Here is a 114,544-nt window from a genome sequence, read left to right on the forward strand (position 1 = left end):
TGGCCTCTGTATTAATGTAACAGGTCACATTGTATGTGTACACTGATACTTGATAGTATAATATAGTACAAGTAAAAAACATACATAGGTATCATAGAAGTATTTTGCAGAAATGATTATGGATACTTATCAAAATGGAGAGGAAATGCTAAATCCAGTCTCCCCAGGCTGAGCTTCTATTGCTACACCTGCTAAGTGGCTGCTGGCCCCACTATATGGATAGAGCCACACCAAGTACAAGAGTCTCCCCATTGCTATTTATATCTCCCTATCCAGTCTTCTATACGTGTCAGGTATACAAGTGTGTGTGTGTGTGTGTGTGTGTGTGTGTGTGTGTCTGTCTGTCTGTCTGTGAAAGTGTGTGTGTGTGTGTGTGTGTGTGAAAGTGTGTGTGAGTGTCTGTCTGTCTGTCTGTCATGTAACTTGCACATCTGTTAGGGCACCATTAATGCAGAGATGTACACATATTGTTTATTTTCCATATATATGTATGTATGTATGTATGCATGTCCAATTGCTTTGACAATACAAATGCACTGAATTGAGACAGAGAGAGAGAGAGAGAGAGAGAGAGAGGTGCTAAGGCACATTTGTAACATAAATTAGGGAACATTTGAAACTTGCTTAGGGAACATTCATAAGAACATAAGAACATAAGAACATAAGAAAGTTTACAAACGAGAGGAGGCCATTCGACCCATCATGCTCGTTTGGTGTCCATTAATATCTAAGTGATCCATGGATCCTATCCAGTCTATTTTTAAATGTTCCCAAACTTTCAGCTTCTACCACTTTCCATCTTGAATGCCTTGAAGCCCAATTTCCATTTGTTGTCCCCTGGTGCGTGTGTCCCTGCTGATCTGGAAAAGCTCCTCTGGTTTGAGGAACCTTTCATGATTTTGAAGACTTGGATCAAGTCCCCACGTAATCTCCTCTGTTCCAGGGTGAAAAGGTTCAGTTCCCTCAGTCTCTCCGAGTAGGACTTTCCCTTCAGACCTGGAATAAGTCTGGTTGCTCTCCTCTGAACTGTCTCTAAAGCAGCAATATCCTTCTTGAAGTGTGGTGCCCAGAACTGTACACAGTATTCCAGATGAGGTCTAGTGCATTGTACAGTCTTAACATTACTTCCCTTGTTTTAAATTCTACACTTTTGACGATATACCCTAGCATTCTGTATGCCTTTTGTATTGCTTCCTCACATTGTTTGGATGGAGAAAGTGAATCCACATAGATTCCTAGGTCTTTCTCATGCATTACTTCATCTAGATCTGTACCTCCCATAGTGTAATTATAGTGGACATTTTTGTTTTACTGCATGTATTACCTTGCACTTGTCCACATTGAATTTCATTTGCCAGGTGTCAGCCCACAACTGAATTTATCTAAGTTCCTCTGAATAGCATGTGCTGCCAAGATTGTATCTGCTAAGCCACCTATTTTAGTATCATCTGCAAATTTGACAAGGTTGCTAAGTATCCCAGAGTCCAGATCATTAATATAGATTAGAAAAAGCAAAGGCCCTAGTACTGATCCCTGTGGAACTCCACTAACAACCTCACTCCAGTTAGAAGTGACTCCTCTAATCTGTTTCCTATACATCAACCAGTTCATAATCCATCTACTTACATGACCCTGAATGCCTACAGCTTCCAATTTGAGGATCAGTCTTTGGTGTGGAACCTTATCAAAAGCTTTTTGGAAATCTAAGTATATCATATCATATGCTTTCACGTGATCTACAGCTGCAGTTCCATGTTCAAAAAAATGTATTAAGTTAGTAAGACATGATCTGCCTCGTCTAAACCCATGTTGACTATCTCCAAGAATATGGTTTTCATTGAGATGCTCCTCTATTTTCTGTCTAATCATTTTTTCCAACATTTTACAGGTGATGCAGGTGAGACTGATTGGTCTGTAATTTCCTGGCTCAGTTTTGTCCCCTTTCTTGTGGATTGGTATGAAATTTGCTGTCTTCCAGTCAGTGGGAACATCCCCTGTTCTAAGTGTCATTTGAAATAATCGAGTTAACGGCCTATACATAATTTCCCTCATTTCTTTAAGTACTGTTGGAAATATCCCATCTGGCCCAGGTGATTTGTTTGATTTTAATTCTGCTAGTCCCTTTAGTACCTCCTCCTCATTTATCCTGATCTCTCTTAGGGTTTGACTGGATTGATTGTCAACCTGTGGCATGTCATCTGTTTTTTCTTTTGTACAAACCTCTGTGAAATACTCATTTAGAATATTTGCCACATCTTGTTCGTTTTCCAAGATACCTCCATTTTTGCCCTTTATCTGTTTCACCTCCTCCTTAATTGACCGCTTGCTGTTGTAATTTTGAAAAAAGCTCATTGCATTGGTTGTAGCTCCAAGAGCTATGTTTCTTTCTATTTCCCTCTTTGCTTTCCTGATCCCTCTCTTAAGATCTCTTTGCAGCTCAACATATTCTATGTATTTTGTTTCATCACCATCCCTTTTGTATGTGCTATACAACATTTTCTTCCTCTTTATATTTTTTTGCATGCCTCTGGTTTGTATGTATGTATGTATGTATGTATGTATGTATGTATGTGTGGAAGGAAAGTTAGAAATTCTTTTCTCACAACTGTTTTTCTCTCTTGTATACTTAAGAAAGATAAGGTCAAGCTAGAAGGTCAGGAGGCCATAAGGTAGTTTGATTTCTCTTTGTTATTTACAATGAGAACCTTGGAGACAATGTCAAACAGAATGACCTACGTGCCTGTTCCCTAATACCATGTATAGACCTATGAACTCTGTTCGATAATGATATATGTTCTGCTTAGTTAGCCTTTAAGATAACATAGTAATGACTTTCTAGCATGTATGTATGTATGTATATATATATATATATATATATATATATATATATATATATGTATGAATGTATGTATGTCCAATTGCTTTTGACAATACAAATGAATTGAGAGGGAGAGAGAGACAGACAGACAGACTGACAAACAGAAAAACAGACACACACACAAACACACACACACACAGAGCCAGCCAGCCCGCCAGCCAGCCAGCCAGCTCAGCCATGACATCACGAGCCTCTCTCAGCTGACTGCTATGACATCACAGAGCACGTACATTCCGTTGCTTGCCGTCTGTCAACCACTCAGTCACTGCCAGCCAGACTGGCTGGCTGGCTGGATGTGGGGGCTGCTTGCTGCTGCTGCGTACCTTAGCAAGCTTATTTGCTTGACCGGCCTTCCTACTCCTCTGCCCACATGCCCACCTATGCCTCTACTCCAAGATACTTATACAATAGAAAAACTATGGTAATAATAATATAGCCCAAGACAAAAAATATTAATCTTTCTAGACTGTATTAAAGTTCAGCACTTCGGAAAAATAGAATTATTTTGTATTTCAATAAAACACACACCCAACCAATGTAAATGTCACGGACGGTGTTAATTAGCTCCTTAATCACCATTACTTATTATATTTATATTTCACTTCACTTTATGCAATATGGCTTGTGTATTTTGTTTGGTTCTATATTGCCATTATTTTGTGTGTTGATTATCTTTCACTTTATTGTTTAATTTGTTATTCACTTAGTATTATTTTGATTGTTTGCACGCGTGCCTTATTATTTTTGTTTCTTCTTTCTTTCACAACTCACCTGGGTCCACCTGCACTCTTCACACGCGTCCCCACTTAATCACCCTGCCCTGGGAGAGGAGAGGATTATCTGCTGTAGTCCACTTTCCAATGTGGGAGGTCTCTGCGGCTCATATCTCATTCAATTATTTATTCATTTATCCTACATCAAGTTTATTTATTTTCCCACGTTTCATTCAATCACCATCAGAAGCTCTCTGTGCTAAAAGTGGCAGCACATTTGTCTCACACACATCAAACTCACCTTTTCCTGCTTCCCAAGCCTTATCAACTTACTCAGACCCTCGTCAACTTACTCAAACCCTCTTCAACTTTGGTTAACATTGCTCTGCATTCTAACAGCTATTCTTTCTCCTATTCTTAATTTCTTACAAGAAATGTATTCAGGTTTTTTTATCAATATGTTTTATTTATATTTATACAGATGTCACTCCATTATTCGTTTATTGAAGTCATATATGTACCTAACAAAATATTAGCCAATAGGCCATTGATCTCAATAATGATTCCCATAATCCTAGGACACCTTCTCTTTTACTCTCCCTTTCCATTCTTACTTTTCTCCTGTAAAGCATTTTATATTACTTGAGCTTACTTATTCTATAGTTGTAATCTTATACTTCTGCGGTATCTTACCCTTTTCCTACATCACTCATCTTAAAACCATGGTCTACTTTGACTTTCATTTCAGGTATTATATGCTAGGCACCAATAACCAAACATTTTCTGAAAGACTGTAACATGTCACCAGACTGTTTACATTCTCCTGCTTTCACAGGCTGTCAGGGCTGCACCAGGCTCTCTTCTAGCCTTTCGTTTCCTTGAATTTGACTTTTGACAGAGCTTGTCCATAACATGATGTTTAACAAACAAATTCTGGTTCTTCTTGTGGAGACACCATGACTATTTATGTATTACTATTATTATCCATCTGTTTATTCAATGTATATTTTGGATTACTTTTCTTATAATAGTCTTTCTTTCTGATTTCTGATGCTTGAGGCACTCTGTATAGAGCCAAAGATCCTCATGAATATGATAAATCTGTTGTTACATTTTTAAATGTAATTCTAAAATGATTGCCAAAACATAGACATTTACCTTATATCACCTTCAAACTATACATATACATAAACACACAAAGCACATACACATTGATATCTAAAGATAATTCAGATATCCGATCTGTGGCATGTTTTATTGACCCTGCAGTGTCTCAAACAGCCCTTATAACTTATTATTTAAGCTTATGATTATTTAGAATAAAATGTCAAATAATCCCACTCGATTATTTCATTATTTCACTATCTCAGTTTTCTTGATCCATTGTGAAAAAGTTCTGTTATTTCCTCCTCATCTGTAGAGGCTACATTAGCCCACTCCCCGGTCTGATATTCTCGTAGTAACTGTATCCAAATGTTGGGCGGACATTTAGCCTTCACGATGATGTGTACATCGTGCGGGTGAAGGAGGTGAATAACCATCTTTTCATCTAGAATATCCCAAAAAGTTGTGTTACCCTGGTTTGGTTTTAATTTTGGGAGGGACGCCCATATCATTTCTTTTTCTCCTGGGGAGAAGGGGACATGGGTTTTAGTCGTATAGACTATTGATTGACCTTCCTCTTTACTCTGTCTAGTTTTGACTTGCATGGGTGCAGCTGGGACCGTTTTCAGAGCGGTCAGATCTGGATACAATGTATTATTATAACCAAAATCAGTGATTGATTTATATTCCGGATTATATGGGGGAGGAGCGCTAGCAAAACCTCCTTTTTCATATTCCCATGCTTTGCGATCTAAATCATCCCAATCGGGCCTGTCGTCCTCGGAGTGATCTGTGTCGCGACGCGCTCCTAACACGGCAGCACATCGCGCACCTACACCTTCACCTTTTCTGACCACTTTTCTTGCCCTTCTAATTTGCCTTGTAGTTCTATTAATTCTATCGTATTTTTCACAACTTCTCCTCTCAATTCACATTACTGTTTATGATGATCTTCCATTTCTGTTATTTTCTTTTCTTGATTCTCACCAACCTGACACAATATCACAATTCCTTTCTCTGTCTTATCTGGTTGTTGTTGCTTCCACCAGTCCCGGTGCTCCTTCGGAGACCAGTCTTTCTCCCAACTTCCTTCCAACATTTTCTTCTCTACATTCTGTTTTTTTATTTCTCAAAAAAACAATAATGCTGGTGTCACTCACTGTGATGATTTATCTGAAATATGACATTATTATATATTATATTATGTATATATATTATAATAAAAACAAACACTCCAGTAAGGTACGGACACCCGTACATGACACTGGCTAAGGTAAGGGAACCCATAAACAACCATAAGCACCCCCGGACCTAGGACAGACTGTAACTTGCTAACTTGCTGTTTTGTTTGCTTCTCATCGTTTGCTGCTAGTTGCATGCCAAATGAGTTCGTTCTGTCCAAAATATAAGCTTTTTTCTTCTAATAAACTCAATAAAAATACAGTGCACTAGCAACTATTTCCCTTTCAAAAGTTGTAGTCCCGTTTCAGTTAAAACAAAATGTGTTCTTCAAACAAAGAAAATACTTGTGTTTCTTTTCCCTCTTTACCTGCTCTTATCACAAAGCTTCTCAACACAATCTCAGGTGCAGGTGCACTCTGCGCTATCCTTTGCCCGAGCTTTGTCCAGGAAAACTCACTGTAGCCATCTTAGTTCAACACGGGCTCTCCTTACCTGCGAGTCACACGGGTCCAGTTCACTTTGCAAGTGAACAATCTCTTCTCAGAAACAATAAGGAAACTTGGAAAGAAACACAATCCCAGGTCGGTGTTAAAAAAAGTTCTTTGTTTTCATATTAAAAGAAAACATTTGTATTTTCTCTGCACACTTCACAGCTCCAATTAGCACACTCAACTAATCCCTGCCCCCCTCAGAACCGTCACTAAAGAAAGGTACTCACAGTCATTTTAAATATGACATCCTGTAGTGTTTGTTTTCAAAATATGATCTTATTATCACTTGAACCAAATAAATCCTTTGACCCACTAATACCAAATTACAGTTATGGGGGCCACAGATGTGATTTGAAAATACGATCTTCCATGTCTTTCTGTTGTGTTTTGACCTGGGGATCTGTAATTGTCCAAGTGGCTACTGCACATGTACTTATTTAATATTAAATGTGTTATTTAATTAGGCTTGGTTCTGGTGAGCATGTACAAGACGTCAGCTTTTTAAATAACTGTGTGTATTGGATCATACACATTTTAGAAATACTCTCTCAAACTTCCCGCATTGGTACCTCACCAGGGAGGTAGAAAACAGCAATAGCATTGAAAAAGTGTGATTGTAGTTCTGCTCTTCTGCAATATATTTCTACAATATCTTTAACATCTTCTTTAACATTGTTTTAAAGGCTGGGACCAATATGGTGGAATATCTCCAACACACGGACATTGAGAGACTCGACCCCTTTGTGCTGCTGCTCAGAGACCAACTCTCAGTTGTCTCTGAGTAGGCTATGGATCAACTTCCTTTCCTAATATGAAGGAGACCATGGATACAAAACCTATGAAAAACAGGTGATTATTGTTATTCTTCTCATTATAAACTACTTAATACATCTCTCCCATAAAGTACAACAGGATAGTGGTGGCGTCATTCAGGATTGGATTGCCATTGGTCAAAAGCCCTCTGAGAGAAATTGTGTGGCGACACTCCACACTCTTAGAAGAAATTGTTCTGCACAGAACCATAAAGGGTTCCTCGAGTAATCGCTCTGGTGGATCCCTTTATGGTTCTATGTAGAACCCCTTCAAAGGGGTTACATGAAGAACCCCCAAACATAGCGTTCTACACAGAACCATTCGTTTTAAAATGTTATATATAGAACCCATTCAAAAGGGGGACACGTGCTATACCTGAATTTGTTTTCCAAATACAATCTTTAAAAAATGTATGAGTTCATATATACAAACACACATACACAACGTAGAAATCGCACTACTAGTGAAGTAACTTCATTTACATTATATGCCACAACTCCTCAATTTGGAACGCAAAAACAAGACATCTGATGTAAAAGTGTAAACTAATTACGAACAGCACTTTTGATTTTTATCTTCAATTCAGGGGCTACTTATTCGAACAGTAAACTGTATTCTCTCTTCAGAGTGACTGGAATGTTTTTGCCTACATTCAACTTAAATATGAAAGTTTCCAAAAACGGCATAGTTTTCTTTAAGGCTATTCAATGCCAAACACAAAATTCTCTCTGCTTTCAGTGCTTGTCCTTCAGCACAATTACACAGGTTCATGATGTTCACATTTCAATACATTGTTTTCTTATTTAAACTATTTGACTTTGAGCTTACATTGAGAATAAAATCACTTTTGCAAGTAAAACCTGGCCAAGAAAGGAAGCAGCACTACAATAAAACAATACACAGAATACAAAGCAGTTCCTTCAAAAGTGAAAGTGATAAAGAGTGATGTCTGTCAGTAAATTACATTGAGATACATATTGGTTATTTTGAATTAGGAGTCCAACTTCAATAACTTCTATTAACAAGCCAAAATACAGATCAGAATTACGGGTAATTGAAAATAATATGTAGCGCCTAGGTAAGCTTGGATGTGTTCAGAGAAACACTAAAAACGGACCTTCCTCACACCCGTCTTGTTGAGGTGGACGTGGTCATACAGGTGATGTGGCTGGATGTCTCAGTGGTGTGCCAGGTGGACGTTGGGGAGGAGGGCACATCTTCGGGATACTTCTGCGTTGATGGCCTGGGTGATGTGCAGGGGCACGTCTGTGCGGGGCAGCAGTGTGGAGATGGTGATTTTGGCAGTTTGGAATTCCTCTGTGGCTTTCTTTGCCACCTGTCTCAGGGCTGAGGCCACATCGCCCCTGCGGGCACTCAGGTCGTTAGTGCCGGTGTGGATGAGGATGTGTTTGACCTGGCACAGCCTCCTCTTGGAGAGCAGCTCCAGGGCTCTCTGTGCTGTCGGGCACCAAAGCTTTTTCACTTTTCGCCCAGGGAAGAGGCGCCTCTCATCCAGGAACTTCCCATTGGAGTCGCTCAGAATGACCACCTCTGTGTTGACCTGCCACTCCGGGTTTTGCGTCGGGAGTGGTGGGGGCAGCGGGTGTGTTTTAGGGGAGTGGCGTTTCAGGGGTTTGTGTATTAGTGGCAGGTCTGGTGATAGTGGGGGTGTCAGGAGTGGTGGGGAGTGTGGGTGGATCAGTGGGTGCGTCAGTGGGTGCGTCAGGGGTTGTAGGTGTTGTGGGGTCAGTGCAGTGCAGTCTCTGTGCTCCTCTCTTAGCTTCTCCAGCTGGCTCTGCAGGCTCCTCAGCTGGCTGTGCTGGGGTGTCCTGGTCAGCTCCTCCCTCGCTCTGTGCAGCTCCGTCCTCAGGGTTTGGCTCTGCTCCTCCTGGTCTCTCACTGCTGCTCTCAGCTTATGGATCTCAGCCTTGTGGTGCATCTTTAGTCCCTGAACTCCGCAAACTTCAGCTCCAGCACTGATAGGCATTCCTTTAGTGTTTTAATGTTGCTGGAGAGTTTGGGTAGACAGGGGGGCAGTCTGTGGGAGATGGGGCACTGTCTGGCTCCGTGTGGCTGGGGGCAGACTGCAGGGTGGCTGGCTCTGGCTTGTGTTTCTCTACCTCAGTCTGCTGCTTTGAGGTGTGGAAGCCGAGAGATAATTGGTCCAGGCTGCTCTCGCTGTCCTGCACCATGATGGTCCCGTTGTGGTATACATTAAAAGTGAGCATCACACTGTCTGTGTCTTTCTCTACCAGCACTGAGATCTGCCTGCCTCTGCTAATGCCCCTCTTGTTGTTATTGGGGTATGTCTGGCACAGGGTTTTGTGAAAGGCGGTGGGGTACTGAGTGTAGAACAGTAGATTGTTCTTGACCCTGTTTTCTCCTTTACGGTGTAGTCTAGGATGAGGGTCTCAGGAGATGCTCTCATCACAGCTTGTTTGTAGTCCTTCTTAGCCTGTGCAGAGCGAATGTCTTCAGGGTATCGGATTTCAAAAGGCAGCTCTGCAGTCAGACTGCTGTTCGATAGATTTCTATCAGTCTCAGTGGCAGTTGGGCTCTCTCCTACTGTCACTCTATTCAAATCGGAGCTCTGCATTTTCATTGGCTGAGTCAACTACTGAGAATGCTTATTTATTTTATTAATACATATTTTTTTGTTTAATTATTTGTCTCTATAGGTGAAAGGTCTTACCTCCAATTCTTGTCTTCAGCTTTTCTTTTCTGACTTTTCTTCCTGAACTGTCTCTCTGCTTTCTTCTTTTTGTGTTTCTCTTAAAATTATTATTTTTTGAAAACTTTTCCTTCTGAATTTCTATTCCATGTCTTCTGTGTATGTTTATAGTGCTATATATTCATTTGTAAATGACAAATTAAATACGCTTATTTATAAAAACAAATGTTTTTTAGGAGCTCATATTCCTCTCTCTCTCTCTCTCTCTCTTTCTCTCTCTCCCTCTCAATTCAATTCATTTGTATTGTCAAAGCAATTGGACATACATACATATACATACATACATACATACATACATACATACATACATACATACATACATCTACACGGAAAATAAATAATAGAATTATGAATCACAATAAGATGTAATGAAGTACAGAAAATGAAAATGTAAAAAAATGTGATCTTTAATACATACAAATAAAGAAAATAGGTTTACTATTTCCAGATTCCTTTTTTGAAATACAATGACATGCATAACAAACAAGTATTTACATTATATTTACAGCCGGTGCTCGTGTGTCACTGTGTCCCTCAGGCTGTGGTAGGCGCTGACATATTGGGCAGCCAGGGTGGCTGTGTGTCCCTCCCCCAGGAGGACTGGCGTTTTTCTTTTTTCTCAGTTTTGTCACAGGTTGGGTGGGCATCCATTATGTTGTTACAGAATTTGTCCCTTATTTTGGGCTAAAGCTTTCCGTGGAGGGGAACGTGGATCAGTTTGTACCATTTTTGGGAGAATCTGCCTTGTTGGGGCGGAGCTGTGACCAGGTGAACAGCAGATCGGGCATAGGTGGGCATGTGGGCAGAGGAGTTGGAAGGCCGGTCAAGCAAATAAGCTTGCTAAGGTACGCAGCAGCAGCAAGCATCCCCCACATCCAGCCAGCCAGCCAGTCTGGCTGGCAGTGACTGAGTGGTTGTCAGACGGCAAGCAACGGAATGTACGTGCTCTGTGATGTCATAGCAGTCAGCTGAGAGAGGCTCGTGATGTCATCGCTGAGCTGGCTGGCTGGCTGGCTCTGTGTGTGTGTGTGTATGTCTGTGTGTGTGTGTGTGTGTCTGTTTGTCTGTTTTTCAGTCTGTCTGTCTCTCTCTCTCTCTCTCTCTCTCTCTCTCTCTCCCTCTCAATTCAATTCATTTGTATTGTCAAAGCAATTGGACATACATACATGCATACATGCTAGAAAGTCATTACTATGTTATCTTAAAGGCTAACTAAGCAGAACATATATCATTATAGAACAGAGTCCATAGGTCTACACATGGTTTTAGGGAACAGGCACGTAGGTCATACCGTTTGACATTGTTTCCAAGGTTCTCATCGTAAATAACAAACAGAAATCAAACTAGCTTCTGGCCTGACCTTCTAGCTTGACTCTATCTTTCCGCCTTATATACTTGGTGAATAATTGAGGAAGTAGCACCAAGTGACCACATTAGGCTGCCTGAGGGTTTCTGGGGAGTGTAGTTGTCTAGGGTCGGTTTTCTTCCCTAGAGTGCAGACCTTGCAGCAGACCTGGCCTGACATGTCTGCCATGTATGACCCTGCCCCTTGGTTTGTCCCACATCCTCCCCCCCAGCTGCGACCCCATAGGTCGAGCGACAGCCGCAAAAAAGCATGCACCCGGGACAGCCCATCAACATTCCCCATGGCCTTCCCTGGCCTGTGCTGCAGGGTGAAATGAAAATGTTGGAGACTCAAAAACCACCTCATCACACGGGCATTCCTGTCTTTCGAACGATGCATCCAAGTGAGGGGGGCATGGTCAGTGATCAGGGTGAAGTGCCTGCCCAACAAATAGTATCGAAGACTGTCCAAAGCCCACTTCACTGCCAAACATTCTTCTTCAACTACCAAATAATTTATTTCATTGGATTCCAACTTTCTGCTAAGGAACAACACCGGGTGTTCGTGATCACCCATTCTTTGGGACAAAACCACTCCGATCCCCACCTCAGAGGCGTCCGTCTGGACTATAAATTCTTTCTGAAAGTCAGGTACCATTAAAACGGGGTTGCGGCAGAGCGCCTCCTGTAGGCTCCGGAAAGCCCGGTTTGCTGTATCACCCCATCTAACCATATTGGGTTCTGTAGCCTTAGTCATATCAGTCAGAGGGGCCGCTAAGGTAGCATAGTTGGGAATAAACCTCCGGTAATACCCAGTTAACCCTAAAAATGCCCTAACCTGCTTTTTATTGACAGGCCTAGGCCAAGAGTTTATGGCTTCAACCTTGGATATTTGGGGTTTCACCATACCCCTCCCTACTGTATAGCCCAAGTATTTGGCCTCTTCCAACCCCAAATTGCATTTGGTTGGATTAGCCATCAGGCCTGCTGCATGTATTGAATCCAATACCGCTTGGAGCTGAGACAAATGTGATTCCCAATCTGGACTGTGAATGACCACATCATCTAAATATGCTGCCGCATACGTCCTGTGTGGTCTAAGTATGTGGTCCATCAACCTTTGAAAGGTGGCAGGAGCACCATGCAGGCCAAAGGGCATCACTGTGTAGTGAAACAGACCATCTGGGGTTGCAAAGGCTGTTTTTTCTTTGGCACCCGGGGTCAAGGGAATCTGCCAGTAGCCCTTGGCTAAGTCAATAGTTGAAATATAGCGAGCATTCCCAATATTCTCTAACAATTCATCTACTCGGGGCATTGGGTATGCATCAAACTTTGAAATTTCATTAACCTTTCTAAAATCATTACAGAATCTCCAGGAGCCATCAGGTTTGGAAACCATGACTATAGGGCTGGACCACTCACTGTGGGATTCTTCAATAACCCCTGCCTCCAGCATTTCCTTAACCTCATTTCTAATAGTGTTCCTGCGAGCTTCTGGTACCCTGTAAGGCCTCATATTTACCTTCTTTCCTGGGAGAGACACAATGTTGTGAGAGACTAAATGGGTACGCCCCGGTATGCCTGAGAAAACTTCCCTATTACGTATTATCAAGTCGTTCACCTCCTTCAACTGGTCAGGTGACAAGGCAGCTGCAATATTCACCTTCGGTGTCCCTAGTGGCTGAGGGGGGTAAGTCAACATCAACACTTCCCTGTCCTTCCAGGCTTTTATTAAGTTGACATGATATATTTGTTCTGGGGGTCGGCGGCCGGGTTGCTGAACCTTATAGTTCACTTCCCGTATTCGCTCTATAATCTCATAAGGTCCCATCCACGTAGCCAGAAATTTACATTCTACAGTGGGAACCAACACCAACACCCTATCACCAGGCTGGAACACCCTCAGTGTAGCCTGACGATTATAGGCGAATTGTTGGTGTTCCTGTGCCTGCCTTAGGTGCTCTCTCACAATGGGAGTGACTGTGGCTATTCTCTCTTGCATAGCATTGATGTGCTCGACTACACTCCGGAAAGGAGTGGACTCGTGTTCCCACGTTTCACGGGCTATGTCTAATATCCCCCTGGGGTGCCTCCCATATAACAGTTCAAAAGGCGAAAAGCCCAGGGAAGCCTGTGGGACTTCCCTAATGGCAGACATCAAGTAGGGCAGCATGAATTCCCAATTTTTCCCATCCTTATCGATTACCTTTCTTAGCATGGACTTCAGGGTCCTATTAAATCTCTCAACCAACCCATCTGTTTGTGGGTGGTAGACTGATGTTCTCAACTGCTTAACCTGCAACAATTTACACAGATCGGTCATAACCTTAGACATAAAGGGTGTGCCCTGATCTGTTAATATCTCCCTCGGTATCCCCACCCTACTACACATCAACATTAGCTCTTTTGCAATACCTTTTGAAGCCATGGTCCGCAGTGGAATGGCTTCTGGGTACCTGGTGGCATAATCCAAAATAACCAGTATATACTGATGCCCTCTGGCTGATTTTGGGAGAGGTCCCACCATATCCATAGCTATCCTAGCAAAGGGGGTCTCTATGATGGGCAAAGGGACCAGTGGGCTTCTGAAGGCTGGTTTAGGAGCATGTAGTTGACATTCAGGACATGAGCTACAATGTTCTGTCACGTCTGCATGTACGCCTGGCCAGTAAAACCTCCTCAGGAGTCTATCCTTGGTTTTGTCCATCCCCAGATGTCCCCCGAGGATATGCCCATGTGCCAGATTGAGAACTGTTCGTCTGAATGGGGTGGGAACTAGCAATTGCTCCACAATGTCCACCCCTATCTTATTTACACGGTACAATAGGTCATTTTTTACCATAAAATAAGGATAAGCTGTTGGCGGGTCTGCAGTAGTCATAGGGGTCCCATTTACTACCTTCACATTTTCTTTAGCATAGTGTAGAGTGAGATCTCGCACCTGTGTGCTGCCAAAATCAGTGGGGAGTCCCTCTAACACTGACACTTCTACATTGTCAGCTTCAGGGGTCTCTATGAATGGATTCTCACCCACCCTGCTAGTGCTGGGTTCCTCACCCTCCATAGGGTCATCTACGTCACTACATTCCACCCTTATGTTTTCAGTTTAATTTTCCCCAACCAAAACCTTCACTGTCGACTCAACTGGAACCAGGTCTACTTTTAGCTCTAGTTGTGGGATCGAGGCAACTTCTGGCTTACAGTTTTCAGTGTGCATTTCCAATTTACTATGTTTTCTATCTAGTTTTCCAAAATTAGGAAAATATCGTCCCAGTATCACATCATATGGCATGTTGGGTACCACACCGACTTCGTAATCTAGTTTCCCGGCCTCTGTCTGTATGTTTACAAGGGCTGTGGGATAGGGGCGTGTGTCACCATGTGTGCATGTGATACTGAGCTCCTGATGTCTATCCAGCTTGTTGGTCGCTACTAATTTTTCTGTGACCAGTGTAACCATACTGCCAGAGTCGAGTAGAGCAGCCACTTCTTTCTCATCGACTATCACTGTACACATGTGTTTTGGATTAGGTACTCCGCCTATGAAAACATCCGTCCCAACAGGGCAGGCATAAAATACCGGTTTCTCTTTCCCCATATCACACACATTACATTGCATTGGTTCCTCTCTACCTGGGCAGTGGGCCGGAATATGTCCTACTTTGTCACAATTGTAGCAGACAATTGGTTGTGATGGTGACCCCCTATAACCCTTAGTCTCGGCTTTAGGCCCCACCTTTGCCCCCCCCAGTCTTGCTCTTTTCTTCCAATCCAGCGCGTCATGTTTCCCAGAGTACTTTGGAACCATCTTACCCGTTCCGCTGGTTCGTCATGGCCTGGGGAACGAGTTTTTAACCTCCGGTACATGCTCTGCTGCTCCGGCTGTATAGAACCGCTCTACAATGGCCACCAAGGTGTCAGCGGACAGCACCTCATTCTGGCCAACCCAGCGTCGAACGTCCTTGGGCAAACAGCGTTGGTAGTTGTCAAGGACTATGGCCTCCACCACCTCGGCTGATGAATGGACCTCTGGCTGTAGCCATTTCCTGGCCAGATGGATCAGATCAAACATCTGCGTTCGGATTGGTTGTCCTGGTTGGTAGGCCCACTGCTGAAACCGATGTGCCCTCACTGCGGTGGTCACGCCCAATCGGGTCATTATCTCCGCTTTCAATTTATCATAGTCCTGGGCGTCCTTCAGCTCCAGATCAAAGTACGCTTTCTGTGCATCCCCTGCCAGATAAGGTGCCACAAGCCCTGCCCAGGAATCTTTTGGCCATCCCTCTCTCTGCTGTCCTCTCAAAGGTCATAAGGAAGGCCTCAACATCGTCCTGTTTTGTCATTTTCTGCAGAAAGTGATTGGTGCGGGGAGTGGAATGGGTTGCAGCCCCCTGTGGCCCAATCCTGGTTGCAAGTGCTTCAACACTCTCTTTCAGCTCTTTAGTCACCTTTTCCTGCTCTTCTCTAAACATTTTATTTGTATCATGCTGGACCTGCAGTGCTTCCTGATGCATCCGCATAGCATCCTGGTGAGCCACCTGCTGCACCCTGGTCGCTTCCTGTTGGGCTATTACAGCCTGTAGTTTTTTTTTTTTTGGATAAAAAAATTCACTCAGCCAGTCTGGGTTTCATGAGGTGCTGCCCGCATTCTACACCAAATGTGACAAAACGCCTTGGCTGTACACATGTGCGGGTCTTCTCTGTGATCTTCTTAGGAGTAAAAACCAGTCATGACCCAGGGAGGAGGTTGCAAATACAGGGCTGTGCCTGTATGTTTACTTCAAACAAAACAAATCTGAAAACAAAACCTAACTCACACTGGAGTTGTAACTAATCTTACATAATCATTCTATTTTAAACAAAGTCTGGAATAAATAAGTCTTGGCTTTCTCCTTATGAGCTACCTCTGTTTTCCAGATAACTCACCCTATTGTCTCTCACTTCTCTCTCTCTCAGGCCCGCCTTATATACCTGGTGAATAATTGAGGAAGTAACACCAAGTGACCACATTAGGTGCTAGAATGGCTGCCTGAGGGTTTCTGGGGAGTGTAGTTGCCTAGGGTCGGTATTCTACCCTAGAGTACACACCTTGCAGCAGACCTGGCCTGACATATCTGCCATGTATGACCCTGCCCCTTGGTTTGTCACAATACATACATACATACATATACACGGAAAATAAATAATAGAATTATGAATCACAATAAGATGTAATGAAGTACAGAAAAAGAAAATGTAATAAAATGTGATCTTTAATACATACAAATAAAGAAAATAGGTATACCATTTCCAGATTCCTTTTTTGAAATACAATGACATGCATTACAAACGAGTATTTACATTATATTTACAGCCGGTGCTCGTGTGTCACTGTGTCCCTCAGGCTGTGGTTGGCGCTGACATATTGGGCAGAATGTGTCCCTTATTTTGGGCTAAAGCTTTCTGTGGAGGGGAACGTGGATCAGTTTGTACCATTTTTGGGAGGATCTGCCTTGTTGGGGCGGAGCTGTGATCCAGGTGAACAGCAGATCGGGCATAGGTGGGCATGTGGGCAGAGGAGTAGGAAGGCCGGTCAAGCAAATAAGCTTGCTAAGGTACGCAGCAGCAGCAAGCAGCCCCCCCATCCAGCCAGCCAGCCAGTCTGGCTAGCAGTGACTGAGTGGTTGACAGACGGCAAGCAACGGAATGTTCATGCTCTGTGATGTCATAGCAGTCAGCTGAGAGAGGCTTGTGATGTCATCGCTGAGCTGGCTGGCTGGCTGGCTGGCTGGCTGTGTGTGTGTCTGTGTGTGTGTGTGTGTGTGTGTGTGTGTGTGTGTGTGTGTCTGTTTGTGTTTGTCAGTCTGTCTGTCTGTCTGTCTCTCTCTCTCTCTCTCTCCCTCTCAATTCAATTCATTTGTATTGTCAAAGCAATTGGACATACATACATACATACATACATGCTAGAAAATCATTACTATGTTATCTTAAAGGCTTACTAAGCAGAACATATTTCATTATAGAACAGAGTTCATAGATCTACACATGGTTTTAAGGAACAGGCACGTAGGTCATACCGTTTGACATTGTCTCCAAGGTTCTCATCGTAAATAACAAACAGAAATCAAACTACCTTATGGCCTCCTGACCTTCTAGCTTGACCTTATCTTTCTTAAGTATACAAGAGAGAAAAACAGGTTTGAGAAAATCATTTCTAACTTTCCTTCCATACAATAATACATACATACATACATACGGAAAATAAATAATAGAATTATGAATCTCAATATAATGTAATGAAGTACAGAAAAAGAAAATGTAATAAAATGTGATCTTTAATACATTCAAATAAAGAAAATAGGTTTACTATTTCCAGATTCCTTTTTGAAATACAATGACATGCATTACAAACGAGGCTTAGGTGGGCATTTGGGCATAGGAGTAGGAAGGCCGGTCAGGCAAATTAGCTTGCTAAGATACGCAGCAGCAGCAAGCAGCCCCCCCATCCAGCCAGCCAGCCAGTCTGGCTGGCAGTGACTGAGTGGTTGACAGACGGCAAGCAACGGAATGTACGTGCTCTGTGATGTCATAGCAGTCAGCTGAGAGAGGCTCGTGATGTCATGGCTGAGCTGGCTGGCTGTCTGGCTGGCTGGCTCTGTGTGTGTGTGTGTGTGTGTGTGTGTGTGTGTGTGTGTGTGTGTGTGTGTGTGTGTGTGTGCGTGTGTCTGTCTGTCTGTCAATTCATTTCAATTCAATTCAAAGGTGCTTTATTGGCATGATCTATCACAATATTGCCAAAGCAGATACAAATGTTCTATCAATCAAGACAAAACATTGCAATACAAGATTCAGTGGAACAAATATAGTACACATTGAAATAAAATTAAGTAGGATATAAACCATATTTGTTGTTTGTATCAAAATTTGTGTCATGACATCAGAAAAATCACTGTTTTTATTTTGTTTTGCAAATGGAGTGCCACAGGCTGGTGTCTACACACTGTCTCGCAGGCTGTGGCAGGTGGATACATATTGCGCTGCTAAGAAGGCAGTGCGCTCCTCCTCTCCCAGCAGGACGGGGAGTTTGCAGCAATCGGGGATCATGCTGAACTCAGGGATATGCATTTTTAATATTTTAAAGTATGTCTCCCTGATTTTTGTGTATTTAGGGCAGGACAGCAGGAAATGCGCCTGTGTTTCGACCTCCCCTAGGTCACACTGGCTGCACAGCCGCTCTTCTCTGGCAACCCAGAATTTTCTGTAGCGGCCTTTTTCAATGGCGAGGCTGTGGTCACTGAGCCTGTATTTAGTTAGATTTTGTCTCTCTTTTATATTTTGGATTTTTAAGTATTCAGCCAATGTAATGTTTCTATTCAGGGCCCGGTAGCATTCCAATTTGTTTTGTAATTCTAATTCGTGTCTCTAATCTTTTGTGTATTTGCTTTTCAGGTACATGTCAATTTTCCCAATTGTAGTTGTTTTGGTCATTGTGTGTTCGGGCTCTGTGAGCCTCAGAGCCGTGGGGGCGTTTCTGTGTACGTGTAAGATGTTTTTATTAAATTCTAGGTGGAATATTTCCATGGGGCTTTTGTCCCAATTGCTGTTATTGAGGTTCATGAGGGGACCCCACACTTCGCTCCCATATAGCAGGATTGGTTGGATGATGGAGTTTAATATTTTAATCCAAATAGTTATTGGTATTGTTGTTTTCCCAAATTGTGTCTTTATGGCATAAAATGCCCGGCGTGCCTTGTCTTTTAATGCGTTTATAGCCAGGCTGAAGCTCCCTGACGCACTGATGGTCAGGCCAAGGTAGTTGTATCTGGTGCAGTGCTCTAATCCAGTGCTGCCCAGAGTGAAGCGGTACCTGTTTCCCTGAGATGGGGCTTTTTTCTGGAAAACCATAACTCTGGTCTTGTCCAGATTGACTGCCAGGGCCCATTTCTGACAGTACTGCTCTAGCAGCGCCAGGTTCTGCTGAAGCCCCTGCTCTGTGGGCGACAGCAGCACCAGGTCGTCTGCGTAGAGCAGGAACTTGATCTCTGTGTCATGGAGAGTTAGGCTGCGGGCGTCAGACTGCTCCAACACTGTGGCCAACTCGATGATGTAGATGTTGAACAGTGTTGGACTCAGACTGCAGCCCTGTCTCACTCCCCGCCCCTGAGTGAAGAACTCTGTTCTTGAGTTGCCAATTTGAACTCCGCATTTGTTTTCAGAATACATTGATTTAATGATGTCATAAACTTTACCCCCTACACCACTCTGTAGAAGTTTATAAAATAATCCCTTGTGCCAGATTGAGTCAAATGCCTTTCTAAAGTCTACAAAACAGGCAAATATTTTTCCTTTATTGTTTTGGGTATATTTATTTATGAGGGTGTGTAGAGTGTAAATATGATCGGTTGTGCGGTGTTTTGGTAGGAAGCCAATCTGACTCTTATTCAGGACACTGTGCTTGGTAAGGAAGGCCAGTATCTGGGCGTTGATGATACTGCAGAACACCTTCCCCAGGTTACTGCTCACACAGCTGCCCCAGTAGTTATTGGGGTCTAATTTGTCTCCACTTTTAAAAATCGGGGTGATCAATCCTTGATTCCCGACCTCAGGGAAACACCCGGCTCTCAGCACCAGGTTAAAGAGTTTGAGCAGAGCCTCCTGCAGCTGCGGGCTGCTGTGCTTCAGCATCTCAGGGCTGATGCTGTCGGGGCCGCTGGCTTTCCTGGGTTTGAGGATTTTGAGTTGATGTTTTAGTTCCTGTATTGTAAATGGGTTATCTAAGGGATTTTGGTTATTCTTAATGATTTCTTCCAATTTATTTAGGTTTTTTAATATTTTAACCTGTTCTGGCTTTGGATTGTTTTCAACATTTTGGTAAAGTTTTTCAAAGTGTGTTTTCCAGATTTCTCCATTTTGAATTGGTATTTCATTTTTTGTTTTTGGGGTATTTATTCTGCCCATATAGTGGTCTTTTTTCTTACTGAGGAGTTGCTTGTAGTGCCGCAGGGCCTGGCAGTAGCTGAGGCGAGCCTCCTGGTTGTCGGGCTCTCTGTGTTTAGTGTTGGAGAGATGTCTCAGGTGTTTCCTAGAAGTTTCACACTCCTGGTCACACCACTGTTCTTTTTTTCTTTTAGACGATTTCATATTTTGGTTTTTAATTGTTTTAATGTTTGATTTTAAAGCCAGTCTCTCAAATATTTCATTCAGTGTTTTGGTGGCTGAGTTTATTCCGTTTTGGTTTATTTGATAGTGTGAGGATTGATATCTGTCTAACATGTTTTCAATCTCATCACTATTCAGGGCTCTTGTGTAGTTCTCTGTGCTGGGCTCTGACCATCTCTAACTGGGTGGCAGGGAGACCAGTTTTGTGGGAAGTTTGGCTCTGACTTGTGGCTGCGCTGATCTTTTTAGGTAAAGTGTTATTTGGCTGTGGTCTGATAGTGGAGATTGTTGTCTGACTATAAACGCATTGTTGGCTTGTGGGTCCAGGTCAGTTATGGCGTAGTCCACCACACTGCTGCCCAGAGCCGAGCAGTATGTGAATCTCCCCAGAGAGTACCCCCTGGTCCTGCCATTGATGATATATAGACCCAGGCTTTTACATAGGCGCACTACCTGCTTCCTGCTCTTGTTTACCACGCTGTCGTGGCTGTGTCAGTGTGGAGGTGTGTGTGTGGCACAGCGGGGAGTCTCCGAACAGGTGTGTGTTCCCCTCTGTATTGATGTAGTCCATCTCTCTGCCAGTCCTGGCATTGAGATCGCCACACAGCAGTACAGAGCCCAGGGTCTGGAAGTGGCAGATTTCGTTTTGAAGCTCATGAAAGCCTTCCTCATTATAGTAGGGGGAGTCTGCGGGTGGCATATAAATTGCACATAGGTATATATCTGTGTTATTTTGTAGGGTGTCTTTTCTGATTTTCATCCACAGGTGTGTGTCTCCTCTCTGTACTGGGCATAGGGCTGCTCGGAGCTCCTCCCTGTACCACACGATAATCCCCCACGAGGCCCTGCCACACCTGACTTTGGGTTTTTTATAGGAGGGCACAATCAGCTCCCTGTATCCATTGTATCCATCCAGTGTATAGACATATCTGCACAGCACCAAGTCTCTACAAGAATGAAAACATCTGAACTATTTACAGTGTTGATCAGTTCAGGGCCTGTGCTCTTCATTCCAAAAGTTGAGGAGCGTAAACCCTGCATATTCCAACTGCTTATTTTAAAGGACATGTTCATATATTTTATTATACTTGTCTCTTCTACATAAGAAAGTTTAATTTGTGGTCTACAACTGATATTATATTACTATTAATAATTATATATGGATATACATAATAATCACTCAAAGATTTTATCTTTGCATCAAAATATCAGAATAATTAAATCACATTTTTTCTTACTCTCCATCTCCACAACCATATATATGTGTGTTGAGGCTCAGTTAACTCAGCAGTGTGGTACAGATGACACTGAGGAGTTGCCTTATCTGGGCCAGCTGGGCAGCATCGGGCCTCCAGGCTCTGGAAGCCGCTGCTGCGTGGCTGTGTGGCTGTGCTGGTCCCCGGCTGTCCGCTCTGCTGTGCTGGACGGGCCCTCTGGGGATGGGGGGGTGGGGAATGGGGCCGCGGGGTCTCAGGGGCTGGGGCTGGGGTGGAGCCGGTGGCTGGGGATGTGGCCGGGGGCTGGGGGGTTTGCTACTGGTCTCGAGGTGGGGGTGTGTGGGGTTTCGGCCCAGGGTTGTGTCCTTGAGGACCTTTGAGATGATCCTCACACCCGTCTTGTTGAGGTGGACGTGGTCATACAGGTGATGTGGCTGGATGTCTCAGTGGTGTGCCAGGTGGACGTTGGGGAGGAGGGCACATCTTCGGGACACTTCTGCGTTGATGGCCTGGATGATGTGCAGGGGCACGTCTGTGCGGGGCAGCAGTGTGGAGATGGAAATTTTGGCAGTTGGGAATTCCTCTGTGGCTTTCGTTGCCACCTGTCTCAGGGCTGAGGCCACATCGCCCCTGCGGGCACTCAGGTCGTTAGTGCCGGTGTGGATGAGGATGTGTTTGACTTGGCAAAGCCTCCTCTTGGAGAGCAGCTCCAGGGCTCTCTGTGCTGTGGAGCACCAAAGCTTTTTCACTTTTCGCCCAGGGAAGAGGCGCCTCTCAACCAGGAACTTCCCATTGGATTCGCTCAGAATGACCACCTCTGCGTTGACCTGCCACTCCGGGTTTGCGTCGGGAGTGGTGGGGGCAGCGGGTGTGTTTTGAGGGAGTGGCGTTTCAGGGGGTTGTGTATTAGTGTCAGGTCTGGTGATAGTGGGTGTGTCAGGAGTGGTGGGGAGTGTGGGTGGATCAGTGGGTGCGTCAGGGGTTGGAGGTGTTGTGGGGTCAGTGCAGTGCAGTCTCTGTGCTCCAGTGATGTGTAGCTCCTCTCTTAGCTCCTCCAGCTGGCTCTGCAGGCTCCTTAGCTGGCTGTGCTGGGGTGTCCTGGTCAGCTCCTCCCTCGCTCTGCGCAGCTCCGTCCTCAGGGTTTGGCTCTGCTCCTCCAGGTCTCTCACTGCTGCTCTCAGCTCATGGATCTCAGCCTTGTGCTGCATCTTTAGTCTGTGCATCTCATCCCGGAGCTGATCGCACAAGGAGGTCTGGGCCAGGGTGCTCAAGGTCTGCTCCCTGAACTCCGCAAACTCCAGCTCCAGCACTGATAGGCATTCCTTTAGTGTTTTAATGTTGCTGGAGAGTTTTGGGGAGACAGGGGGGCAGTCTGTGGGAGATGGGGCACTGTCTGGCTCCGTGTGGCTGGGGGCAGACTGCAGGGTGGCCGGCTCTGGCTCTTGTTTCTCTACCTCAGTCTGCTGCTTTGAGGTGTGGAAGCCGAGAGCTAATTGGTCCAGGCTGCTCTCGCTGCCCTGCACCATGATGGTCCCGTTGTGGTATACATTAAAAGTGAGCATCACACTGTCTGTGTCTTTCTCTACCAGCACTGAGATCTGCCTGCCTCTGCTAATGCCCCTCTTGTTGTTATTGGGGTATGTCTGGCACAGGGTTTTGTGAAAGGCGGTGTAGAACAGTAGATTGTTCTTGACCCTGTTTTCTCCTTTACCGGTGTAGTCTAGGATGAGGGTCTCAGGAGATGCTCTCATCACAGCTTGTTTGTAGTCCTTCTTAGCCTGTGCAGAGCGAATGTCTTCAGGGTATCAGATTTCAAAAGGCAGCTCTGCAGTCAGACTGCTGTTCGATAGATTTCTATCAGTCTCAGTGGCAGTTGGGCTCTCTCCTACTGTCACTCTATTCAAATCGGAGCTCTGCATTTTCATTGGCTGAGTCAACTACTGAGAATGCTTATTTATTTTATTAATACATATTTTTTTGTTTAATTATTTGTCTCTTACCTCCAATTCTTGTCTTCAGCTTTTCTTTTCTGACTTTTCTTCCTGAACTGTCTCTCTGCTTTCTTCTTTTTGTGTTTCTCTTAAAATTATTATTTTTTGAATACTTTTTCTTCTGAATTTCTATTCCATGTCTTCTGTGTATGTTTATAGTGCTATATATTCATTTGTAAATCACAAATTAAATCCGCTTATGTATAAAAACAAATGTTTTTTAGGAGCTCATATTCGTCTCTCTCTCTCTCTCTCTCTCAATTCATTTCATTTGTATTGTCAAAGCAATTGGACATACATAAACATACATACATATACACTCACCTAAAGGATTATTAGGAACACCTGTTCAATTTCTCATTAATGCAATTATCTAATCAACCAATCACATGGCAGTTGCTTCAATGCATTTAGGGGTGTGGTCCTGGTCAAGACAATCTCCTGAACTCCAAACTGAATGTCTGAATGGGAATGAAAGGTGATTTAAGCAATTTTGAGCGTGGCATGGTTGTTGGTGCCAGACGGGCCGGTCTGAGTATTTCACAATCTGCTCAGTTACTGGGATTTTCACGCACAACCATTTCTAGGGTTTACAAAGAATGGTGTGAAAAGGGAAAAACATCCAGTATGCGGCAGTCCTGTGGGCGAAAATGCCTTGTTGATGCTAGAGGTCAGAGGAGAATGGGCCGACTGATTCAAGCTGATAGAAGAGCAACTTTGACTGAAATAACCACTCGCTACAACCGAGGTATGCAGCAAAGCATTTGTGAAGCCACAACACGTACAACCTTGAGGCGGATGGGCTACAACAGCAGAAGACCCCACCGGGTACCACTCATCTCCACTACAAATAGGAAAAAGAGGTGAGACATTCAGATGGTAGAGTCAGAATTTGGCGTAAACAGAATGAGAACATGGATCCATCATGTCTTGTTACCACTGTGCAGGCTGGTGGTGGTGGTGTAATGGTGTGGGGGATGTCTTCTTGGCACACTTTAGGCCCCTTAGTGCCAATTGGGCATCGTTTAAATGCTACGGCCTACCTGAGCATTGTTTCTGACCATGTCCATCCCTTTTTGACCACCATGTACCCATCCTCTGATGGCTACTTCCAGCAGGATAATGCACCATGTCACAAAGGTCGAATCATTTCAAATTGGTTTCTTGAACATGACAATGAGTTCACTGTACTAAACTGGCCCCCACAGTCACCAGATCTCAACCCAATAGAGCATCTTTGGGATGTGGTGGAACGGGAGCTTCGTGCCCTGGATGTGCATCCCACAAATCTCCATCAACTGCAAGATGCTATCCTATCAATATGGGCCAACATTTCTAAAGAATGCTTTCAGCACCTTGTTGAATCAATGCCATGTAGAATTAAAGCAGTTCTGAAGGCGAAAGAGGGTCAAACACAGTATTAGTATGGTGTTCCTAATAATCCTTTAGGTGAGTTCATCGTAGCTCTTAATACTCTCTTTCTGTCTGGAGGAGATATAATTGAAGTATTGTACACGTACCCGGCTACTTTCAACACCCATTGCTGCACTGATATTTTTCCCTCCATTTTTCTTTTTTCTTTTTTTTTTTGCTGGAAGTTCCGTCAATACCCGCCAACCTTTAAGAGACATCATGCAGCCAGGCCTCTCGGCTTGCGGACACAAAGTCCTGAACGCGCCCGATCTCGTCAGATCTCGGAAACTAAACGGGGCAGGGCCTGGTCAGTACTTCGATGGGAGATCTCCTGGAAATACCAGGTGCTGCCAGCTTTTTACGTCTCCTGGGGAACTTCATCGTAGCTCTTAATACTCTCTTTCTGTCTGGAGAAGACATAATTGAAGAATTGTACACGTACCCGGCTACTTTCAACACCCTTTCCTGCACTGATATTTTTCCCTCCATTTTTCTATTTTTTTTTTTTTTTTTTTTGCTGGAAATTCCGTCAATACCCGCCAGCCTTTAAGAGACATCATGCAGCCAGGCATCTCGGCTTGCGGCCACACCATCCTGAACGCGCCCGATCTCGTCAGATCTCGGAAGCTAAACGGGGCAGGACCTGGTCAGTACATGAATGTGAGACCTCCTGGAAATACCTGGTGCTGCAAGCTTTTACGTCTCCTGGGTAACTTTATCGTAGCTCTTAATACTCTCTATCTGTCTGGAGGAGATATAATTGAAGTATTGTACACGTACCCAGCTACTGTCAACACCCTTTGCTGCACTGATATTTTTCCATCCATTTTTTTTTTTTTTTTTTTTTTTGCTGGAAGTTCCGTCAATACCCGCCAACCTTTAAGAGACATCATGCAGCCAGGCCTCTTGGCTTGCGGCCACACCGTCCTGAATGCGCTCGATCTCGTCAGATCTCGGAAGCTAAACGGGGCAGGGCCTGGTCAGTACTTGGATGGGAGACCTCCTAGAAATACCAGGTGCTGCAAGCCTTTTACGTCTCCTGGGTAACTTCATCGTAGCTCTTAATACTCTCTTTCTGTCTCCAGGAGATATAATTGAAGAATTGTACACGTACCCGGCTACTTTCAACACCCTTTCCTGCACTGATATTTTTCCCTCCATTTTTCTATTTTTTTTTTTTTTTTTTTTTTGCTGGAAATTCCGCCAATACCCGCCAGCCTTTAAGAGACATCATGCAGCCAGGCCTCTTGGCTTGCGGCCACACCGTCCTGAACGCGCCCGATCTCGTCAGATCTCGGAAGCTAAACGGGGCAGGGCCTGGTCAGTACTTGGATGGGAGACCTCCTAGAAATACCAGGTGCTGCAAGCTTTTTACGTCTCCTGGGTAACATCATCGTAGCTCTTAATACTCTCTTTCTGTCTCCAGGAGATGTAATTGAAGAATTGTACACGTACCCGGCTACTTTCAACACCCTTTGCTGCACTGGTATATTTCCCTCTATTTTTCTTTTTTTTTTTTTGGTGGCAGTTCCGTCAATACCCGCCAGCCTTTAAGAGACATCATGCAGCCAGGCATCTCGGCTTGCGGCCACACCATCCTGAACGCGCCCGATCTCGTCAGATCTCGGAAGCTAAACGGGGCAGGACCTGGTCAGTACATGAAAGTGAGACCTCCTGGAAATACCTAGTGCTGCAAGCTTTTACGTCTCCTGGGTAACTTTATCGTAGCTCTCAATACTCTCTCTCTGTCTGGAGGAGATATAATTGAAGTATTGTACACGTATCCAGCTACTGTCAACACCCTTTGCTGCACTGATATTTTTCCATCCATTTTTCTTTTTTCTTTTTTTCTTTTTTTTTTTTGCTGGAAGTTCCGTCAATACCGCCAACCTTTAAGAGACATCATGCAGCCAGGCCTTTCGGCTTGTGGCCACACCGTCCTGAATGCGCCCGATCTCGTCAGATCTCGGAAGCTAAACGGGGCAGGGCCTTGTCAGTACTTGGATGGGAGACCTCCTGGAAATACCAGGTGCTGCAAGCTTTTTACGTCTCCTGGGTAACTTCATCGTAGCTCTTAATACTCTCTTTCTGTCTCCAGGAGATATAATTGAAGAATTGTACACGTACCCGGCTACTTTCAACACCCTTTGCTGCACTGGTATATTTCCCTCTATTTTTCTTTTTTTTTTTGCTGGAAGTTCCGTCAATACCCGCCAACCTTTAAGAGACATCATGCAGCCAGGCCTCTTGGCTTGCGGCCACACCGTCCTGAATGCGCCCGATCTCGTCAGATCTCGGAAGCTAAACGGGGCAGGGCCTGGTCAGTACTTGGATGGGAGACCTCCTAGAAATACCAGGTGCTGCAAGCTTTTTACGTCTCCTGGGTAACTTAATCGTAGCTCTTAATACTCTCTTTCTGTCTCCAGGAGATATAATTGAAGAATTGTACACGTACCCGGCTACTTTCAACACCCTTTGCTGCACTGGTATATTTCCCTCTATTTTTCTTTTTTTTTTTTGGTGGCAGTTCCGTCAATACCCGCCAGCCTTTAAGAGACATCATGCAGCCAGGCATCTCGGCATGCGGCCACACCATCCTGAACGCGCCCGATCTCGTCAGATCTCGGAAGCTAAACGGGGCAGGACCTGGTCAGTACATGAAAGTGAGACCTCCTGGAAATACCTAGTGCTGCAAGCTTTTACGTCTCCTGGGTAACTTTATCGTAGCTCTCAATACTCTCTCTCTGTCTGGAGGAGATATAATTGAAGTATTGTACACGTACCCAGCTACTGTCAACACCCTTTGCTGCACTGATATTTTTCCATCCATTTTTCTTTTTTTTTTTTCTTTTTTTTTTTTTTGCTGGAAGTTCTGTCAATACCCGCCAACCTTTAAGAGACATCATGCAGCCAGGCCTTTCGGCTTGTGGCCACACCGTCCTGAATGCGCCCGATCTCGTCAGATCTCGGAAGCTAAACGGGGCAGGGCCTGGTCAGTACTTGGATGGGAGACCTCCTAGAAATACCAGGTGCTGCAAGCTTTTACGTCTCCTGGGTAACTTTATCGTAGCTCTCAATACTCTCTCTCTGTCTGGAGGAGATATAATTGAAGTATTGTACACGTATCCAGCTACTGTCAACACCCTTTGCTGCACTGATATTTTTCCATCCATTTTTCTTTTTTCTTTTTTTCTTTTTTTTTTTTGCTGGAAGTTCCGTCAATACCCGCCAACCTTTAAGAGACATCATGCAGCCAGGCCTTTCGGCTTGTGGCCACACCGTCCTGAATGTGCCCGATCTCGTAAGATCTCGGAAGCTAAACGGGGCAGGACCTGGTCAGTACTTGGATGGGAGACCTCCTGGAAATACCTGGTGCTGCAAGATTTTACGTCTCCTGGGTAACTTTATCGTAGCTCTTAGTTCTTTCTTTCTGTCTGGAGGAGATATAATTGAAGAATTGTACACGTACCCAGCTACTGTCAACACCCTTTGCTGCACTGATATTTTTCCATCCATTTTTCTTTTTTTTTTTTTTTTTTTTTTTTTTGCTGGAAGTTCTGTCAATACCCGCCAACCTTTAAGAGACATCATGCAGCCAGGCCTTTCGGCTTGTGGCCACACAGTCCTGAATGCGCCCGATCTCGTCAGATCTCGGAAGCTAAACGGGGCAGGGCCTGGTCAGTACTTGGATGGGAGACCTCCTAGAAATACCAGGTGCTGCAAGCTTTTTACGTCTCCTGGGTAACTTCATCGTAGCTCTTAATACTCTCTTTCTGTCTCCAGGAGATATAATTGAAGAATTGTACACGTACCCGGCTACTTTCAACACCCTTTCCTGCACTGATATTTTTCCCTCCAGTTTTCTATTTTTTTTTTTTTTTTTTTTGCTGGAAATTCCGTCAATACCCGCCAGCCTTTAAGAGACATCATGCAGCCAGGCATCTCGGCTTGCGGCCACACCATCCTGAACTCGCCCGATCTCGTCAGATCTTGGAAGCTAAACGGGGACAGGACCTGGTCAGTACATGAATGTGAGACCTCCTGGAAATACCTGGTGCTGCAAGCTTTTACGTCTCCTGGGTAACTTTATCGTAGCTCTTAATACTCTCTATCTGTCTGGAGGAGATATATTTGAAGAATTGTACACGAACCCGGCTACTTTCAACACCCTTTCCTGCACTGATATTTTTCCATCCATTTTTCTTTTTTTTTTTTTTTTTTGCTGGAAATTCCGTCAATACACGCCAGCCTTTAAGAGACATCATGCAGCCAGACATCTCGGCTTGCGGCCACACCGTCCTGAACGCGCCCGATCTCGTCAGATCTCGGAAGCTAAACGGGGCAGGACCTGGTCAGTACTTGAATGTGAGACCTCCTGGAAATACCTGGTGCTGCAAGCTTTTACGTCTCCTGGGTAACTTTATCGTAGCTCTTAATACTCTCTATCTGTCTGGAGGAGATATAATTGAAGAATTGTACACGTACCCGGCTACCTTCAACACGCTTTGCTGCACTGATATTTTTCCCTCCATTTTTCTTTTTTCTTTTGTTTCTTGCTGGAAGTTCCATCAATACCCTCCAGCCTTTAAGAGACATCATGCAGCCAGGCCTCTTGGCTTGAGGCCACACCGTCCTGAAGATGCAAGATCTCGTCAGATCTCGGAAGAAAAACTGGGCAGGGCCTGGTCAGTAATTGGATGGTTGACCTCCTGGAAATACCAGGTGCTGAAAGCTTTTTACATCTCCTGGGTAACTTCAGCGTAGCTCTTAATACTCTCATTCAGTCTGGAGGAGATATAATTGAAGAATTGTAAATGTACCCGGCTACTTTCAACACCCTGTCCTGCACTGATATTTTTCCCTCCATTTTTCTATTTATTTATTTTTTATTTTTTGCTGGAAGTTCCGTCAATACCCGCCAGCCTTTAAGAGACATCATGCAGCCAGGCCTCTTGGCTTGCGGCCACACCGTCCTGAACACGCCCGATCTCATCAGATCTCGGAAGCTAAGCGGGGCAGGGACTGGTCAGTATTTGGATGGGAGACCTCCTGGAAATACCTGGTGCTGCAAGCTTTTTACGTCTCCTGGGAAACTTCATCGTAGCTCTTAATACTCTCTATCTGTCTGGAGGAGATATAATTGAAGTATTGTACACGTACCCAGCTACTGTCAACACTATTTGCTGCACTGATATTTTTCCATCCATTTTTCTTTTTTCTTTTTTTAATTTTTTTTTTTGCTTGAAGTTCCGTCAATACCCGCCAACCTTTAAGAGACATCATGCAGCCAGGCCTTTCGGCTTGTGGCCACTCCGTCCTGAACGCGCCCGATCTCATCAGATCTCGGAAGCTAAACGGGGCAGGGCCTGGTCAGTACTTTGATGGGAGACCTCCTGGAAATACCAGGTCCTGCAAGCTTTTTACGTCTCCTGGGTAACTTCATCGTAGCTCTTAATACTCTCTTTCTGTCTCCAGGAGATATAATTGAAGAATTGTACACGTACCCGGCTACTTTCAACACCCTTTGCTGCACTGGTATATTTCCCTCTATTTTTCTTTTTTTTTTTTGGTGGCAGTTCCGTCAATACCCGCCAGCCTTTAAGAGACATCATGCAGCCAGGCATCTCGGCATGCGGCCACACCATCCTGAACGCGCCCGATCTCGTCAGATCTCGGAAGCTAAACGGGGCAGGACCTGGTCAGTACATGAAAGTGAGACCTCCTGGAAATACCTAGTGCTGCAAGCTTTTACGTCTCCTGGGTAACTTTATCGTAGCTCTCAATACTCTCTCTCTGTCTGGAGGAGATATAATTGAAGTATTGTACACGTACCCAGCTACTGTCGACACTCTTTGCTGCACTGATATTTTTCCATCCATTTTTCTTTTTTTTTTTTCTTTTTTTTTTTTTGCTGGAAGTTCTGTCAATACCCGCCAACCTTTAAGAGACATCATGCAGCCAGGCCTTTCGGCTTGTGGCCACACCGTCCTGAATGCGCCCGATCTCGTCAGATCTCGGAAGCTAAACGGGGCAGGACCTGGTCAGTACTTGGATGGGAGACCTCCTAGAAATACCAGGTGCTGCAAGCTTTTACGTCTCCTGGGTAACTTTATCGTAGCTCTCAATACTCTCTCTCTGTCTGGAGGAGATATAATTGAAGTATTGTACACGTATCCAGCTACTGTCAACACCCTTTGCTGCACTGATATTTTTCCATCCATTTTTCTTTTTTCTTTTTTTCTTTTTTTTTTTTGCTGGAAGTTCCGTCAATACCCGCCAACCTTTAAGAGACATCATGCAGCCAGGCCTTTCGGCTTGTGGCCAGACCGTCCTGAATGCGCCCGATCTCGTAAGATCTCGGAAGCTAAACGGGGCAGGGCCTGGTCAGTAATTGGATGGTTGACCTCCTGGAAATACCAGGTGCTGAAAGCTTTTTACATCTCCTGGGTAACTTCAGCGTAGCTCTTAATACTCTCATTCAGTCTGGAGGAGATATAATTGAAGAATTGTACATGTACCCGGCTACTTTCAACACCCTGTCCTGCACTGATATTTTTCCCTCCATTTTCCATTTTTTTTTTTTTTTTTTTTTTGCTGGAAGTTCCATCAATACCCGCCTGCCTTTAAGAGACATCATGCAGCCAGGCCTCTTGGCTTGCGGCCACACCGTCCTGAACGCGCCCGATCTCGTCAGATCTCGGAAGCTAACGGGTCAGGGCCTGGTCAGTACTTGGATGGGTGACCTCCTGGAAATACCAGGTGCTGCAAGCTTTTTACGTCTCCTGGGTAACTTCATCATAGCTCTTAATACTCTCTATCTGTCTGGAGGAGATATAATTGAAGTATTGTACACGTACCCAGCTACTGTCAACACTATTTGCTGCACTGATATTTTTCCATCCATTTTTCTTTTTTCTTTTTTTAATTTTTTTTTTTGCTTGAAGTTCCGTCAATACCCGCCAACCTTTAAGAGACATCATGCAGCCAGGCCTTTCGGCTTGTGGCCACTCCGTCCTGAACGCGCCCGATCTCATCAGATCTCGGAAGCTAAACGGGGCAGGGCCTGGTCAGTACTTTGATGGGAGACCTCCTGGAAATACCAGGTCCTGCAAGCTTTTTACGTCTCCTGGGTAACTTCATCGTAGCTCTTAATACTCTCTTTCTGTCTCCAGGAGATATAATTGAAGAATTGTACACGTACCCGGCTACTTTCAACAGCCTTTGCTGCACTGATATTTTTCCCTCCATTTTCCATTTTTTTTTTTTTTTTTTTTGCTGGAAGTTCGTCAATACCCGCCAGCCTTTAAGAGACATCATACAGCCAGGCCTCTTGGCTTGCGGCCACACCGTCCTGAACGCGCCCGATCTCATCAGATCTCGGAAGCTAACGGGGCAGGGCCTGGTCAGTACTTGGATGGGTGACCTCCTGGAAATACCAGGTGCTGCAAGCTTTTTACGTCTCCTGGGTAACTTCATCGTAGCTCTTAATACTCTCTTTCTGTCTCCAGGAGATATAATTGAAGAATTGTACACGTACCCGGCTACTTTCAACACCCTTTGCTGCACTGGTATATTTCCATCCATTTTTCTTTTTTTTTTTTTTTTTTTGCTGGAAGTTCCGTCAATACCCGCCAACCTTTAAGAGACATCATGCAGCCAAGCCTTTCGGCTTGTGGCCACACTGTCCTGAATGCGCCCGATCTCGTTAGATCTCGGAAGCTAAACGGGGCAGGGCCTGGTCAGTACTTGGATGGGAGACCTCCTGGAAATACCAGGTGCTGCAAGCTTTTTACGTCTCCTGGGTAACTTCATCGTAGCTCTTAATACTCTCTTTCTGTCTCCAGGAGATATAATTGAAGAATTGTACACGTACCCGGCTACTTTCAACACCCTTTGCTGCACTGGTATATTTCCCTCTATTTTTCTTTTTTTTTTTGCTGGCAGTTCCGTCAATACCCGCCAGCCTTTAAGAGACATCATGCAGCCAGGCATCTCGGCTTGCGGCCACACCATCCTGAACGCGCCCGATCTCGTCAGATCTCGGAAGCTAAACGCGGCAGGACCTGGTCAGTACATGAAAGTGAGACCTCCTGGAAATACCTAGTGCTGCAAGCTTTTACGTCTCCTGGGTAACTTTATCGTAGCTCTTAATACTCTCTCTCTGTCTGGAGGAGATATAATTGAAGTATTGTACACGTATCCAGCTACTGTCAACACCCTTTGCTGCACTGATATTTTTCCATCCATTTTTCTTTTTTCTTTTTCTCTTTTTTTTTTTTGCTGGAAGTTCCGTCAATACCCGCCAACCTTTAAGAGACATCATGCAGCCAGGCCTTTCGGCTTGTGGCCACACCGTCCTGAATGCGCCCGATCTCGTCAGATCTCGGAAGCTAAACGGGGCAGGGCCTGGTCAGTACTTGGATGGGAGACCTCCTAGAAATACCAGGTGCTGCAAGCTTTTTACGTCTCCTGGGTAACTTCATCATAGCTCTTAATACTCTCTTTCAGTCTGTAGGAGATATTATTGAAGAATTGTACACGTACCCGGCTACTTTCAAAACCTTTTGCTGCACTGATATTTTTCCCTCCATTTTTCTTTTTTCTTTTTTTTTTTGCTGGAAGTTCCGTCAATACCCGCCAGCCTTAAAGAGACATCATGCAGCTGGGCCTCTCGGCTTTCGGCCACACCGTCCTGAATGCGCATAATATCGTCAGATCTCGGAAGCTAAACGGGGCAGGACCTGGTCAGTACTTGAATGTGAGACCTCCTGGAAATACCAGGTGCTGCAAGCTTTTACGTCTCCTGGGTAACTTTATCGTAGCTCTTAATACTCTCTTTCAGTCTGCAGGAGATATAATTGAAGAATTGTACACGTACCCGGCTACTTTCAACACCCTTTCCTGCACTGATATTTTTCCTTCCATTTTTCTATTTTTTTTTTTTTTTCTTTTTGCTGGAAGTTCCGTCAATACCCGCCAACCTTTAAGAGACATCATGCAGCCAGGCCTTTCGGCTTGTGGCCACACCGTCCTGAATGCGCCCGATCTCGTAAGATCTCGGAAGCTAAACGGGGCAGGGCCTGGTCAGTACTTGGATGGGAGACCTCCTAGAAATACCAGGTGCTGCAAGCTTTTTACGTCTCCTGGGTAACTTCATCGTAGCTCTTAGTTCTCTCTTTCTGTCTGGATGAGATATAATTGAAGAATTGTACACGTACCCAGCTACTGTCAACACCCTTTGCTGCACTGATATTTTTCCATCCATTTTTCTTTTTTTTTTTTTTTTTTTTGCTGGAAGTTCCGTCAATACCCGCCAACCTTTAAGAGACATCATGCAGCCAGGCCTCTCGGCTTGCGGCCACATCGTCCTGAACGTGCCCGATCTCGTAAGATCTCGGAAGCTAAACGGGGCAGGACCTGGTCAGTACTTGGATGGGAGACCTCCTGGAAATACCTGGTGCTGCAAGATTTTACGTCTCCTGGGTAACTTTATCGTAGCTCTTAGTTCTCTCTTTCTGTCTGGAGGAGATATAATTGAAGAATTGTACACGTACCCAGCTACTGTCAACACCCTTTGCTGCACTGATATTTTTCCATCCATTTTTCTTTTTTTTTTTTTTTTTTTTTGCTGGAAGTTCCGTCAATACCCGCCAACCTTTAAGAGACATCATGCAGCCGGGCCTCTCGGCTTTCGGCCACACCGTCCTGAACGCGCATGATATCGTCAGATCTCGGAAGCTAAACGGGGCACGACCTGGTCAGTACTTGGATGGGAGACTTCCTAGAAATACCAGGTGCTGCAAGCTTTTTACATCTCCTGGGTAACTTCATCGTAGCTCTTAATACTCTCTTTCTGTCTCCAGGAGATATAATTGAAGAATTGTACACGTACCCGGCTACTTTCAACACCCTTTCCTGCACTGATATTTTTCCCGCCATTTTTCAATTTTTTTTTTTTTTTCTGGAAATTCCGTCAATACCCGCCAGCCTTTAAGAGACATCATGCAGCCAGGCATCTTGGCTTGCGGCCACACCATCCTGAACGCGCCCGATCTCGTCAGATCTCAGAAGCTAAACGGGGCAGGACCTGGTCAGTACATGAATGTGAGACCTCCTGGAAATACCTGGTGCTGCAAGCTTTTACGTCTCCTGGGTAACTTTATCGTAGCTCTTAATACTCTCTATCTGTCTGGAGGAGATATAATTGAAGTATTGTACACGTACCCAGCTACTGTCAACACCAATTGCTGCACTGATATTTTTCCATCCATTTTTCTTTTTTTTTTTTTTTTTGCAGGAAGTTCCGTCAATACCCGCCAACCTTTAAGAGACATCATGCAGCCAGGCCTCTCGGCTTGTGGCCACACCGTCCTGAACGCGCCCGATCTCGTCAGATCTCGGAAGCTAAACGGGGCAGGACCTGGTCAGTACTTGAATGTGAGACCTCCTGGAAATACCTGGTGCTGCAAGCTTTTACGTCTCCTGGGTAACTTTATCGTAGCTCTTAATACTCTCTATCTGTCTGGAGGAGATATAATTGAAGAATTGTACACGTACCCGGCTACCTTCAACACGCTTTGCTGCACTGATATTTTTCCCTCCATTTTTCTTTTTTCTTTTGTTTCTTGCTGGAAGTTCCATCAATACCCTCCAGCCTTTAAGAGACATCATGCAGCCAGGCCTCTTGGCTTGAGGCCACACCGTCCTGAAGACGCAAGATCTCGTCAGATCTCAGAAGCTAAGCGGGGCAGGGCCTGGTCAGTACTTGGATGGGAGACCTCCTGGAAATACCTGGTGCTGCAAGCTTTTTACGTCTCCTGGGAAACTTCATCGTAGCTCTTAATACTCTCTATCTGTCTGGAGGAGATATAATTGAAGTATTGTACACGTACCCGGCTACTTTCAACAGCCTTTGCTGCACTGATATTTTTCCCTCCATTTTCCATTTTTTTTTTTTTTTTTTTTTGCTGGAAGTTCCATCAATACCCGCCAGCCTTTAAGAGACATCATGCAGCCAGGCCTCTTGGCTTGCGGCCACACCGTCCTGAACGCGCCCGATCTCGTCAGATCTCGGAAGCTAAACGGGCAGGACCTGGTCAGTACTTGAATGTGAGACCTCCTGGAAATACCAGGTGCTGCAAGCTTTTACGTCTCCTGGGTAACTTTATCGTAGCTCTTAATACTCTCTTTCAGTCTGCAGGAGATATAATTGAAGAATTGTACACGTACCCGGCTACTTTCAACACCCTTTCCTGCACTGATATTTTTCCCTCCATTTTTGTATTTTTTTTTTTTTTTTTTTTTGCTGGAAGTTCCGTCAATACCCGCCAACCTTTAAGAGACATCATGCAGCCAGGCCTTTCGGCTTGTGGCCACTCCGTCCTGAATGCGCCCGATCTCGTCAGATCTCGGAAGCTAAACGGGGCAGGGCCTGGTCAGTACTTGGATGAGAGACCTCCTAGAAATACCAGGTGCTGCAAGCTTTTTACGTCTCCTGGGTAACTTCATCGTAGCTCTTAATACTCTCTATCTGTCTGGAGGAGATATAATTGAAGTATTGTACACGTACCCAGCTACTGTCAACACTATTTGCTGCACTGATATTTTTCCATCCATTTTTCTTTTTTTTTTTTTTTTTTCCTGGCAGTTCCGTCAATACCCGCCAACCTTTAAGAGACATCATGCAGCCAGGCATCTCAGCTTGGGGCCACACCATCCTGAACGCGCCCGATCTCGTCAGATCTCGGAAGCTAAACGGGGCAGGACCTGGTCAGTACATGAAAGTGAGACCTCCTGGAAATACCTAGTGCTGCAAGCTTTTACGTCTCCTGGGTAACTTTATCGTAGCTCTTAATACTCTCTCTCTGTCTGGAGGAGATATAATTGAAGTATTGTACACGTATCCAGCTACTGTCAACACCCTTTGCTGCACTGATATTTTTCCATTTATTTTTCTTTTTTCTTTTTTTAATTTTTTTTTTTGCTGGAAGTTCCGTCAATACCCGCCAACCTTTAAGAGACATCATGCAGCCAGGCCTTTCGGCTTGTGGCCACTCCGTCCTGAACGCGCCCGATCTCATCAGATCTCGGAAGCTAAACGGGGCAGGGTCTGGTCAGTACTTTGATGGGAGACCTCCTGGAAATACCAGGTCCTGCAAGCTTTTTACGTCTCCTGGGTAACTTCATCGTAGCTCTTAATACTCTCTTTCTGTCTCCAGGAGATATAATTGAAGAATTGTACACGTACCCGGCTACTTTCAACACCCTTTCCTGCACTGATATTTTTCCCTCCATTTTTCTATTTTTTTTTTTTTTTTCTATTGCTGGAAGTTCCGTCAATACCCGCCAACCTTTAAGAGACATCATGCAGCCAGGCCTTTCGGCTTGTGGCCACACCGTCCTGAATGCGCACGATCTCGTCAGATCTCGGAAGCTGAACGGGGCAGGGTCTGGTCAGTACTTGGATGGGAGACCTCCTAGAAATACCAGTGCTGCAAGCTTTTTACGTCTCCTGGGTAACTTCATCGTAGCTCTTAATACTCTCTTTCTGTCTCCAGGAGATATAATTGAAGAATTGTACACGTACCCGGCTACTTTCAACACCCTTTGCTGCACTGGTATATTTCCCTGTATTTTTCTTTTTTTTTTTGCTGGCAGTTCCGTCAATACCCGCCAGCCTTTAAGAGACATCATGTAGCCAGGCATCTCGGCTTGCGGCCACACCATCCTGAACGCGCCCGATCTCGTCAGATCTCGGAAGCTAAACGGGGCAGGACCTGGTCAGTACATGAATGTGAGACCTCCTGGAAATACCTAGTGCTGCAAGCTTTTACGTCTCCTGGGTAACTTTATCGTAGCTCTTAATACTCTCTCTCTGTCTGGAGGAGATATAATTGAAGTATTGTACACGTATCCAGCTACTGTCAACACCCTTTGCTGCACTGATATTTTTCCATCCATTTTTCTTTTTTCTTTTTTTATTTTTATTTTTTGCTGGAAGTTCCGTCAATACCCGCCAACCTTTAAGAGACATCATGCAGCCAGGCCTTTCGGCTTGTGGCCACACCGTCCTGAACGCGCCCGATCTCGTCAGATCTCGGAAGCTAAACGGGGCAGGGCCTGGTCAGTACTTGGATGGGAGACCTCCTAGAAATACCAGGTGCTGCAAGCTTTTTACGTCTCCTGGGTAACTTCATCGTAGCTCTTAATACTCTCTTTCTGTCTCCAGGAGATATAATTGAAGAATTGTACACGTACCCGGCTACTTTCAACACCCTTTGCTGCACTGGTATATTTCCCTCTATTTTTCTTTTTTTTTTTTGCTGGAAGTTCCGTCAATACCCGCCAGCCTTTAAGAGACATCATGCAGCCAGGCATCTCGGCTTGCGGCCACACCATCCTGAACGCGCCCGATCTCGTCAGATCTCGGAAGCTAAATGGGGCAGGACCTGGTCAGTACATGAATGTGAGACCTCCTGGAAATACCTAGTGCTGCAAGCTTTTACGTCTCCTGGGTAACTTTATCGTAGCTCTTAATACTCTCTCTCTGTCTGGAGGAGATATAATTGAAGTATTGTACACGTACCCGGCTACTTTCAACACCCTTTGCTGCACTGGTATATTTCCCTCTATTTTTCTTTTTTTTTTTTGCTGGAAGTTCCGTCAATACCCGCCAGCCTTTAAGAGACATCATGCAGCCAGGCATCTCGGCTTGCGGCCACACCATCCTGAACGCGCCCGATCTCGTCAGATCTCGGAAGCTAAATGGGGCAGGACCTGGTCAGTACATGAATGTGAGACCTCCTGGAAATACCTAGTGCTGCAAGCTTTTACGTCTCCTGGGTAACTTTATCGTAGCTCTTAATACTCTCTCTCTGTCTGGAGGAGATTTAATTGAAGAATTGTACACGTACCCAGCTACTGTCAACACCCTTTGCTGCACTGATATTTTTCCATCCATTTTTCTTTTTTTTTTTTTTTTCTTTTTGCTGGAAGTTCCGTCAATACCCGCCAACCTTTAAGAGACATCATTCAGCCAGGCCTCTTGGCTTGTGGCCACACCGTCCTGAATGCGCCCAATCTCGTCAGATCTCGGAAGCTAAACGGGGCAGGGCCTGGTCAGTACTTGGATGGGAGAACTCCTAGAAATACCAGGTGCTGCAAGCCTTTTACGTCTCCTGGGTAACTTCATCGTAGCTCTTAATACTCTCTTTCTGTCTCCAGGAGATATAATTGAAGAATTGTACACGTACCCGGCTACTTTCAACACCCTTTGCTGCACTGGTATATTTCCCTCTATTTTTCTTTTTTTTTTTTGCTGGCAGTTCCGTCAATACCCGCCAGCCTTTAAGAGACATCATGCAGCCAGGCCTCTTGGCTTGTAGTCACACCGTCCTGAATGCGCCCGATCATATCAGATTTCGGAAGCTAAACGGGGCAGGGCCTGGTCAGTACATGGATGTGTGACCTCCTGGAAATACCAGGTGCTGCAAGCTTTTTACGTCTCCTGGGTAACTTCATCGTAGCTCTTAATACTCTCTTTCTGTCTCCAGGAGATATAATTGAAGAATTGTACACGTACCCGGCTACTTTCAACACCCTTTGCTGCACTGATATTTTTCCCTCCATTTTTCTATTTTTTTTTTTTTTTTTCTTTGCTGGAAGTTCCGTCAATACCCGCCAGCCTTTAAGAGACATCATGCAGCCAGGCATCTCAGCTTGCGGCCACACCATCCTGAACGCGCCCGATCTCGTCAGATCTCGGAAGCTAAATGGGGCAGGACCTGGTCAGTACATGAATGTGAGACCTCCTGGAAATACCTAGTGCTGCAAGCTTTTACGTCTCCTGGGTAACTTTATCGTAGCTCTTAATACTCTCTCTCTGTCTGGAGGAGATATAATTGAAGTATTGTACACGTATCCAGCTACTGTCAACACCCTTTGCTGCACTGATATTTTTCCATCCATTTTTCTTTTTTATTTTTTTATTTTTATTTTTTGCTGGAAGTTCCGTCAATACCCGCCAACCTTTAAGAGACATCATGCAGCCAGGCCTTTCAGCTTGTGGCCACACCGTCCTGAATGCGCACGATCTCGTCAGATCTCGGAAGCTAAACGGGGCAGGACCTGGTCAGTACTTGGATGGGAGACCTCCTGGAAATACCAGGTGCTGCAAGCTTTTTACGTCTCCTGGGTAACTTCATCGTAGCTCTTAATTCTCTCTTTCTGTCTGGAGGAGATATAATTGAAGAATTGTACACGTACCCGGCTACTTTCAACACCCTTTGCTGCACTGATATTTTTCCCTCCATTTTTCTATTTTTTTTTTTTTTTTTTTTGCTGGAAGTTCCGTCAATACCCGCCAGCCTTTAAGAGACATCATGCAGCCAGGCATCTCGGCTTGCGGCCACACCATCCTGAACGCGCCCGATCTCGTCAGATCTCGGAAGCTAAACGGGGCAGGACCTGGTCAGTACATGAATGTGAGACCTCCTGGAAATACCTAGTGCTGCAAGCTTTTACGTCTCCTGGGTAACTTTATCGTAGCTCTTAATACTCTCTCTCTGTCTGGAGGAGATATAATTGAAGTATTGTACACGTATCCAGCTACTGTCAACACCCTTTGCTGCACTGATATTTTTCCATCCATTTTTCTTTTTTCTTTTTTTATTTTTATTTTTTGCTGGAAGTTCCGTCAATACCCGCCAACCTTTAAGAGACATCATGCAGCCAGGCCTTTCGGCTTGTGGCCACACCGTCTTGAATGCGCCCGATCTCGTCAGATCTCGGAAGCTAAACGGGGCAGGACCTGGTCAGTACTTGGATGGTAGACCTCCTAGAAATACCAGGTGCTGCAAGCTTTTTACGTCTCCTGGGTAACTTCATCGTAGCTCTTAATACTCTCTTTCTGTCTCCAGGAGATATAATTGAAGAATTGTACACGTACCCGGCTACTTTCAACACCCTTTCCTGCACTGATATTTTTCCCTCCATTTTTCTATTTTTTTTTTTTTTTTTTTTGCTGGAAGTTCCGTCAATACCCGCCAACCTTTAAGAGACATCATGCAGCCAGGCCTTTCGGCTTGCGGCCACACCATCCTGAACGCGCCCGATCTCGTCAGATCTCGGAAGCTAAACGGGGCAGGACCTGGTCAGTACATGAATGTGAGACCTCCTGGAAGTACCTGGTGCTGCTAGCTTTTACGTCTCCTGGGTAACTTTATCGTAGCTCTTAATACTCTCTATCTGTCTGGAGGAGATATAATTGAAGTATTGTACACGTACCCAGCTACTGTCAACACCCTTTGCTGCACTGATATTTTTCCATCCATTTTTCTTTTTTTTTTTTTTTTTTTTTTTTTTTTTTGCTGGAAGTTCCGTCAATACCCGCCAACCTTTAAGAGACATCATGCAGCCAGGCCTTTCGGCTTGTGGCCACACCGTCCTGAATGCGCCCGATCTCGTCAGATCTCGGAAGCTAAACGGGGCAGGGCCTGGTCAGTACTTGGATGGGAGACCTCCTAGAAATACCAGGTGCTGCAAGCTGTTTACGTCTCCTGGGTAACTTCATCGTAGCTCTTAATACTCTCTTTCTGTCTGCAGGAGATATAATTGAAGAATTGTACACGTACTAGGCTACTTTCAACACCCTTTGCTGCACTGATATTTTTCCCTCCATTTTTCTTTTTATTTTATTTTTTTGCTGGAAGTTCCGTCAATATCCGCCAGCCTTTAAGAGACATCATGCAGCCAGGCCTCTTGGCTTGTAGTCACACCGTCCTGAATGCGCCCGATCATATCAGATTTCGGAAGCTAAACGGGGCAGGGCCTGGTCAGTACATGGATGTGTGACCTCCTGGAAATACCAGGTGCTGCAAGCTTTTTACGTCTCCTGGGTAACTGCATCGTAGCTCTTAATTCTCTTTTTCTGTCTGGAGGAGATATAATTGAAGAATTGTACACGTACCCGGCTACTTTCAACACCCTTTGCTGCACTGATATTTTTCCCTCTATTTTTCTTTTTTTTTTTTGCTGGAAATTCCGTCAATACCCGCCATCCTTTAAGAGACATCATGCAGCCAGGCATCTCGGCTTGCGGCCACACCATACTGAACGCGCCCGATCTCGTCAGATCTCGGAAGCTAAACGGGGCAGGACCTGGTTAGTACATGAATGTGAGACCGCCTGGAAATACCTAGTGCTGCAAGCTTTTACGTCTCCTGGGTAACTTTATCGTAGCTCTTAATACTCTCTATCTGTCTGGAGGAGATATAATTGAAGAATTGTACATGTACCCGGCTACTTTCAACACCCTTTGCTGCACTGATATTTTTCCCTCCCTTTTTCTATTTTTTTTTTTTTTTTTTGCTGGAAGTTCCGTCAATACCCGCCAGCCTTTAAGAGACATCATGCAGCCAGGCGTCTCGGCTTGTGGCCACACCGTCCTGAACGCGCCCGATCTCGTCAGATCTCAGAAACTAAACGGGGCAGGACCTGGTCAGTACTTGGATGGGAGACCTCCTGGAAGTACCAGGTGCTGCAAGCTTTTTACGTCTCTTGGGTAACTTCATCGTAGCTCTTAATACTCTCTTTCTGTCTGGAGGAGATATAATTGAAGTATTGTACACGTACCCGGCTACTTTCAACACCCTTTCCTGCACTGATATTTTTCCCTCCATTTTCCTTTTTTTTTTGTTTTTTTTTGCTGGAAGTTCCGTCAATACCCGCCAGCCTTTAAGAGACATCATGCAGCCAGGCCTCTTGGCTTGTGGCCACACCGTCCTGAATTCGCCCAATCTCGTCAGATTTCGGAAGTTAAACGGGGCAGGGCCTGGTCAGTACTTGGATGGGAGACCTCCTAGAAATACCAGGTGCTGCAAGCTTTTTACGTCTCCTGGGGAACTTCATCGTAGCTCTTTATACTCTCTTTCTGTCTGGAGAAGATATAATTGAAGAATTGTACACGTACCCGGCTACTTTCAACACCCTTTGCTGCACTGGTATTTTTCCCTCTATTTTTCTTTTTTTTTTTTGCTGCCAGTTCCGTCAATACCCGCCAGCCTTTAAGAGACATCATGCAGCCAGGCCTCTCGGCTTGCGGCCACACCATCCTGAACGCGCCCGATCTCGTCAGATCTCGGAAGCTAAACGGGGCAGGACCTGGTCAGTACATGAATGTGAGACCTCCTGGAAATACCTCGTGCTGCAAGCTTTTACGTCTCCTGGGTAACTTTATCGTAGCTCTTAATACTCTCTATCTGTCTGGAGGAGATATAATTGAAGTATTGTACACGTACCCAGCTACTGTCAACACCCTTTGCTGCACTGATATTTTTCCATCCATTTTTTTTTTTTTTTTTTTTGCTTGAAGTTCTGTCAATACCCGCCAACCTTTAAGAGACATCATGCAGCCAGGCCTTTCGGCTTGTGGCCACACCGTCCTGAATGCGCCAGATCTCGGAAGCTAAACGGAGCAGGGCCTGGTCAGTACTTGGATGGGAGACCTCCTAGAAATACCAGGTGCTGCAAGCTTTTTACGTCTCCTGGGTAACTTCATCTTAGCTCTTAATACTCTCTTTCTGTCTCCAGGAGATATAATTGAAGAATTGTACACGTACTAGGCTACTTTCAACACCCTTTGCTGCACTGGTATATTTCCCTCTATTTTTTTTTTTTTTTTTGCTGGCAGTTCCGTCAATACCCGCCAGCCTTTAAGAGACATCATGCAACCAGGCCTCTCGGCTTGCGGCCACACCGTCCTGAACGCGCCCGATCTCGTAAGATCTCGGAAGCTAAACGGGGCAGGACCTGGTCAGTACTTAGATGGGAGACCTCCTGGAAATACCTGGTGCTGCAAGCTTTTTACGTCTCCTGTGAAACTAAATCGTAGCTCTTAATACTCTCTATCTGTCTGGAGGAGATATAATTGAAGTATTGTACACGTACCCGGCTACTTTCAACACCCTTTCCTGCACTGATATTTTTCCCTCCATTTTCCTTTTTTTTTGGTTTTTTTTTGCTGGAAGTTCCGTCAATATCCGCCAACCTTTAAGAGACATCATGCAGCCAGGCCTCTCGGCTTGTGGCTCCACCGTCCTGAATGCGCCCGATCTCGTAAGATCTCGGAAGCTAAACGGGGCAGGGCCTGGTCAGTACTTGGATGGCTGACCTCCAAGAAATACCAGGTGCTGCAAGCTTTTTACGTCTCCTGGGTAACTTCATCGTAGCTCTTAATACTCTCTTTCTGTCTGGAGGAGACATAATTGAAGAATTGTACACGTACCCGGCTACTTTCAACACCCATTGCTGCACTGGTATATTTCCCTCTATTTTTCTTTTTTTTTTTTGCTGGCAGTTCCGTCAATACCCGCCAGCCTTTAAGAGACATCATGCAGCCAGCCATCTCGGCTTGCGGCCACACCATCCTGAACGCGCCCGATCTCATCAGATCTCGGAAGCTGAACGGGGCAGGACCTGGTCAGTACTTGGATGGGAGACCTCCAGGAAATACCTGGTGCTGCAAGCTTTTACGTCTCCTGGGTAACTTCATCGTAGCTCTTAATACTCTCTTTCTGTCTGGAGGAGACATAATTGAAGAATTGTACACGTACCCGGCTACTTTCAACACCCATTGCTGCACTGGTATATTTCCCTCTATTTTTCTTTTTTTTTTTTGCTGGCAGTTCCGTCAATACCCGCCAGCCTTTAAGAGACATCATGCAGCCAGCCATCTCGGCTTGCGGCCACACCATCCTGAACGCGCCCGATCTCATCAGATCTCGGAAGCTGAACGGGGCAGGACCTGGTCAGTACTTGGATGGGAGACCTCCAGGAAATACCTGGTGCTGCAAGCTTTTACGTCTCCTGGGTAACTTTATCGTAGCTCTTAATTCTCTCTTTCTGTCTGGAGGAGATATAAGTGAAGAATTGTACACGTACCCGGCTACTTTCAACACCCTTTGCTGCACTGATATTTTTCCCTCCATTTTTCTATTTTTTTTTTTTTTTTTTTGCTGGAAATTCCGTCAATACCCGCCATCCTTTAAGAGACATCATGCAGCCAGGCATCTTGGCTTGCGGCCACACCATCCTGAACGCGCCCGATCTCGTCAGATCTCGGAAGCTAAACGGGGAAGGACCTGGTCAGTATTTGGTTGGGTGACTTCCTGGAAATACCAGGTGCTGCAAGCTTTTTACGTCTCCTGGGTAACTTCATCGTAAATCTTAATACTCTCTTTCAGTCTGGAGGAGATATTATTGAAGAATTGTACACGTACCCGGCTACTTTCAACAGCCTTTGCTGCACTGATATCTTTCCCTCCATTTTTCTTTTTTTTTTTTTTTTTTTTTGCTGGAAGTTCCGTCAATACCCACCAGCCTAAAGAGACATCATGCAGCCGGGCCTCTTGGCTTTCGGCCACACCGTCCTGAACGCGCACGATATCGTCAGATCTCTGAAGCTAAACGGGGCAGGGCCTGGTCAGTACTTAGATTGGAGACCTCCTGGAAATACCTGGTGCTGCAAGCTTTTTACGTCTCCTGTGAAACTTCATCGTAGCTCTTAATACTCTCTATCTGTCTGGAGGAGATATAATTGAAGTATTGTACACGTACCCGGCTACTTTCAACAGCCTTTGCTGCACTGATATTTTTCCCTCCATTTTTCATTTTTTTTTTTGCTGGAAGTTCCGTCAATATCCGCCAACCTTTAAGAGACATCATGCAGCCAGGCCTCTCGGCTTGTGGCCACACCGTCCTGAATGCGCCCGATCTCGTAAGATCTCGGAAGCTAAACGGGGCAGGGCCTGGTCAGTACTTGGATGGCTGACCTCCTAGAAATACCAGGTGCTGCAAGCTTTTTACGTCTCCTGGGTAACTTCATCGTAGCTCTTAATACTCTCTTTCTGTCTGGAGGAGACATAATTGAAGTATTGTACACGTACCCAGCTACTGTCAACACCCTTTGCTGCACTGATATTTTTCCATCCATTTTTCTTTTTTTTTTTTTTTTTTTTTTTTTTTTTTGCTGGAAGTTCCGTCAATACCCGCCAACCTTTAAGAGACATCATGCAGCCAGGCCTCTCGGCTTGTGGCCACACCGTCCTGAATGCGCCCGATCTCGTAAGATCTCGGAAGCTAAACGGGGCAGGGCCTGGTCAGTACTTGGATGGCTGACCTCCTAGAAATACCAGGTGCTGCAAGCTTTTTACGTCTCCTGGGTAACTTCATCGTAGCTCTTAATACTCTCTTTCTGTCTGCAGGAGATATAATTGAAGAATTGTACACGTACCCGGCTACTTTCAACACCCTTTGCTGCACTGGTATTTCTCCCTCCATTTCTCTTTTTTTTTATTGCTGGCTGTTCCGTCAATACCCGCCAGCCTTTAAGAGACATCATGCAGCCAGGCATCTTGGCTTGCGGCCACACCGTCCTGAACGCGCCCGATCTCGTCAGATCTCGGAGGCTAAACGGGGCAAGGCCTGGTCAGTACTTGGATGGGTGTCCTCCTGGAAATATCAGGTGCTGCAAGCTTTTTACGTCTCCTGGGTAACTTCATCGTAGCTCTTAATACTCTCTTTCAGTCTGGAGGAGATATAATTGAAGAATTGTACACGTACCTGGCTACTTTCAACACCCTTTGCTGCACTGATATTTTTACCACCATTTCTCTTTTTTTTTATTTGCTGGATGTTCCGTCAAAACCCGCCAACCATTAAGAGGCATCATGCAGCCAGGCCTCTTGGCTTGCAGCCACACCGTCCTGAACGCCCCCGATCTCATCAGATCTTGGAATTTAAACGGGGCAGGGCCTGGACAGTACTTGGATGGGTGACCTCCTGAAAATGCCAGGTGCTGCAAGCTTTTTACGTCTCCTGGGTAACTTCATCGTAGCTCTTAATACTCTCTTTCTGTCCGGAGGAGATATAATTGAAGAATTGTACACGTACCCGGCTACTTTCAAAACCCATTACTGCACTGATATTTTTCCCTCCATTTCTCTTTTTTTTTTTTGCTGGCTGTTCCGTCAATACCCGCCAGCCTTTAAGAGACATCATGCAGCCAGGCATCTTGGCTTGCGGCCACACCGTCCTGAACGCGCCCGATCTCGTCAGATCTCGGAAGCCAAACGGGGCAGGGCCTTGTCAGTACTTGGATGGGTGTCCTCCTGGATATACCAGGTGCTGCAAGCTTTTTACGTCTCCTGGGTAACTTCATCGTTGCTCTTAATACTCTCTTTCAGTCTGGAGGAGATATAATTGAAGAATTGTACACGTACCTGGCTACTTTCAACACCCTTTGCTGCACTGATATTTTTACCACCATTTCTCTTGTTTTTTATTTGCTGGATGTTCCGTCAATACCCGCCAGCCATTAAGAGACATCATGCAGCTAGGCCTCTTGGCTTGCGTACACACAGTCCTGAACGCGCCCGATCACGGAAGATCTCGGAAACTAAACGGGGCAGGACCTGGTCAGTACTTGGATGGGAGATCTTCTGGAAATACCAGGTGCTGCCAGCTTTATACTTCTCCTGGGGAACTTCATCGTAGCTCTTAATACTCTCTTTCTGTCTGGAGAATATATAATTGAAGAATTGTACACGTACCCGGCTACTTTCAACACCCATTGCTGCACTGATATTTTTCCCTCTATTTTTCTTTTTTTTTTTTGCTGGCAGTTCCGTCGATACCCGCCAGCCTTTAAGAGACATCATGCAGCCAGGCCTCTTGGCTTGCAGCCACACCGTCCTGAACGCCCCCGATCTCATCAGATCTTGGAATTTAAACGGGGCAGGGCCTGGTCAGTACTTGGATGGGTGACCTCCTGGAAATGCCAGGTGCTGCAAGCTTTTTACGTCTCCTGGGTAACTTCATCGTAGCTCTTAATACTCTCTTTCTGTCTGGAGGAGATATAATTGAAGAATTGTACACGTACCCGGCTACTTTCAACACCCTTTGCTGCACTGGTATTTTTCCCTCTATTTTTCTTTTTTTTTTTTGCTGGCAGTTCCGACAATACCCGCCAGCCTTTAAGAGACATCATGCAGCCAGGCCTCTTGGCTTGCGGCCACACCGTCCTGAACACGCCCGATCTCGTCAGATCTCGGAAGCTAAACGGGGCAGGGCCTGGTCAGTACTTGGATGGGAGACCTCCTGGAAATACCTGGTGCTGCAAGCTTTTTACGTCTCCTGGGAAACTTCATCGTAGCTCTTAATACTCTCTATCTGTCTGGAGGAGATATAATTGAAGTATTGTACACGTACCCGGCTATTTTCAACAGCCTTTGCTGCACTGATATTTTTCCCTCCATTTTCCATTTTTTTTTTTTTTTTTTGGCTGGAAGTTCCGTCAATACCCGCCAGCCTTTAAGAGACATCATGCAGCCAGGCCTCTTGGCTTGCGGCCACACCGTCCTGAGCGCGCCCGATCTCGTCAGATCTCGGAAGCTAACGGGGCAGGGCCTGGTCAGTACTTGGATGGGTGACCTCCTGGAAATACCAGGTGCTGCAAGCTTTTTACGTCTCCTGGGTAACTTCATCATAGCTCTTAATACTCTCTGTCAGTCTGTAGGAGATATTATTGAAGAATTGTACACGTACCCGGCTACTTTCAAAACCCTTTGCTGCACTGATATTTTTCCCTCCATTTTTCTTTTCTCTTTTTTTTTTTGCTGGAAGTTCCGTCAATACCCGCAAGCCTTAAAGAGACATCATGCAGCCGGGCCTCTCGGCTTTCGGCAACACCGTCCTGAACGCGCATGATATCGTCAGATCTCGGAAGCTAAACGGGGCAGGACCTGGTCAGTACTTGAATGTGAGACCTCCTGGAAATACCAGGTGCTGCAAGCTTTTTACGTCTCCTGGGTAACTTCATCGTAGCTCTTAATACTCTCTCTCTGTCTGGAGGAGATATAATTGAAGTATTGTACACGTATCCAGCTACTTTCAACACCCTTTCCTGCACTGATATTTTTCCCTCCATTTTTCTATTTTTTTTTTTTTTTTTTTTGCTGGAAATTCCGTCAATACCCGCCAGCCTTTAAGAGACATCATGCAGCCATGCATCTCGGCTTGCGGCCACACCATCCTGAACGCGCCCGATCTCGTCAGATCTCGGAAGCTAAACGGGGCAGGACCTGGTCAGTACATGAATGTGAGACCTCCTGGAAATACCTGGTGCTGCAAGCTTTTACGTCTCTTGGGTAACTTTATCGTAGCTCTTAATACTCTCTATCTGTCTGGAGGAGATATAATTGAAGTATTGTACACGTACCCAGCTACTGTCAACACCCTTTACTGCACTGATATTTTTCCATCCATTTTTTTTTTTTTTTTTTTTTTTGCTGGAAGTTCCGTCAATACCCGCCAACCTTTAAGAGACATCATGCAGCCAGGCCTCTCGGCTTGCGGCCACACCGTCCTGAATGCGCCCGATCTTGTCAGATCTCGGAAGCTAAACGGGGCAGGACCTGGTCAGTACTTGGATGGGAGACCTCCTAGAAATACCAGGTGCTGCAAGCTTTTTACGTCTCCTGGGTAACTTCATCGTAGCTCTTAATACTCTCTCTCTGTCTGGAGGAGATATAATTGAAGTATTGTACACGTATCCAGCTACTGTCAACACCCTTTGCTGCACTGATATTTTTCCATCCATTTTTCTATTTTCTTTTTTTCTTTTTTTTTTTGCTGGAAGTTCCGTCAATACCCGCCAACCTTTAAGAGACATCATGCAGCCAGGCCTTTCGGCTTGTGGCCACACCGTCCTGAATGCGCCTGATCTCGTCAGATCTCGGAAGCTTAACGGGGCAGGGCCTGGTCAGTACTTGGATGGGAGACCTCCTAGAAATACCAGGTGCTGCAAGCTTTTTACGTCTCCTGGGTAACTTCATCGTAGCTCTTAATACTCTCTCTCTGTCTGGAGGAGATATAATTGAAGTATTGTACACGTATCCAGCTACTGTCAACACCCTTTGCTGCACTGATATTTTTCCATCCATTTTTCTTTTTTCTTTTTTTCTTTTTTTTTTTTGCTGGAAGTTCCGTCAATACCCGCCAACCTTTAAGAGACATCATGCAGCCAGGCCTTTCGGCTTGTGGCCACACCGTCCTGAATGCGCCCGATCTCGTCAGATCTCGGAAGCTTAACGGGGCAGGGCCTGGTCAGTACTTGGATGGGAGACCTCCTAGAAATACCAGGTGCTGCAAGCTTTTTACGTCTCCTGGGTAACTTCATCGTAGCTCTTAATACTCTCTTTCTGTCTCCAGGAGATATAATTGAAGAATTGTACACGTACCCGGCTACTTTCAACACCCTTTGCTGCACTGATATTTTTCCATCCATTTTTCTTTTTTTTTTTTTTTTTTGCTGGCAGTTCCGTCAATACCCGCCAACCTTTAAGAGACATCATGCAGCCAGGCCTCTCGGCTTGCGGCCACACCGTCCTGAATGCGCCCGATCTCGTCAGATCTCGGAAGCTAAACGGGGCAGGACCTGGTCAGTACTTGGATGGGAGACCTCCTAGAAATACCAGGTGCTGCAAGCTTTTTACGTCTCCTGGGTAACTTCATCGTAGCTCTTAATACTCTCTCTCTGTCTGGAGGAGATATAATTGAAGTATTGTACACGTACCCGGCTACTGTCAACACCCTTTGCTGCACTGATATTTTTCCATCCATTTTTCTTTTTTCTTTTTTTCTTTTTTTTTTTTTGCTGGAAGTTCCGTCAATACCCGCCAACCTTTAAGAGACATCATGCAGCCAGGCCTCTCGGCTTGCGGCCACACCGTCCTGAATGCGCCCGATCTCGTCAGATCTCGGAAGCTAAACGGGGCAGGACCTGGTCAGTACTTGGATGGGAGACCTCCTAGAAATACCAGGTGCTGCAAGCTTTTTACGTCTCCTGGGTAACTTCATCGTAGCTCTTAATACTCTCTTTCTGTCTCCAGGAGATATAATTGAAGAATTGTACACGTACCCGGCTACTTTCAACACCCTTTGCTGCACTGATATTTTTCCATCCATTTTTCTTTTTTCTTTTTTTTTTTGCTGGAAGTTCCGTCAATACCCGCCAGCCTTAAAGAGACATCATGCAGCCAGGCCTTTCGGCTTGTGGCCACACCGTCCTGAATGCGCCCGATCTCGTCAGATCTCGGAAGCTAAACGGGGCAGGGCCTGGTCAGTACTTTGATGGGAGACCTCCTGGAAATACCAGGTCCTGCAAGCTTTTTACGTCTCCTGGGTAACTTCATCGTAGCTCTAAATACTCTCTTTCTGTCTCCAGGAGATATAATTGAAGAGTTGTACACGAACGTACCCGGCTACTTTCAACACCCTTTCCTGCACTGATATTTTTCCCTCCATTTTTCTTTTTTTTTTTTTTTTTTTTTGCTGGAAATTCCGTCAATACCCGCCAGCCTTTAAGAGACATCATACAGCCAGACATCTCGGCTTGCGGCCACACCGTCCTGAACGCGCCCGATCTCGTCAGATCTCGGAAGCTAAACGGGGCAGGACCTGGTCAGTACATGAATGTGAGACCTCCTGGAAATACCTCGTGCTGCAAGCTTTTACGTCTCCTGGGTAACTTTATCGTAGCTCTTAATACTCTCTATCTGTCTGGAGGAGATATAATTGAAGTATTGTACACGTACCCAGCTACTGTCAACACCCTTTGCTGCACTGATATTTTTCCATCCATTTTTTTTTTTTTTTGCTGGAAGTTCCGTCAATATCCGCCAGCCTTTAAGAGACATCATGCAGCCAGGCCTCTTGGCTTGTAGTCACACCGTCCTGAACGCGCCCGATCATATCAGATTTCGGAAGCTTAACGGGGCAGGGCCTGGTCAGTACTTGGATGTGTGACCTCCTGGAAATACCAGGTGCTGCAAGCTATTTACGTCTCCTGGGTAACTTCATCGTAGCTCTTAATACTCTCTTTCTGTCTCCAGGAGATATAATTGAAGAATTGTACACGTACCCGGCTACTTTCAACACCCTTTGCTGCACTGGTATATATCCCTCTATTTTTCTATTTTTTTTTTGCTGGCAGTTCCGTCAATACCCGCCAACCTTTAAGAGACATCATGCAGCCAGGCCTTTCGGCTTGTGGCCACACCGTCCTGAATGCGCCCGATCTCGTCAGATCTCGGAAGCTAAACGGGGCAGGGCCTGGTCAGTACTTGGATGGGAGACCTCCTAGAAATACCAGGTGCTGCAAGCTTTTTACGTCTCCTGGGTAACTTCATCGTAGCTCTTAATACTCTCTCTCTGTCTGGAGGAGATATAATTGAAGCATTGTACACGTATCCAGCTACTGTCAACACCCTTTGCTGCACTGATATTTTTCCATCCATTTTTCTTTTTTTTTTTTTTATATTTTTTTTTTGCTGGAAGTTCCGTCAATACCCGCCAACCTTTAAGAGACATCATGCAGCCAGGCATCTCGGCTTGCGGCCACACCGTCCTGAAGACGCAAGATCTCGTCAGATCTCGGAAGAAAAACTGGGCAGGGCCTGGTCAGTAATTGGATGGGTGACCTCCTGGAAATACCAGGTGCTGAAAGCTTTTTACATCTCCTGGGTTACTTCAGCGTAGCTCTTAATACTCTCATTCAGTCTGGAGGAGATATAATTGAAGAATTGTACATGTACCCGGCTACTTTCAACACCCTGTCCTGCACTGATATTTTTCCCTCCATTTTTCTATTTATTTATTTTTTATTTTTTGCTGGAAGTTCTGTCAATACCCGCCAGCCTTTAAGAGACATCATGCAGCCCGGCCTCTTGGCTTGTGGCCACACCGTCCTGAACACGCCCGATCTCGTCAGATCTCGGAAGCTAAACGGGGCAGGGCCTCGTCAGTACTTGGATGGGAGACCTCCTGGAAATACCTGGTACTGCAAGCTTTTTACGTCTCCTGGGAAACTTCATCGTAGCTCTTAATACTCTCTATCTGTCTGGAGGAGATATAATTGAAGAATTGTACACGTACCCGGCTACTTTCAACACCCTTTGCTGCACTGGTATATTTCCCTCTATTTTTCTTTTTTTTTTTTGCTGGCAGTTCCGTCAATACCCGCCAGCCTTTAAGAGACATCATGCAGCCAGGCATCTCGGCTTGCGGCCACACCATCTTGAACGCGCCCGATCTCGTCAGATCTCGGAAGCTAAACGGGGCAGGACCTGGTCAGTACATGAAAGTGAGACCTCCTGGAAATACCTAGTTCTGCAAGCTTTTACGTCTCCTGGGTAACTTTATCGTAGCTCTTAATACTCTCTCTCTGTCTGGAGGAGATATAATTGAAGTATTGTACACGTACCCAGCTACTGTCAACACCATTTGCTGCACTGATATTTTTCCATCCATTTTTCTTTTTTTTTTTTTTTTTTTGCTGGAAGTTCCGTCAATACCCGCCAACCTTTAAGAGACATCATGCAGCCAGGCCTTTCGGCTTGTGGCCACACCGTCCTGAATGCGCCCGATCTCGTTAGATCTCGGAAGCTAAACGGGGCAGGGCCTGGTCAGTACTTGGATGGGAGACCTCCTAGAAATACCAGGTGCTGCAAGCTTTTTACGTCTCCTGGGTAACTTCATCGTAGCTCTTAATACTCTCTTTCTGTCTCCAGGAGATATAATTGAAGAATTGTACACGTACCCGGCTACTTTCAACACCCTTTGCTGCACTGGTATATTTCCCTCTATTTTTCTTTTTTTTTTTGCTGGCAGTTCCGTCAATACCCGCCAGCCTTTAAGAGACATCATGCAGCCAGGCATCTCGGCTTGCGGCCACACCGTCCTGAAGACGCAAGATCTCGTCAGATCTCGGAAGAAAAACTGGGCAGGACCTGGTCAGTAATTGGATGGGTGACCTCCTGGAAATACCAGGTGCTGAAAGCTTTTTACATCTCCTGGGTTACTTCAGCGTAGCTCTTAATACTCTCATTCAGTCTGGAGGAGATATAATTGAAGAATTGTACATGTACCCGGCTACTTTCAACACCCTGTCCTGCACTGATATTTTTCCCTCCATTTTTCTATTTATTTATTTTTTATTTTTTGCTGGAAGTTCTGTCAATACCCGCCAGCCTTTAAGAGACATCATGCAGCCCGGCCTCTTGGCTTGTGGCCACACCGTCCTGAACACGCCCGATCTCGTCAGATCTCGGAAGCTAAACGGGGCAGGGCCTCGTCAGTACTTGGATGGGAGACCTCCTGGAAATACCTGGTACTGCAAGCTTTTTACGTCTCCTGGGAAACTTCATCGTAGCTCTTAATACTCTCTATCTGTCTGGAGGAGATATAATTGAAGAATTGTACACGTACCCGGCTACTTTCAACACCCTTTGCTGCACTGGTATATTTCCCTCTATTTTTCTTTTTTTTTTTTGCTGGCAGTTCCGTCAATACCCGCCAGCCTTTAAGAGACATCATGCAGCCAGGCATCTCGGCTTGCGGCCACACCATCTTGAACGCGCCCGATCTCGTCAGATCTCGGAAGCTAAACGGGGCAGGACCTGGTCAGTACATGAAAGTGAGACCTCCTGGAAATACCTAGTTCTGCAAGCTTTTACGTCTCCTGGGTAACTTTATCGTAGCTCTTAATACTCTCTCTCTGTCTGGAGGAGATATAATTGAAGTATTGTACACGTACCCAGCTACTGTCAACACCATTTGCTGCACTGATATTTTTCCATCCATTTTTCTTTTTTTTTTTTTTTTTTTGCTGGAAGTTCCGTCAATACCCGCCAACCTTTAAGAGACATCATGCAGCCAGGCCTTTCGGCTTGTGGCCACACCGTCCTGAATGCGCCCGATCTCGTTAGATCTCGGAAGCTAAACGGGGCAGGGCCTGGTCAGTACTTGGATGGGAGACCTCCTAGAAATACCAGGTGCTGCAAGCTTTTTACGTCTCCTGGGTAACTTCATCGTAGCTCTTAATACTCTCTTTCTGTCTCCAGGAGATATAATTGAAGAATTGTACACGTACCCGGCTACTTTCAACACCCTTTGCTGCACTGGTATATTTCCCTCTATTTTTCTTTTTTTTTTTGCTGGCAGTTCCGTCAATACCCGCCAGCCTTTAAGAGACATCATGCAGCCAGGCATCTCGGCTTGCGGCCACACCATCCTGAACGCGCCCGATCTCGTCAGATCTCGGAAGCTAAACGCGGCAGGACCTGGTCAGTACATGAAAGTGAGACCTCCTGGAAATACCTAGTGCTGCAAGCTTTTACGTCTCCTGGGTAACTTTATCGTAGCTCTTAATACTCTCTCTCTGTCTGGAGGAGATATAATTGAAGTATTGTACACGTATCCAGCTACTGTCAACACCCTTTGCTGCACTGATATTTTTCCATCCATTTTTCTTTTTTCTTTTTTTCTTTTTTTTTTTGGCTGGAAGTTCCGTCAATACCCGCCAACCTTTAAGAGACATCATGCAGCTGGGCCTCTCGGCTTTCGGCCACACCGTCCTGAATGCGCATGATATCGTCAGATCTCGGAAGCTAAACGGGGCAGGGCCTGGTCAGTACTTGGATGGCAGACCTCCTAGAAATACCAGGTGCTGCAAGCTTTTTACGTCTCCTGGGTAACTTCATCGTAGCTCTTAATACTCTCTTTCTGTCTCCAGGAGATATAATTGAAGAATTGTACACGTACCCGGCTACTTTCAACACCTTTTCCTGCACTGATATTTTTCCCTCCATTTTTCTTTTTTTTTTTTTTTTTTTTTGCTGGAAATTCCGTCAATACCCGCTAGCCTTTAAGAGACATCATGCAGCCAGACAACTCGGCTTGAGGCCACACCGTCCTGAACGCACCCGATCAAGTCAGATCTCGGAAGCTAAACGGGGCAGGACCTGGTCAGTACATGAAAGTGAGACCTCCTGGAAATACCTGGTGCTGCAAGCTTTTACGTCTCCTGGGTAACTTTATCGTAGCTCTTAATACTCTCTATCTGTCTGGAGGAGATATAATTGAAGTATTGTACACGTACCCAGCTACTGTCAACACCCTTTGCTGCACTGATATTTTTCCATCCATTTTTTTTTTTTTTTTTTTTTTTGCTGGAAGTTCCGTCAATACCCGCCAACCTTTAAGAGACATCATGCAGCCAGGCCTCTTGGCTTGTGGCCACACCGTCCTGAATGCGCTCGATCTCGTCAGATCTCTGAAGCTAAACGGGGCAGGGCCTGGTCAGTACTTGGATGGGAGACCTACTAGAAATACCAGGTGCTGCAAGCCTTTTACGTCTCCTGGGTAACTTCATCGTAGCTCTTAATACTCTCTTTCTGTCTCCAGGAGATATAATTGAAGAATTGTACACGTACCCGGCTACTTTCAACACCCTTTGCTGCACTGGTATATTTCCCTCTATTTTTCTTTTTTTTTTTGCTGGCAGTTCCGTCAATACCCGCCAGCCTTTAAGAGACATCATGCAGCCAGGCATCTCGGCTTGCGGCCACACCGTCCTGAACGCGCCCGATCTCGTCAGATCTCGGAAGCTAAACGGGGCAGGACCTGGTCAGTACGTGAAAGTGAGACCTCCTGGAAATACCTAGTGCTGCAAGCTTTTACATCTCCTGGGTAACTTTATCGTAGCTCTTAATACTCTCTCTCTGTCTGGAGGAGATATAATTGAAGTATTGTACACGTATCCAGCTACTGTCAACACCCTTTGCTGCACTGATATTTTTCCATCCATTTTTCTTTTTTCTATTTTTCTTTTTTTTTTTTGCTGGAAGTTCCGTCAATACCCGCCAACCTTTAGAGACATCATGCAGCCAGGCCTTTCGGCTTGTGGCCACACCGTCCTGAATGCGCCCGATCTCGTCAGATCTCGGAAGCTAAACGGGGCAGGGCCTGGTCAGTGCTTGGATGGGAGACCTCCTAGAAATACCAGGTGCTGCAAGCTTTTTACGTCTCCTGGGTAACTTCATCGTAGCTCTTAATACTCTCTTTCTGTCTCCAGGAGATATAATTGAAGAATTGTACACGTACCCGGCTACTTTCAACACCCTTTGCTGCATTGGTATTTTTCCCTCTATTTTTCTTTTTTTTTTTGCTGGCAGTTATGTCAATACCCGCCAGCCTTTAAGAGACATCATGCAGCCAGGCATCTCGGCTTGTGGCCACACCATCCTGAACGCGCCCGATCTCGTCAGATCTCGGAAGCTAAACGGGGCAGGGCCTGGTCAGTACTTGGATGGGAGACCTCCTAGAAATACCAGGTGCTGCAAGCTTTTTACGTCTCCTGGGTAACTTCATCGTAGCTCTTAATACTCTCTTTATGTCTGGAGAAGATATAATTGAAGAATTGTAAACGTACCCGGCTACTTTCAACACCCTTTGCTGCACTGGTATTTTTCCCTCTATTTTTCTTTTTTTTTTTTGCTGGCAGTTATGTCAATACCCGCCAGCCTTTAAGAGACATCATGCAGCCAGGCATCTCGGCTTGCGGCCACACCATCCAGAACGCGCCCGATCTCGTCAGATCTCGGAAGCTAAACGGGGCAGGACCTGGTCAGTACATGAAAGTGAGACCTCCTGGAAATACCTAGTGCTGCAAGCTTTTACATCTCCTGGGTAACTTTATCGTAGCTCTTAATACTCTCTCTCTGTCTGGAGGAGATATAATTGAAGTATTGTACACGTATCCAGCTACTGTCAACACCCTTTGCTGCACTGATATTTTTCCATCCATTTTTCTTTTTTCTTTTTTTCTTTTTTTTTTTTGCTGGAAGTTCCGTCAATACCCGCCAACCTTTAGAGACATCATGCAGCCAGGCCTTTTGGCTTGTTGCCACACCGTCCTGAATGCGCCTGATCTCGTCAGATCTCGGAAGCTAAACGGGGCAGGGCCTGATCAGTGCTTGGATGGGAGACCTCCTAGAAATACCAGGTGCTGCAAGCTTTTTACGTCTCCTGGGTAACTTCATCGTAGCTCTTAATACTCTCTTTCTGTCTCCAGGAGATATAATTGAAGAATTGTACACGTACCCGGCTACTTTCAACACCCTTTGCTGCACTGGTATTTTTCCCTCTATTTTTCTTTTTTTTTTTTGCTGGCAGTTATGTCAATACCCGCCAGCCTTTAAGAGACATCATGCAGCCAGGCATCTCGGCTTGCGGCCACACCATCCTGAACGCGCCCGATCTCGTCAGATCTCGGAAGCTAAACGGGGCAGGACCTGGTCAGTACATGAATGTGAGACCTCCTGGAAATACCTGGTGCTGCAAGCTTTTACGTCTCCTGGGTAACTTTATCGTAGCTCTTAATACTCTCTATCTGTCTGGAGGAGATATAATTGAAGAATTGTACACGTACCCAGCTACTGTCAACACCCTTTGCTGCACTGATATTTTTCCATCCATTTTTCTTTTTTCTTTTTTCTTTTTTTGCTGGAAATTCCGTCAATACCCGCTAGCCTTTAAGAGACATCATGCAGCCAGACATCTCGGCTTGCCGGCCACACCGTCCTGAACGCGCCCGATCTTGTCAGATCTCGGAAGCTAAACGGGGCAGGACCTGGTCAGTACTTAAATGTGAGACCTCCTGGAAATACCAGGTGCTGCCAGCTTTTTACGTCTCCTGGGGAACTTCATCGTAGCTCTTAATACTCTCTTTATGTCTGGAGAAGATATAATTGAAGAATTGTAAACGTACCCGGCTACTTTCAACACCCTTTGCTGCACTGGTATTTTTCCCTCTATTATTCTTTTTTTTTTTTGCTGGCAGTTATGTCAATACCCGCCAGCCTTTAAGAGACATCATGCAGCCAGGCATCTCGGCTTGCGGCCACACCATCCTGAACGCGCCCGATCTCGTCAGATCTCGGAAGCTAAACGGGGCAGGTCCTAGTCAGTACTTGGATGGGTGACCTCCTGGAAATACCAGGTGCTGCAAGCTTTTTACGTCTCCTGGGTAACTTCATCGTAGCTCTTAATACTCTCTTTAAATCTGGAGGAGATATAATTGAAGAATTGTACACGTACCCGGCTACTTTCAGCACCCTTTGCTGCACTGATATTTTTCCCTCCGTTTTTCTGTTTTTTTTAATTTTTTTTTTTTTTTTGCTAGAAGTTCCGTCAATACCCGCCAGCCTTTAAGAGACATCATGCAGCCAGGCTTTTTGGCTTGCGGCCACACCGTCCTGAATGCGCCCGATCTCGTCAGATCTCGGAAGCTAAACGGGGCAAGGTCTGGTCAGTACTTGGATGGGTGACCTCCTGGAAATACCTGGTGCTGCAAGCTTTTTACGTCTCCTGGGTAACTTCATCGTAGCTCTTAATATTGTCTTTCAGTCTGGAGGAGATATAATTGAAGAATTGTACACGTACCCGGCTACATTCAACACCCTTTGCTGCACTGATATTTTTCCCTCCATTTTTATATTTTTTCTTTTTTTCTTTTTTTAGCTGGAAATTCCGTCAACACCCGCCAGCCTTTTGGGGACATCATGCAGCCAGACCGCTTGGCTTTCGGCCACAACATCCTGAACGCGCCTGATCTCGTCAGATCTCGGAAGCTAAACGGGACAGGACCTGGTTAGTGCTTGAATGAGTGACCTCCTGGAATTGCCAGGTGCTGCTAGCTTTTTACGTCTACTGGGTAACTTCATCGTAGCTCTTAATACTCTCTTTCTGTCTGGAGGAGATATAATTGAAGAAAAATACACGTACAAGGCTACTTTCAACACCCTTTGCTGCACTGATATTTTTCCCTCGATTTTTCTTTTTTCTGTTTTTTTTTGCTGGAAGTTCCGTCAATACCCTCGTGCCTTTAAGATACATCATGCAGCCGGGCTTCTTGGCTTGCGGCCACAGCGTCCTGAACGCGCCCGATCTCGTCAGATCTCGGAAGCTAATCGGGGCAGGGCCTGGTCATTACTTGAATGTGAGACCTCCTGGAAATACCTGGTGCTGCAAGCTTTTTACGTCTCCTGGGTAACTTTATCGTAGCTCTTAATACTCTCTTTCTGACTGGAGGAGATATAATTGAATTGTTGTACACGTACCCGGCTACTTTCAACACCCTTTGCTGCACTGATATTTTTCCCTCCATTTTTATATTTTTTCTTTTTTTCTTTTATTAGCTGGAAATTCCGTCAATACCCGCCAGCCTTTAGGGGACATCATGCAGCCAGACCGCTTGGCTTTCGGCCACACCATCCTGAACGCGCCTGATCTCGTCAGATCTCGGAAGCTAAACGGGGCAGGGCCTGGTCACTACTTGGATGGGTGACCTACTGGAAATACCAGGTGCTGCAAGCTTTTTCGTCTCCTGGGTAACTTCATCGTAGCTCTTAATACTCTCTTTCAGTCTGGAGGAGATATTATTGAAGAATTGTACACGTACCCGGCTACTTTCAACACCCTTTGTTTGCTCTGATATTTTTCCCTCCATTTTTCTTTTTTCTTTTGTTCTTTGCTGGAAGTTCCGTCAATACCCTCCAGCCTTTAAGAGACATCATGCAGCCAGGCCTCTTGGCTTGCGGCCACACCGTCCTGAACGCGCCCGATCTCGTCAGATCTCGGAAGCTAAACGGGGCAGGGCCTGGTCAGTACTTGGATTGTTGACCTCCTGGAAATACCAGGTGCTGCAAGCTTTTTACGTCTCCTGGGTAACTTCATCGTAGCTCTTAATACTCTCTTTCAGTCTGGAGGAGATATAATTGAAGAATTGTACAGGTACCCGGCTACTTTCAACACCCTTTCCTGCACTGATATTTTTCCCTCCATTTTTCTATTTTTTTTTTTTTTTTTTTATGCTGGAAATTCCGTCAATACCCGCCAGCCTTTAAGAGACATCATTCAGCCAGGCGTCTCGGCTTGTGGCCACACCGTCCTGAACGCGCCCGATCTCGTCAGATCTCGGAAACTAAACGGGGCAGGACCTGGTCAGTACTTGGATGGGAGACCTCCTGGAAGTACCAGGTGCTGCAAGCTTTTTACGTCACCTGGGGAACTTCGTTGTAGCATTTAATACTCTCTTTCTGTCTGGAGGAGATTTAATTGAAGAATTGTACACGTACCCGGCTACTTTCAACACCCTTTACTGCACAGATATTTTTCCCTCCATTTTTCTTTTTTCGTTTTTTTTTGCTGGAAGTTCCGTCAATACCCTCCAGCCTTTAAGAGACATCATGCAACCAGGCGTCTCGGCTTGTGGCCACACCGTCCTGAACGCGCCCGATCTCGTCAGATCTCGGAAACTAAACGGGGCAGGACCTGGTCAGTACTTGGATGGGAGACCTCCTGGAAGTACCAGGTGCTGCAAGCTTTTTACGTCACCTGGGGAACTTCGTTGTAGCATTTAATACTCTCTTTCTGTCTGGAGGAGATTTAATTGAAGAATTGTACACGTACCCGGCTACTTTCAACACCCTTTACTGCACAGATATTTTTCCCTCCATTTTTCTTTTTTCGTTTTTTTTTGCTGGAAGTTCCGTCAATACCCTCCAGCCTTTAAGAGACATCATGCAACCAGGCCTCTTGGCATGCGGACACATTGTCCCGAATGCGCCTGATCTCATCAGATCTCGGAAGCTAAACGGGGCAGGGCCTGGTCAGTACTTGAATGTGAGAACTCGTGGAAATACCTGGTGCTGCAAGCTTTTTACGTCTCCTGGGTAACTTCATCGTAGCTCTTAATACTCTCTTTCTGTCTGGAGGAGATATAATTGAAGAATTGTACACGTACCCGGCTACTTTCGACAGCCTTTGCTGCACTGATATTTTTCCCTCCATTTTTCTTTTTTTTGCTTGAAGTTCCGTCAATACCCGCCAGCCTTTAAGAGACATCATGCAGCCAGGCTTTTTGGCTTGCGGCCACACCGTCCTGAACGAGCCCGATCTTGTCATATCTTGGAAGCAAAACGTGGCAGGGCCTGGTCAGTATTTGGATTGGTGACCTCCTGGAAAAACTAGGTACTGCAAGCTTATTACGTCTCTTGGGTAACTTCATCGTAGCTGTTAATAATCTCTTTCTGTCTGGAGGAGATACAATTGAAGAAATGTACACGTACCCGGCAACTTTCTAACACCCTTTGCTGCACTGATATTTTTCCCTCCATTTTTCTTTTTTCTTTTTTTTTTGCTGGAAGGTCCGTCAATACCCGCCACCCTTTAAGAGACATCAGGCAGCCAGGCTTCTCGGTTTGCGGCCACACCGTCCTGAACGCGCCCGATCTCGTCAGATCTCGGAAGCTAAACGGGACAGGGCCTGGTTAGTGCTTGAATGGGTGACCTCCTGGAAATACCAGCTGCTGCAAGCTTTTTACGTCTACTGGGTAACTTCATCGTAGCTCTTAATACTCTCTTTCTGTCTGGAGGAGATATAATTGAAGAATTGTACACGTACCCGGCTACTTTCAACACCCTTTGCTGCACTGATATTTTTCCCTCCATTTTTCTTTTTTCTTTTTTTTTTGCTGGAAGTTCCGTCAATACCCTCCAGCCTTTAAGAGACATCATGCAGCCAGGCCTCTTGGTTTGCGGCCACACCGTCCTGAACGCGCCCGATCTCGTCATATCTCAGATTCTAAACGGGGCAGGGCCTGGTCAGTACTTGGATGGGTGACCTCCTGGAAATACCAGGTGCTGCGAGCTTTTTACGTCTCCTGGGTAACTTCATCGTAGCTCTTAATACTCTCTTTCAGTCTGGAGGAGATATAATTGAAGAATTGTACACGTACCCGGCTAATTTCAACACCCATTGCTGCACTAATATTTTTCCCTCCATTTTTCTTTTTTCTTTTTTTTTTTGCTGGAAGTTCCGTCAATACCCTCCAGCCTTTAAGACACATCATGCAGCCTGGCGTCTCGGCTTGCGGCCACACCGTCCTGAACGCGCCCGATCTCGTCAGATCTCGGAAGCTAAACGGGGCAGGACCTGGTCAGTACTTGAATGTGAGACATCCTGGAAATACCTGGTGCTGCAAGCTTTTACGTCTCCTGGGTAACTTTATCGTAGCTCTTAATACTCTCTATCTGTCTGGAGGAGATATAATTGAAGTATTGTACACGTACCCAGCTACTGTCAACACCCTTTGCTGCACTGATATTTTTCCATCCATTTTTCTTTTTTTTTTTTTTTTTTTTTTTTTCTGCTGGAAGTTCCGTCAATACCCTCCAGCCTTTTAGAGACATCATGCAGCCAGGCCTCTTGGCTTGTGGCCACACCGTCCTGAACGTGCCCGATCTCGTCAGACCTTGGAAACTAAACGGGCCAGGGCCTGGTTAGTACTTGGATGGGTGACCTCCAGGAAATACCAGGTGATGCAAGTTTTTACGTCTCCTGGGTAACTTCATCGTAGCTCTTAATACTCTTTATCTGTCTGGTGGAGATATAATTGAAGTATTGTACACTTTGTCTTAGGGACAGTCTGGCTAGCAGTGACTGAGTGGTTGACAGACGACAAGCAACGGAATGTACGTGCTCTGTGATGTCATAGCAGTCAGCTGAGAGAGGCTCGTGATGTCATCGCTGAGCTGTCTGTCTGTCTGTCTGTCTCTCTCTCTCTCTTTCTCTCTCTCTCTCTCTCTCTCTTCCTCTCAATTCAATTCATTTGTATTGTCAAAGCAATTGGACATACATACATACATATATATATATATATATATATATATATATATATATACATACATACATACATCCATACATGCTAGAAAGTCATTACTATGTTATCTTAAAGGCTAACTAAGCAGAACATATATCATTATAGAACAGAGTTCATAGGTCAACACATGGTTTTAGGGAACAGGCACGTAGGTCATACCGTTTGACATTGTCTCCAAGGTTCTCATCGTAAATAACAAACAGAAATCAAACTATCTTCTGGGCTGACCTTCTAGCTTGACCGTATCTTTCTTAAGTATACAAGAGAGAAAAACAGGTGTAAGAAAATAATTTCTAATTTTCCTTCTACACATATATACATAGATACATACATATGTAGCGTTATGTTGGGTGTATTTGGATAAGAGCATTTGGGCTCTGAGCTGAAGCACTGTTCTAAAGAAGACCTCTCCCCCCCCAAAGTTATCAGATTTCCTTAGCTCATCAGCTTGGAACTGGTTTGCATCAAAGTGACAGTTTTGGGGAGGATGGCACCGAGAAGAGGCCAAATAGTTTGGAATTCTGCTATGAGATGTCTGGAGAAAGGGGCCTGTTGGTGATAAAAACTCTTTGAAGTGGATGAGAGCCGAAATCCCGACATAGAGCTACGAACCCAGGCCAACCGGCATTTCCAAAAGATGGCATGGATTGACATCAGTCATAAATAAAGCCTCCCTCCAATAGGACACTGGGGGCTGAAACCGAAATCCAATCTCAAGAACTCAGGGACCAATCACCTACTGATCTGACAGACTATAAGGAACAGCGGACAGTCTTTCTCTCTCTCTCTCTCTCACCTGAACCAGAAACTCGCTGCCACAGCTCAACCTGTAGCTCTGTTGCCAGAACCGGAATCAGAAACCAACCAAGTCTTTGCCGGCAACAGAAGAGTTAAACTGGGAGAAGGAGATTGAGCGAAGAATTATTTTAAAGGACTTTATTAAATAAATAACTTCACAGACCCACCTGATCAGTGGAGTTTTACAGCTGGACAATTGACTAAGTCGACTGAATACGAAAGTGTCAGTCACTTAAATAGCTATTTGAGTCTTAAGAAACTTGACCCTTGGAACAAACAGGGCCCTGCTTTCCTCAAAGACTTCGTCTTCAAGTAACTACGGTGGAACCCTGCTTACAAAGAAGATTTTGTGCACAACCTTGGAGCCTTCAAACCAATGGAAAATCTGTTTGGAAAAGACTCTACATTCGCGAAACCCCAACTTCCAGGTGCATCGACTGAGTGGAAGTTCTTGGACAAAGCCGAACCGGACTGCCTTTGTTCCAAACCACACGGACCTCGTGCCGTGTGCTGTTATCTGAGCCCGAAGCCAGAGAGGCCTCTCTGCGACGAAGTTCACATAAGTTTAACAGTTTGGAGTTTGTGATTCATGACATTTGAGAAATCAATTACAAATGTTAATCTGTGATTCATAACTCTAGAATGTGTAATATCATTTAGTTTTCTTAAATATAAATGTGTGTTGCATTAAACTGTTTTGTTGATAATTTTAGAAATAAAATCTGTCAACGCCGAGAAATATCTTCTCATTCCTGTTTAACTGTTTAGTCTGAAATTGACACAAGTTAATAGACATTAGATTATTGGTGGCCCTGCCTATCCTTAATCATTGAATAATAATCAGTTAAGGGAAATTGTGGTAACAAATAGGATCTTTCTCGGCACCTAAACGTAAATGAGACTGATATATATATAACGAGAAGTTACCTGACATAAATACTAACCTGCGTAGTTATTGAATGTCTGACTAACAATACTAATGAGAGACTCACCTTCGTCTTACTAACCGGTATTGTAGTCAATGTGTTTATAACCTTTTTTGTTTAACGATTTGTTAAACGGAATGTACGTGCTCTGTGCTGTCATAGCAGTAAGCTGAGAGAGGCTCGTCATGTCATCGCTGAGCTGGCTGGCTGGCTGGCTGGCTCTCTGTGTGTGTGTGTGTGTGTGTGTGTGTGTGTCTCTCTGTCTGTCTGTCTGTCTGTCTGTCTCTCTCTCTCTCTCTTACTCTCTCTCTCTCCCTCTCAATTCAATTCATTTGTATTGTCAAAGCAATTGGACATGCATACATACATACATACATATATATGGAAAATAAACAATACGTGTACATCTCTTTCTGCATTAGTGGTGCCCTCACAGATGTGCAAGTTACATGACAGACAGACAGACAGACACACACACACTTTCACACACAGACAGACAGACACAGACACACACAGACACACACACACATACTTTGACAGACAGACAGACAGACACACGCATATTATGGGTCTTTGTTGGGTAGTGAAATGGGTAGCATCAGTCGCAGTGTGGGTAATGTCAGGGAGCCAATCATAGTCCCCGTTATTTGCATATCGTGGCACAAAGCATTCTGGGAAAAGCAACTAAACACGTTTAGTCATGTATTTGTCCATAGTTTACACATGAGATGAAAGAGACAGTATGACGTGTTGAGCACCTGGGATTCCTCATGTGTATGTGAGGGGCAGAGGAACCGGATCCCAAGTGTGCGTCCCAGGTGCTATAGGTTTCAAAGCATGCAGGGGAATAAGCACCCCACCCTGACACCTATAGAAGACTGGATAGGGAGATATAAATAGCAATGGGGAGACTCTTGTACTTGGTGTGGCTCTATCCATATAGTGGGGCCAGCAGGTGCAGCAATAGAAGCTCAGCCTGGGGAGACTGGATTTAGCATTTCCTCTCCATTTTGATAACTATCCATAATCATTTCTGCAAAATACTTCTATGATACCTATGTATGTTTTTTACTTGTACTATATTATACTATCAAGTATCAGTGTACACATACAATGTGACCTGTTACATTAATACAGAAGCCACGGAAGGCCAGATCACTAATAGCCACTGTCCCCTGATATTACACTTTTTTACAATCACTTTGGCACTCATTTCAGAACCTTGATGTCATTTTTCAAAACTCTAGACACTAAACTCACACCCGATGATCAAAATGCACATTTTTCAAAACTCTAACACTTTTTTACAATTGCTTGGATACAATACACATCAACCTCAGATCATTTGTTCATTGAACTAAAATGACACAACTTAACATCAAAGTATTACCATTTCAAAATGCAATTCACACATTACATCTGAGATCACTGTCTATTCATTTCATTACAAAGATCTAACTATCAATTGATACAGCTGCTCAAAATGATAAGTGACTGTTGCATTACTCTTAATGCATAATTTTATGGAAACTGACAAACAATATTCCATGTTTCGATCATGAAAGTTTCAGGATAATGAGATCCATTGACATCAATAAACGAGGAGCATGAACCAGTTGGACTACATTATCTATGGATGTAATATTTCATCATCATTCATCATCATGTAGCACTTTTCCACACCATGTTTGCAGTGTGGAAGGAAAGTTAGAAATTCTTTCTCTAATACCTGTTTTTCTCTCTTGTATACTTAAGAAAGATAAGGTCAAGCTAGAAGGTCAGGCCAGAAGGTAGTTTGATTTCTGCTTGTTATTTACGATGAGAATCTTGGAGACAATGTCAAACAGTATGATTGAAGTGCCTGCTCCCTAATCCATGTGTTGATCTATGAACTCTGTCCTATAATGATATAAATTCTGCTTAGCTAACTTTTAAGATAACATAGTAATGACTTTCTGATTATAACCAGCTCTTTGATTTTTGTGTATAAAAGCTCTGACTGTTAAAATGAAGGCAGAGCGACTTTGGGATCTACTTGAGTCACTGTTCCTCTCCACGCTGCGTGTATTAAAGGCATTGCAACTAACGCTCCAACCTGGTTGAAGATGATTGTTCTTCCACATCAGATTTGATATTACTGTATGTATGCAGGCCCTTGTAATTGCTTTTCCAATACTGCCAACTGGTTATTGATGATTGATTTCACATTGTGGTACGAGTATCGAGTGAAATGAGTGCTATCCACCCCAGCAACACAGTGATAACATGGAGCCGGCAAGTCATCCAGGTCACAATAGAGGTCAAGCAGTGGGAGGAGGAAGACGTGGTGGTCAAAGGAATGGAAGGGGACATGCACCCCTTCTGAGAGGTGGTCGTGGGCCTCGTCATAGAGGAGGGCTTAGGCCTCACCAGAGAGGCAGCCATGGGCCTCATTTGAGAGGTGTTGGGGGAACGTGGTAGAGGACAAGGCCACGGACCAGACAGCGGCAGCAACAGCAAATAGTGTCCAGTGAAATCCGAGAAATAGTTGTAGAGCATGTTGTAAATCATGGCATGACCATGACTGAGGCAGCTACAATGATTCAATCAAACCTCAGAATCAACTCAGGATCAGCTGTGGCCTCAATCATCAGAAATTTCCGTACTGAGAAGCGGCAAGTCTTCAGCATGCACTAAACATTAGGCTACTCTCAATTGTCAAATGACTGTATACTGCATACCAATGTGTAGCACAGAGTATAGTGTGCCTTTTGAAAGAAATGCAGACAGAGTGAAGCAGCTGATGACTGAGTATGTTCAGGTATGTTCAGTTTCAAGATGCCTCTTGTGAAAAATGGTTGTGAGAACCTGAACCTGAACACAGGGCTGATGGAAATTTAGAAGTACAGTAATCAATCCTTTGTTTTGCTTTTTACACTAAGCCAGGTGAGGAACACTGCAGTTGACATTTTACTGTAGTTTTGTTCTTTTTTGTAGCTAATTATTGTTGCATGGATTCAAAGAAACCTATGGTGTGATTTGATTGTATTGCATCAATACATTTCAGATTTTGTTCAATGATTCCACTGTGTCTGTAGTATTCTCTCTACTAGTCCTTTTACAGTGATGTATTTATGTGTAGTACCATAATGAAACATGTATCACATATTTTGTACTACAATATTTAATGATTGTACGAACAACTACACAGTGAAACTATCGGTATCTTCTGTGTGGGTGATCTAAATAAATGTTACTATGGTATTTCATGATAAATGAATTATTTGAACCAACAAGTCTGCAAGTGCAAGGTTTCTTTAAAGATATGAATGCACAATGCAATGTTTTGAACATTGGACAGCCTGTGTTACAAGTGATGACCGTTTTGAGTTTTGTGTCTAGAGTTTTGAAAAATGACATCAAGGTTCTGAAATTAGTGACAAAGTGATTGTAAAAAACTGTATATTCATCCTATTTAATGTGCTCTTTTAAAATGTACTTTTCTTTTTTATGTTGCCATTTCTGTTCTACCAATGTTTCAGTTGTTAGCCAAAGATTGACAGAGTACATCTCATACACACAGGCCAGACAGCAAGGATTTCTTTTTGAAATTCAATTACAAATGCTGCATGAACTCATCAATACGATTAGAGCTCCTGAAAGCAATATAACTAACTCACTCTACAGCATCTCATTAGCAGTGAAAAGAAACCAAGAAAGTTGGGACAGTCGACTGTTTACCACTATGTAACATCACCTTTTCTTTTAATAACACTTATTAAGCACTTGGGCACTGAAGGCACCTCTTGGTTAAGTTTAGCAAGCGGGATTTCCCCCCATTCATCCATTATGCATTTCCTCAGCTGCGCAACTGCACAGGGCCTTCGTTGTCTTAATTTGCACTTCATAGTGCGCCACACATTCTCAATTCGGAGACAGGTCAGGACTGCAGGCAGGCCATGCTAGCACCCGCACTCTCTGCCTACGCAACCATGCGCTTGTAATCTGGGCAGAATGTGGTTTGGCGTTATCCTGCTGAAAAATGCAGGGACGTCCCTGGAAAAGACGATGTCTGGATGGCAGCATATGTTGCTCCAAAATGTGTACATCTCTTTCTGCAAAAATGGTGCCCTCACAGATGTGCGAGTTACATGACAGACAGACACTCATACACACTGTCACACCCACACAAACACATACACTTTCACAGACAGACACACGCACACACACTCACTTTCACACAGAGACAGACACACAAACACAGAGACAGACACACACACTTACAGACACACACACACACACTCACTTTCACACAGACACACACACACATACATACATACATATATAAGGAAAAGAAACAATACATTTAAAAATCACAAAAAGATGTAATAAAGTACAGAAAATCTAAATGTAATAAAATGTGATCTTTAATACATACAAATATGTATGGCTGGTCGGATGCGTCTTGGACTCGGGTTCCTCTTCATTACGTATAATGCTTTTGCCTTTTGCTATAGCTTTCCGTGGAGGGGATCGTGGGTGAGTTTGTACCATTCTTGGGAGGCTCTGCCTTGTTGGGGCGGAGCTGTGATCCAGGTGAACAGCAGATCGGACATAGGTGGGCATGTGGGCGGAGGAGGAAGGCCGGTCAAGCAAATAAGCTTGCTAAGGTACGCAGCAGCAGCAAGCAGCCCCACCATCCAGTCAGCCAGCCAGTCTGGCTGGCAGTGACTGAGTGGTTGACAGACGGCAAGCAACGGAATGTACGTGCTCTGTGATGTCATAGGAGTCACCTGAGAGAGATGTTTGTGATGTCATCGCTGAGCTGGCTGGCTCTGTGTGTCTTGCTGGCTGTGTGTGTGTGTGTGAGAGAGAGAGAGACTTTTTGACTTTTATCAGACTTCATTGCCTGTTTGCAACACGCAATAATTCATACAAAAGAAAATAAATAAATAAATAAAAAATAGTGTTCCCCTTTGTTTGTCTCCCCCCAACAAGCATTAACTCCGCCACTGATCTGTACACTTTTAAAGAAAGCAACCCAATACACACAACAAAACAACCATCAAATACTAAACCCTATAAATGAATTACATAATAAAAACCAACTCCCCGTCATACAATTCACAAAGGGCATCATTAATACACCAGACCTGTTCAAAACTCTCCAAATCATTCATCAGCCTGTAATAGTTAAACTCTAGTCTGACTCTGCACTTGACCAGCATGGCAAACACTCTCACTGCATCCTCACTGCCCTCCCCACACACTCTGTTCTTCCTAGTCTTATAGACGGCCATTTTAGCCTGGCCCAGCAAGAAGTTTACCAGCTGGTCCACATGTTTGGTCTTTCTGGTGTATCGCGCCCCTAAAATAAAAACCTTTGTGTTAAAAATCAGGTTAAGATCAGTAAAAAGACGAGTTAAAAGACTAAAAATGGGTGACAACCGAGAGCAAGTGCTGAAACAGTGAAACACGGTCTCTCTCTGAGCACAGAATGGGCAGGCGTCGGACACAGCAGGGTTAAGAACAGTAATAAAAGAATTGACAGCAATAATGGTGTGTAACACCCTCCACTGCAGATTGCCAGCTCTCTTATTGAGGGGGGCTTGTACAGGCTTCTCCAGGCGGGCGCAGTGTCTTCCCCCAGCCCCAGCCTGTAAAGTAATTTTAGGAATCACAAAGAAACAGTTGAAAGTGCTAAATAAGTATTTTGATGCACCATATTAATTTAGGAAATTTACATGTTGTTTTTCATCAGCTTCTGTATCTGATGGCTCCACATCACTGGCTGGATTGACAGCAACGACACTCTAAAAAAAGAAGTGTTAAGTTTGAGCATTCAGGACTTGTTTTGAAGATCCTGAATATCACTGGTCCACAATTTATCTGTGAAACTATGGGTTAATCTCCATATACAAAATACTTTTTACACACACTTTAAATTTACAACTAAATTCACATGTTGATGTCTTTCGTCAGCTTCTGTATTTGATGGCTCAATATAACTGGTTGCATTAACAGCAACGGCACACTACAAGAAAATAACATTATATTTAAACATTCAGGACTGGTTTAGCATCACCTCGAATATCCCTAGCCCTTGAGGTCGATTGTTATTGTGGTCTTCAAGACCAGTGCTTCTCAACCTTAGTCCTGGAGGAGGCCCACTGTCTGCTGATTTTCATTACAACAACATTGTAGGTTATATCAGTGACTGTGGTCCTAAAGTACCCCTATGCCTGCTGTTTTTTTTCCAGTTGAGCTCTTAATTACCTAATTGGCTTAACTGAAGCCATTTAACCCTTTTCCCAGGTCTTTGGTTGTTGATGAGTTACAAAGAGCTGGATTGTGGCCCGCCATGACTGGAAGTGAAGAACACTCACTCTAGGCCTTTAACTTAATGTTCATATGTAGGGGCCTATCCATCTGATTTGTTTTTGCACATTTATTAACAGAAAAATTGATGGTACGTGAAATCATCTGAGCTGAAAAATATAATGTTCCACCAATAATAAAATAAATGTATTAATTAAAATTATAGAGATAATAGAATGTTCACAGATTATTAGTTCAGAAAACAAAATATTTTTTTATATCTTAAATAGAATTAACACTCAAATCAGTTGTAGGGTAAACAAGGTCTATTTTTTGGATTGATTTTATAATTATACATGTATGGCTGCATGAAGCTTACCTGAGAATCTGATATTTTAGTAACTTTGTTGCTTCTTGTTGGGTAGTCCACGTTTGCCGCCGTTCTTTTTCTGTAAATGTAAATCAAAAGGCAATAATTACATACTGTAATTAAAATACAAAAAGTATAAACATTGTATTATTATTTTTTTATCCTGTTTCTCCATCTCGATGCTGTTCTTTTTGGAATTGCATATCTAGGTTTACTTAAATACTGTTTATAAGATTGTAAACTCATCATCCAAATTTCTTAATTTGCCAAACTTTATGTAGTGCGCTTGCAGTTTCAGAAGAAGAAAAAAAACTGTAACAGATGGGATATGTAGTACTTTATACTCGAGTGGTCTATGCGATTACACCCTGTTGGTGTTATTAAGAACGCCAAGTACCAGAATGCAGAGCGGGACTGTTTTTTGTGCCGTGACTTGTCGGGGGAAAAAGGCGCAGAAAAAACGGACGAGAAGGTGAAGGTAGTATGGCGGTGATGCACGCGTTGGTGAAGTGGGAAAGCGGGGTCGACAAAGACTCTTACAGCGTGATTCCCACTGCTTGCTTTCGCAATTTTGATTTATTCAGCATTGCTGATGATGACGAAGAGACGACTCGAAACTTCAGAGCAGAGTGGAGAGACACGAACAAACCTCCAAAAGGTGGATGGCCTGTCCATGAAGCGCAGATCATTATGACTGGTAACAATGTTTATTTAAAAAAAAAAAACATTAAAGTCTTTACATGCTATTTGATATATACAATCACAGTATATTTGAAATGAATGTTTAAGTTATTAATGTGTTGTACTTCTAACATACTCTTATAACATGGTAGGTGGTGGTGAGGGCGCTAAAAACTCGTCATACTTGACTGGCATTTGTAAGAACGATTTATTGGGTGTTGTGCTTTACAATAAAATCCCCCAAATCACAAAATAAATTAAACCAGATATAATTTAACTTCAGTTTTGATTCAGTGTTGGCTGTTCATCTTAATTTGTATGGTCAAAGCACAGTATTTTTATGACAAATAAATATAATCCCCAAATATCTGTGGACATAATGCAGGGTTTTATTTATTTTATTTTTATTTTAGGAAAAGAAGGCGAACTAAGAAGAAAACTTAATGACCTAACAAAAATGCCCTGTCCTAAAATGAAGAGAGTACCTAAACCAAACAAAAAACTTCAAATTTCAGATGATAGTGACCTTGATGAACCACAGTTACCGGTGAGATAATTACTGCAAATATTAAATAAATGTATTGCAGGATTGTTTTATTTAAATCATTTTCATATATATATATATATTCATTTTAAACTCTTTTCCTCTCTGAATACAGCACAAAATAAGAAAGAAAACCGATGGAGCTTCAAGAATTAGATCCCGTCATATTCTACAGACATTTAAAGAGTCCAGTGAAGTTGAGCTACAGCAAAAAGTTAAGCAGCTCGAAAAGGAAAACACTTAAAAAGACCTTACCTTGATAAATGTTATTCTTCAGTAATTTAGATTCCAGAGTAATGTATTATAGTTGATCATACTGAAGTAATCTAGAACCACAATACAGACTCTTAATGTGCACTGTCTAATAGTTTAATAATACTGATTATTAAATAAAGTTTTTCAACATAACTTCATAATCCTACATTAATGACTATATGCATTACATTAGACCTGGTAATTCTTGTATTTTATCTCTTTTATTTTTTTGTAGCTAATGTTAATGACCCACAAAAAGGTCAGTTTGCCAATAACATAGAGCAAGTCTCTCAAGTATAATTGCAGGCATTGATGGTTTTGTTTTCACTTTGTATTAAATATATTACTAGAAATGATTATCATTTAATACTAAGGTTTTTTTCTCCAGAGATTCCAGACCTTTTGGACAATCTGAAAAAAATTGTAACAAAAGCCACATTTATCAGCAATGAAGACAAAAGTGTGTCACCATCAAGTGGTTCTGACAGCCCCACAGCAAATTGTTCTGAATCTGACAAAGAATCACCAAAACAGGTATAACACTCTTGGTCTACAATATTACAAAGACAAGGTAAAAATATATATATTGAAAACAAATATTGGTTGTAAACAATCTAATGATGCTACATTATCAGTTATATTCATAGTTATAGTTGATAATAAGAATGTAATTGAATTATGGGTGTCACAGATTCACTGACTTTATTATGTCTGTAAATTAATAAACTTAGAATTGAGACATACTGTGGTCTTTAATAACACATTTCTGTAACAAAATCACAGCCTTACTGATAATGTATTCCACTTAACATAATATAAGAATAGTTTGGGGATAAACTTGTTTTTTATTTACCATTGTCTTTTAGGTGGAAAAGTTCCCAGGCACTGGAGTTTACATTGACAAACTGTCCTGGATCCTTGCAGAGAGGTGCAGCACGAATACCTCATATGCAAGAACCCTGACGGTTGCTGTCTTTGACTTTCCAACATTATTAAAGAGCAATCTTCGTGGTGGTGGCAGCAAGAGAGATCCAACTTCGGAGACATTAAGATCCTCATTGATGTTATTGAGGATCATATACAGCTGCCTTCGGAAGGACACGACGTGTTTCAGTTGCGGGGCTTTGCAGCCCAGCGGGACCCTCTTAATGCCGGACATCAGCTGCCCGAGCCGGTGCGGATGAACGGAGGGACGTTAGACAGCGTTACCTTCCGGGCAGGAGCAGCGAGCGGCAACACCGGGGTGAAAGTGTCGTCTAACACTGTGCCATTAGCCACTAGCTGATTGAGCAGATCAGTGGTTTTTAAGAAGATAACAATGGCAGCAGACTTGATATTTTCACACCCTGCTACCTCCCCAACCGCTAACACACACTGCTCTAGGGGGCAGAACTGCACCGGAGCGATCTTGACTCCATGGCGTCGGGTCAGTTTTTCAAAAGACGCATTCAGGGGGTCCGACCCCCTGACCCGGGAAGAACTACCGGTACTCCCCCCTCCCCTCCCCTGTTCCCCCACAATAAGAAAAGCACTGAAAACAGAAGACAAAATAAACAAACTGAAAAAAGTAAAGCAACAAAAAAACGCAGCCAAAGGACAGAGCTCTCAGCAGCACTCCCGCTCACTGCAGACCCCTCCCACACACTCCCAGCTGAGAGAGAGAGAGAGTTAGTGTCTGTCTGTCTCTCTCTCTCTGTAGATGCATCATAGGGAACATATGTAACAATCTCTCTTTTTGTTTACCAAAAATGAGAATGAACGTATTTCAAGTGGGTGTTGCCTTGGTTGGAAACGTTTTAAGATTATTTATGAAGTGTAAAGTGGATTTGTCTCAGTTCTCCGTAGTTTTCAATGTATGTGCCATTCAGTAGCGTTCATGTTACAGATGTGCCCTATGCAGTGGTAGGGTCAATAAAATGTCAGTAAAACTTTATTTTAGCAATTATGGAGGGGAAGAACTGCAAATAGCGGGTCCCCACTAATTATCTAATTTACCAACAACGTTTAAAATTAGGTCTTGCGAAGCTGCCAAATAATGCTGTATAATCGTATGTGTCTTCATACACCGGCTGCTATAGTCTGATAGCTTTGATTATATATACATATTTTCTCGTGAACCACAAATGCTATTTGCTTGATTTTTACAGAGTATGTTATAAATACCATTGTTATGAAGCCTGACAAATTGTATGCTGTAATTATGAATATTTTCAAATCATTTGTTTGTTTTTCCTAACATGTTACAAATGTTCCCTATGTGAAAGATGCATTATATCTTAATAACGTCTAAACAATTAAAGATATACAGATTATTATTTTCGGTAAAGTTATAACACATTGCTATTAACTATGTGTGTCAGTAAAAGTTTAAAAAATCCTAATAATTTTTTATTGATCCTGCAAAATAGGTGTTTAGGGAACATTTGTAACATTAGGGTTACGATTTGCCATAGACGCGGAATGAGTTTGATTGTGATGTTAAATGGGGTTTAAAGACGCAGTCGCCTCGGTGCTGATTACTATTGCTGTGTTTCTCCACTTCTACTCCATGCTTGGGAACGCCCACATCCAGTGACGTCAAAACCGGTGGAAAAGCGGGCCGGTTCAAAAAAGATCAGCTGGATCCCAGGCCGAGCAGCAGCTCCGGCTCCAGCACCGGCACCATGTCGCTGGAAAAGCGCTAAGTGAGCTCACAGTGAGCTCAGTGTAATGTCTGCTCTGGTGAGCTCACAGTGTGACCTAGTCGTGAGTTCACGTCTTCACTGGGTAGTCCATGACAACTTAATTGACTCAATTCTTGGGCTTAATTGGTCAAAATGACCATTGGTTGAAGGTACTAAGGGACTGATGTGTAGAGAGACTTATTAAACCTGCAGGATTGTGGTTTTCCCAGAACAGAATTAACCAGTGTAGCGTTATGTTGGGTGTATTCTGATAAGAGCATTTTAGCTCTGAGCTGAAGCACTGATCTAAAGAAGACCTCTCCCCCCAAATTTATCAGATTTCCTTAACTCATCAGCATGTGAACTGGTTTACATCAAAGTGACAGTCTTGGGAGGATGGCACCGAGAATGGGCCAAATAGCTTGGAATCCCTGCTGTGAGATGTCTGGGGAAGGGGGCCTGTAGGAAATAAAAACTCTTTGAAATGGACGAGAGCCGAAATCCCGACACAGAGCTACGAACCCGTGCCAACCGGCATTTCCAAAAGATGGCATGGATTGACATCAGTCATAAATCAAGCCCCCCTCCAATAGGACACTGGGGGCTGAAGCCGAAATCCAATCTCACAAACTAAAGAACCAATCACCTATTGATCTGACAGGCGTATAAAGGGTAACGCACGGCATCTCTCTCTCTCTCTCACCTAAACCAGTAACTCGCTGCCACAGCTCAACTTGTATCTCTGTTGCCAGAACCGGAACCAGAAACCAACTAAGTCTTTACCAGCAACAGAAGGGTTAAACTGGGAGAAGGAGATTGAGCCGTACGAATAATTATTTTAAAGGACTTTATTAAATAAAGAACTTTAAAGACTGCGCTGCCCGCCTGTGCCCAGCCATCCAGCTGGACAATTGACTAAGTCGACTGAATACGAAAGTCATTTAAATAGCTATTTGAGTCTTAAGAAACTTGACCCTTGGAACGAACAGGGCCCTGCTTTCCTCAAAGACTTTGTCTTCAAGTAACTACGGTGGAACCCTGCTTACAAAGAAGATTTTGTGCACAACCTTGGAGCCTTCAAACCAGTGGAAAATCTGTTTGGAAAAGACTCTACATTCGCGAAACCCCAACTTCCAGGTGCATCGACTGAGTGGAAGTTCTTGGACAAAGCCGAACCGGACTGCCTTTGTTCCAAACCACACAGACCTCGTGCCGTGTGCTGTTATCTGAGCCCGAAGCCAGAGAGGCCTCTCTGTGACGAAGTTCACATAAGTTTAACAGTTTGGAGTTTGTGATTCATGACATTTGAGAAATCAATTAGAAATGTTAATCTGTGATTCATAACTCTAGAATGTGTAATATCATTTAGTTTTCTTAAATATAAATGTGTGTTGCATTCAACTGTTTTGTTGATAATTTTAGAAATAAAATCTGTCAACGCCGAGAAATATCTTCTCATTCCTGTTTAACTGTTTAGTCTGAAATTGACACAAGTTAATAGACACCAGATTATAGGTGGCCCTGCCTATCCTTAATCATTGAATAATAATCAGTTAAGGGAAATTGTGGTAACAAGTAATGATAGGATCTTTCTCTCCACCTAAACGTTAATGAGACTGATATATATATAACGAGAAGTTACCTGACATAAATACTAACCTGCGTAGTTATTGAATGTCTGACTAACAATACTAATGAGAGACTCACCTTCGTCTTACTAACCGGTATTGTAGTCAATGTGTTTATAACCTTTTTTGTTTAATGATTTGTGTGTTATCATATGCGATCCCATGGTCTTTGATTTGGTCACGGAAGTGATTTGTCTTTGATTTGTTGATCTAGAGTTGAATTTTAATTAGTTTTTCCCTTTTGTATAATTAGTGTAGTGCTACATTTAGTCTTTGTTTTTGAATAAATTTGACAATTTATATCTTTGGAATTGGTGTCTGCGTCCAATTATTACAGAAATTGAGTTCTACAAGATTCCAGGATTCGTGATAAGGTGATACTATAAATTCACTTCTTTAATTGAATTTTATAAGTGTACCTTACGCTACACCTTTGACCACCACGTCTTCCTCCTCCCACTGCTTGACCTCTATTGTGACCTGGATCACCTGTCGGCTCCATGTTATCGCTGTGTTGTTGAGGTGGATAGCACGCATTTCACTCGATACTCGTACCACAATGTGAAATCAATCATCAATAACCAGTTGGCAGTATTGGAAAAGCAATTACAAGGGCCTGCATACATACAGTAATGTCAAATCTGATGTGGAAGAACAATTCCTTTATCCCTCTGTTCTCCACCAGGGTTGTGCTGATCGCCTCGATTGGCAAGTTTGCAGTGTGAGGAGTGGATCCATGTCGTCGTTCCTAGGCACTTCACAGCTGTGTGGGTGGTCAGGAGCACCTGGTAGGGCCCTGTCCACCTGGGCTGTTGGGAGGACTTTCTCTTGTGTGCTTTGATATACACAGTCATCTTGCTGGAAGGGGTGGTAAACCTGCTGGGATGGTTCAGTCTGGGCGGCTTTCATCTGTGAATGGACAGCTTCGAAAGCACGTGTTAGTCCCATACAAAAAGACAACATAGCATCATCCATCAAGTGGATGTCCATTTCCCTTACAGACAATGGAGGAGTGATGGAGAGTCTCATAAGTCATCCCATAATAATCTCACACGGAGAAAGACCTGTTTTTCTCAATTTGCTGACGATTTCATTGTCATTAGGACTATAGGAAGGGGATCTGGACGTTTGAGTCCTGTTTGTTTGCATATATTAGACAGCTTATTCTTTAATATCCCATTTTGTTTCTCCACTGCTCCAGCTGACTGAGCCTGATGGGGCAGTGAAAATGTTGTTTACCTCGCAGGGCTTTGCATAGTTCCTGCACTATTGTCCCAGTGAAGTGAGTGTTCCTATCACTGGAAATTTCCCTGGAATGCGAAATCTACATATAACATCCCTTAACTGTATTTTTGCTACTTTTACTACTTCAGCCTTCCTACGGGATAGGCTTCAACCCATTTAGAACACCTATATATTATTACAAGTATATATTCATATCCACAACATTTAAGCTTTTGAACACAATCTATTTGCATATTGCAGGATTATGAGCTTGACAAATGTGGCAAGTTCTACAATATTGCTAAGCTGTTACTATAAAACCTGGGGCAAACCAATTTAAAAGACTGATGCACACATCCCCCCTTTGCCCGTGTGGCCAACACCATGCGCCACATGGGCAAACCAGGGAAAGAGTGCCTGTGAGGCAACCAATGCATTAGCAAATGTTTGAGCTCTCTTATGGAAGGTGCAGTGGCCAGTTGCAATTTCCTGGAGCTTTTACAGTGCATCTCAAATTAAATTTCATCCAGCCCCAGGTCATAAAAGTCAAACCCTAGTTACGACATACATAACACATACATTTTGTTGCTTCAAAGAGAATACAAAAGTCAGCAAAACATTCTTTTTTACAAATTCAGTTTGTAAACTGTATTGTACATATATTTGTTGCGTTTTGATTTATAAACATTATACATTGTACAAATCTTAAGTGAAGGGCAATGGACTGATTCTGACTTCATGGCTGTCATTCTATTCATTTGAATAATGTGACATCTCCACTAATAGTACATTATAAATTAAACTATCAATAGAAGAATATGTGCTACTGCGGACGTCATCTGAGCAGTTTCACAATATATTGTAGATTCCTATAATCTGGAAAACCTTTAATTATAGTATTTTAACTTATTTCTCCACTGAGTCAAGCATCACTTCAGCGTAGTGGACCTCAGCATTGGTCTGTTCAAGTTGCTGTGAGGCTGTCTTTAAAGCCGCGCCCTCGGCCTACTGTGTCTCAACAAGAACACCAGCATCTTCTCCATATGGGTCAGACATCGGTTCCTTCAGGACACGATTCATAATATGCATATCTGCCATGTGGAATAAATCAGTCTGAAGACACAATGTGTGGTTCACACAACATCAGAGATCGTCCTTATAAAAGGCATCTCTATCACATTAGTTGACATTCGCACAATCTATAAGGTTTCTAGTAAAGGGACAATTCAAAATAATAATAATCTTGATTCCAATTTATCTCATTTATCAAATTATTTCAGTACAGCACTCAGCTGTCGTCAGCAGCATCATATCTCCTGTGTTTATTGAATCAGCTTTACTTCCTAGTGTAGATACTCTTTTTGTGTGGAGTTGTCAAAGTTTCAAAACAATGTGCTTATCTTTGTCCTTTTATCTAACTTAAATACCTGAGAACATTACAATAACTATTACAGCAGCTCCTTCAACACCATAGTTAATAGTAGTTGGGTAAATGATGGCAGTTATTAATCTTTGTTTCTCAATTCATTTTTTACCAATAAACCATAATTTGAAATTATTTCCATACTCCTATTATTCCTATTTTCATTATTATTAGTTTTATGCGGTTGTCATCTAGTATGTGATGTATTCGTCTGTATCAACATCAATATTATTATCATTATTAATACAAGCAGTGTAAATTACCATTCATTACACTCTTGCTCTGTTTGTAATAAGTTATGAACCCTTACACGTACTTACAGTCTCTGCCTTGTCTCTGACTTCTCTCTCTCTCTCTCTCTCTCTCTCTCTCTCATCTCAGGCTGCTTGTCTGCTCAGGCGAACAGGGGGAGCAGAGGAGCACATACGGCCCTTGCCCCCTGCCCCCCTCTTCCTAATTGATAGGGTATTTCTGTTTGTGAAAGGACTATTTCCAAACAGTTTTATAACTTGCCATGACTATGTTTCATTAAATTAGTTATGTTACACCTTTAGTTATACCTGTAGTAACTTCATTATTTTCCCTCATATTCCAGTCAATCACCATCAGAGTCTCTCGTGGCAGTACATTTGTCTCACACAGAACAAACTCTCCTTTCTCAACCGCTTTCAATTTTGGATAACATCGCACTGCATCCCAACAGCTGTTCTTTCTCCTATTCCTAATTTCTTACAAGAAAATGCAAGTTATATTTGATCGATTTGTATTATTACTATTTATATACATTTCACTACATTATTGTAGTTAATGAATGTATTTAATCTTTGGAAAATAAGCCTTTTCATTGATCTCAATAATGATGTCCAGGTACTTCAGGAAAGCACATTTTCAAAAAATGTGTCCAGTCAATGATTTCCCCAACTAAGAACCTGCGTGGGCACTAAGACTGTCCTCCTGCGCGGCTCATGTCTTTATTGTGACACTTCCTCCTATTGAAGTCCAATCTACACCAGTACAGGTTCAGAAGAACTGTTCCCGAATCCAGATTGAACTGATCAATAGTTAATTTCTTACCTACACATTGTATTTAGGGATCTATTTCTAGGGATTTAAAAACTCTTCATTGTGGAACTCATAGCTTCCAAATGAGCACATCGTTAATTTCCTGAAGTATCTGGTTATCTATTTATCAATATGTAAGAAACCTTCACCGAATGTTTGTGGTTGCCTCGGATTCCTATTTCTAAATTTGGCTCTAATTCCATTTCTAACATGTTACTTTTAACTTCTGTATTCGTAAGACCTATTTAAATAACTTAATTTTGTATTATTATTTCTGTTTGCAATAGCATTCTGTGTACAGTTAAATGCTGACTTTCTTGTAGGTCTGTTATTACAACATATTTAACTGGCGTTTTTTAGCTATCATTCTGTAACTATTTGTGACTTATGACTCTCTTAGTCATATTCTGGACTATACAGTACATGAAAAAGTCAAAATATGGACATTTACCTTGCGCAAACTGAAAACGTACAAACATACAAAGAGACACATATTAATTTATATCCATAGTAAATTCAGATACCATGGTTTTGGTTGGCATGTTATATTGACCTGCAGTGTCTCAAACTACCCTTATTTATTACTTATCTAGTAATTTTCCTTCAGTATCTTGAGGACTGTCATTTATACTGAAAAACATATATATATATATTTTTAATTTGTCTTCGGGGCATTCAGATTGAATTATGCCTGTTGTCTTTTCTTTCTTTTCTCTAACAAATGTTTTAAGATAGCTAGCTTTGGTTTCTCATTTCTTAATGCTTTGTATTCCTATTTTGCAAAACCGTTTTTAGGTGCTCAAGTCTATCTGAATCAAAAGTCCCATCTTCTGGAAACCTTAATTTTCTGTCACCTATTGTCCAGTCAAACGCACCGCTTCACTCCATAGTTATCATACATGTACCTTACATGTGTACCTTTAAGTGGCGGGTCGCCCATCTTACTAGAGCTGTTCCCACACAGTAACACGTTTTCCCATTTTCTATGTATCGTTTTGTACACAACAACCAAGGCGTGCAAGCCCGCAAAATAACAATAAACGACAGGGGAGAAAAAATAGCAAAAAACAAGAAAACACAAATAATACTAAATCCTATATAGGAATAACAACAAACATGCTTTTCAATGTTTGCATTTATAGAACTTGTATATAACTTAATGACTTTTCTTCATTTACCATAAACACTATAAACTTCTATAAACTATAAACACGTTATTTTATATTATCACCGGCGTATCAGATATTGAACAATTAATTAGCGCTCCTTTTTTTTTTTTTTTCTAATAGTAGGTCAAACCCACTTAAGCCTGCGGGAACCCAGACAGGAAAACACAGTCCTGTTCCTTCACAAACAAGAAGACACAGTCAAGTCTATGGTAACCCTAAGAAACCATGCTCCTCGGTTATTGGTGTCAATGGATCTCATTATCCTGAAACTTTCATGATCGAAACATGGAATACTGTTTGTCAGTTTCCATAAAACTATGCATTAAGAGTAATGCAACAGTCACTTATCATTTTGAGCAGCTGTATCAATTGATAGTTAGATCTTTGTAATGAAATGAATAGACAGTGATCTCAGATGTAATGTGTGAATTGCATTTTGAAATGGTAATACTTTGATGTTAAGTTGTGTCATTTTAGTTCAATGAACAAATGATCTGAGGTTGATGTGTATTGTATCCAAGCAATTGTAAAAAAGTGTTAGAGTTTTGAAAAATGTGCATTTTGATCATCGGGTGTGAGTTTAGTGTCTAGAGTTTTGAAAAATGACATCAAGGTTCTGAAATGAGTGCCAAAGTGATTGTAAAAAAGTGTAATATCAGGGGACAGTGGCTATTAGTGATCTGGCCTTCCGTGGCCTCTGTATTAATGTAACAGGTCACATTGTATGTGTACACTGATACTTGATAGTATAATATAGTACAAGTAAAAAACATACATAGGTATCATAGAAGTATTTTGCAGAAATGATTATGGATAGTTATCAAAATGGAGAGGAAATGCTAAATCCAGTCACCCCAGGCTGAGCTTCTATTGCTGCACCTGCTAAGTGGCTGCTGGCCCCACTATATGGATAGAGCCACACCAAGTACAAGAGTCTCCCCATTGCTATTTATATCTCCCTATCCAGTCTTCTATAGGTGTCAGGGTGGGGTGCCTATTCCCCTGCATGCTTTGAAACCTATAGCACCTGGGACGCACACTTGGGATCCGGTTCCTCTGCCCCTCACATACACATGAGGAATCCCAGGTGCTCAATACGTCATACTGTCTCTTTCATCTCATGTGTAAACTATGGACAAATACATGACTAAACGTGTTTAGTTGCTTTTCCCAGAAAGCTTTGCGCCACGATATGCAAATAACGGGGACTATGATTGGCTCCCTGACATTACCCACACTGCGACTGATGCTACCCATTTCACTACCCAACAAAGACCCATAATATGCATGTGTCTGTCTGTCTGTCTGTCTGTCAAAGTATGTGTGTCTGTGTCTGTTTGTGTGTGTTTGTGTGTCTGTCTCTGTGTGAAAATGTGCCTGTCTCTGTGTGAAAGTGAGTGTGTCTGTGTCTGTGTCTGTCTGTCTGTGAAAGTGAGTGTGTGAAAGTGTGTGTGAGTGTCTGTCTGCCTGTCTGTCTTTGAAAGTGTGTGTGAGTGTCTGTCTGTCATGTAACTTGCACATCTGTTAGGGCACCATATGCAGAGATGTACACATATTGTTCCTTTTCCATATACACTCACCTAAAGGATTATTAGGAACACCATACTAATACTGTGTTTGACCCCCTTTCGCCTTCAGAACTGCCTTAATTCTACGTGGCATTGATTCAACAAGGTGCTGAAAGCATTCTTTAGAAATGTTGGCCCATATTGATAGGATAGCATCTTGCAGTTGATGGAGATTTGTGGGATGCACATCCAGGGCACGAAGCTCCCGTTCCACCTGTAGCGTAAGGTACACTTATACATTTCAATTAAAGAAGTGAATTTATAGTATCACCTTATCACGAATCCTGGAATCTTGTAGAACTCAATTTCTGTAATAATTGGACGCAGACACCAATTCCAAAGATATAAATTGTCAAATTTATTCAAAACAAAGACTAAATGTAGCACTACACTAATTATACAAAAGGGAAAAACTAATTAAAATTCAACTCTATATCAACAAATCAAAGACAAATCACTTCCGTGACCAAATCAAAGACCATGGGATCGCATATGATAACACAAATCGTTAAACAAAAGAGGTTATAAACACATTGACTACAATACCAGTTAGTAACATGAAGGTGAGTCTCTTGTTAGTATTATTAGTCAGACATTAAATAACTACGCAGGTTAGTATTTATGTCAGGTAACTTCTCGTTATATATATATCAGTCTCATTAACGTTTAGGTGGAGAGAAAGATCCTATCATTACTTGTTACCACAATTTCCCTTAACTGATTATTATTCAATGATTAAGGATAGGCAGGCAGGCCACCTATAATCTGGTGTCTATTAACTTGTGTCAATTTCAGACTAAACAGTTAAACAGGAATGAGAAGATATTTCTCGGCGTTGACAGATTTTATTTCTAAAATTATCAACAAAACAGTTTAATGCAACACACATTTATATTTAAGAAAACTAAATGATATTACACATTCTAGAGTTATGAATCACAGATTAACATTTCTTATTGATTTCTCAAATGTCATGAATCATGAACTCCAAACTGTTAAACTTATCTGAACTTCGTAGCAGAGAGGCCTCTCTGCCTTCGGGCTCAGATAACAGCACACGGCACGAGGTCCGTGTGGTTTGGAACAAAGGCAGTCCGGTTCGGCTTTGTCCAAGAACTTCCACTCAGTCGATGCACCTGGAAGTTGGGGTTTCGCGAAAGTAGAGTCGTTTCCAAACAGATTTTCCATTGGTTTGAAGGCTCCAAGGTTGTGCACAAAATCTTCTTTGTAAGCAGGGTTCCACCGTAGTTACTTGAAGACAAAGTCTTTGAGGAAAGCAGGGCCCTGTTTGTTCCAAGGGTCAAGTTTCTTAAAACTCAAATAGCTATTTAAATGACTGACACTTTCGTATTCAGTCGACTTAGTCAATTGTCCAGCTGTAAAACTCCACTGATCAGGTGGGTCTGTAAAGTTATTTATTTAATAAAGTCCTTTAAAAGAATTCTTCGCTCAATCTCCTTCTCCCAGTTTAACTCTTCTGTTGCCGGCAAAGACTTGGTTGGTTTCTGGTTCCGGTTCGGGCAACAGAGCTACAGGTTGAGCTGTGGCAGCGAGTTACTGGTTCAGGTGAGAGAGAGAGAGAAAGAAAGGCCGTGTTTGTCCTTTATAGTCTGTCAGATCAATAGGTGATTGGTTCCTGAGTTCTTGAGATTGGATTTCGGTTTCAGCCCCCAGTGTCCTATTGGAGGGAGGCTTGATTTATGACTGATGTCAATCCATGCCATCTTTTGGAAATGCCGGTTGGCCTGGGTTCGTAGCTCTATGTCGGGATTTCGGCTCTCATCCACTTCAAAGAGTTTTTATCACCCACAGGCCCCTTTCTCCAGACATCTCATAGCAGAATAACAAACTATTTGGCCTCTTCTCGGTGCCATCCTCCCCAAAACTGTCACTTTGATGCAAACCAGTTCCAAGCTGATGAGCAAAGGAAATCTGATAACTTTGGGGGGGAGAGGTCTTCTTTAGATCCGTGCTTCAGCTCAGAGCCCAAATACTCTTATCCAAATACACCCAACATAACGCTACACACCCCATCCCAAAGATGCTCTATTGGGTTGAGATCTGGTGACTGTGGGGGCCAGTTTAGTACAGTGAACTCATTGTCATGTTCAAGAAACCAATTTGAAATAATTCGACCTTTGTGACATGGTGCATTATCCTGCTGGAAGTAGCCATCAGAGGATGGGTACATGGTGGTCATAAAGGGATGGACATGGTCAGAAACAACGGGCCGTGGCATTTAAACGATGCCCAATTGGCACTAAGGGGCCTAAAGTGTGCCAAGAAAACATCCCCCACACCATTACACCACCACCACCAGCCTGCACAGTGGTAACAAGGCATGATGGATCCATGTTCTCATTCTGTTTACGCCAAATTCTGACTCTGAAATCGAGACTCATCAGACCAGGCAACATTTTTCCAGTCTTCAACTGTCCAATTTTGGTGAGCTTGTGCAAATTGTAGCCTCTTTTTCCTATTTGTAGTGGAGATGAGTGGTACCCAGTGGGGTCTTCTGCTGTTGTAGCCCATCCGCCTCAAGGTTGTACGTGTTGTGGCATCACAAATGCTTTGCTGCATACCTCGGTTGTAGCGAGTGGTTATTTCAGTCAAAGTTGCTCTTCTATCAGCTTGAATCAAGTCGGCCCATTCTCCTCTGAGCTCTAGCATCAACAAGGCATTTTCGCCCACAGGACTGCCGCATACTGGATGTTTTTCCCTTTTCACACCATTCTTTGTAAACCCTAGAAATGGTTGTGCGTGAAAATCCCAGTAACTGAGCAGATTGTGAAATACTCAGACCGGCCCGTCTGGCACCAACAACCATGCCACGCTCAAAATTGCTTAAATCACCTTTCATTCCCATTCAGACATTCAGTTTGGAGTTCAGGAGATTGTCTTGACCAGGACCACACCCCTAAATGCATTGAAGCAACTGCCATGTGATTGGTTGATTAGATAATTGCATTAATGAGAAATTGAACAGGTGTTCCTAATAATCCTTTAGGTGAGTGTATATGTATGTATGTATGTATGCATGTCCAATTGCTTTGACAATTCAAATGCACTGAATTGAGAGAGAGAGAGAGAGAGAGAGAGAGAGAGAGAGAGAGAGAGAGAGAGTTGTAGTCCAGACCACTGCAAAATTCCTGCTGAAGTGATCTGGATCACCACCCAATGGCCCAAGGACCACTGCAAACTTGGATTTCAATGTATTTGTGTAATCTGTGTTGCAATAGCACCTACCATGTTCCTTTGTGGTGATCTGGTTAATTCTGATCTGGGAAAACCACAATCCTGCAGGTTTAATAAGTCTCTCTACACATCAGTCCCTGAGTACCTTCAACCAATGGTCATTTTGACCAATTAAGCCCAAGATTTGAGTCAATTAAGTTGTCAAGGACTACCCAGTGAAGACGTGAACTCACGACTAGGTCACACTGTGAGCTCACCAGAGCAGACATTACACTGAGCTCACTGTGAGCTCACTTAGCGCTTTTCCAGCGACATGGTGACGGTGCTGGAGCCGGAGCCGCTGCCCTTAGCCGGTGGCTAACCCACCTCTATGTTACAAATGTTCCCTAAACACTTATTTTGCAAGATCAATAAAAATCCTTTAGGAAATTTAAACTTTTACTGACACACATAGTTAATAGCAATGTATTATAACTTTACCAAAAATAATAATCTGTATATCTTTAATTGTTTAGACGTTATTAAGATATAATGCATCTTTCACATAGGGAACATTTGTAACATGTTAGGAAAAACAAACAAATGATTTGAAAATATTCATAATTACAGGATACAATTTGTCAGGCTTCATAAGAATGGTATTTATAACATACTCTGTAAAAATCAAGCAAATAGCATTTGTGGTTCACGAGAAAATATATATATATAATCAAAGCTATCAGACTATAGCAGCCGGTGTATGAAGACACATACGATTATACAGCATTATTTGGCAGCTTCGCAAGACCTAATTTGAAACGTTGTTGGTAAGTTAGATAATTAGTGGGGACCCTCTATTTGCAGTTCTTCCCCTCCATAATTGCTAAAATAAAGTTTTACTGACATTTTATTGACCCTACCACTGCATAGGGCACATCTGTAACATGAACGCTACTGAATGGCACATACATTGAAAACTACGGAGAACTGAGACAAATCCACTTTACACTTCATAAATAATCTTAAAACGTTTCCAACCAAGGCAACACCCACTTGAAATACGTTCATTCTCATTTTTGGTAAACAAAAAGAGAGATTGTTACATATGTTCCCTATGATGCATCTACAGAGAGAGAGAGACAGACAGACACTAACTCTCTCTCTCTCTCTCTCTCTCTCTCTCTCTCAGCTGGGAGTGTGTGGGAGGGGTCTGCAGTGAGCGGGAGTGCTGCTGAGAGCTCTGTCCTTTGGCTGCGTTTTTTTGTTGCTTTACTTTTTTCAGTTTGTTTATTTTGTCTTCTGTTTTCAGTGCTTTTCTTATTGTGGGGGAACAGGGGAGGGGAGGGGGGAGTACCGGTAGTTCTTCCCGGGTCGGGGGGTCGGACCCCCTGAATGCGTCTTTTGAAAAACTGACCCGACGCCATGGAGTCAAGATCGCTCCGGTGCAGTTCTGCCCCCTAGAGCAGTGTGTGTTAGCGGTTGGGGAGGTAGCAGGGTGTGAAAATATCAAGTCTGCTGCCATTGTTATCTTCTTAAAAACCACTGATCTGCTCAATCAGCTAGTGGCTAATGGCACAGTGTTAGACGACACTTTCACCCCGGTGTTGCCGCTCGCTGCTCCTGCCCGGAAGGTAACGCTGTCTAACGTCCCTCCGTTCATCCGCACCGGCTCGGGCAGCTGATGTCCGGCATTAAGAGGGTCCCGCTGGGCTGCAAAGCCCCGCAACTGAAACACGTCGTGTCCTTCCGAAGGCAGCTGTATATGATCCTCAATAACATCAATGAGGATCTTAATGTCTCCGAAGTTGGATCTCTCTTGCTGCCACCACCACGAAGATTGCTCTTTAGTAATGTTGGAAAGTCAATGACAGCAACCGTCAGGGTTCTTGCATATGACGTATTCGTGCTGCACCTCTCTGCAAGGATCCAGGACAGTTTGTCAATGTAAACTCCAGTGCCTGGGAATATTTCCACCTAAAAGACAATGGTAAATAAAAAACAAGTTTATCCCCAAACTATTCTTATATTATGTTAAGTGGAATACATTATCAGTAAGGCTGTGATTATGTTACAGAAATGTGTTATTAAAGACCACAGTATGTCTCAATTCTAAGTTTATTAATTTACAGACATAATAAAGTCAGTGAATCTGTGACACCCATAATTCAATTACATTCTTATTATCAACTATAACTATGAATATAACTGATAATGTAGCATCATTAGATTGTTTACAACCAATATTTGTTTTCAATATATATATTTTTACCTTGTCTTTGTAATATTGTAGACCAAGAGTGTTATACCTGTTTTGGTGATTCTTTGTCAGATTCAGAACAATTTGCTGTGGGGCTGTCAGAACCACTTGATGGTGACACACTTTTGTCTTCATTGCTGATAAATGTGGCTTTTGTTACAATTTTTTTCAGATTGTCCAAAAGGTCTGGAATCTCTGGAGAAAAAAACCTTAGTATTAAATGATAATCATTTCTAGTAATATATTTAATACAAAGTGAAAACAAAACCATCAATGCCTGCAATTATACTTGAGAGACTTGCTCTATGTTATTGGCAAACTGACCTTTTTGTGGGTCATTAACATTAGCTACGAAAAAAATAAAAGAGATAAAATACAAGAATTACCAGGTCTAATGTAATGCATATAGTCATTAATGTAGGATTATGAAGTTATGTTGAAAAACTTTATTTAATAATCAGTATTATTAAACTATTAGACAGTGCACATTAAGAGTCTGTATTGTGGTTCTAGATTACTTCAGTATGATCAACTATAATACATTACTCTGGAATCTAAATTACTGAAGAATAACATTTATCAAGGTAAGGAATTATTTGCTATAAATAAAAAAACTTACCATCAACCATACGGTTTCGAAGACATTGGTTTTCATTTTTAAGTCTTGTGTTTTCCTTTTCGAACTGCTTAACTTTTTGCTGTATCTCAACTTCACTGGACTCTTTAAATGTCTGTAGAATATGACGGGATCTAATTCTTGAAGCTCCATCGGTTTTCTCTTATTTTGTGCTGTATTCAGAGAGAAAAAGAGTTTAAAATGAATATATATATATATATATATAATGAAAATGATTTAAAAAAAACAATCCTGCAATACATTTATTTTATATTTGCAGTAATTATCTCACCGGTAACTGTGGTTCATCAAGGTCACTATCATCTGAAATTTGAAGTTTTTTGTTTGGTTTAGGTACTCTCTTCATTTTAGGACAGGGCATTTTTGTTAGGTCATTAAGTTTTCTTCTTAGTTCGCCTTCTTTTCCTAAAATAAAAATAAAATAAATAAAACCCTGCATTATGTCCACAGATATTTGGGGATTATATTTATTTGTCATAAAAATACTGTGCTTTGACCATACAAATTAAGATGAACAGCCAACACTGAATCAAAACTGAAGTTAAATTATATCTGGTTTAATTTATTTTGTGATTTGGGGGATTTTATTGTAAAGCACAACACACAATAAATCGTTCTTACAAATGCCAGTCAAGTATGACGAGTTTTAGCGCCCTCACCACCACCTACCATGTTATGAGAGTATGTTAGAAGTACAACACATTAATAACTTAAACATTCATTTCAAATATACTGTGATTGTATATATCAAATAGCATGTAAAGACTTTAATGTTTTTTTTTTAAATAAACATTGTTACCAGTCATAATGATCTGCGCTTCATGGACAGGCCATCCACCTTTTGGAGGTTTGTTCGTGTCTCTCCACTCTGCTCTGAAGTTTCGAGTCGTCTCTTCGTCATCATCAGCAATGCTGAATAAATCAAAATTGCGAAAGCAAGCAGTGGGAATCACGCTGTAAGAGTCTTTGTCGACCCCGCTTTCCCACTTCACCAACGCGTGCATCACCGCCATACTACCTTCACCTTCTCGTCCGTTTTTTCTGCGCCTTTTTCCCCCGACAAGTCACGGCACAAAAAACAGTCCCGCTCTGCATTCTGGTACTTGGCGTTCTTAATAACACCAACAGGGTGTAATCGCATAGACCACTCGAGTATAAAGTACTACATATCCCATCAGTTACAGTTTTTTTTCTTCTTCTGAAACTGCAATTTAGCACTTTCAACTGTTTCTTAGTGATTCCTAGAATTACTAACCGGTATTGTAGTCAATGTGTTTATAACCTTTTTTGTTTAACGATTTGTGTGTTATCCTATGGGATCCCATGGTCTTTGATTTGGTCACGGAAGTGATTTGTCTTTGATTTGTTGATCTAGAGTTGAATTTTAATTAGTTTTTCCCTTTTGTATAATTAGTGTAGTGCTACATTTAGTCTTTGTTTTTAAATAAATTTGACAATTTATATCTTTGGAATTGGTGTCTGCGTCCAATTATTACAGAAATTGAGTTCTACAAGACTCCAGGATTCGTGATAAGGTGATACTATGAATTCACTTCTTTAATTGAAATTTAAAAGTGTACCTTACGCTACATACATATATATATGTATGTATGTATGTATGTATGTCCAATTGCTTTGACAATACAAATGAATAGAATTGAGAGGGAGAGAGAGAGAGAGACAGACAGACAGACTGACAAACAGAAAAACAGACAGACATAGACACACACACACACACACACACAGAGCCAGCCAGCCACCCAGCTCAGCGATGACATCACGAGCCTCTCTCAGCTGACTGCTATGACATCACAGAGCACGTACATTCCGTTGCTTGCCGTCTGTCAACCACTCAGTCACTGCCAGCCAGACTGGCTGGCTGGCTGGATGGGGGGGCTGCTTGCTGCTGCTGCGTACCTTAGCAAGCTTATTTGCTTGACCGGCCTTCCTACTCCTCTGCCCACATGCCCACCTATGCCCGATCTGCTGTTCACCTGGATCACAGCTCCGCCCCAACAAGGCAGATCCTCCCAAAAATGGTACAAACTCACCCACGATCCCCTCCACGGAAAGCTTTAGCAAAAGGCAAAAGCGTTATACGTAATGAAGAGGAACCGGAGTCCAAGACGCATCCGACCAGCCATACATATTTGTGTGTATTAAAGATCACATTTTCTTACATTTAGTTTTTCTGTACTTTATTACATCTTATTGTGATTTATAAATGTATTGTTTCTTTTCCATATGTATGTATGTATGTATGTGTGTGTGTGTGTGTCTGTCTCTGTGTGAAAGTGAGTGTGTGTGTCTGTACGTGTGTGTGCCTGTGTCTGTGTGAAAGTGAGTGTGTGTGTGTGTGTGTGTATGTCTGTCTGTGAAAGTGTGTGTGTGTGGGTGTGAGTGTCTGTCTGTCTGTCTGTCATGTAACTCGCACATCTGTGAGGGCACCATTTTTGCAGAAGAGATGTACACATTTTGGAGCAACATATGCTGCCATCCAGACATCATCTTTTCCAGTGACGTCCCTGCATTTTCAAAAAGATCACATTTTATTACATTTTGTTTATCTGTACTTTATTACATCTTATTGTGATTTATACTTGTAATGTTTCTTTTCCATATATATGTATGTACAGTGGGGGAAAAAAGTATTTGATCCCCTGCTGATTTTGTACGTTTGCCCACTGACAAAGAAATGATCAGTCTATAATTTTAATGGTAGGTGTATTTTAACAGTGAGAGACAGAATAACAGCCAAAAAATCCAGAAAAATGCATTTCAAAAAAGTTATACATTGATTTGCATGTTAATGAGGGAAATAAGTATTTGACCCATTTTCAATGCCCTGGCTTAGGGAAGGAGGTTCTCACCCATGATTTGACGGTACATGGCCCCGTCCATCGTCCCTTTGATGCGCTGCAGTTGTCCTGTCCCCTTAGCAGAAAAACAGCCCCAAAGCATAATGTTTCCACCTCCTTGTTTGATGGTGGGAATGGTGTTCTTGGGGTCATTCCTCCTCCTCCAAACACGGCGAGTTGAGTTGATGGCAAACAGCTTGATTTTGGTCTCATCTGAGACCACTTTCACCCAGTTCTCCTCTGAATCATTCAGATGTTCATTGGCAAACTTCAGACGGGCCTGTACATGTGCTTTCTTGAGCAGGGGGACCTTGCGGGGGCGCTGCAGGATTTCAGTCCTTCATGGCGTAGTGTGTTACCAATTGTTTTCTTGGTGACTATGGTCCCAGCTACCTTGAGATCATTAACAAGATCCTCCCATGTAGTTCTGGGCTGATTCCTCACCGTTCTCATGATCATTGAAACTCCACGAGGTGAGATCTTGCATGGAGCCCCAGACTGAGGGAGACTGACAGTTATTTTGTGTTTCTTCCATTTGCGAATAATCGCACCAACTGTTGTCACCTTCTCACCAAGCTGCTTGGTGATGGTCTTGTAGCCCATTCCAGCCTTGTGTAGGTCTACAATCTTGTCCCTGACATCCTTGGACAGCTCTTTGGCCATGGTGGAGAGTTTGGAATCTGATTGATTGATTGCTTCTGTGGACAAGTGTCTTTTATACAGGTAACGAGCTGAGATTAGGAGCACTCCCTTTAAGAGAGTGCTCCTAATCTCAGCTCGTTACCTGTATGAAAGACACCTGGGAGCCAGAAATCTTGCTGATTGATAGGGGATCAAATACTTATTTCCCTCATTAACATGCAAATCAATTTATAACTTTTTTGAAATGCGTTTTTCTGGATTTTCTTGTTGTTATTCTGTCTCTCACTGCTAAAATACACCTACCATTAAAATTATAGACTGATCATTTCCTTGTCAGTGGGCAAACGTACAAAATCAGCAGGGGATCAAATACTTTTTTCCCTCACTGTATGTATGTATGTATGTATGTATGTAAGTGTGTGTGTGTCTGTCTCTGTGTGAAAGTGTGTGTGTGTGTCTGTCTGTGAAAGTGATTGTGTGTGAAAGTGTGTGTGTCTGTCTGTCTGTCTGTGAAAGTGTGTGTGTGTGTGTGTGTGTGTGTGCGTGTGTCTGTCTGTGAAAGTGTGTGTTTGTGTGTGTGTGGGTGTGACAGTGTGTATGAGTGTCTGTCATGTAACTCGCACATCTGTGAGGGCACCATTTTTGCAGAAAGAGATGTACACATTTTGGAGCAACATATGCTGCCATCCAGACATCGTCTTTTCCAGGGACGTACCTGCATTTTTCAGCAGGATAACGCCAAACCACATTCTGCCCAGATTTCAAGCGCATGGTTGCATAGGCAGAGAGTGCGGGTGCTAGCATGGCCTGCCTGCAGTCCTGACCTGTCTCCGAATTGAGAATGTGTGGCGCACTATGAAGTGCAAATTAAGACAACGAAGGCCCTGTGCAGTTGCGCAGCTGAGGAAATGCATAATGGATGAATGGGGGAAAATCCCGCTTGCTAAACTTAACCAAGTGGTGTCTTCAGTGCCCAAGTGCTTAATAAGTGTTATTAAAAGAAAAGGTGATGTTACATAGTGGTAAACAGTCGACTGTCCCAACTTTCTTGGTTTCTTTTCACTGCTAATGAGATGCTGTAGAGTGAGTTAGTTATATTGCTTTCAGGAGCTCTAATCGTATTGATGAGTTCATGCAGCATTTGTAATTGAATTTCAAAAAGAAATCTTTGCTGTCTGGCCTGTGTGTATGAGATGTACTCTGTCAATCTTTGGCTAACAACTGAAACATTGGTAGAACAGAAATGGCAACATAAAAAAGAAAAGTACATTTTAAAAGAGCACATTAAATAGGATGAATATACAGTTTTTTACAATCACTTTGTCACTAATTTCAGAACCTTGATGTCATTTTTCAAAACTCTAGACACAAAACTCAAAACGGTCATCACTTTTAACACAGGCTGTCCAATGTTCAAAACATTGCATTGTGCATTCATATCTTTAAAGAAACCTAGCACTTGCAGACTTGTTGGTTCAAATAACTCATTTATCATGAAATACCATAGTAACATAGTAACACAGAAGATACCGATAGTTTCACTGTGTAGTTGTTCGTACAATCATTAAATATTGTAGTACAAAATATGTGATACATGTTTCATTATGGTACTACACATAAATACATCACTGTAAAAGGACTAGTAGAGAGAATACTACAGACACAGTGGAATCATTGAACAAAATCTGAAATGTATTGATGCAATACAATCAAATCACACCATAGGTTTCTTTGAATCCATGCAAAAATAATTAGCTACAAAAACGAACAAAACTACAGTAAAATGTCAACTGCAGTGTTCCTCACCTGGCTTAGTGTAAAAAGCAAAACAAAGGATTGATTACTGTACTTCTAAATTTCCATCAGCCCTGTGTTCAGGTTCAGGTTCTCACAACCATTTTTCACAAGAGGCATCTTGAAACTGAACATACCTGAACATACTCAGTCATCAGCTGCTTCACTCTGTCTGCATTTCTTTCAAAAGGCACACTATACTCTGTGCTACACATTGGTATGCAGTATACAGTCATTTGACAATTGAGAGTAGCCTAATGTTTAGTGCATGCTGAAGACTTGCCGCTTCTCAGTACGGACATTTCTGATGATTGAGGCCACAGTTGATCCTGAGTTGATTCTGAGGTTTGATTGAATCATTGTAGCTGCCTCAGTCATGGTCATGCCATGATTTACAACATGTTCTACAACTATTTCTCGGATTTCACTGGACACTATTTGCTGTTGCTGCCGCTGTCTGGTCCGTGGCCTTGTCCTCTACCACGTTCCCCCAACACCTCTCAAATGAGGCCCATGGCTGCCTCTCTGGTGAGGCCTAAGCCCTCCTCTATGACGAGGCCCACGACCACCTCTCAGAAGGGGTGCATGTCCCCTTCCATTCCTTTGACCACCACGTCTTCCTCCTCCCACTGCTTGACCTCTATTGTGACCTGGATGACCTGCCGGCTCCATGTTATCACTGTGTTGCTCGGGTGGATAGCACTCATTTCACTCGATACTCGTACCACAATGTGAAATCAATCATCAATAACCAGTTGGCAGTATTGGAAAAGCAATTACAAGGGCCTGCATACATACAGTAATGTCAAATCTGATGTGGAAGAACAATCATCTTCAACCAGGTTGGAGCGTTAGTTGCAATGCCTTTAATACACGCAGCGTGGAGAGGAACAGTGACTCAAGAAGATCCCAAAGTCGCTCTGCCTTCATTTTAACAGTCAGAGCTTTTATACACAAAAATCAAAGAGCTGGTTATAATCAGAAAGTCATTACTATGTTATCTTAAAAGTTAGCTAAGCAGAATTTATATCATTATAGGACAGAGTTCATAGATCAACACATGGATTAGGGAGCAGGCACTTCAATCATACTGTTTGACATTGTCTCCAAGATTCTCATCGTAAATAACAAGCAGAAATCAAACCACCTTCTGGCCTGACCTTCTAGCTTGACCTTATCTTCCTTAAGTATACAAGAGAGAAAAACAGGTATTAGAGAAAGAATTTCTAACTTTCCTTCCACACTGAAAACATGGTGTGGAAAAGTGCTACATGATGATGAATGATGATGAAATATTACATCCATAGATAATGTAGTCCAACTGGTTCATGCTCCTCGGTTATTGGTGTCAATGGATCTCATTATCCTGAAACTTTCATGATCGAAACATGGAATACTGTTCGTCAGTTTCCATAAAACTATGAATTAAGAGTAATGCAACAGTCACTTATCATTTTGAGCAGCTGTATCAATTGATAGTTAGATCTTTGTAATGAAATGAATAGACAGTGATCTCAGATGTAATGTGTGAATTGCATTTTGAAATGGTAATACTTTGACGTTAAGTTGTATCATTTTAGTTCAATGAACAAATGATCTGAGGTTGATGTGTATTGTATCCAAGCAATTGAAAAATGTGCATTTTGATCATCGGGTGTGAGTTTTGTGTCTAGAGTTTTGAAAAATGACATCAAGGTTCTGAAATGAGTGCCAAAGTGATTGTAAAAAAGTGTAATATCAGGGGACAGTGGCTATTACTGATCTGGCCTTCCGTGGCCTCTGTATTAATGTAACAGGTCACATTGTATGTGTACACTGATACTTGATAGTATAATATAGTACAAGTAAAAAACATACATAGGTATCATAGAAGTATTTTGCAGAAATGATTATGGATACTTATCAAAATGGAGAGGAAATGCTAAATCCAGTCTCCCCAGGCTGAGCTTCTATTGCTACACCTGCTAAGTGGCTGCTGGCCCCACTATATGGATAGAGCCACACCAAGTACAAGAGTCTCCCCATTGCTATTTATATCTCCCTATCCAGTCTTCTATACGTGTCAGGTATACAAGTGTGTGTGTGTGTGTGTGTGTGTGTCTGTCTGTCTGTCTGTCTGTGAAAGTGTGTGTGTGTGTGTGTGTGTGAAAGTGTGTGTGAGTGTCTGTCTGTCTGTCTGTCATGTAACTTGCACATCTGTTAGGGCACCATTAATGCAGAGATGTACACATATTGTTTATTTTCCATATATATGTATGTATGTATGTATGCATGTCCAATTGCTTTGACAATACAAATGCACTGAATTGAGACAGAGAGAGAGAGAGAGAGAGAGAGAGAGGTGCTAAGGCACATTTGTAACATAAATTAGGGAACATTTGAAACATGCTTAGGGAACATTCATAAGAACATAAGAACATAAGAAAGTTTACAAACGAGAGGAGGCCATTCGACCCATCATGCTCGTTTGGTGTCCATTAATATCTAAGTGATCCATGGATCCTATCCAGTCTATTTTTAAATGTTCCCAAACTTTCAGCTTCTACCACTTTCCATCTTGAATGCCTTGAAGCCCAATTTCCATTTGTTGTCCCCTGGTGCGTGTGTCCCTGCTGATCTGGAAAAGCTCCTCTGGTTTGAGGAACCTTTCATGATTTTGAAGACTTGGATCAAGTCCCCACGTAATCTCCTCTGTTCCAGGGTGAAAAGGTTCAGTTCCCTCAGTCTCTCCGAGTAGGACTTTCCCTTCAGACCTGGAATAAGTCTGGTTGCTCTCCTCTGAACTGTCTCTAAAGCAGCAATATCCTTCTTGAAGTGTGGTGCCCAGAACTGTACACAGTATTCCAGATGAGGTCTAGCGCATTGTACAGTCTTAACATTACTTCCCTTGTTTTAAATTCTACACTTTTGACGATATACCCTAGCATTCTGTATGCCTTTTGTATTGCTTCCTCACATTGTTTGGATGGAGAAAGTGAATCCACATAGATTCCTAGGTCTTTCTCATGCATTACTTCATCTAGATCTGTACCTCCCATAGTGTAATTATAGTGGACATTTTTGTTTTACTGCATGTATTACCTTGCATTTGTCCACATTGAATTTCATTTGCCAGGTGTCAGCCCACAACTGAATTTATCTAAGTTCCTCTGAATAGCATGTGCTGCCAAGATTGTATCTGCTAAGCCACCTATTTTAGTATCATCTGCAAATTTGACAAGGTTGCTAAGTATCCCAGAGTCCAGATCATTAATATAGATTAGAAAAAGCAAAGGCCCTAGTACTGATCCCTGTGGAACTCCACTAACAACCTCACTCCAGTTAGAAGTGACTCCTCTAATCTGTTTCCTATACATCAACCAGTTCATAATCCATCTACTTACATGACCCTGAATGCCTACAGCTTCCAATTTGAGGATCAGTCTTTGGTGTGGAACCTTATCAAAAGCTTTTTGGAAATCTAAGTATATCATATCATATGCTTTCACGTGATCTACAGCTGCAGTTCCATGTTCAAAAAAATGTATTAAGTTAGTAAGACATGATCTGCCTCGTCTAAACCCATGTTGACTATCTCCAAGAATATGGTTTTCATTGAGATGCTCCTCTATTTTCTGTCTAATCATTTTTTCCAACATTTTACAGGTGATGCAGGTGAGACTGATTGGTCTGTAATTTCCTGGCTCAGTTTTGTCCCCTTTCTTGTGGATTGGTATGAAATTTGCTGTCTTCCAGTCAGTGGGAACATCCCCTGTTCTAAGTGTCATTTGGAATAATCGAGTTAACGGCCTATACATAATTTCCCTCATTTCTTTAAGTACTGTTGGAAATATCCCATCTGGCCCAGGTGATTTGTTTGATTTTAATTCTGCTAGTCCCTTTAGTACCTCCTCCTCATTTATCCTGATCTCTCTTAGGGTTTGACAGGATTGATTGTCAACCTGTGGCATGTCATCTGTTTTTTCTTTTGTACAAACCTCTGTGAAATACTCATTTAGAATATTTGCCACATCTTGTTCGTTTTCCAAGATACCTCCATTTTTGCCCTTTATCTGTTTCACCTCCTCCTTAATTGACCGCTTGCTGTTGTAATTTTGAAAAAAGCTCATTGCATTGGTTGTAGCTCCAAGAGCTATGTTTCTTTCTATTTCCCTCTTTGCTTTCCTGATCCCTCTCTTAAGATCTCTTTGCAGCTCAACATATTCTATGTATTTTGTTTCATCACCATCCCTTTTGTATGTGCTATACAACATTTTCTTCCTCTTTATATTTTTTTGCATGCCTCTGGTTTGTATGTATGTATGTATGTATGTATGTATGTGTGGAAGGAAAGTTAGAAATTCTTTTCTCACAACTGTTTTTCTCTCTTGTATACTTAAGAAAGATAAGGTCAAGCTAGAAGGTCAGGAGGCCATAAGGTAGTTTGATTTCTCTTTGTTATTTACAATGAGAACCTTGGAGACAATGTCAAACAGAATGACCTACGTGCCTGTTCCCTAATACCATGTATAGACCTATGAACTCTGTTCGATAATGATATATGTTCTGCTTAGTTAGCCTTTAAGATAACATAGTAATGACTTTCTAGCATGTATGTATGTATGTATATATATATATATATATATATATATATGTATGAATGTATGTATGTCCAATTGCTTTTGACAATACAAATGAATTGAGAGGGAGAGAGAGACAGACAGACAGACTGACAAACAGAAAAACAGACACACACACAAACACACACACACACAGAGCCAGCCAGCCCGCCAGCCAGCCAGCCAGCTCAGCGATGACATCACGAGCCTCTCTCAGCTGACTGCTATGACATCACAGAGCACGTACATTCCGTTGCTTGCCGTCTGTCAACCACTCAGTCACTGCCAGCCAGACTGGCTGGCTGGCTGGATGTGGGGGCTGCTTGCTGCTGCTGCGTACCTTAGCAAGCTTATTTGCTTGACCGGCCTTCCTACTCCTCTGCCCACATGCCCACCTATGCCTCTACTCCAAGATACTTATACAATAGAAAAACTATGGTAATAATAATATAGCCCAAGACAAAAAATATTAATCTTTCTAGACTGTATTAAAGTTCAGCACTTCGGAAAAATAGAATTATTTTGTATTTCAATAAAACACACACCCAACCAATGTAAATGTCACGGACGGTGTTAATTAGCTCCTTAATCACCATTACTTATTATATTTATATTTCACTTCACTTTATGCAATATGGCTTGTGTATTTTGTTTGGTTCTATATTGCCATTATTTTGTGTGTTGATTATCTTTCACTTTATTGTTTAATTTGTTGTTCACTTAGTATTATTTTGATTGTTTGCACGCGTGCCTTATTATTTTTGTTTCTTCTTTCTTTCACAACTCACCTGGGTCCACCTGCACTCTTCACACGCGTCCCCACTTAATCACCCTGCCCTGGGAGAGGAGAGGATTATCTGCTGTAGTCCACTTTCCAATGTGGGAGGTCTCTGCGGCTCATATCTCATTCAATTATTTATTCATTTATCCTACATCAAGTTTATTTATTTTCCCACGTTTCATTCAATCACCATCAGAAGCTCTCTGTGCTAAAAGTGGCAGCACATTTGTCTCACACACATCAAACTCACCTTTTCCTGCTTCCCAAGCCTTATCAACTTACTCAGACCCTCGTCAACTTACTCAAACCCTCTTCAACTTTGGTTAACATTGCTCTGCATTCTAACAGCTATTCTTTCTCCTATTCTTAATTTCTTACAAGAAATGTATTCAGGTTTTTTTATCAATATGTTTTATTTATATTTATACAGATGTCACTCCATTATTCGTTTATTGAAGTCATATATGTACCTAACAAAATATTAGCCAATAGGCCATTGATCTCAATAATGATTCCCATAATCCTAGGACACCTTCTCTTTTACTCTCCCTTTCCATTCTTACTTTTCTCCTGTAAAGCATTTTATATTACTTGAGCTTACTTATTCTATAGTTGTAATCTTATACTTCTGCGGTATCTTACCCTTTTCCTACATCACTCATCTTAAAACCATGGTCTACTTTGACTTTCATTTCAGGTATTATATGCTAGGCACCAATAACCAAACATTTTCTGAAAGACTGTAACATGTCACCAGACTGTTTACATTCTCCTGCTTTCACAGGCTGTCAGGGCTGCACCAGGCTCTCTTCTAGCCTTTCGTTTCCTTGAATTTGACTTTTGACAGAGCTTGTCCATAACATGATGTTTAACAAACAAATTCTGGTTCTTCTTGTGGAGACACCATGACTATTTATGTATTACTATTATTATCCATCTGTTTATTCAATGTATATTTTGGATTACTTTTCTTATAATAGTCTTTCTTTCTGATTTCTGATGCTTGAGGCACTCTGTATAGAGCCAAAGATCCTCATGAATATGATAAATCTGTTGTTACATTTTTAAATATAATTCTAAAATGATTGCCAAAACATAGACATTTACCTTATATCACCTTCAAACTATACATATTCATAAACACACAAAGCACATACACATTGATATCTAAAGATAATTCAGATATCCGATCTGTGGCATGTTTTATTGACCCTGCAGTGTCTCAAACAGCCCTTATAACTTATTATTTAAGCTTATGATTATTTAGAATAAAATGTCAAATAATCCCACTCGATTATTTCATTATTTCACTATCTCAGTTTTCTTGATCCATTGTGAAAAAGTTCTGTTATTTCCTCCTCATCTGTAGAGGCTACATTAGCCCACTCCCCGGTCTGATATTCTCGTAGTAACTGTATCCAAATGTTGGGCGGACATTTAGCCTTCACGATGATGTGTACATCGTGCGGGTGAAGGAGGTGAATAACCATCTTTTCATCTAGAATATCCCAAAAAGTTGTGTTACCCTGGTTTGGTTTTAATTTTGGGAGGGACGCCCATATCATTTCTTTTTCTCCTGGGGAGAAGGGGACATGGGTTTTAGTCGTATAGACTATTGATTGACCTTCCTCTTTACTCTGTCTAGTTTTGACTTGCATGGGTGCAGCTGGGACCGTTTTCAGAGCGGTCAGATCTGGATACAATGTATTATTATAACCAAAATCAGTGATTGATTTATATTCCGGATTATATGGGGGAGGAGCGCTAGCAAAACCTCCTTTTTCATATTCCCATGCTTTGCGATCTAAATCATCCCAATCGGGCCTGTCGTCCTCGGAGTGATCTGTGTCGCGACGCGCTCCTAACACGGCAGCACATCGCGCACCTACACCTTCACCTTTTCTGACCACTTTTCTTGCCCTTCTAATTTGCCTTGTAGTTCTATTAATTCTATCGTATTTTTCACAACTTCTGCTCTCAATTCACATTACTGTTTATGATGATCTTCCATTTCTGTTATTTTCTTTTCTTGATTCTCACCAACCTGACACAATATCACAATTCCTTTCTCTGTCTTATCTGGTTGTTGTTGCTTCCACCAGTCCCGGTGCTCCTTCGAAGACCAGTCTTTCTCCCAACTTCCTTCCAACATTTTCTTCTCTACATTCTGTTTTTTTATTTCTCAAAAAACCAATAATGCTGGTGTCACTCACTGTGACGATTTATCTGAAATATTACATTATTATATATTATATTATGTATATATATTATAATAAAAACAAACACTCCAGTAAGGTACGGACACCCGTACATGACACTGGCTAAGGTAAGGGAACCCATAAACAACCATAAGCACCCCCGGACCTAGGACAGACTGTAACTTGCTAACTTGCTAACTGTTTTGTTTGCTTCACATCGTTTGCTGCTAGTTGCATGCCAAACGAGTTCGTTCTGTCCAAAATATAAGCTTTTTTCTTCTAATAAACTCAATAAAAATACAGTGCACTAGCAACTATTTCCCTTTCAAAAGTTTTAGTCCCGTTTCAGTTAAAACAAAATGTGTGCTTCAAACAAAGAAAATACTTTTGCTGCTGACTTGTGTTTCTTTTCCCTCTTTACCTGCTCTTATCACAAAGCTTCTCAACACAATCTCAGGTGCAGGTGCACTCTGCGCTATCCTTTGCCCGAGCTTTGTCCAGGAAAACTCACTGTAGCCATCTTAGTTCAACACGGGCTCTCCTTACCTGCGAGTCACACGGGTCCAGTTCACTTTGCAAGTGAACAGTCTCTTCTCAGAAACAATAAGGAAACTTGGAAAGAAACACAATCCCAGGTCGGTGTTAAAAAAAAGTTCTTTGTTTTCATAATAAAAGAAAACATTTGTATTTTCTCTGCACACTTCACAGCTCCAATTAGCACACTCAACTAATCCCTGCCCCCCTCAGAAGCGTCACTAAAGAAAGGTACTCACAGTCATTTTAAATATGACATCCTGTAGTGTTTGTTTTCAAAATATGATCTTATTATCACTTGAACCAAATAAATGCTTTGACCCACTAATACCAAATTACAGTTATGGGGGCCACAGATGTGATTTGAAAATACGATCTTCCATGTCTTTCTGTTGTGTTTTGACCTGGGGATCTGTAATTGTCCAAGTGGCTACTGCACATGTACTTATTTAATATTAAATGTGTTATTTAATTAGGCTTGGTTCTGGTGAGCATGTACAAGACGTCAGCTTTTTAAATAACTGTGTGTATTGGATCATACACATTTTAGAAATACTCTCTCAAACTTCCCGCATTGGTACCTCACCAGGGAGGTAGAAAACAGCAATAGCATTGAAAAAGTGTGATTGTAGTTCTGCTCTTCTGCAATATATTTCTACAATATCTTTAACATCTTCTTTAACATTGTTTTAAAGGCTGGGACCAATATGGTGGAATATCTCCAACACACGGACATTGAGAGACTCGACCCCTTTGTGCTGCTGCTCAGAGACCAACTCTCAGTTGTCTCTGAGTAGGCTATGGATCAACTTCCTTTCCTAATATGAAGGAGACCATGGATACAAAACCTATGAAAAACAGGTGATTATTGTTATTCTTCTCATTATAAACTACTTAATACATCTCTCCCATAAAGTACAACAGGATAGTGGTGACGTCATTCAGGATTGGATTGCCATTGGTCAAAAGCCCTCTGAGAGAAATTGTGTGGCGACACTCCACACTCTTAGAAGAAATTGTTCTGCACAGAACCATAAAGGGTTCCTCGAGTAATCGCTCTGGTGGATCCCTTTATGGTTCTATGTAGAACCCCTTCAAAGGGGTTACATGAAGAACCCCCAAACATAGCGTTCTACACAGAACCATTCGTTTTAAAATGTTATATATAGAACCCATTCAAAAGGGGGACACGTGCTATACCTGAATCTGTTTTCCAAATACAATCTTTAAAAAATGTATGAGTTCATATATACAAACACACATACACAACGTAGAAATCGCACTACTAGTGAAGTAACTTCATTTACATTATATGCCACAACTCCTCAATTTGGAACGCAAAAACAAGACATCTGATGTAAAAGTGTAAACTAATTACGAACAGCACTTTTGATTTTTATCTTCAATTCAGGGGCTACTTATTCGAACAGTAAACTGTATTCTCTCTTCAGAGTGACTGGAATGTTTTTGCCTACATTCAACTTAAATATGAAAGTTTCCAAAAACGGCATAGTTTTCTTTAAGGCTATTCAATGCCAAACACAAAATTCTCTCTGCTTTCAGTGCTTGTCCTTCAGCACAATTACACAGGTTCATGATGTTCTCATTTCAATACATTGTTTTCTTATTTAAACTATTTGACTTTGAGCTTACATTGAGAATAAAATCACTTTTGCAAGTAAAACCTGGCCAAGAAAGGAAGCAGCACTACAATAAAACAATACACAGAATACAAAGCAGTTCCTTCAAAAGTGAAAGTGATAAAGAGTGATGTCTGTCAGTAAATTACGTTGAGATACATATTGGTTATTTTGAATTAGGAGTCCAACTTCAATAACTTCTATTAACAAGCCAAAATACAGATCAGAATTACGGGTAATTGAAAATAATATGTAGCGCCTAGGTAAGCTTGGATGTGTTCAGAGAAACACTAAAAACGGACCTTCCTCACACCCGTCTTGTTGAGGTGGACGTGGTCATACAGGTGATGTGGCTGGATGTCTCAGTGGTGTGCCAGGTGGACGTTGGGGAGGAGGGCACATCTTCGGGATACTTCTGCGTTGATGGCCTGGATGATGTGCAGGGGCACGTCTGTGCGGGGCAGCAGTGTGGAGATGGTGATTTTGGCAGTTTGGAATTCCTCTGTGGCTTTCTTTGCCACCTGTCTCAGGGCTGAGGCCACATCGCCCCTGCGGGCACTCAGGTCGTTAGTGCCGGTGTGGATGAGGATGTGTTTGACCTGGCACAGCCTCCTCTTGGAGAGCAGCTCCAGGGCTCTCTGTGCTGTCGGGCACCAAAGCTTTTTCACTTTTCGCCCAGGGAAGAGGCGCCTCTCATCCAGGAACTTCCCATTGGAGTCGCTCAGAATGTCCACCTCTGTGTTGACCTGCCACTCCGGGTTTTGCGTCGGGAGTGGTGGGGGCAGCGGGTGTGTTTTAGGGGAGTGGCGTTTCAGGGGTTTGTGTATTAGTGGCAGGTCTGGTGATAGTGGGGGTGTCAGGAGTGGTGGGGAGTGTGGGTGGATCAGTGGGTGCGTCAGTGGGTGCGTCAGGGGTTGTAGGTGTTGTGGGGTCAGTGCAGTGCAGTCTCTGTGCTCCTCTCTTAGCTTCTCCAGCTGGCTCTGCAGGCTCCTCAGCTGGCTGTGCTGGGGTGTCCTGGTCAGCTCCTCCCTCGCTCTGTGCAGCTCCGTCCTCAGGGTTTGGCTCTGCTCCTCCTGGTCTCTCACTGCTGCTCTCAGCTTATGGATCTCAGCCTTGTGGTGCATCTTTAGTCCCTGAACTCCGCAAACTTCAGCTCCAGCACTGATAGGCATTCCTTTAGTGTTTTAATGTTGCTGGAGAGTTTGGGTAGACAGGGGGGCAGTCTGTGGGAGATGGGGCACTGTCTGGCTCCGTGTGGCTGGGGGCAGACTGCAGGGTGGCTGGCTCTGGCTTGTGTTTCTCTACCTCAGTCTGCTGCTTTGAGGTGTGGAAGCCGAGAGATAATTGGTCCAGGCTGCTCTCGCTGTCCTGCACCATGATGGTCCCGTTGTGGTATACATTAAAAGTGAGCATCACACTGTCTGTGTCTTTCTCTACCAGCACTGAGATCTGCCTGCCTCTGCTAATGCCCCTCTTGTTGTTATTGGGGTATGTCTGGCACAGGGTTTTTTGAAAGGCGGTGGGGTACTGAGTGTAGAACAGTAGATTGTTCTTGACCCTGTTTTCTCCTTTACCGGTGTAGTCTAGGATGAGGGTCTCAGGAGATGCTCTCATCACAGCTTGTTTGTAGTCCTTCTTAGCCTGTGCAGAGCGAATGTCTTCAGGGTATCGGATTTCAAAAGGCAGCTCTGCAGTCAGACTGCTGTTCGATAGATTTCTATCAGTTTCAGTGGCAGTTGGGCTCTCTCCTACTGTCACTCTATTCAAATCGGAGCTCTGCATTTTCATTGGCTGAGTCAACTACTGAGAATGCTTATTTATTTTATTAATACATATTTTTTTGTTTAATTATTTGTCTCTTACCTCCAATTCTTGTCGTCAGCTTTTCTTTTCTGACTTTTCTTCCTGAACTGTCTCTCTGCTTTCTTCTTTTTGTGTTTCTCTTAAAATTATTATTTTTTGAATACTTTTTCTTCTGAATTTCTATTCCATGTCTTCTGTGTATGTTTATAGTGCTATATATTCATTTGTAAATGACAAATTAAATCCGCTTATGTATAAAAACAAATGTTTTTTAGGAGCTCATATTCCTCTCTCTCTCTCTCTCTCTCTCTCTCTCTCTCTCTCTTTCTCTCTCTCCCTCTCAATTCAATTCATTTGTATTGTCAAAGCAATTGGACATACATACATATACATACATACATACATACATACATACATACATACATCTACACGGAAAATAAATAATAGAATTATGAATCACAATAAGATGTAATGAAGTACAGAAAATTAAAATGTAAAAAAATGTGATCTTTAATACATACAAATAAAGAAAATAGGTTTACTATTTCCAGATTCCTTTTTTGAAATACAATGACATGCATAACAAACAAGTATTTACATTATATTTACAGCCGGTGCTCGTGTGTCACTGTGTCCCTCAGGCTGTGGTAGGCGCTGACATATTGGGCAGCCAGGGTGGCTGTGTGTCCCTCCCCCAGGAGGACTGGCGTTTTTCTTTTTTCTCAGTTTTGTCACAGGTTGGGTGGGCATCCATTATGTTGTTACAGAATTTGTCCCTTATTTTGGGCTAAAGCTTTCCGTGGAGGGGAACGTGGATCAGTTTGTACCATTTTTGGGAGAATCTGCCTTGTTGGGGCGGAGCTGTGACCAGGTGAACAGCAGATCGGGCATAGGTGGGCATGTGGGCAGAGGAGTTGGAAGGCCGGTCAAGCAAATAAGCTTGCTAAGGTACGCAGCAGCAGCAAGCATCCCCCACATCCAGCCAGCCAGCCAGTCTGGCTGGCAGTGACTGAGTGGTTGTCAGACGGCAAGCAACGGAATGTACGTGCTCTGTGATGTCATAGCAGTCAGCTGAGAGAGGCTCGTGATGTCATCGCTGAGCTGGCTGGCTGGCTGGCTCTGTGTGTGTGTGTGTATGTCTGTGTGTGTGTGTGTGTGTCTGTTTGTCTGTTTTTCAGTCTGTCTGTCTCTCTCTCTCTCTCTCTCTCTCTCTCTCTCTCCCTCTCAATTCAATTCATTTGTATTGTCAAAGCAATTGGACATACATACATGCATACATGCTAGAAAGTCATTACTATGTTATCTTAAAGGCTAACTAAGCAGAACATATATCATTATAGAACAGAGTCCATAGGTCTACACATGGTTTTAGGGAACAGGCACGTAGGTCATACCGTTTGACATTGTTTCCAAGGTTCTCATCGTAAATAACAAACAGAAATCAAACTAGCTTCTGGCCTGACCTTCTAGCTTGACTCTATCTTTCCGCCTTATATACTTGGTGAATAATTGAGGAAGTAGCACCAAGTGACCACATTAGGCTGCCTGAGGGTTTCTGGGGAGTGTAGTTGTCTAGGGTCGGTTTTCTTCCCTAGAGTGCAGACCTTGCAGCAGACCTGGCCTGACATGTCTGCCATGTATGACCCTGCCCCTTGGTTTGTCCCACATCCTCCCCCCCAGCTGCGACCCCATAGGTCGAGCGACAGCCGCAAAAAAGCATGCACCCGGGACAGCCCATCAACATTCCCCATGGCCTTCCCTGGCCTGTGCTGCAGGGTGAAATGAAAATGTTGGAGACTCAAAAACCACCTCATCACACGGGCATTCCTGTCTTTCGAACGATGCATCCAAGTGAGGGGGGCATGGTCAGTGATCAGGGTGAAGTGCCTGCCCAACAAATAGTATCGAAGACTGTCCAAAGCCCACTTCACTGCCAAACATTCTTCTTCAACTACCAAATAATTTATTTCATTGGATTCCAACTTTCTGCTAAGGAACAACACCGGGTGTTCGTGATCACCCATTCTTTGGGACAAAACCACTCCGATCCCCACCTCAGAGGCGTCCGTCTGGACTATAAATTCTTTCTGAAAGTCAGGTACCATTAAAACGGGGTTGCGGCAGAGCGCCTCCTGTAGGCTCCGGAAAGCCCGGTTTGCTGTATCACCCCATCTAACCATATTGGGTTCTGTAGCCTTAGTCATATCAGTCAGAGGGGCCGCTAAGGTAGCATAGTTGGGAATAAACCTCCGGTAATACCCAGTTAACCCTAAAAATGCCCTAACCTGCTTTTTATTGACAGGCCTAGGCCAAGAGTTTATGGCTTCAACCTTGGATATTTGGGGTTTCACCATACCCCTCCCTACTGTATAGCCCAAGTATTTGGCCTCTTCCAACCCCAAATTGCATTTGGTTGGATTAGCCATCAGGCCTGCTGCATGTATTGAATCCAATACCGCTTGGAGCTGAGACAAATGTGATTCCCAATCTGGACTGTGAATGACCACATCATCTAAATATGCTGCCGCATACATCCTGTGTGGTCTAAGTATGTGGTCCATCAACCTTTGAAAGGTGGCAGGAGCACCATGCAGGCCAAAGGGCATCACTGTGTAGTGAAACAGACCATCTGGGGTTGCAAAGGCTGTTTTTTCTTTGGCACCCGGGGTCAAGGGAATCTGCCAGTAGCCCTTGGCTAAGTCAATAGTTGAAATATAGCGAGCATTCCCAATATTCTCTAACAATTCATCTACTCGGGGCATTGGGTATGCATCAAACTTTGAAATTTCATTAACCTTTCTAAAATCATTACAGAATCTCCAGGAGCCATCAGGTTTGGAAACCATGACTATAGGGCTGGACCACTCACTGTGGGATTCTTCAATAACCCCTGCCTCCAGCATTTCCTTAACCTCATTTCTAATAGTGTTCCTGCGAGCTTCTGGTACCCTGTAAGGCCTCATATTTACCTTCTTTCCTGGGAGAGACACAATGTTGTGAGAGACTAAATGGGTACGCCCCGGTATGCCTGAGAAAACTTCCCTATTACGTATTATCAAGTCGTTCACCTCCTTCAACTGGTCAGGTGACAAGGCAGCTGCAATATTCACCTTCGGTGTCCCTAGTGGCTGAGGGGGGTAAGTCAACATCAACACTTCCCTGTCCTTCCAGGCTTTTATTAAGTTGACATGATATATTTGTTCTGGGGGTCGGCGGCCGGGTTGCTGAACCTTATAGTTCACTTCCCGTATTCGCTCTATAATCTCATAAGGTCCCATCCACGTAGCCAGAAATTTACATTCTACAGTGGGAACCAACACCAACACCCTATCACCAGGCTGGAACACCCTCAGTGTAGCCTGACGATTATAGGCGAATTGTTGGTGTTCCTGTGCCTGCCTTAGGTGCTCTCTCACAATGGGAGTGACTGTGGCTATTCTCTCTTGCATAGCATTGATGTGCTCGACTACACTCCGGAAAGGAGTGGACTCGTGTTCCCACGTTTCACGGGCTATGTCTAATATCCCCCTGGGGTGCCTCCCATATAACAGTTCAAAAGGCGAAAAGCCCAGGGAAGCCTGTGGGACTTCCCTAATGGCAGACATCAAGTAGGGCAGCATGAATTCCCAATTTTTCCCATCCTTATCGATTACCTTTCTTAGCATGGACTTCAGGGTCCTATTAAATCTCTCAACCAACCCATCTGTTTGTGGGTGGTAGACTGATGTTCTCAACTGCTTAACCTGCAACAATTTACACAGATCGGTCATAACCTTAGACATAAAGGGTGTGCCCTGATCTGTTAATATCTCCCTCGGTATCCCCACCCTACTACACATCAACATTAGCTCTTTTGCAATACCTTTTGAAGCCATGGTCCGCAGTGGAATGGCTTCTGGGTACCTGGTGGCATAATCCAAAATAACCAGTATATACTGATGCCCTCTGGCTGATTTTGGGAGAGGTCCCACCACATCCATAGCTATCCTAGCAAAGGGGGTCTCTATGATGGGCAAAGGGACCAGTGGGCTTCTGAAGGCTGGTTTAGGAGCATGTAGTTGACATTCAGGACATGAGCTACAATGTTCTGTCACGTCTGCATGTACGCCTGGCCAGTAAAACCTCCTCAGGAGTCTATCCTTGGTTTTGTCCATCCCCAGATGTCCCCCGAGGATATGCCCATGTGCCAGATTGAGAACTGTTCGTCTGAATGGGGTGGGAACTAGCAATTGCTCCACAATGTCCACCCCTATCTTATTTACACGGTACAATAGGTCATTTTTTACCATAAAATAAGGATAAGCTGTTGGCGGGTCTGCAGTAGTCATAGGGGTCCCATTTACTACCTTCACATTTTCTTTAGCATAGTGTAGAGTGAGATCTCGCACCTGTGCGCTGCCAAAATCAGTGGGGAGTCCCTCTAACACTGACACTTCTACATTGTCAGCTTCAGGGGTCTCTATGAATGGATTCTCACCCACCCTGCTAGTGCTGGGTTCCTCACCCTCCATAGGGTCATCTACGTCACTACATTCCACCCTTATGTTTTCAGTTTAATTTTCCCCAACCAAAACCTTCACTGTCGACTCAACTGGAACCAGGTCTACTTTTAGCTCTAGTTGTGGGATCGAGGCAACTTCTGGCTTACAGTTTTCAGTGTGCATTTCCAATTTACTATGTTTTCTATCTAGTTTTCCAAAATTAGGAAAATATCGTCCCAGTATCACATCATATGGCATGTTGGGTACCACACCGACTTCGTAATCTAGTTTCCCGGCCTCTGTCTGTATGTTTACAAGGGCTGTGGGATAGGGGCGTGTGTCACCATGTGTGCATGTGATACTGAGCTCCTGATGTCTATCCAGCTTGTTGGTCGCTACTAATTTTTCTGTGACCAGTGTAACCATACTGCCAGAGTCGAGTAGAGCAGCCACTTCTTTCTCATCGACTATCACTGTACACATGTGTTTTGGATTAGGTACTCCGCCTATGAAAACATCCGTCCCAACAGGGCAGGCATAAAATACCGGTTTCTCTTTCCCCATATCACACACATTACATTGCATTGGTTCCTCTCTACCTGGGCAGTGGGCCGGAATATGTCCTACTTTGTCACAATTGTAGCAGACAATTGGTTGTGATGGTGACCCCCTATAACCCTTAGTCTCGGCTTTAGGCCCCACCTTTGCCCCCCCCAATCTTGCTCTTTTCTTCCAATCCAGCGCGTCATGTTTCCCAGAGTACTTTGGAACCATCTTACCCGGTCCGCTGGTTCGTCATGGCCTGGGGAACGAGTTTTTAACCTCCGGTACATGCTCTGCTGCTCCGGCTGTATAGAACCGCTCTACAATGGCCACCAAGGTGTCAGCGGACAGCACCTCATTCTGGCCAACCCAGCGTCGAACGTCCTTAGGCAAACAGCGTTGGTAGTTGTCAAGGACTATGGCCTCCACCACCTCGGCTGATGAATGGACCTCTGGCTGTAGCCATTTCCTGGCCAGATGGATCAGATCAAACATCTGCGTTCGGATTGGTTGTCCTGGTTGGTAGGCCCACTGCTGAAACCGATGTGCCCTCACTGCGGTGGTCACGCCCAATCGGGTCATTATCTCCGCTTTCAATTTATCATAGTCCTGGGCGTCCTTCAGCTCCAGATCAAAGTACGCTTTCTGTGCATCCCCTGCCAGATAAGGTGCCACAAGCCCTGCCCAGGAATCTTTTGGCCATCCCTCTCTCTGCTGTCCTCTCAAAGGTCATAAGGAAGGCCTCAACATCGTCCTGTTTTGTCATTTTCTGCAGAAAGTGATTGGTGCGGGGAGTGGAATGGGTTGCAGCCCCCTGTGGCCCAATCCTGGTTGCAAGTGCTTCAACACTCTCTTTCAGCTCTTTAGTCACCTTTTCCTGCTCTTCTCTAAACATTTTATTTGTATCATGCTGGACCTGCAGTGCTTCCTGATGCATCCGCATAGCATCCTGGTGAGCCACCTGCTGCACCCTGGTCGCTTCCTGTTGGGCTATTACAGCCTGTAGTTTTTTTTTTTTTGGATAAAAAAATTCACTCAGCCAGTCTGGGTTTCATGAGGTGCTGCCCGCATTCTACACCAAATGTGACAAAACGCCTTGGCTGTACACATGTGCGGGTCTTCTCTGTGATCTTCTTAGGAGTAAAAACCAGTAATGACCCAGGGAGGAGGTTGCAAATACAGGGCTGTGCCTGTATGTTTACTTCAAACAAAACAAATCTGAAAACAAAACCTAACTCACACTGGAGTTGTAACTAATCTTACATAATCATTCTATTTTAAACAAAGTCTGGAATAAATAAGTCTTGGCTTTCTCCTTATGAGCTACCTCTGTTTTCCAGATAACTCACCCTATTGTCTCTCACTTCTCTCTCTCTCAGGCCCGCCTTATATACCTGGTGAATAATTGAGGAAGTAACACCAAGTGACCACATTAGGTGCTAGAATGGCTGCCTGAGGGTTTCTGGGGAGTGTAGTTGCCTAGGGTCGGTATTCTACCCTAGAGTACACACCTTGCAGCAGACCTGGCCTGACATATCTGCCATGTATGACCCTGCCCCTTGGTTTGTCACAATACATACATACATACATATACACGGAAAATAAATAATAGAATTATGAATCACAATAAGATGTAATGAAGTACAGAAAAAGAAAATGTAATAAAATGTGATCTTTAATACATACAAATAAAGAAAATAGGTATACCATTTCCAGATTCCTTTTTTGAAATACAATGACATGCATTACAAACGAGTATTTACATTATATTTACAGCCGGTGCTCGTGTGTCACTGTGTCCCTCAGGCTGTGGTTGGCGCTGACATATTGGGCAGAATGTGTCCCTTATTTTGGGCTAAAGCTTTCTGTGGAGGGGAACGTGGATCAGTTTGTACCATTTTTGGGAGGATCTGCCTTGTTGGGGCGGAGCTGTGATCCAGGTGAACAGCAGATCGGGCATAGGTGGGCATGTGGGCAGAGGAGTAGGAAGGCCGGTCAAGCAAATAAGCTTGCTAAGGTACGCAGCAGCAGCAAGCAGCCCCCCCATCCAGCCAGCCAGCCAGTCTGGCTAGCAGTGACTGAGTGGTTGACAGACGGCAAGCAACGGAATGTTCATGCTCTGTGATGTCATAGCAGTCAGCTGAGAGAGGCTTGTGATGTCATCGCTGAGCTGGCTGGCTGGCTGGCTGGCTGGCTGTGTGTGTGTCTGTGTGTGTGTGTGTGTGTGTGTGTGTGTGTGTGTGTCTGTTTGTGTTTGTCAGTCTGTCTGTCTGTCTGTCTCTCTCTCTCTCTCTCTCCCTCTCAATTCAATTCATTTGTATTGTCAAAGCAATTGGACATACATACATACATACATACATGCT

At 43.3% G+C, this 114,544-nt stretch overlaps 35 non-coding genes and 75 pseudogenes across 35 annotated transcripts; 109 read left to right on the forward strand and 1 right to left on the reverse strand.

The window, feature by feature from the left end:
- The first annotated feature begins 25,252 nt into the window (after positions 1-25,252).
- Positions 25,253-25,371, forward strand: LOC136730505 (uncharacterized; annotated as a pseudogene).
- Positions 25,372-25,591: 220 nt separating this feature from the next.
- On the forward strand, positions 25,592-25,710 carry LOC136730835 (uncharacterized; annotated as a pseudogene).
- A 214-nt stretch (positions 25,711-25,924) lies between these two features.
- On the forward strand, positions 25,925-26,043 carry LOC136730450 (5S ribosomal RNA). Its single transcript, XR_010809318.1, has one exon. It is a non-coding gene; the product is annotated as a 5S ribosomal RNA (ribosomal RNA).
- A 222-nt stretch (positions 26,044-26,265) lies between these two features.
- Positions 26,266-26,384, forward strand: LOC136730722 (5S ribosomal RNA). The gene has a single exon (XR_010809447.1). It is a non-coding gene; the product is annotated as a 5S ribosomal RNA (ribosomal RNA).
- Positions 26,385-26,595: 211 nt separating this feature from the next.
- Positions 26,596-26,714, forward strand: LOC136731032 (uncharacterized; annotated as a pseudogene).
- A 223-nt stretch (positions 26,715-26,937) lies between these two features.
- On the forward strand, positions 26,938-27,056 carry LOC136730606 (5S ribosomal RNA). The gene has a single exon (XR_010809399.1). It is a non-coding gene; the product is annotated as a 5S ribosomal RNA (ribosomal RNA).
- Positions 27,057-27,265: 209 nt separating this feature from the next.
- On the forward strand, positions 27,266-27,384 carry LOC136730640 (5S ribosomal RNA). Its single transcript, XR_010809433.1, has one exon. It is a non-coding gene; the product is annotated as a 5S ribosomal RNA (ribosomal RNA).
- A 210-nt stretch (positions 27,385-27,594) lies between these two features.
- LOC136730469 (uncharacterized) lies at positions 27,595-27,713 on the forward strand (annotated as a pseudogene).
- A 224-nt stretch (positions 27,714-27,937) lies between these two features.
- LOC136730898 (5S ribosomal RNA) lies at positions 27,938-28,056 on the forward strand. Its single transcript, XR_010809465.1, has one exon. It is a non-coding gene; the product is annotated as a 5S ribosomal RNA (ribosomal RNA).
- Positions 28,057-28,280: 224 nt separating this feature from the next.
- LOC136730769 (uncharacterized) lies at positions 28,281-28,399 on the forward strand (annotated as a pseudogene).
- A 223-nt stretch (positions 28,400-28,622) lies between these two features.
- On the forward strand, positions 28,623-28,741 carry LOC136730683 (uncharacterized; annotated as a pseudogene).
- Positions 28,742-28,961: 220 nt separating this feature from the next.
- LOC136730484 (uncharacterized) lies at positions 28,962-29,081 on the forward strand (annotated as a pseudogene).
- A 215-nt stretch (positions 29,082-29,296) lies between these two features.
- LOC136730721 (uncharacterized) lies at positions 29,297-29,415 on the forward strand (annotated as a pseudogene).
- A 555-nt stretch (positions 29,416-29,970) lies between these two features.
- Positions 29,971-30,089, forward strand: LOC136730595 (5S ribosomal RNA). Its single transcript, XR_010809389.1, has one exon. It is a non-coding gene; the product is annotated as a 5S ribosomal RNA (ribosomal RNA).
- A 225-nt stretch (positions 30,090-30,314) lies between these two features.
- LOC136730665 (uncharacterized) lies at positions 30,315-30,433 on the forward strand (annotated as a pseudogene).
- Positions 30,434-30,643: 210 nt separating this feature from the next.
- On the forward strand, positions 30,644-30,762 carry LOC136730470 (uncharacterized; annotated as a pseudogene).
- A 223-nt stretch (positions 30,763-30,985) lies between these two features.
- On the forward strand, positions 30,986-31,104 carry LOC136730591 (5S ribosomal RNA). The gene has a single exon (XR_010809385.1). It is a non-coding gene; the product is annotated as a 5S ribosomal RNA (ribosomal RNA).
- A 224-nt stretch (positions 31,105-31,328) lies between these two features.
- LOC136730846 (uncharacterized) lies at positions 31,329-31,447 on the forward strand (annotated as a pseudogene).
- Positions 31,448-31,668: 221 nt separating this feature from the next.
- LOC136730600 (5S ribosomal RNA) lies at positions 31,669-31,786 on the forward strand. The gene has a single exon (XR_010809394.1). It is a non-coding gene; the product is annotated as a 5S ribosomal RNA (ribosomal RNA).
- Positions 31,787-32,011: 225 nt separating this feature from the next.
- LOC136730666 (uncharacterized) lies at positions 32,012-32,130 on the forward strand (annotated as a pseudogene).
- A 218-nt stretch (positions 32,131-32,348) lies between these two features.
- Positions 32,349-32,466, forward strand: LOC136730534 (5S ribosomal RNA). The gene has a single exon (XR_010809328.1). It is a non-coding gene; the product is annotated as a 5S ribosomal RNA (ribosomal RNA).
- Positions 32,467-32,683: 217 nt separating this feature from the next.
- On the forward strand, positions 32,684-32,802 carry LOC136730574 (5S ribosomal RNA). Its single transcript, XR_010809368.1, has one exon. It is a non-coding gene; the product is annotated as a 5S ribosomal RNA (ribosomal RNA).
- A 209-nt stretch (positions 32,803-33,011) lies between these two features.
- LOC136730482 (uncharacterized) lies at positions 33,012-33,130 on the forward strand (annotated as a pseudogene).
- Positions 33,131-33,354: 224 nt separating this feature from the next.
- On the forward strand, positions 33,355-33,473 carry LOC136730910 (5S ribosomal RNA). The gene has a single exon (XR_010809466.1). It is a non-coding gene; the product is annotated as a 5S ribosomal RNA (ribosomal RNA).
- A 555-nt stretch (positions 33,474-34,028) lies between these two features.
- LOC136730590 (5S ribosomal RNA) lies at positions 34,029-34,147 on the forward strand. Its single transcript, XR_010809384.1, has one exon. It is a non-coding gene; the product is annotated as a 5S ribosomal RNA (ribosomal RNA).
- Positions 34,148-34,365: 218 nt separating this feature from the next.
- On the forward strand, positions 34,366-34,484 carry LOC136730812 (uncharacterized; annotated as a pseudogene).
- A 551-nt stretch (positions 34,485-35,035) lies between these two features.
- LOC136730949 (uncharacterized) lies at positions 35,036-35,154 on the forward strand (annotated as a pseudogene).
- A 214-nt stretch (positions 35,155-35,368) lies between these two features.
- Positions 35,369-35,487, forward strand: LOC136730775 (uncharacterized; annotated as a pseudogene).
- A 215-nt stretch (positions 35,488-35,702) lies between these two features.
- On the forward strand, positions 35,703-35,821 carry LOC136730861 (uncharacterized; annotated as a pseudogene).
- Positions 35,822-36,041: 220 nt separating this feature from the next.
- Positions 36,042-36,159, forward strand: LOC136730921 (uncharacterized; annotated as a pseudogene).
- A 220-nt stretch (positions 36,160-36,379) lies between these two features.
- Positions 36,380-36,498, forward strand: LOC136730768 (uncharacterized; annotated as a pseudogene).
- Positions 36,499-36,714: 216 nt separating this feature from the next.
- LOC136730472 (uncharacterized) lies at positions 36,715-36,833 on the forward strand (annotated as a pseudogene).
- A 224-nt stretch (positions 36,834-37,057) lies between these two features.
- Positions 37,058-37,176, forward strand: LOC136730790 (uncharacterized; annotated as a pseudogene).
- A 221-nt stretch (positions 37,177-37,397) lies between these two features.
- Positions 37,398-37,515, forward strand: LOC136730454 (uncharacterized; annotated as a pseudogene).
- A 209-nt stretch (positions 37,516-37,724) lies between these two features.
- Positions 37,725-37,843, forward strand: LOC136730955 (uncharacterized; annotated as a pseudogene).
- A 224-nt stretch (positions 37,844-38,067) lies between these two features.
- Positions 38,068-38,186, forward strand: LOC136730485 (5S ribosomal RNA). The gene has a single exon (XR_010809321.1). It is a non-coding gene; the product is annotated as a 5S ribosomal RNA (ribosomal RNA).
- A 210-nt stretch (positions 38,187-38,396) lies between these two features.
- LOC136731019 (uncharacterized) lies at positions 38,397-38,515 on the forward strand (annotated as a pseudogene).
- A 209-nt stretch (positions 38,516-38,724) lies between these two features.
- LOC136731020 (uncharacterized) lies at positions 38,725-38,843 on the forward strand (annotated as a pseudogene).
- A 219-nt stretch (positions 38,844-39,062) lies between these two features.
- On the forward strand, positions 39,063-39,181 carry LOC136730858 (uncharacterized; annotated as a pseudogene).
- A 210-nt stretch (positions 39,182-39,391) lies between these two features.
- LOC136730974 (uncharacterized) lies at positions 39,392-39,510 on the forward strand (annotated as a pseudogene).
- Positions 39,511-39,731: 221 nt separating this feature from the next.
- On the forward strand, positions 39,732-39,850 carry LOC136731021 (uncharacterized; annotated as a pseudogene).
- Positions 39,851-40,074: 224 nt separating this feature from the next.
- Positions 40,075-40,193, forward strand: LOC136730636 (5S ribosomal RNA). The gene has a single exon (XR_010809429.1). It is a non-coding gene; the product is annotated as a 5S ribosomal RNA (ribosomal RNA).
- A 220-nt stretch (positions 40,194-40,413) lies between these two features.
- On the forward strand, positions 40,414-40,532 carry LOC136730957 (uncharacterized; annotated as a pseudogene).
- Positions 40,533-40,756: 224 nt separating this feature from the next.
- Positions 40,757-40,875, forward strand: LOC136730737 (uncharacterized; annotated as a pseudogene).
- Positions 40,876-41,095: 220 nt separating this feature from the next.
- LOC136730950 (uncharacterized) lies at positions 41,096-41,214 on the forward strand (annotated as a pseudogene).
- A 227-nt stretch (positions 41,215-41,441) lies between these two features.
- LOC136730922 (5S ribosomal RNA) lies at positions 41,442-41,560 on the forward strand. Its single transcript, XR_010809467.1, has one exon. It is a non-coding gene; the product is annotated as a 5S ribosomal RNA (ribosomal RNA).
- A 216-nt stretch (positions 41,561-41,776) lies between these two features.
- On the forward strand, positions 41,777-41,895 carry LOC136730975 (uncharacterized; annotated as a pseudogene).
- Positions 41,896-42,105: 210 nt separating this feature from the next.
- On the forward strand, positions 42,106-42,224 carry LOC136731017 (uncharacterized; annotated as a pseudogene).
- Positions 42,225-42,441: 217 nt separating this feature from the next.
- On the forward strand, positions 42,442-42,560 carry LOC136730854 (uncharacterized; annotated as a pseudogene).
- Positions 42,561-42,778: 218 nt separating this feature from the next.
- On the forward strand, positions 42,779-42,897 carry LOC136730852 (uncharacterized; annotated as a pseudogene).
- Positions 42,898-43,107: 210 nt separating this feature from the next.
- Positions 43,108-43,226, forward strand: LOC136730982 (uncharacterized; annotated as a pseudogene).
- Positions 43,227-43,437: 211 nt separating this feature from the next.
- LOC136730511 (uncharacterized) lies at positions 43,438-43,546 on the forward strand (annotated as a pseudogene).
- A 209-nt stretch (positions 43,547-43,755) lies between these two features.
- On the forward strand, positions 43,756-43,874 carry LOC136730581 (5S ribosomal RNA). Its single transcript, XR_010809375.1, has one exon. It is a non-coding gene; the product is annotated as a 5S ribosomal RNA (ribosomal RNA).
- Positions 43,875-44,092: 218 nt separating this feature from the next.
- On the forward strand, positions 44,093-44,211 carry LOC136730918 (uncharacterized; annotated as a pseudogene).
- Positions 44,212-44,421: 210 nt separating this feature from the next.
- LOC136730637 (5S ribosomal RNA) lies at positions 44,422-44,540 on the forward strand. Its single transcript, XR_010809430.1, has one exon. It is a non-coding gene; the product is annotated as a 5S ribosomal RNA (ribosomal RNA).
- Positions 44,541-44,749: 209 nt separating this feature from the next.
- LOC136730638 (5S ribosomal RNA) lies at positions 44,750-44,868 on the forward strand. Its single transcript, XR_010809431.1, has one exon. It is a non-coding gene; the product is annotated as a 5S ribosomal RNA (ribosomal RNA).
- Positions 44,869-45,086: 218 nt separating this feature from the next.
- Positions 45,087-45,205, forward strand: LOC136730566 (5S ribosomal RNA). Its single transcript, XR_010809360.1, has one exon. It is a non-coding gene; the product is annotated as a 5S ribosomal RNA (ribosomal RNA).
- Positions 45,206-45,423: 218 nt separating this feature from the next.
- LOC136730519 (uncharacterized) lies at positions 45,424-45,542 on the forward strand (annotated as a pseudogene).
- A 210-nt stretch (positions 45,543-45,752) lies between these two features.
- LOC136730655 (uncharacterized) lies at positions 45,753-45,871 on the forward strand (annotated as a pseudogene).
- Positions 45,872-46,099: 228 nt separating this feature from the next.
- On the forward strand, positions 46,100-46,218 carry LOC136730656 (uncharacterized; annotated as a pseudogene).
- Positions 46,219-46,428: 210 nt separating this feature from the next.
- Positions 46,429-46,547, forward strand: LOC136730764 (uncharacterized; annotated as a pseudogene).
- Positions 46,548-46,758: 211 nt separating this feature from the next.
- LOC136730727 (uncharacterized) lies at positions 46,759-46,877 on the forward strand (annotated as a pseudogene).
- A 210-nt stretch (positions 46,878-47,087) lies between these two features.
- On the forward strand, positions 47,088-47,206 carry LOC136730827 (uncharacterized; annotated as a pseudogene).
- Positions 47,207-47,746: 540 nt separating this feature from the next.
- On the forward strand, positions 47,747-47,865 carry LOC136730660 (uncharacterized; annotated as a pseudogene).
- A 210-nt stretch (positions 47,866-48,075) lies between these two features.
- Positions 48,076-48,194, forward strand: LOC136730502 (5S ribosomal RNA). Its single transcript, XR_010809323.1, has one exon. It is a non-coding gene; the product is annotated as a 5S ribosomal RNA (ribosomal RNA).
- A 218-nt stretch (positions 48,195-48,412) lies between these two features.
- On the forward strand, positions 48,413-48,530 carry LOC136730634 (5S ribosomal RNA). The gene has a single exon (XR_010809427.1). It is a non-coding gene; the product is annotated as a 5S ribosomal RNA (ribosomal RNA).
- A 216-nt stretch (positions 48,531-48,746) lies between these two features.
- LOC136730530 (uncharacterized) lies at positions 48,747-48,865 on the forward strand (annotated as a pseudogene).
- Positions 48,866-49,085: 220 nt separating this feature from the next.
- On the forward strand, positions 49,086-49,204 carry LOC136730836 (uncharacterized; annotated as a pseudogene).
- Positions 49,205-49,418: 214 nt separating this feature from the next.
- On the forward strand, positions 49,419-49,537 carry LOC136730646 (5S ribosomal RNA). Its single transcript, XR_010809439.1, has one exon. It is a non-coding gene; the product is annotated as a 5S ribosomal RNA (ribosomal RNA).
- Positions 49,538-49,761: 224 nt separating this feature from the next.
- LOC136730766 (uncharacterized) lies at positions 49,762-49,880 on the forward strand (annotated as a pseudogene).
- Positions 49,881-50,105: 225 nt separating this feature from the next.
- LOC136730653 (uncharacterized) lies at positions 50,106-50,224 on the forward strand (annotated as a pseudogene).
- A 216-nt stretch (positions 50,225-50,440) lies between these two features.
- On the forward strand, positions 50,441-50,559 carry LOC136730564 (5S ribosomal RNA). Its single transcript, XR_010809358.1, has one exon. It is a non-coding gene; the product is annotated as a 5S ribosomal RNA (ribosomal RNA).
- Positions 50,560-50,785: 226 nt separating this feature from the next.
- On the forward strand, positions 50,786-50,904 carry LOC136730565 (5S ribosomal RNA). Its single transcript, XR_010809359.1, has one exon. It is a non-coding gene; the product is annotated as a 5S ribosomal RNA (ribosomal RNA).
- Positions 50,905-51,120: 216 nt separating this feature from the next.
- LOC136730619 (5S ribosomal RNA) lies at positions 51,121-51,239 on the forward strand. The gene has a single exon (XR_010809412.1). It is a non-coding gene; the product is annotated as a 5S ribosomal RNA (ribosomal RNA).
- Positions 51,240-51,462: 223 nt separating this feature from the next.
- Positions 51,463-51,581, forward strand: LOC136730986 (uncharacterized; annotated as a pseudogene).
- Positions 51,582-51,787: 206 nt separating this feature from the next.
- LOC136731015 (uncharacterized) lies at positions 51,788-51,906 on the forward strand (annotated as a pseudogene).
- A 210-nt stretch (positions 51,907-52,116) lies between these two features.
- Positions 52,117-52,235, forward strand: LOC136730933 (5S ribosomal RNA). Its single transcript, XR_010809468.1, has one exon. It is a non-coding gene; the product is annotated as a 5S ribosomal RNA (ribosomal RNA).
- A 225-nt stretch (positions 52,236-52,460) lies between these two features.
- LOC136731062 (uncharacterized) lies at positions 52,461-52,579 on the forward strand (annotated as a pseudogene).
- A 221-nt stretch (positions 52,580-52,800) lies between these two features.
- On the forward strand, positions 52,801-52,919 carry LOC136730779 (uncharacterized; annotated as a pseudogene).
- A 210-nt stretch (positions 52,920-53,129) lies between these two features.
- Positions 53,130-53,248, forward strand: LOC136730500 (uncharacterized; annotated as a pseudogene).
- Positions 53,249-53,464: 216 nt separating this feature from the next.
- LOC136730569 (5S ribosomal RNA) lies at positions 53,465-53,583 on the forward strand. Its single transcript, XR_010809363.1, has one exon. It is a non-coding gene; the product is annotated as a 5S ribosomal RNA (ribosomal RNA).
- A 209-nt stretch (positions 53,584-53,792) lies between these two features.
- LOC136730481 (uncharacterized) lies at positions 53,793-53,911 on the forward strand (annotated as a pseudogene).
- A 221-nt stretch (positions 53,912-54,132) lies between these two features.
- LOC136730781 (uncharacterized) lies at positions 54,133-54,251 on the forward strand (annotated as a pseudogene).
- A 210-nt stretch (positions 54,252-54,461) lies between these two features.
- LOC136730501 (uncharacterized) lies at positions 54,462-54,580 on the forward strand (annotated as a pseudogene).
- Positions 54,581-54,796: 216 nt separating this feature from the next.
- Positions 54,797-54,915, forward strand: LOC136730570 (5S ribosomal RNA). The gene has a single exon (XR_010809364.1). It is a non-coding gene; the product is annotated as a 5S ribosomal RNA (ribosomal RNA).
- Positions 54,916-55,124: 209 nt separating this feature from the next.
- LOC136730483 (uncharacterized) lies at positions 55,125-55,243 on the forward strand (annotated as a pseudogene).
- A 224-nt stretch (positions 55,244-55,467) lies between these two features.
- Positions 55,468-55,586, forward strand: LOC136730489 (uncharacterized; annotated as a pseudogene).
- Positions 55,587-55,805: 219 nt separating this feature from the next.
- Positions 55,806-55,924, forward strand: LOC136730494 (uncharacterized; annotated as a pseudogene).
- A 214-nt stretch (positions 55,925-56,138) lies between these two features.
- Positions 56,139-56,257, forward strand: LOC136730804 (uncharacterized; annotated as a pseudogene).
- Positions 56,258-56,466: 209 nt separating this feature from the next.
- On the forward strand, positions 56,467-56,585 carry LOC136731047 (uncharacterized; annotated as a pseudogene).
- A 223-nt stretch (positions 56,586-56,808) lies between these two features.
- LOC136730642 (5S ribosomal RNA) lies at positions 56,809-56,927 on the forward strand. The gene has a single exon (XR_010809435.1). It is a non-coding gene; the product is annotated as a 5S ribosomal RNA (ribosomal RNA).
- Positions 56,928-57,136: 209 nt separating this feature from the next.
- On the forward strand, positions 57,137-57,255 carry LOC136731037 (5S ribosomal RNA). The gene has a single exon (XR_010809478.1). It is a non-coding gene; the product is annotated as a 5S ribosomal RNA (ribosomal RNA).
- A 210-nt stretch (positions 57,256-57,465) lies between these two features.
- LOC136730457 (uncharacterized) lies at positions 57,466-57,584 on the forward strand (annotated as a pseudogene).
- A 223-nt stretch (positions 57,585-57,807) lies between these two features.
- LOC136730873 (uncharacterized) lies at positions 57,808-57,926 on the forward strand (annotated as a pseudogene).
- A 210-nt stretch (positions 57,927-58,136) lies between these two features.
- On the forward strand, positions 58,137-58,255 carry LOC136730837 (uncharacterized; annotated as a pseudogene).
- Positions 58,256-58,473: 218 nt separating this feature from the next.
- LOC136730467 (uncharacterized) lies at positions 58,474-58,593 on the forward strand (annotated as a pseudogene).
- Positions 58,594-58,803: 210 nt separating this feature from the next.
- LOC136730603 (5S ribosomal RNA) lies at positions 58,804-58,922 on the forward strand. The gene has a single exon (XR_010809397.1). It is a non-coding gene; the product is annotated as a 5S ribosomal RNA (ribosomal RNA).
- A 226-nt stretch (positions 58,923-59,148) lies between these two features.
- On the forward strand, positions 59,149-59,267 carry LOC136730604 (5S ribosomal RNA). The gene has a single exon (XR_010809398.1). It is a non-coding gene; the product is annotated as a 5S ribosomal RNA (ribosomal RNA).
- Positions 59,268-59,825: 558 nt separating this feature from the next.
- Positions 59,826-59,944, forward strand: LOC136730972 (uncharacterized; annotated as a pseudogene).
- A 223-nt stretch (positions 59,945-60,167) lies between these two features.
- Positions 60,168-60,286, forward strand: LOC136730856 (uncharacterized; annotated as a pseudogene).
- A 216-nt stretch (positions 60,287-60,502) lies between these two features.
- Positions 60,503-60,621, forward strand: LOC136730644 (5S ribosomal RNA). The gene has a single exon (XR_010809437.1). It is a non-coding gene; the product is annotated as a 5S ribosomal RNA (ribosomal RNA).
- A 221-nt stretch (positions 60,622-60,842) lies between these two features.
- Positions 60,843-60,961, forward strand: LOC136730708 (uncharacterized; annotated as a pseudogene).
- Positions 60,962-61,176: 215 nt separating this feature from the next.
- On the forward strand, positions 61,177-61,295 carry LOC136730709 (uncharacterized; annotated as a pseudogene).
- Positions 61,296-61,510: 215 nt separating this feature from the next.
- LOC136730935 (uncharacterized) lies at positions 61,511-61,629 on the forward strand (annotated as a pseudogene).
- A 541-nt stretch (positions 61,630-62,170) lies between these two features.
- Positions 62,171-62,289, forward strand: LOC136730715 (uncharacterized; annotated as a pseudogene).
- Positions 62,290-62,504: 215 nt separating this feature from the next.
- On the forward strand, positions 62,505-62,623 carry LOC136731065 (uncharacterized; annotated as a pseudogene).
- Positions 62,624-62,839: 216 nt separating this feature from the next.
- On the forward strand, positions 62,840-62,958 carry LOC136730908 (uncharacterized; annotated as a pseudogene).
- A 224-nt stretch (positions 62,959-63,182) lies between these two features.
- Positions 63,183-63,301, forward strand: LOC136730912 (uncharacterized; annotated as a pseudogene).
- Positions 63,302-69,803: 6,502 nt separating this feature from the next.
- On the forward strand, positions 69,804-69,918 carry LOC136730558 (U5 spliceosomal RNA). The gene has a single exon (XR_010809352.1). It is a non-coding gene; the product is annotated as a U5 spliceosomal RNA (small nuclear RNA).
- Positions 69,919-92,317: 22,399 nt separating this feature from the next.
- LOC136730551 (U5 spliceosomal RNA) lies at positions 92,318-92,432 on the reverse strand. Its single transcript, XR_010809345.1, has one exon. It is a non-coding gene; the product is annotated as a U5 spliceosomal RNA (small nuclear RNA).
- Positions 92,433-114,544: the final 22,112 nt, after the last annotated feature.

This window comes from Amia ocellicauda, unplaced genomic scaffold, assembly GCF_036373705.1.
Source record: "Amia ocellicauda isolate fAmiCal2 unplaced genomic scaffold, fAmiCal2.hap1 HAP1_SCAFFOLD_32, whole genome shotgun sequence".
Lineage (NCBI taxonomy): Eukaryota > Metazoa > Chordata > Actinopteri > Amiiformes > Amiidae > Amia > Amia ocellicauda.